Source organism: Sphaeramia orbicularis, chromosome 15 (assembly GCF_902148855.1).
Source record: "Sphaeramia orbicularis chromosome 15, fSphaOr1.1, whole genome shotgun sequence".
Lineage (NCBI taxonomy): Eukaryota > Metazoa > Chordata > Actinopteri > Kurtiformes > Apogonidae > Sphaeramia > Sphaeramia orbicularis.
In genome coordinates, this window is record NC_043971.1 from 41,129,515 (window position 1) to 41,243,069 (window position 113,555).

A 113,555-nucleotide genomic window follows, 5' to 3' on the forward strand; every position below is an offset into this window, starting at 1 on the left:
TAAATACATGTGTAAGCTATAGAACTGTGGAATATTAATAGTGACGGTTATAAATAATGTTTATTATCAGATTTAAAACATCCTCCTGTCCATTAATTATCAACATAAACGGGCCAAGAAAAAAAGATTCCTGTCTCCGTCTGTGTGTGTGTGTGTGTGTATGTGTAGGTGTGTGTGTGTGTGTGTGTGTGTGTGCCCTTTATCAAGACAGGATGCAGAACAATACCACATGTTGGATAATGGGTGTACACACAGTTAGACTCATACATACACACAAAGGTCAGGTGAAAGTCTATACAAGGAAGTAATATTGTTATTAATGATGCACAGAGCACTTGTGAAACACATAAATACACACACAGACAAACACACACACACACACACACACATACATGTTCAAAGGATTCAGTTTCTCAAAAACAGGATGGGAAGGGCATTTCAGGGACATCTGAGAAATAAGGGACAAATTATGGTGTGATTCCTTTTAACCCCACTGGCAAAAAATGTTATTCGTGCTGTTTTAATTCCATCCTAAATAAAGAGACTTCTGTTGTGTGAGTCTTCAGCAAAAAACTTATGACGTGATTGCGCGGTTAAAGCCTTCAGGAAACAAAGTCTTATCTTAAATTTAGTGGCATGCCAACTGGAGAGCAGCAATTATCTGAATTTGCATCCTGTATAGGTGGAAAAGAAATTTAGAAGACGAGAATTTTGTGGACTTCAACATTTCAGTGAAAAAATGTTGACTCTTTACTGTGAGATCACCTTTCTCAACACGACTCGGGTGTGTTCTGAGTAGCGCAAGTTTCCAGGAAATGCATGCAAGTCAGTGTAATTTTTCCATAAATATGTGGAAACGAAACATGTGTTTGTGCATGTGTGTGTGTCAGTGAGAGTGTGTGGCAGTGTTTACAGTCAAAATCTAGTTTTTCCTTCCCTAGAGACAGACGGAGGGGAGTGTGGGAACTGTGAGCGAAGCTAAACTAAGACTTGGGCACAGACATTTTTATTAATGGGGTCAGAGAGGGGGTCAAGAGAGATTCAAGATAAACGTAAGAACACACACATACATACATACATACAAAAAAATACAGAAAACCCCTCACTATCGCTATCGGAACCACATCACAGCAAATAACGACCGGCAACGTTGCAAAGGGGGAAATTTAAATAACGGGGAAATTTACTGGACAAGACAACAACAGGATAAAGTGCAAGAAAATGTGCGTGTATAAGGTACAAAAAGAAAAAAAAAAATACAAATGATAATAACACGGTGCAACCTCATAGTATGAATTTAACCCTTTCACGCATGAATTATGAGATATACAGGGTGGGGAAGCAAAATGTACAATATTTTGAGGCAGGGATTGAAAGACAGTGTATGACCAATTAATTTATTGAAAGTCATGAGAATTTATTTGCCACAAGAAAACTGACATAATAGAAAATGTTTTTATTCTATGTGTCCTCCTTCTTTCTCAATAACTGCCTTCACACGCTTCCTGAAACTTGCGCAAGTGTTCCTCAGATATTCGGGTGACAACTTCTCCCATTCTTCTTTAATAGTATCTTCCAGACTTTCTCGTAATAGTTTTGCTCATAGTCATTCTCTTCTTTCCATTATAAACAGTCTTTATGAACACTTCAACTATTTTTGAAATCTCCTTTGGTGTGATGAGTGCATTCAGCAAATCACACACTCTTTGACGTTCGCTTTCCTGATTACTCATATGGGCAAAAGTTTCTGAAAAGGTATGGATAATAGTGTTAGGTATGATTATGACATCAATATATGTTTGGTTTCAAAACAATTGACGTAGTGCCTGCTGAGAAAAAACAACTACATGTTCATTGTAAATTTTGCTTCCCCACCCTGTATAGTCAAGAGTTTTTTTCCTGAGTGCTTTTAGTCCTCTTTAAGCCTGAAAAAAACTATGCGATTGAATTTTTTTTTAATGCACCTATTTTTTACGGAGTCACAAAATTTCCTCGCAACTGGATACCATGCGTTTAATTTTTTAAAGGAAAGAAATGTATTTAACATGTATTTAAAATGCAACATCAGAAAGTGATATACTGTGTGAAATCTATGAAATTTCTTTTTTTTAATGTCGTTAATATGATGTTTACTCACATTTGATCATACTCACAACATGGAAATAATATTAAAAAAAATATGTTTGTTTAAGAAAACTGTTAATTACAGTCCAATAACAATTAGTAATTGATTTACACTCAAACCATGTTACTGCAGATCAGGTTTATCAAGAACAGCAAAGTACTATAATTATATGAATGTCAGTGTATGAGATGATGCATAAGCGTCCACTGTGTTAGCTGATATGGAACTAAAACAACAAAACCCATGAATATACAAGAGAAGAACTGGAGAAGAACTGTCCACTGTAGTGTCCACTATGCATGAAAGGGTTAATTTATTCCATGTCTGTGCTCGTTTTGTAATTTACTCATTTTACAGATCAATTTTTCTCATTAAAATAAATTGAAATATAAGGAATCTGTTTTGCCTGTTTTGTGTCTTGGTAGATCTGATCTGTAATGCAGATGGATAAATCCTAAATTGAGGTATAACATTGATCAAATTTTTCTTATTATTTCTTCTCGTTTTTCTTCTGAAATTTCAGTTTGTTCAGGTTGTTCGCATCTTTTTTTGTTTGGATAGTTTGTAAAATGTAAATGATTTCACAATTTAAGGTTATTTTTTGCATCTGAAAAATTTGGAGTTGTCATTATTTCTAGGCTATTATGCTATTATTTGACTGGTCCGGCCCACTGGAGATCAAATTGGGCTGAAAATGAGTTTGACACTCCTGGTCTACATTCTCCCTTTGAACATCATTCCTTACATTAGTACCATTACTTCATGGTACTGAACAAAGCAGGTACACTCACTGTTCATGCAGAGGTGGACCTTACAGACCCTGTAGACCACATTGGACCTGAGATTATCGCCTCACTGTCTTCACTTTAACATTTGCTGTCACTGTCTTATAATGTGCGCAGAAATGACCAAAAAAAAAATAACTTCGCCGATAAAGGGTTAACCAGAGCCTTTCACTGAACAGTTTAGGACAATAACCAAACCTGACCTACACACCTGAACCTGTTCTACTTTCTGTTCCTCAGGTAAATCTTGTACTTGCAGTGTAACAGGTGAGCCCGGTTTAAGAATCTGAGCCAACTTTTGACCCATTATGGCCGACTGGAGCCTTCTGGGAAACTTTCTGGAGGAAGTACAGGAGCATTCTACCTCTGTGGGAAAGGTATAACACACACACACACACGCATGCACACACACACGGACACGCATGCACATGAAGCATGCCAGTCTGGCTTCCTCAGTATATAATGGAAATCCAAAACTCAGTATAAATAAAACATTCACATCATCCAGTTTACTTTAGGGAGCTCAGTCCTAGTGTTTGAGAACATATAAATAAACATAAAGTTTATGTTAGAGTGGAACTATTTGGAGCATAATTGCTATATTAACGGAAAATCATATAAAGCACATAATGGAATAGTACAGCCTCTGGTAAAAATAGAAATCTATTTTAAACCGTGAAGACCCAAATGCCCATCAGCGACCAAAATCATTCACTGATATAAAATGTTTAATACCTGTTGATCCATCAATCCTAGTAATACATGGAAATAATTGGTGTAAAATGCAGTTTTTCATCTTTTCATCATCATCAGATACAACCCATTATATGGACGTTCAGAGGCTCCGTAGTGAACGTGGAAACACTGTCATCTTCTACAACATTAAATTCACCAGTAAAACCCATGGAGTTTGATATATGACAGTGGATAAACACACTTATTTTATGTTCAGTTAATGATATGTTTTGTAGAAAAAAAATAACCTTTTTTTTCAGTTTTCTGTTTTGGATATAATAACCCTCAATTTTAATCTGAGCTTTAATGTACATCTACATCAGGGGTGTCAAACTCATTTTGGCTCAGGGGCCATATTCAGCCCAATTTGATCTCAAGTGGGCCAGACCAGTAAAATAATGACTTAATCTATAAATAATGACAAATCCAAGTTTTTCTTTTTGTTTTAGTACAAAAAAAACCAATTACATTATGAAAATATTTACATTTTACAAAAAAAGATGTGAATAACCTGAAGAAATAGGAATTTCATTTGAAAAATTAGTGCAATTTTGACAATATTATGCCTCGACTTATTATTTATACATGTCCATTACACACAGTGTTACATAAACATTTGGTAACAGGCAGAATATTGTTAAAATTTTGGAGTTTGGAACTAAAATTTGAACAGTTTCTATATAATTTCTATGCATCTCTTATTATTAACACAAAACATTTAGTAACAGGCAGAATATTGTTCAAATTGCACATTTCGGGTTGTTCATCTTTGTATATGTTTATGTATTTATTTGCATTTTATTGTGAAAAAATAGTTTTGTAAATGTAAATATTTTCACATAATCTTTTTTTTTTTCACTTACATTTTTTCTACATAATTTTTCACAAAGAAAATTTGTATTTGTAATTATTTATGGGTTTATTGTGTTGTTATTTTTACTGGGGATCACATTGGTCTGTATGTGGAACCTGAACTAAAATGATTTTGACAACCTTTACTGTTCAGGTTAATTTTTGCACTTTCATCCCGCGGGCCGGAATGGAACTTTTGGCGGGCCAGATTTGGCCCCCGGGCAGCATGTTTGACACCTGTGATCTACATTATCAGCACATTGAATACAGAAAAATGCCTGATTTCCACTTAAAAATGCAAAATACACAGCATAATTTTAGAACAAATGGTGATAAATCACTTAAGAAAGGTTAAAAACTGAGAAAAATTCATTTGGAAGCTGCCACAAAAGCAGCACTGGGTCTTTATTGGTTGAGGGAGAACCGTTAGAACTTGTGAAATTAGAAACTTTCAGTTAGCATTTTGTGCTTACAATTCTCTCATTGTTTTTTTTTTTTTGTAAAATATATTTTGTTACATGAAAGACCTGTGTTTAACGCAACATTAATATATTTTTATGTTTAGCTCTACAATATAAAATATGTGTCTTTATAAACTCATCTCCTAGGTTTGCTTGTCATTGTCTGAGATTTACAGAAGTCAGTCGGTTCCACTAGTTAGTTTATTATTCTTTTGTAATTTACTGTTAGTCCATTAAACCAACAAAGTGGAAGTGCTGCTGGGTCTTCTTGATGATTATCCACAGGCGCTTTTTTGGAAACTGTTAGTGAGTCTTACTATTTGTAGTCAAGAAAAATTCACATTAACATGCAAGATTTCAAAAAATATTCCAAGGCACACGATAGGATTTGTGTAAAAAATAAAATGCCTTTATTTCTCCATGGCAATCATTTAAAACACAGCCAAGGTGTTGTGACCTCTGGTTTTCATCAGGGCTTTTTTCGGCCAGTGACATTCACACAATCACTTTAATGAACTGAAGGAGGGAGGTGTGAGGCAAGGTTCTAATAGTTTGTATTTTTCATTCTAGTTTAATTTTATTTAATTTTGACTTTTTTTCTCTAATTCATTTAGTTTTAATTCATTTTGAGAGCAGGTTTGCTAGTTATTAGTTTTTGTTATTTTCTAAATGCTTAATTTTAGTTTAGTTTTATCATTAATTTTAGTTTTGTCGTATCTTTTATCTTCTTCACCATCATATTCCCAGACAGGACTCTGCTGTTTTCTCCCAACTGTAGTCTCCATGTTTCCAGATAGAGTGCGAACGAGAAGTCGACCCTAAACCACAAGTGACGAGAAGTGACGGACCGTTAAATATCATACGGCGCCAGCAGCTAAAATTGCTTGAGGGAAATAAATCGATTTCATATCAATTCGACATTGACAAAGATGAAAACGAAGGGAATTTTATCCATAATTTTTATACATTTTAGTTAGTTTTGTAAGCACACAATACAGTTTCAGTTAGTTGTCGTTTTTTTCTTTTTAATTTTCGTTTTAATTTATTTCAGTTAACGAAAGTGTTTTTACAATTCTAGTTTTCGTCATTTTGTTAGTTTTCGTTAATGATAATAACCTTGGTGTGAGGGGGGAGAAGGAGAAAAAAGAGAGAAGAAAAGAAAAAGAGAAGAAAAAATAAATACATTTAAAAAAAAAAAAAAATTATTAAAATAAATAAAAATAAAATTTAATAAATAAATAAAAAAACCCAGTCCTCCCTCTTTCAGTTCATTAAAGTGATAGTGTGAAGGTGTGTAACTTACTGGTGAAAAAAGCCCTGATGAAGACCAGAGGTTGCAATGCCGTGGCTGTATTTTAAATAACTGCCATGGAAAAATAAAGGCATTTTATTTTTTCACAAATCTTACTGTTAGTCCACATTTGTAATTTAATATTCTTTTCTATTTATTTATTTATTTATTTATTTAGCACAACAACAAATCACACATTAGGACAAACAAAGAAACAAATTATGCAGGTGAGATCAGAAAACCCGCTGGGGCTTATAAAATTAATCTCACTTCATTATAGCATGAGCTTAAAGAAAGACAATACAAATAAAACAATAATATACAAAGTACAACAAAAATCTAAACAGAGAATAAAAGAAAAAGAGTATGTGTAAGTGTGTGTAAGGGTGGGATAGTGTGTGTTTAAGAAATATTTAAATTTGTTGAATCCGATATGTCCTCAGCCTAAACTTAAACTAATGAAGTGAGGTAGACTGAGATGTGATTTGAATATAACTGTTCCAACATGCCCTTTACCTCCCACCAAATTTAATCAAACTGTGTGCAGTAGTTTTTTCATTGTCTTAACCCTTTCATGCATAGTGGTCACTACAGTGGACAGTTATTCTACAGCTGTTCTCTTGTATATTCATGGATTTTGTTGTTTTAGTTCCATATCATCTAACACATTGGGCGCTCATGCGTCATCCCGTACACTGACGTTTATACCATTACTGTAATTTTGCTGTTCTTGATAAACCTGATCTGCAGTAACCTGTTTGAGTGTAAAGTAATTGCTTGTTATTTTTATTTGACTGTAATTAACAACAAAAGCTTTTTTTCATATTATCTCCATGAAGTGAGTAATGACTAGTATTAGAGTATGTTAAAATGTGAGAAAACAACAAATTAGTACACTGTTAAAAAAAAAAAAAAAAAAAAAAAAAAAAAAATCTGTTGAATTTGCAGTAAAATACTGGGAGCTGTGGTTGCCAGAAATTCACCATAAAAATTACAGTGACAATGTAGAGGACATTACGATATGCTGTTTTGGCAACTGTAAATTTTGCAGAACAGAACTGTTATTTGTTTACAGTGGTTTGTTGTAAAAATAACAGTTATACCATCAACCTGTTTACAGTAATTTCCTATCAAAGTTACAGTCTATCTCAGTAATACACATGACACAAACTGTATGATATATTACGGTATTTTACTGCAGCTAGTTCAGATTTACGCTAAATTACTGGCAGCTGTGGTTGCCAGAATTTCACCGTAAAAAGTACAGTAGAAGACATGAAGCATTACAGTTGTTTTTTCAAATTTACGGTAAATTACTGGCAGCTGTGGTTGCCAGAATTTCACTGTAAAGATGACAGTTTTTTACTGTATTATTTTTTACAGACTTTTTTTACAGTGTAGCATTAAAATGTTTTTCTACCATGCTTTGCACACAGTATATCAGTAAATACATGTTTCTTTGCTTCAAAAATTAAACGCATGGTGTCCAGCTGAGTGGACATTTTTGCAACTCCATGAAAAGTAGGTTCATAAAAAAATTTTCAATTGCATTGTTTTTTTAATGCCTGAAGAGGACTAAAAACACTCAGGAAAAAAAATCTTGATTACGGTTCTCATAATTCATGCATGAAAGGGTTAATAACAAACACATAAGAGCCTCACCATACCCCACAGGAGCTGAGTTGGAATCCTTGTCTGTCGAACAATCTCAGCCTGCAGACTTTTTTAGACTTTACTTACAATACTGTTCTTGTCGTCTTATTTTTAATCCGTATGTTTACCTTTACATCTTCTTTTGCACAGGTGTGGCTGACCATCCTGTTCATCTTCCGTATCCTGGTGCTGGGGACGGCTGCTGAGTCGTCCTGGGGAGACGAACAGGAAGATTTTAACTGCGACACTGAACAACCAGGCTGCGAGAACGTCTGTTATGACCGCGCGTTCCCTATAGCACATATAAGATACTGGGTAATACACCTATGATCAAATATGGTGGAACCAAATGAAATGATGACTGGAATTTAAAAAACAGTGGCACTATTTGGCTCTTTGGGCACCTCAACAGGCCTTCCCTTACATTGTAAACAGAGTCTCAAAATGAGTAAGATCGCAGGTAAAAAAAAACAAAAACAAACAAATATTAACTAGAAGCACTCGGAGAGCGCAGACCTCCCCCAAGGCTGATCAGTGGCCCCCCCCATGGGCCCCCCCACCCCCGATCACCACCAAAATTTAATCATTTCTTCCTTATCCCATTTCCAACAAACCCTGAAAATTTCATCAAAATCTGTCCATAACTTTTTGAGTTATGTTGCACACCAATGGACAGACAAACAAACAAACAGACAAACAAACCCTGGCAAAAACATAACCTCCTTGGCGGAGGTAAAAAACCAGAAGTCTCCAACACCTCCATGCTTCAAGAGGGGGTTTAATACAGGGTTTTTCAACCTTGGGGTAGGGATCCCATGTGGGGTCATCTGGAATTCAAATGGGGTTGCCTGAAATTTCCAGTAATTGATAAAAATAAAAAAAAATAAACCTTCCTAATAAAAAATATATAGTGAGTTGAGAGACAATCCCAAGCCATAAAAGACATGACAAACTCTGAGGCTAAAACTGAAACACTGTGGTACTGTTTATCTGTCAAATGTTCATTGTGGTCGGTTTCAGATGTTGCAGCTCTTTCACAATTCATAGTTTGAGTTCTTGTTTGTTCAGTATTAATGGTCAGCCTTGTAAATCCAAGCTGGACTGACTGCACATATCCTGACCAAGGAAAATAAAATTCTCACTTTGTGCAGTAATCTACACCTGGCTTTTCTGCCTCCGCCCATAATAATATACATTATATAGACTAAATGTCATCTAAAATTAATGTCTATTTGCAACCTAGTATAGCAAACTATTACATGATCAAAAACAAAGCAAAAAAATGGCAAAAAAAAATGTCTCTGTTTTGAATGTCTGGGGTTGCCAGAAATTTGTGATGTTAAAATGGAGTCACGAGCCAAAACAGGTTGGGAACCACTGGGTGAATGAAATGGTTTCTGTTGCTAGGATGGAGTAGATTCACTTTGGTAAGAAGAAATCGCAGAGTTACTGTCAAAAAATATGGGGATCTTTTTTTGGCAATACTGGATGAAGCCAAAGTCTGTGCTTGAATCATGCTGCTGTGTTATATTTTTTGTTCTTTAGATGCAATCACTGTGTATTTGAAATTGAGTGTTTTAACCCATAGAGACCCAAACAGCCACCGACGACCAAAACCATCTACTGATCTAAAATGTTTAATCCTATCAATACATGTAAATATTTGCCGTAAAAGGCAGTTTGTCGTCTTTTCATGGTCATCAGATATGACCCATTTGGACATTCAGAGGCTCTGTAATGAAGATGGAAACACTGTCATTTTCTACAACAGGGGTTCCCAAAGTGGTGTGTGCGTACCCCCAGGAGTACTCGGAAGAAGCCCAGGGGGTACTTGAAATAAAAAAAAAAACAACATTAAATAAGTCATCATGTACTGAATACAAAATAAATAATGAGAATTAATGCTGAAACATAAAACACAATAAATATATTAAATGAATGAATGAATGAATTTCTTTTTGGTTTTACATCAATCATTGTACTCAGCACATCAATCGTAATAAACAAATAGAACCAAAAAAGGAATACGCTAGAGGCAAAAGCTTATTTTTTGCCTATCCTTTTCAACTAATACACTGCTTACATCAACTTAAATGTGTACAGCATCAAGCATTCACACCATAGTAATAACAAATGAAAAAAATAAAAAAAAATCAACAACAAAAACACATCTACCATCTCAATTCAATATTTCTGAATAATTTAAACTTAAAGTACTTTTTTTTTTTTTCTTTTTTTAAACTTCGCCAAAGGAGTGGATAACTTAAGTGCATCATAAGGTCCATTCCATAATTTCACACATTCATAATAGTTTTATTGTCAATCATCTTGTTTAATCTTTGGTAACATTTTAAGAACATTTCTATTTTATATTATTCAAAATGAGTTTATCTGAGTAGCTAAGTCATTATTTTTTTATTGATGAAAGGTTCATTTATTGATTAATGACCAATTTTTACAATTATCTTTACTATTAGATTGTGACTATTATCTATTGTTGATTGATGTTGGTTGTTTGTTATGTTCTGCATTACAAAATGATTAATAAAAACTAAGTGCCAAAAAAAAAAAAAGTCAGCTGCTTTCAAATTGTTGGTCATGTCTTGGCAGGTGCTGCAGATAGTGTTTGTGTCGACTCCCAGTCTCATCTATATGGGCCACGCCATGCACACTGTCCGCAGAGAGGAGAAGAGGAGGAGCAGGGAGGAGGAGATGGGGGAGGCCGAGGATGACCCAGGGGGAGGTGACGGAGGAGGTGACAGGGGAGGAGGAGACAAACCGCAGAGGAGAGGAGACAAGGATGGAGGAAAGGAAAAAAGTGAAGGTCCATCAGCTGGTCGAGTTCGTCTGAGAGGAGCTCTGTTACAGACCTACGTACTGAGCATCCTGATCAGAAGCATCATGGAGGTACAGCAGTCCAGTACCACGGTGCTGCTTATACAGTCACTGCTACTCTGCTACTGCGTTTACACAGTAAAATTGCCGGTGTTTATATAACACTTAAAGAGTTAATTTTAACACTACCTCAGTGAACATATGGTTCCTATCTACAAAGTGTAAAATTTACACTGAACATAGTTACATTTCCAGAGTCAACTTTACTCTAGTAAGAGTTCATATTTTACACTACACTACATTAATTAGTGTCAATCAAGTTTTACACTATGTGAGAAGTGACACCCATAGTGTTATTCACATTCAACACTGAAGAGTTAAGTGTTAAGAAATAACTTTTCCAGTGTTAAACCTACTTAACGCTACATGTTGATTGATAAATTACTCCAGAAAGTTCTGATTTTTAACTGCCTCCTACCAGTGTTACATATGATGTTCTATAATCCCAGTTTCTGCAGGGGGGAAAAAAGATATAATTATTTCTGTACCCAATTTATTCCAAGTAAAAATGAAATATTGCAATTAAAAGTAAACATAAAATGACATGTAAAATCAAAGCCGCCGACCCGATATCACGTTATCCATTTGAATTTCGGTATTTGAAAACACGTACCCAACACTGACAATGACGACGTAACTATATTCTTGCACACAGAATCTGTTTGGATTTGTTTACACAAACTTATTGCAGTTTTTCGATGCGAGGAAGATGGCGATGCCAGAGTCCAACTTCTTACTCAGTTTGAGCACAGAGGTTGGTGAGCGGGGCTTTTCAGAGTCATTATTTTTTAACACTGAAAGGTATCTTGCTCTTATCGGTGTTGAATTAACTTTGAGAGAGTCAGTTTACTTTAACATTGAATATATGACACTGACAGTGTAAAACCTCTTTTAACGCCAATTATTTTCACCAACACTGGAAGTTATCTTGTTAAATTTTACTCCGTCCATTGTTGGAATAACTCTGAAAGAATTAAAATACTTTGACACTGCATTTTTTACACTGGCAAATTTACTGCGTTTACCTTTGGCAGAATTTTCCCTAATCTTTGACTAAGAATAGTTAAAATTTCATCAGCTCTAGTCATTAGTTTATTTTTTATTTTATTTAATTTTCAAATAATAAAAAACATACACACAAATACATGTTGGTTAAAAATCGTGATGGATGGTTACCAAAAACCCTCAAGGGGCTTAATCCTGTAATGCCAAACGTATCATATTTGGTGCATGAGTTTTGAAGCCTTCTACATGATCAGTGCGATATTTTTTTTTCTTGAAAAACCAGATGTATTCAATTAGATACATGCAATACACAGATAATCCACCAGGGGCTAGAAATTCATTCACCAGAGGCCTTTCCAGTGACACTGCAAGATTGTCATTAATGAGGAAGAAGGCAGAACTTTGTCAATTTTGAAAAGGAATTACCAATTTGTTAGACATGTTTGTGTTATGTTTTTGTTTGTTCAAAAATAATATTTGAACATTGAGACCCGATGTATCAAATATGATAGAACATTGAAACTCATACATGGAAATTGATGTTTGAAAAAACATTTTTTTTGGTTGTTCAGAAGGACTAATGAAATGAAAGCTCCAGTTTCAAAGAATTGGAATTTTCTGCCAATTATTTGCAGGCTTTGCAGGGTTAACAAGCGGCAACCTCCAGATTTCAAAAATTATTTACTGCAGTTAAAAATATGGAAAAATATATGCAAGCAGCATAAAAGTACATTTTCTACAAATAAAATTCCACGATATACCAAGCTTTGAAATGTATCCCATGTGGAAAATTACAATCACTCAGGTGCAGAGTTTTCGCATCTTTTTTAAACTGAATTTGAGGAAGAGTTGGCAGATTATTCCATATTTTGGGTCCTCTGTATAGAACACTGAACTGAGTCTGACTGGTACAAGCAAAGGGTGTCCTAATAAGACACCTACTACGAGGTGAATACTTGTGGATTTCAGTGTTAAAGGTAAAAAAAAAAAAAAAATTGAAATGTTGAGGCAGTAGCTTTTTAACAGAGCCATAAACGAATTGTCCAATTTGGAAATGATTAACTTGGCAAACACCAAGGCAAGGCAAAGCAAGGCAAATTTATTTGAAGAGCACAATTCATACACAGAGCAATTCACAGTGCTTTACAAAAATGGAAAAGACACAGGTTAAAAACACACAATTACAATTAAAACATAATCAATAAAACATAAATAACTAGAAAAGCAGCTAGCAGATAACATGCAAAGCAACTACAGTAAGGAACTTTTTATCTGTATTTCAACAGATATATGTAGGTGGTGAGAAACATCAGAAATGGGGAATAACAGAATAAAACAGACCTTGATTATCCCATGTGAACCACAGACACGAGGGGTTAATTTCCAAATCTCCAGAAGTCCACAGGTGTGAATGGGGTGTTTTCCTGATCCTAAAACCGGTACCAGTTATTATGTGTATGACTTTTATGACTTTACCAGCCTGTGTTTAATTCTGTTGTAACAAAATGCAGCTAATTTATTGTGTGCTCAAACAAATAAAAAAAAATGCTAAAATAGGAGACTGAAGCTGTTATATGAGGCAGGTGAGGACAGATGTAAAACATTTATGCATATGGTTGTAAATCACCATATATCCCCATACAGGTGGTGTTTCTGTGTCTGCAGTATTTCCTCTATGGGATCTTCCTCAACCCTCTCTATGTCTGCAAGGTAAAACTAGAAAACACACAATCGTGTTCCAAAATTCATTAAATAAAGCATCATATTCAGGTCTGTCTAATTTGCTGTTCATTCACAGGCCTGGCCATGTCCACATCCAGTGAACTGCTACGTGTCCAGACCCACTGAGAAAAATGTCTTCATCGTGTTCATGTTGGCTGTGTCTGCTGTCTCTCTGGTCCTCAGTGTGCTTGAACTGCACCACCTGGCATGGAGACACTGCTGCAGGTACAACCTAGGTTATTGAAACTAAAGATATATATTAGTGCTGTCAAATGATTGCAATTTTTAATCAGATTAATCACAGGGTTGCTGTGGATTAATTTCAATTAATCATGATTAAATATCATTTATTTTTAATCTATGTTAATCATGTTTCTTTTTGCATGAGCAAACAGACACAAGAAAGAGGGGACTATATATGCACTTAAACGCTAAACGTATTAAACACCTTCAACAGTTTCAACAAAACAACTTGAAACAACTGTTCCGTCTTGGCCCCCAGAGGGCCAACATGCTGTTTAGTGTCTTCCATCTTTATGGGTTGGTTCTGCTGCCTGCCACTACCGGGTCAACTGCCTATTTGCGCGTTCACAATGGTAACTCTACTTGGACAAACTGCCCTAAATGCATTGCCAGTGACATTCAGAGTCTTTCTCCGCTGCTGATGAGTTAATTGTATTACATTTTTGAATCATATTAATCATGACGATGAATTAATCTGTGTTAACACGTAAATTTTGACAGCCCTAATTAATAATAATAACAATAAAAATAATAATAATTGTATGTATATACAGTATATATATATATATATATATATATATATATATATATATATATATGCAACAAAACATACAAAAAGATCCCAGCTAAACATCAGACAGACAACAGACAGAATTCTCACATAGAGCTGCTCAGTATTAACTTATATTAACTTGAATCACGCAATACACCTCATCCAAACTTTTCATATCATGATTATATTCATCCATTATCATGTAAGCTAAATGTCACACACCAAAAAGACCCAAAAATACAAATTAGGGCCATATTTCTAATGCTAAAAACTTTGGCTTCCTGACTTGCCAGTTTAATAAAATCATTGTTTTGCTGTCAAAAAAGCTAGGCTACCTTTTTTTCCAATCTCTTTTAGATCTCAGTGGTGTAACAAACAAACAGCAGGTCTAAGTGAAAGCTCTACGGTCAGTTTAGTTGAAACTGAAGAAACCACGTCTGTCCAAGAGGACTTCACACCACAGTTCTGCCGGCAGAGATCAGAGAAGCCGGAGTCTAGCTTTTTGAGTTTGGATGGAGGAATATCTATTTAAAAGAAAAAAATATTATATAAAAAATGGCAATGTATTTAGAATCTACCTGAGTTTTGGTCACTTTAAAATGCTTCCCTGAGCCTTAAGAAAGTGCTTACTTGCAAGAGTAACATACCATTGTACCATTAGACTAATTCTGACCTGCTACTTTCCTCTTCAATCCACTTTGAGAAGGGGCTTTAGTTTTGTTGTTGTGAAGTGGAAACACTGAAGGTTATTCATATGGCTTGAGAAGTAAGGATTTATCAAGATGTGGTCTGGTGTTTGTGAACAGAATTGCTCTTTGTATTCAGCTGTTACAATGAGATATAAACTCAGCTGTTGCTAATTTTATAGCACATTTCTGAAACCAGGAAACTGTTTTAAGCTTTCATGTCATGGATTTGAACGGATGCATTTCTTTATCCACTGAAACCTCTGTAGACTGAAACGTGACTGTTTTGGGTCTTGTGTAGCAGTTTGTCACAGTCTCAGCAGCTTTAATTAACACACTTCAATCACTCAAACAGTCCTATTATTCATTGATTTACTTGTATTTGACCAGGTCGGTCAGTTGAGATGCAAATGTCATTTATAATTATGACCTGGACAAGAGGAGGCAATCAGATGCACGAAAATATAAAATATAGAAAACAGTTTTGCACAAAGTGAAGCAGTGTCATACAAAATGTAATAAAACAAACTTTGCAATATATAGTATATCCAGTGCTAAACCTGGGTAATGATTAGAGACATCTGCAATGATTGTCGACCATTAACTGCACTATGGATAACCACCTTTTAACCCATAAAGACCCAGTTCTACATTTGTGGCAGTTCCCAAATTAATTTTTCTCTAGATTTAATCTTTCTTAAATGATTTATCATCATTCATTATAATATTAACCTCTGTATTTTGCATTTTTTCAGTGAAAATCATGTATTTTCCTATAGTTCATTTACTGATCATATAGATGTGCATAAAAGTTCAAATTAACCCTTTCATGCATACTGGTCACTATAGTGGACAGCTATTCTACAGCTGTTCTCTTGTATATTCATGGATTTTTTTTTTTCTTTTTTTTAAACATATCTTTATTAAAGTTTTAAGACACTACATATCTTTTCTGACATGAACTGGTAACATTATGTAGATCTCTCCTGAGCATAAACCCCCAGAATCACAACCCCTCCGCACAGTTTTCACACAATTTATCTGTAAATACATGTTTCTGTGCATGAAAAATTAAAAGTGTGGTGTCCAGCTGAGTGAACATTTTTGCAACTTCATGAAAAATAGGTTCATAAGAATTTTTTTTTTTTTTTTCATTATTATTTTTTTATGTATTTTTTATTTTTTAAATTATTTTTATTTTATTTATTTTTTTAAATGTATTTTTCAGAAGAAAATGTTCAGTTGCATTGTTTTTTTCATGCCTAAAGAGGAATAAAAACACTCAGGAAAAAATTTTGATTAAGGTTCTTATAACTCGTGCATGAAAGGGTTAAAGTTGAGGGTTATTATATCAGAAACAGAGAAAACTGAAGAAAAAGTGACTTTTTCAGCAAAGATATAACTGATAACTGAACATAAACCAAGTGTCTCCATCCACTGTCACTGATCAAACCCCATGGGTTTTACTGCTGAATCAATACTGTAGAAGATGACAGTGTTTCCACGTTCACTATGCCATGAAAACATGACAAACTGCATTTTACACCAGTTATTTACATGAATTGATAGGATTAGTGGATCAACAGGTATTAAACATTTTAGATAAGTAGATGATTTTGGTCACCGGCGGCTGTTTGGGTCTTTATGGGTTAATCATTTATAGGCAAAGTTATCTCATAAGCCTAATTTGCTTTCCAACCTCTCTCGCACATGTTCAGGCTTTTGCTATTTTTATTGCCTTTTCATGTTTATGTGTAAATAATCAACATTACACTGATCAATTAATCAACCAATTTACTCAAAGTGTTATGATAAGACATGAAAATGAGCTACCTAGATTTATATTCTGTTTTTCATGCGTTAACATGACAACTTTTATTCCTGGTTTAAACTGATTAAAGTTTAGATCCTATTTAAGATGCCCATGTAAACACCTCATTCCAGTTGAAAAAGAAAAGTTGGGATTAAATTTAAACCTGATTAAAGTCACTGGTTTGATCCACTTTTGAATCTGGGCTAAATTTTTCCTCGGACATGTAAACCCTTTATTCTATTTGGACTTTATTCCTGCCATTCTGCACATGCTCGTTGTCTTGTCCTGTCACATTCTGGCGGAAGAATATGCAATGCAGTCTAGTCAGCCCAAACCGTTCCAGTGGGCTATTCTGATGGGATCTACCAGCCTGGAAAACCCTGAAGGAAGAGTTCATCACCTGTTTTTTTATTAATTCATTTGTCATGAGTTCGATAAGTGGGCAAAACAGTTTGCACTGCAGTGCACCGATTGCCTTGTTCTCGCAGCCCTTCCATTAGCTTAGCTTAGCAAAATCGCTTCATTCCTATGGTCAGATGTAGCCAGGCTTTTATAGGTCATTTGTAGTATTTTATGAGTGATTTTGTGAAATTCAATTCTCCCTAATCATTACTTTAGTCCGGTGGGGTCAATATGATCACAAATTGAGGCTCAAATCATGGCGATGTGACTTACTGCAGTAAGAAAATCTTGGGAAATAAAAACTAATGCAAAGCTAAAACGGTAAAGTAAAGCTAGTTTAGCGCATGCATCCCTTCCAACAAAAAGATTTTCCAACTTCCGTCAACACAACAGTCCCAAGATTGTATGAGCGCAGTAAGTCGCAGATCTAAAGAAATAATTAGGGAGAATCGGATTTCAGAAAATCACTTACAAAAGACAACAAATCACCTTTAAAAAACTGGTTATGTGTAACCATGGAAATTACTATGCTAAGCTAAGCTAACAGAAGGGCTGCAAGAACAAGGCAACGTGAGCACTGCAGCACAAACCCTTTAGCTCATGTAAACCTTTATTCGGGTTTAACATTTCCATGTAAACAGAAGAGAAAGTACTTTGGTTCCGGATTAATTTCTTCTGGAAAAATAAATCGGATTTAAAAAACATCATATAACCGTACCCGTTGTCTGGGCTTGAAAATACCATACATTGTTGTATTACTCTCAACTTACCCTGAAGACTAAAACTAACTTATAATAAACCCTTGTTAACCTCCTGACCTTGTCATTTCACACATTCTGTGACATTTCTTCATTGCAGGCGGTTCTTCTTCCGTGGGAAAGCTGTTAAACCTGTTGAAGCCTCACTGGGCCGCCAGCTCTCTCTGTCTCCTCCACCGCCGTCGACCCCGCCCCCAGACTTCAGCCAGTGCGTTATTGGCTCTTCACACTTCCTGCCCCTCCCTTTTCCCAACCACCGCCTAGCTAACCAGCAGAACTCGGAGAACATGGCTACTGAAAAGCACAAAATGGCCACAGCTGTGGATGAGGAGAACTTTCTCCAGGTGAACTGTTATGCAGCTGAATGGCAGAAGTCGGGAAACAGTCAGAGCCAAGATGGCGGATACCTGAGGACTGACGCTGACCGTTACAGCTCAGGAAACAACCCTCCAAATCAAAACAGCGGCTCAGACAAGCTGCTGCTGTGCCCAAATGGAGGGCTCAGTCAGAAGGACAAACGGAGATTCAGCAAAACCAGCGGAACAAGCAGTCGAACACGAGCTGATGACCTTTCAGTTTAACGAGGAAACTGAACTGAGCAAACCGATAGATGTATATGACACAATTAAAGGTGAACAATAGTAATACAAGCTTTTATGAGACTGAGCCTTCTCACTTATCTATGTCCATTTACAGACAGGTCACAAAGTAAAGGAAAACCCTGATAGGAATGTTTCAGAGAGATAATGCCTCAATCCAAAGGGCACAGCAACTCACTTAATGGTTTGATGAGCCTAAAAATGATGTGAATAATATCCACACTCAGTATATATCAGCACAAAAGAATGGGGACTTTGGAATCACATGTTAACACTCATCACCCCCATCATCAATACAGAAAATTAGTTAACACTTTATAATAAGTACAGGGTGGGGAAGCAAAATTTACAATATTTTGAGGCAGGGATTGAAAGACATTGTATGACCAATTAGTTTATTGAAAGTCATGACAATTTATTTGCCACAAGAAAATTGACATAATAGAAAATGTTTTTATTCTATGTGTCCTCCTTCTTTCTCAATAACTGCCTTCACACGCTTCCTGAAACTTGCGCAAGTGTTCCTCAAATATTCGGGTGACAACTTCTCCCATTCTTCTTTAATAGTATCTTCCAGACTTTCTCGTAATAGTTTTGCTCATAGTCATTCTCTTCTTTACATTATAAACAGTCTTTATGGACACTCCAACTATTTTTGAAATCTCCTTTGGTGTGACGAGTGCATTCAGCAAATCACACACTCTTTGACGTTTGCTTTCCTGATTACTCATATGGGCAAAAGTTTCTGAAAAGGTATGGATAATAGTGTTAGGTATGATTATGACATCAATATATGTTTGGTTTCAAAACAATTGACGTAGTGCCTGCTGAGAAAAAACAACTAAATGTTCATTGTAAATTTTGCTTCCCCACCCTGTACACACTATGAAGCATTAGTTAAGCATTAATAAATACTAAATTCATCATTTTAAAGTATATTTCTGACATGAATGCTCATTAGCATCTGGTTTATAAGCACAGTTATAAATGTTTTACTCATCATTAATAAGCTCATCTACAATGTGCTTAATGATTGTATTTTCATTCTTTATAAATTATGGATTCAGCATTTAAACATTTAGTATTGCATCACTTACAAGCCAGTTATGATGTGCATTTATGCTTGTACATACAGTATTCAGACATGTACTAATGGTTAGTGAATATGTTAGTAGATATTTTATACTAACTCACAAATTTCTTTTCCAAAACACTTATAACTGTGCTTATAAACCATATACTTATGCACATTCATGTCAGAAATATGCTTTATAAATGATGAATTCAGTATTTATTATAGCTTAACTAATGTGCTTATTAATGATGAGTAAAAAATTTATAACTGTGTTTATGAACTATATACTAATGAGTACTAACATGTCAGAAATATGTTTTATAAATGATGAACACAGTATTTGTTAAACCATAACTAATGTTCTTATTAATGATGAGTAAAACATTTATAACTGTGCTTATAAACTATATACTAATGAGCATTCATGTCAGAAATATGCTTTATAAATGATGAATTCAGTATTTATTAATGCTTAACTAAGGCTTCATAGTGTGTACTTATTATAAAGTGTTACCAAAAATTATAATCAGAATACATTGGCCATTGGCAGCAGCTAATTTAATGTGGGCCATATTTGATATGATGGCTCACAGAGGAACACCAACGAAGCAGTTTTCTAAACAGTCAAGATGGCTGCTACTGATATATGGTTGTATTTTGACTCTGCTACTGTGCTAAATGAATGAACACTATATATTCTCCAAAGAAGAATCAAACAAGTGGTGCCAGGCACAACAAACCCCTCCCCTCGCACGAATTGTAGCTTATTTTCACATCAATCCAGCTGATGTCAGCATAAGAACTGCCTCTATATATGCGGCAAGTTTGAAGTAAATTGAAACTGATGATAGAAATTGATGTTTTTATAGACATTTGAAATTTCGCCTATTATAGGTAAATGGGTGGAAAAAAAAAAGATTAAAAAAATTCATTAAAAATTTAAACTTTGACCCACTTTTCCCAAAATGTAATGACATCTATTCTGGGTCACTGGCGACCTATAAACCCAACTTAGTATGAATTCAACCAACAGTTTTGCTGCTACATACATTTGAAATTTCACCCATTATAGTGTAAGTAAATGGGGAAAAAAATGATTTTAAAAATTCATAAAAAATTAGAACTTTGACCTACTGCTAGACTGTTAACAAAGAAACAAACAAACCAAACAAAAAAACGATACCCCTTGCCTCTCCTTTGGAGGGCAGGGTAACAACTCTTAAAGGTTCAGTGTTTAATATTTAGGTGGAGGCACACATTTTACCATCCTCCCTGTCTAGTTATGAGGATACTAACCCTGGTGCACACTCAAATGTAGCAGGTGATTGTAAAACACCTTCACATTGAATGCCATCTGACATAAGCCTGAAAAACTAAGACAATTTACTTGGAGCTAGAACCATAGATTTACAACTATGTGGATTCTGCAGAGGTGATCCACTCCGCCTGGAAATACTCATTTGTGCTGAAAACGCAATCATTCCTGTTCTATTGGACTTTTTAAAATCTTTGTTAATACCAAAGATGTATTTTCTCTACTTCCAACAGGATTCGGTTGTTAAGGTAATAATACAAAAGGTGCCAATCCCAGATGAGCCCCCATGTTGTTATAATTTGGCACAAGATTATGAGACAAAAGAGGTCACATATAGTCTTGCACAATGCTAAATGTTTCATTATAGTAAAATCAACAATGTAAACGCATTGCATTTTCAGTGTTCATATACACAGTTTATGAGAGTGTATGTGTGAAACAAAAACACCAGCTCCAACCATCAACCAGAAAACCCATTTAACAGAAAAGACAGGCCAAACACCCTGGAGCTGTCACACTGAAAATCATCTGAAAGGACACAGACTAAGACATTGACAGACGGACATTGTAGAAAAGTAAACTGAAGCTGTTCTGTTGGCTCATAGTGAACCAGTGGACTACAAAGACACTTACACAGTAAATTTGCCAGTGTAAAAAAATGTAGTGTCAAAGTATTTAAATTCTTTCGGAGTTATTCCAACAGTGGACGGAGTAAAATTTAACAAGATAACTTCCAGTGTTGGTGAAAATAATTGGAGTTAACAGAGTTTTTACACTGTCAGTGTCATATATTCAGTGTTAAAGTAAATTGACTCTCTCAAAGTTAATTCAACACCAACAAGAGCAAGATACCTTTCAATGTTAGAAAATAATGACTCTGAAAAGCCCCACCCACCAACCTCTGTGCTCAAACTGAGTGAGAAGTTGGACTCTGGCATCGCCATCTTCCTTGCATCGAAAAACTGCAGTAAGTTTGTATAAATAAATCCAAGCAGAATCCGTGTGCAAGAATATAGTTACGTCGTCGTTGTCAGTGTTGGGTACGTGTTTTCAAATACCGAAATTCAAATGGATAACGTGATATCGGGTCGGCGGCTTTGATTTTACATGTCATTTTATGTTTACTTTTAATTGCAATATTTCATTTTTACTTGGAATAAATTGGGTACAGAAATAATTGCATCTTTTTTCCCCCCTGCAGAAACTGGGATTATAGTACATCATATGTAACACTGGTAGGAGGCAGTTAAAAATCAGAACTCTTTGGAGTAATTTATCAATCAACATGTAGTGTTAAGTAAGTTTAACACTGGAAAAGTTATTTCTTAACACTTAACTCTTCAGTGTTGAATGTGAATAACACTATGGGTGTTACTTCTCACATAGTGTAAAACTTGATTGACACTAATTAGTGTTGTGTAGTGTAAAATGACCATATGTTCACTGAGGTGTGTTAAAATTAAGTCTTTAAGTGTTATATAAACACTGGCGATTTTACTGTGTATGAGACACTAGGTTGGTTTTCCCTTTATTTTCTCACCTGTCTGTGGCACTATGAGCATAACCTTTCATACTGTCCTTTTGTTTTGATTTTTCATTTTACTTGTGAAAATATTAATTACAGCACTTATTTGTCTACATATCAAACCAATGGCAAGCATAGAAAAAATGCCAAAATGCACTGTATTCACCTATGATGTACTTACTGATTTATGTTGCTGTTGCTAATCAGCTACCGCTATTCACATTGCTGTTCCTGGTTTTCATGTATACAAGTTATCATGAGACCTGAAAATGAATGAGCCTTGTATCTTGGACCTTTGGGATACCTCTAGTGACCAAAGATTTACCTGTGGAAAGAGAAAAAACAAACAAACTTGATCTCCTATTTTATCTGATGCTCTGAAATGCAGCACACCGGGTCTTGTCACAAGCATATTTTACTATTATAGAACTTTTTGAAAGTTATCTACCTATTTCTGATTTATTTCCAACAGTGAGTCTGTTTGGATGGCTGTGGCAAGTTTGTTTTGTACTGTATTAAAAAAAAAATGTATTATTATGGCTGTAAACACATCTGGACCTGAGCAATCTGGAATGTTTTGTGATTATGACAATCAATGATGATCTAATCCTGTGGACTAGTTATATATTTATTATTGCACTGAAATAATGTGAAAGCCATATATTTAATAAGTATGTGCAGTTAAACATATATAAAACTAACATTAAAGTATAGTCTTGAGCATCTTTGAGCTGTTATGGATAATTATCTATATTTCTATGGGTAGTTGATTGTTTCATGGATCACCTATTTAAATTGTGTTGATGAATAAAGTTCTACATACCTATGGCCATAGCGCATAGATTTTAAATAATTACTGGACTGACAAACTATGATGTTGTTCATTGCTTTCTGACCTGCTATTGATACCAGCAGTTTGCAATTTAGTCATCAACGTTTTTGGATTTTTGGACCCTGAAGTGACTACATTTGGACCAAAAGAGTCTAGAGGGTCAGTGGTATGATAACGCTAAGCATTAACTTCTTTCTGTATAAAATGGTATCCTAATTAGAGCACTGTGTTTCAAAGTCATTTTATGGTCCAGTTACACTACCAGGCAAAACTTTGGACTCACCTTCTTATTTAAATGACATGAGATGAACCACAGATGGCCAACAAGAGCTCAGCATCATTTGGAACTCCTTCCAGACTTTTGGAAAACATTTCAGGTGACAACCTCATGAAGCTCATCAAGAGAATGCCAAGAATGCACAAAGCAGTAATAAAAGCAAAATGTGGCTATTTTGAAGAATCTAAAATATAAAACATGCTTTGAGTTTTGTCACACCTTTTTAAACTACATAATTCCATATGTGTTCATTCATCGTTTTGATGCCTTCAGTGAGAATCTACAATGAAAATAGTCATAAAAATAAAGAAAAACCAGGTGAGTCCAAACTTTTGCCTGGTAGTGTAGTTCACAGCTGTCAAACATGCAGCCCGGGGGCCAAATCAAAGGGTTTAATCCAGCCCATGGATTTGTGAAATTGCAAAAATTACACTGAAGATATTAACAATCAATGGTGTCAAAATCATTTTAATTCAGGTTCCACATACAAACACATACAGTCCAGTTAGATTTCAAGTGGGTCAGAACCAGTAAAATATTATCATAATAACCTATAAATAATGACAACCCCAAATTCTTTCTTTGTTTTTTTGGTGTAAAAAAAGTAAAATTACATGAAAATGTTTACATTACCAAACTATACCTTTACAAAAAAACATGTATAACCTGAACAAATATGAACAAACGGAAATGTCTTAAGAAGAGTAAATGCAATTTTACCAATATTCTGCCTGTTACTAAATGTTTTGTGTGATTGTAATGCACATGTGAAAATGATAAACTGATAAACGGAGGCAGAATATTGTTAAAATTGTACTTGTTTTTCCTAAGACAATTCAAGTTGTTCATGTAATTCAGATTTTTAAGGAAACTTTGTAGATGTAAACCTGATCATAATATAATTTTCCTTTTTTTCACTATTATTATTTTACTGGTCCGGCCCACTGGAGATCAAATTGGGCTGAATGTGGCCCCTGAACTAAAATGAGTTTGACACCCCTGAGTTAGTTGAACATATTTGATACAACCATGCTGTCTGGAAAAAAAGAGTTTTATTAAATAAACAGAAACTCTGAAAGACTTGGCAGGTGATCAAACTCACACACAGACCTGTCAATCAAAGTCTGACACAGAAGGCATCAAAACTTCTATCTGACCTCAGATCTAATTAATGGAGGAACAAATTAAGATGCATCACCATCTAAAAATATGGACTTCCAAATACAATTGATGACAGAAGAATATGCCAGAAGACAATAACTGACTTAACATTTTAGAGAGACATTCCATGTTAGTCCTTTGGAGCACCCTTATGCCACGTTTCCACTATGTGGAACCAGCTTTACTCAACTTGACTTAGGTACCAGGTACTATTCCTTGAGGATGTTTCCATTACAGGATACTACCGACTTCAGAGTACTTGGATGTCATAGCGATGCTGCATGTAACTTCCATGATGTGTGCTCAGAGAGTTGCTGATAAACTCACTCGTTGCGTGCTGCCCTGTCAAGCTCACTGAATTTTTTCATCAGCCACCAAGGACAGAAATGTCTGAACCTCCTCAACCAACCACGGTGTCGTTTTGCGGGCTGTCATCATGGCCTAGCCTACCGGTATATTTACTGTAAACTTCCAAATTGTTTTTTTTTTTAAAAAATGGCGTGTCGTTGTTGTGCATTGATGACGCAATAACGCAGAGACAACTTTCTGACTAAGGCGACATGGTGCTGCAGTGGTTAGCACTCGTGTCTCACAGCAAGAAGGTCCTGGGTTCGATTCCAACACCAGTCGACGGGGGGTGGGACCTTTCTGTGTGGAGTTTGCATGTTCTCCCCGTGTCTGCGTGGGTTCTCTCCAGGTTCCTCCCACAATCCAAAGACATGCACTGATAGGTTAATTGGTTCATATAAATTGCCCATAGGTGTGAATGTGAGAGTGATTGTTTGTCTCTATATGTTCAGCCCTGTGATGAACTGGCGAAATGTCCAGGGTGTACCCCGCCTTCACCCGTAAGTAGCTGGGATAGGATCCAAGCGACCCCCGTGACCCTAGTGAGGATAAAGCGGGTTCAGATAATGACTGAATGAATGAATGAACTTTCTGACCAATCAGTGGTCTCCAGTGTTTACATGTCACATTTTAATATCTCTTCACCTGTTTTGGAACCTTGGCCGAGCAAGTACTAGAAAAATAGTACCAGGTACCAGATTCCAGGTTCTCATGTAATGGAAACACAAAAAGGCCGAGTTGAGTTGAGTTGAGCCGAGTTGAGCTGGTACCATGTAGTGGAAACGCAGCATTAGTGATTCTTCACCTTCACTTTTGTCATATTTTGTCTAGATATGGTCACACCTGGTTTCAAGAAACAAATCATGCCACAAGCAATCGCAAACTTTAGACTTAAGAATGCAAAGGTATTTGGTGACTATATCCACTTCTTTTATACAGCCATTTACACATCAGCTAGTGCTAAACACCATGTTTGTATAGTTTGTGATCTGGACATCTGACATCAAACAAAACAGTAAAACATACTGTATATTTAAACTGGTAACTTTTAGCGCAGAGCTTTAATTATTTGATCATATTTAACATAAAATTTCTTAGTATGTGGTCAGTATTTTAAGTAAGTTAAAATTAACTTGACAAGTTTCACCTGTCTTTCTTCAAACTCCAAGAAATCAAGATGCTATAGCCAAATGCTGAAATCAAGGCTGCAAAATGGTACTGGTCAAACTGGTGGTTGAAGTCGTAGCAGCTACATACATACATGCGTGCACACATGGTAGCTGTGAGTGAACATTAACAAATTCTTGACTGGATTGAGATCTGGACTTTGACACTTTTTTTCTGTGACTATATAAAGCTTTACTGTAGGCTTTCCCTGTAGATATTTTCATTGTAAGTCATCTGTTGTTTATGTTTTTCAAGCTGGATCCAAGATGGAATGTGATTTTTTTTTTTTTTTCCTATGTTTGTCACTTGTTCTCAGTGGTCTTTGGTGGCGTTTGTGAGATCTGGTCTGGACAGATGTACCCCTGTGCTGTATCTGTGTTTCAGACCGAAAAAGTGGGGGATCTGTTTTACTGAAAGGCTAATTTAGTGATTGTAACAGAATCACTGATGTGTTCATTTATGCACCACTCATACCGGCCAAGTCCAATATTCAGTCATGCCGAGTCAACCACTGTTGCCACAAGCCTCCAACATGACCATCATATAGTGCATTTGATTCCCAGGAAACTGTCATATCTTTTCATCTAACTCTCAGAGTCCGTAGGTTGTCTTTCAAACCACTGCTCGACAAGAAAGGATGTGGACAAACAGAGCACAATTCCACAGTCAGGTTTCTAAGAATGCAGCACACTGGGACGAAAAAAAAAAAAAAAAGACGGCTAAGTTGTTCCCATGGCTCTAATCCAGTTTGGAGCAAGGGCTGATGGGAAAATTCCCACGAGGTGATAAGAATATACTAGAAATGTTTTGGGAACATTAGCCCAGTGGAGTTTTCTGTTTTTTCTTCCTCTGCTGTCAGGCAGTCAGCTGTGTTCATGTGGATCTGCTATATGGCATACGGTATTAGAAGTAGTAGTAATAGTATAAAATCTTATCTGCCTCAGTGGCTTTTTTATGATCTGTTCAGTCCCTCTGTCCTCCTCACATTCTCTGCTGTACATCTGGAAGCACCACACAACTGGCAACTGACTGCACAGATTTGCCATCAGGGGAGCAGCCCTCACTGCAAAAGTGAAGATGATGCTTCAGTTAGTTTAACCCTTTCATGCACAGTGGTCACTACAGTGGACAGTTATTCAGAGGTGTTCTCTTGTATATTCAAGGATTTTGTTGTTTTAGTTCCATATCATCCAACACATTGGACACTTATCCATCATCCCATACATTGCAATTCATACCATTACTGTAACTTTGCTGTTCTAGATAAACCTGATCTGCACTAACATGTTTGAGTGTAAAGAAAAACCCCTGCTAATTGTTATTAGACTGTAATTAACAGGTTTTTGGTTTTTTTTGTTGTTGTTGTTGCTTTTTTAAACAAAAAGTTTGTTTTTTTTTGCATATTATCTCCATGAAGTGAGTACTAACTAGTATTAGAGTGTGATAAAATGTAAGAAAACATCAGATTAGCAGCATTAAACATGTTTTTTTATTTCATAGTTTTCACACAGTATATCAGTAAATACATGTTTTTTTGTTTCTAAAATTAAACACATGGTGTCCAGGTGAGTTGCCGTTTTTGTAACTCCATGAAAAATAGGTTCATAAAAAAAATTCAATTGCATTGTTTGTTTTTTTTTTTGGGGGGGGGTCATGGCCTAAGAGGAATGAAAATCACTCGGGGAAAAAAAAATCTTGATTAAGGTTCTCATAATTCATGCATGAAAAGGTTAATTGGCTTTTGTTATTTCGGTCATATTACCTTTACTTAAGTTTTAGTCAATTAAATTGTCTATCATTTCAATTTGGATCAAAAACATATCCTAATTTTTCTTTTACATTGCTTTTCCATTTATGGAAATATATACACACTGAGATGCAACTCAGGCTACGTTCAGACTGCAGGTAAATGTGGCCCAAATCCAATTTTTTGACCTGTGTCCGACCTGTATCTGATAAAGACAGTTAGAACCGCGCAAAACAGATTTTTTCAAATCCGACTCAGGCCACTTTCATCTGTGGTCCTTAATCCTATACGTATCTGATATTTTGCAATGCGGCTTCAGTCTGAACATCCAGGTCGCATTTATCTGACCTTTTCGTCATTGAAATGCAACAAACATCACAATTCTGCATCCCAGGAGGAGGAGCGGCAGGGGCACTCCTATTTTTTGGGGCATTTTGTTATACATATTTTGTCTGGGGGCGGGGTTATGTTCCAGATGTTAGGGTTGGGATGAGGGGATAAATGGATTATGACACCGCGCCAACACAAGAACCTGCATCAAACACATCAGTGATGCAGGACGTAACCCCACCCCCGGGTGAAATGCCCCCAAAAACAGGAGTCCCAGCAGCGGGAAAAACATATTTACCTCTGAAAACACAATGTGTGCCTACGTGGTCACATATTACATCAGGACCTCTTTTGCACATGAGGGTCACTTTAAGGTCGCATTCAGTTCATACTCAAAACTGGTAGAAGTTGCATTTAATATGTAACATGAACGAGCACATAAAAAAATCGGATTTCACAAAAAATCCGAATTGTGCATTAAGACTTGCTGTCTGAACGTAGCCTGAGACTTGCAGCGTGAACGGAGCTCTTATCTTCACCTCTTAGTAGCAGGAATGTACAGTGTTGGGAATAACAGCGTTAAAAAAAAGCAGCGTTATTATTATTATTAGCGTTATTATTTTCCAGTAACGAGTAATCTAATTAATTACTATTTGAAACATTACAACACCGTTACCGTTACCAGCAGTGAAATGTGGTGTGCTGCTTTGCACTGATATCAGCTGTTATCCGTCCTGGCTCGCTCAGCCAGGCACGAGAGGTGTGAAATTTGTGGATGAGTCGAGTCTTTTGAACGGCTCTTTTCAGTGAACGATAAGAACCGATTCGTTGCGAGCCGTTCTTATATTCAAATTACCCACACTGCCTTCATGCTTCACCTGTGTGTTCATGAGTGTGAGTTGTCCACGCTGCCTTCACCTGAACAACTGATGACATGTCCGAGTTTGAGTTATCCGCAGCACACCCCATTCACTTGAACGCAGCTACATGTGCAGCTAATCTAGGGGAGGAGTTATCAGTGAGTCCAACTGACTGGACTGAAGACATTTACTGCTGTATCAGGGAGGAGCGACTGAAAAAAGTGGAGAAGTGGGATTAACTGGAGGAGCATTTTCTTCCTATAAATGCAGATATGCACTTATGTGGTGGAAAAGTCAAGCCCTGGTGGACCCCAGCCTCACCACAGTTATGGTATGCAGTACCTGTCTGCTGTTCTACTCTATGCAGCTGGCCATGAAACACGCTCAAAAATCAGTTTCCTTTTACATATTTGAAGGTTTTTCAAAAAAGTAATACAATAATTACTTTCCCTGGTGACTAATTACATTTATGAAGGAGTAATTCCGTTACTAATTCAATTACTTTTTGGGAAAGTAACTAGTAACTATAATTAATTACTTTTTAAAAGTAATTTGCCCAACACTGGGAATGTATGTATCCATCCACAAGCAGGGATGGAATTTTAAACAGGGTGGGGAAGCAAAATTTACAATGAACATTTAGTTGTTTTTTTCTCAGCAGGCACTACATCAGTTGTTTTGAAACCAAACATATATTGATGTCATAATCATACCTAACACTATTATCCATACCTTTTCAGAAACTTTTGCCCATATGAGTAATCAGGAAGGCAAACATCAAAGAGTGTGTGATTTGCTGAATGCACTCGTCACACCAAAGGAGATTTCAAAAATAGTTGGAGTGTCCATAAAGACTGTTTATAATGGAAAGAAGAGAATGACTATGAGCAAAACTATTACGAGAAAGTCTGGAAGATACTATTAAAGAAGAATGGGAGAAGTTGTCACCCGAATATTTGAGGAACACCTGCGTAAGTTTCAGGAAGCGTGTGAAGGCAGTTATTGAGAAAGAAGGAGGACACATAGAATAAAAACATTTTCTATTCTGTAAATTTTCTTGTGGCAAATAAATTGTCATGACTTTCAATAAACTAATTGGTCATACACTGTCTTTCAATCCCTGCCTCAAAATATTGTAAATTTTGCTTCCCCACTCTGTATATTGATGTTAGTATGAAGTATTTGAGATCTACTCAAATGTACATTATTCCATGTTTATACCAAAGGCTCTGTAATTTCCTATATAAGCACTGTCAAACTAAGCTTTGTTCTCATCACAAAACATACATCCTCATTTGGATTTAACAAACCTGCAAGGGAGACGATTCATTCCAAACTGGAAAGACATAGACGCAACTGACCTGAACGCCTAAATTGTAAAGGTACTCATATATTAGAACTGCACAAGGCCAATTAACTTTGAAAAAGTAAGTCAAGGTCATCTATTTTCATTTGACTTCTGCTCCATGCCAAGATGTATCCACTGCATAAATTTGGTGTGGAAATCTCAATGCATTCTGCAGATATTGTGATTATGTCATTGAATGGACAGACAGACGGACAGACAGATGACAAAACAATTACAATACAGGGATAAAAATGTTTTTAGAGAGGAAAATTTGACGAGCTAGAATATTCATCTGTAATTTTTTTCACAGGTTTTTGAACACCACTATATAATTGTGGTGTAACCTGATTGTACAGCTTTGTTTACCCCTTATGAAGTAGACTGAGTCCACATCATGACCGACATATTTTTATGATGTCTGTATTGTGTGAAACTTTTAACCACTTCAAGATGAGATGCTTGAAAATAACATCGTCCACAATAAATCAGAGTAATCTCATAATCCTGAAAAGAATCAGGCCGCACTTCAATAAATTTGATCTTTTTTAAAATGTATTTTCCACAGTTCATCATACATAGGCTGGAATGAAGTACAAATCCATAAATATTCTCTGGTATTGTATCCATCACTTTCACAGTTTTCCTGTAAGGATTTTACAAATTAGGTTTTGCCACAGCTGCTGGGTCCTATGAACAAATATGAATAAGGCAGTTTCAGTCTAGCATCAAATTCAACCTCCATTGTGGCAAGGTGTGACATTTTTGTGGTGAAAAAAAAAAAAATACACATTAATATTCTTTTGGATCCTTTAGGTTAAATTTTCCCACAGATAATTGCCCAGCTCCAGAGGGGTCTCTCCATTTTTCACTTCATAAATGAGACTGTATCAGTATAAAGAACATTGTGTTGCAACGCTCCTAAATAATCGTACAGCTTTAGATGCCCGTTGGCAGTGGTAACGATGAGTATAAAGATAATATCTGACCCAGCAGCGGGTACTAAGGGATGTTTATTACAACGCAAAATTGGAAACAGTTTAGGGCAGTGTTTTTCAACCTTGAGAATTCAAATGGGGTTGCCTGAAATTTCTAGTAATTAATAAAAAAATTAAAAAAAAAAAATTAAAAAAAATACTAATAAAAAATATATGTTGAATTGAGAGAGACAATCCCAATACATAACAGACATGACAAACTGTGAAGCTGAAACTGAAGCACTGTTGTACTGTTTATCTGTCAAATGTTCATTGTGGTCAGTTTCAGATGCTGCAGCTCTTTCATAATTCATAGTTTGAGTTCTTGTTTGTTCAGTATTAATTGTCAGCCTTGTAAATCCAAGCTGGACTGACTGTACATATCCTGACCAAGGAAAATCAAATTCTCACTTTGTGCAGTAATCTACACCTGGCTTTTCTGCCTTCGTCCATAATAATGCACATTATATAGACTAAATATTGTCTAAAATGAATGTTTATTTGCAACATAGCATAGCAAACTATTACACGATCAAAAACAAAGGACTTCTCCCGCGCGCTGTATTTCTGAGGAAAATGACCCTTGGATTTAACCTTAAAGACTAACACCTTGGACATAGCACTCAGACGCATGGTAAGGAAAGACAGAGTTGATTAACTTTAACTGGAAACCACATCCTGTGAAGTTGATCACTTTACTACCTTGCATGATTACAGAGGGACTTACACCCCCTCCCACAGGAAACTAAGGATCAAGTAGCTGTCAAGTCCTTTAGCAATGTGAGCTGTAAAGGTAGCATCCCTGTACTGGTTCTGCCTGAATTTTCTGACAAACTTTTGTACACACCAGATATGGAACGAGTACATTGTTCAACATACGTTTCAAAATCATAAAATATTATATTACTGTCAAATTCTTTTTCCGCTTTCAGAGGACACATGCAACACAAATGCCTGCCAGAGGGAATTTGTGAAGTCTCCAGCTCCTCCCAACAGATTCTATATCCGTCAGCTCTGCGCTTTTGGTCCTCCTTACCATGTGGGATGAGAAATTTACAGCCAGGGCATTTGCACATCAGCTGGCAGATACAGAGATGAGAATTAATCAAAGGGTTAGGCTGTTTGTGTTTTAAATAGCATGCATGTGCACAGCATTTCCTATTTCAATCCTTACAGAATACAACGTCAGAATTACGAGTAACGCAGTCAGAGTCCAAGTACAGGTAGCAATGTTCAGGACGGAAGTGTTTCCTGTGGGAGTGGAAGCCTCTCAAGGTCAAGGTCAAGGTCAAGGTTACTTTATTTATTCCCATAGGTAGATTTGTTTTGCAGTCTAGGTGATTGCTTTAGCATTACAACAATAAATACGTTGAACATGTAAGACAGGTACTCCATCATGCTTACAGACAGGACAAAAAGTGCTCAGTGTTCCACCATTCATCAGTATAGCAGTATGGATAAGTAAAAGAATAAAATAAATAAATAAGATCAAATAAATAAAAGCAAGATGCAATAGAACACAATAAAAACCACAAAAGATAAAAACAATCCGGGATAAAAACCAGGATAAGAACATAAAATTTAAAAACTTGAAGTCACAATAATAATAAATAGAGCAAAGAAATGGGACAATTAACTAAAATAAGTTAGTAAAGTGCAACGTCACTGTTTCTTATTGAGCTCAGTGACGGCGACAGGAACAAAGCTGTTTTTATAACGCCGTGTCCTGCACTTTGGGACTAAGAACCTCCGTCCAGAGGAAAGGAGCTGAAATTCACCTCGTAAAGGATGGGAGTCATTATTAAGAATTGATGAAGCCATCCTCTGTACCTGTTTAACCCTTTCATGCACAAATTATGAGAACCTTAGTCAAAATTTTTTTCTTCAGTGTTTAGCCATGAAAAAAACAATGTGATCAAGTTTTTTTTTCTATGGAGTTACAAAAATATCCATGCATTTAATTTTTGAAGTAAAGGAACGTGTTTAAAACCCAATATCAGAAAGTGATGTGAAAACAATGAAATAAAAACATTTTTAATGCTGCTAATCTGATGTCTTTTCACATTTTAACATATTCTAATGCTAGTAATTACTCACTTCATGGAGATAATATGCAAAAAAAAAACCTTCTTGTATAACAAATAACAATTGATTTACACTCAAACATGTTAGTGCAGATCAGGTTTATCAAGAACAGTAAAGTTACAGTAATGATCTGAATTACAGTGTATGGGATGGTGCATAAGCGTCCACTGTGTTGGCTGATATGAAACTAAAACAACAAAACCCATTAATATACAAGAGAACAGCTGGAGAAGAACTGTCCACTGGAGTGGACAGTGCATGAAAGGGTTAATGTACAGGGAGGCGGGACAAGACTGGGACTCACCAATCAGGCGACTGGACCATGTCACTATTTGATTCAGTGAGTTTCTCTCTGCAACAGAGGTCTGACTGAACCATGCCACCAGGCAAAAAGATAAAACAGACTCAAAAAAGGAACGATAAAACAAAGTTAAAATGGTTCGGTCAATGTGGAAGTGTGCCAGTTTTCTGAGGCAGTGACAGTGACTCTGTGACAGTATCTGCAAACATAGGGAATACCTAAATGAGATTTAAGATTTTTTTATACTGTAGTAGTGGTTTTCAAAACAAAAAAAAGATACAAAGGTTCATGTGACTTGGGAAACTCAGTTTCAAAACAGCGAAAGAGTTCAGTCCTCAAACCATCGGCAAGACACTACAATTTTATGATTCAGTATCCGCTCAGATGATGCAACTCTTTACCGCATTCCTGAGCTTGACCACTGAAGTTGGGATTTTTGAGACACACCAAGTTGATGGAGAAACAGAGACAATCATTTTCATTGTTTACCACATTCATGTTTCATGTTTATGATTTTGTTGTCTAAGAGTTTGTGCAGCTTTCGTCTAGTGCCACCTCGAGGATTTTGGATCACTTCAACAACTAATTCTGGACAGGAGCTTTCATCAATGATCCCATTAGATTGTATCAACCTCACTAACAAACCTTCAAATGCGGACGTGATGTTATCGTCCCTCATCACATTTAATGACTCTAATCTCTCACATTTACACCTATTATCTCAAGTTGTTCTCAAGTTATACGGGGCTGTTCAGATTCCTGATTTATTCTATAAACAAGTTCAAGTAATGCTTCTGAAACACAGAACTGTTCAGACTTGATATTTCCACAAAAAAAGTCACACCTTGCAATTTTTGAGCTATTGCGGCTAATACTCAGACCATAGTGTTATATAAATATGGACTGGACACCCCTGCCCTACGTGGGTCATGGTTAATCATGTCAGGATATCAAAGAGGAAATCAAAGACTTTGACTGATGTTTAATCACTCAGTTTATTACTTTAAACAGACAATGAGGCAGGAGAAGACAGTGAGGAGCAGTCTCAGTAGGACAGTCTAAAATGTTTTATGTAAAAACGATAAACGTAGCTTAATGTCCAAAAACAGTGATCAGTCATCACCAAATTATGCATGGACATCTGTAATCATGTCCACTTTCACCTCCACAAAAATCAAAACCATCAGATTGGTGATGATTGATTGCAGTTTTCAGACATTAAGCTATGTTAAGCTTTTCACATTAAACGTTTCAGACTATCCCTCCCAGCCTTGTGCCACCGACTGGGGGCATGAAGTGTATACCCCTATCTCTCTTTCATCACTTGAAGGTTTACAGCTGTAAGGTAATCAATATTAATCAAAGAGCACATTTATTGTAGCTTTATTAGGTTGTAGATCACTCAGTTACCCCAAAAGACATTTTTTCAATTGGCAAACAATTTTACAGACAGATATATTTTGCAGATATATACAGTAATGTAAAGTTTTATCTACTTTGCCAAGAACAATATAGTATCTAAACAACACCCCTATGAATAGTTAGAACACTTAAGTTTCTTGTGTTTCCTTTTTATTTACTTATTTCTCTATATCTAAACAACACCCCTATGAATAGTTAGAACACCTCAGTTTCTTGTGTTCCCTTTTTATTTACATATTTCTTTAGTTTCTTTCATTGAACCTGATACTGTTTTGAGGTCATCATTGTCCATTTTAGAACATGGACACACCAACAGTTTGTCCAGAACTCCTTTCCTAATGAGAACATACAGAAATGAGTTTGCCAGAGGAGTGAACTGAATAAACATGATGGAGAACTCGTTGATTCGATTATTGACTTTTGCCAAGAATGAAACAACAATGGGCAGGAAAAGCAACAGGTAAATTATCAGTGGCAGCACTAAAGTTCCTATAATGCGACGTTTTTCAATAGAGGTAAGGTGGATGGCTGTGGATAGGGCTTTAATTGCCCCAGCCAAGAAGAATATGAAAAAGGGGAGAGGGAGGAGGTGAAATGTGGCAAAGATGATATCTGTTTCGAATGTTTCAGCAATGAGATAATCAGGGATGATGTAGACAAAAGGAAGAAGCCAGATCACAACAGACGCCGGTACAGAAATCTTGATGGGTTGGCTGAAGTGGTACCACAGAGGGTGGGCAATGACTAAATACCTGTAAAATAAGACAGAGAGACACTGTGTAAAATACAATAAAGAGACATTTAATACGCACATATATATATATATATATATATATATATATATATATATATATATTAGGGTTGCAACTTTCTGCTCTTAATTCTTGCTTAAACATTAGTGAACTTGTTAACCACATTATCTAAATAACTGCAGATTTTTTAATCACTTAATCTGTTGTCGCAGTTTCTTATTGTTTTATTTTTTAATGCTCAATGAAGCAAGGTTATTATCGTTAACGAAAACTAATGAAATGACGAAAACTAGAATTGTAAAAACATTTTCGTTAACTGAAATAAATAATGTCGGATTGATATGAAATTGATTTATTTCCCTCCAGCAATTTTAGCTGCTGGCACTATATGATATTTAACGGTCCGTCACTTCTCATCACTTGTCGTTTAGAGTCAGCTTTTTGTTCCCACTCTATCTGGAAACAAGGAGACTAAAGTTGGGAGAAAGCAGCAGAGTCCTGTCTGGGACAAGGTTATTATTGTTAATGAAAACAAACAAAATGACGAAAACTAGAATTGTAAAAACATTTTCGTTAACTGAAATAAATAAAAACTATGATTAAAAGAAAAAAACGATAACTAACTGAAACTGTATTGTGTGCTTACAAAACTAACTAAAACGGATAAAAATTATGGATAAAATTCCCTTTGTTTTCGTCTTTATCAACGTCAGATTGATATAAAATCGATTTATTTCCCTCAAGCAATTTTAGCTGCTGGCACCAATATGATATTTAAGGGTCCGTCACTTGTGGTCACTTGTGGTGTCCAGTCGTCTTCTTGTCCCTTCTCTACCTGGAAATATGGAAACTAAAGTTGGGAGAAAGCAGCAGAGTCCTGTCTGGGATTTATTTGAATACGACAGAGAAGAAGAGAAAAGATATAAAGAAACTAAAACTAAACTAAAACTAAGCATTTAGAAAATAACGAAAACTAATAAAAACTAGCAAACCTGCTCTAAAAACTAATTACAACTAAATGAATTAGCGAAAAAAAAGTCAAAATTAAATAAAACTAAACTATAATGAAAAATCCAAAACTATTATAACCTTTGTCTGGGATTTATTTGAATGTGACGGCTACGAAAATAAAAGATTAAAAAAACTAAAGCAAAACTAAAACAAGAAAAGCACTGGGAGAGCACAGATCAGCCCTCCCCCAATCACCACCAAAATTTAATCATTTCTTCCTTGTGCCAGTATCAACATTTCCTGAAAATTTCATGAAAATCCATCCATAACCTTTTGAGTTATCTTGCAAACAAACAAACAAATAAACAAAGCAAAGCGATCACAATACCTCCTGGTGGTAACTGAGCATTTAGAAAATAACAAAAGCTAATAAAAAAACTAGCAAACCTGCTCTAAAAACTAATTAAAAGTAACTGAAATAGAGAAAAAAAAGTCAAAAGTAAATAAAACTAAACTATAATGAAAAATCCAAAACTATTCTAACCTTGCAATGAAGTGCTTACACAGACAGATACATACCTCTCCAAGGCCACGCATACAATGAAGCCGACACTGGCCATCAAGCTGAAGAAGTAAATGTGATAGAGAGCAGCATATAACCTCCCATACTCAGGCTCTGCCACCAAACCGATCATACAGAAAAGCTGAAGGACGTCCGTGATGACAAGGTTGATGATGAAGATCGGAACAATACGATCATGCCGCACCTGAAGGAAAAAGTGTTCAAAAATTGTGATGCAGTATTTTAAGGTGTAAATCAGGGGTGTCGGACTCATTTTAGTTCAGGGGCCACATTCAGCCCAATATGATCTGAAGTGGGCCGGACCAGTAAAATAATACCAGTGAAAAAAGTAACATTACATTATGATAATGTTTACATCTACAACGTTTCCTTAAAAATCTGACTAATGTGAACAACTTGAATTGTCTTAAAAAAAAAACAAGTGCAGTTTTAACAATATTCTGCCTCAGTTTATCATTTACACATGTGCATTGCAACTTATATTACAATTACAAATACACAAAACATTTAGTAACAGGTAGAATATTGATAAAATGGCATTTACTTTTCTCAAGACATCTCATGTTGTTCATATTTGTTCAGGTTATACACATTTTTTGTAAAAGGGTAGTTTGTTAATATAAACATTTTCATGTTATTTCACTTTTTTACACTAAAAAAAAGATAAAATCTGCAGTTGTCATTATTTATAGGTTATTATGACAGCATTTTCTGGTCTAACTGAACTGAGATCTACTGTTTTATATGTGTCTGTATGGAACCTGAAATAAAATTATTTTTACACTATTGATTGTTAATATCTGAAGTGTAATTTTTGCATTTCATAAATTCATCCTACGGGGCAGATTGGACCCTTTGGTGGGCCGGATTTGGCCCCCGGGCCGCGTGTTTGATACCTGTGGTATAAATGATCAATGATAAAAGATACAAGGTCTCAATACTGCATTGGGTGACATTTTCCTCCTTTACAAAGTGGAAGTGAATAATAATTTCAGCTGAACTCATAAAGACCCAAACATCTACTGGCGACAAAACTAGTCATGTAACATGTTTAGTACCTGTAGAGCCACTAATCCTATCAATACATGTAAATAATTAGTGTAAAATGCAGTTTGTCATCTTCTCATTGTCATCAGATATGACCTATATGGACGTTCATAGCTCTGTAGTGAATGTGGAAACACTGTCATCTTCTACAACATTGATTCACTAGTAAAAGAGTTTGACAAATAATGGTTGTAAATGCTTGTATTTAACATTTTTCATATATTTTCCTAAAGAAGTCACTTTGTTTTTTGTTTTCATATAATGATGTTTAAGTTTGATCAATGACAGGGGATGGAAATGCTTGGTTTATGTTCAAGTTAATGATATATATAAAAAACTCTGACTCTGTTACCACCTTCAAATCCCAGTTTAAGACTTATTTATACAGACAGGCCTACTCAATTCCATAATTTCACTTTTATCTACTGCCATTTTATGTACCTATGTGTTTTATATATGTATATGTGTAATTTCAAATGTGTTTTATTTATTTTTAACAACTTTGTACGGTGACCTTGAGTGTCCTGAAAGGTGCCTATAAATAAAATGCATTATTATTATTGTTATTGCTATTCTATTTTACAGAAAACATCACCTTTTCTTCAGTTTACTCTGTTTCTGATATAACGACCCTCAATTTTAATCTAAGCGTTAATGAATATTTACATTATCAGTGAATTAAATACAGGAAAAAACTGATTTTTACTGGAAAAAAAACAAAATACAGAGGATTATGTTACAATGAATGGCGATAAGTCAGTTAAGACAGGTTCAAACCAGAGAAAAATTAATGTGGGAATGGCCACAATATTAGCATTGGGTCTTTATGGGTTAAAAAGATTGACTTTGAAGAGGTTCTGTCAAAAACTAGTGTTCTCTTAAGACCAGAAGGGCAGCAACAATATCCCACGACTGAAGATGCATTTATGACTGATTTGTCAATGTCTTGACAGGAGGCCATGGTCAAACTGTACATCTGAGCATGGGCTGCTCCTACAGGCTTTCCTGAGTCCCTGGTGTTCGCCACGCTCACTCATGACAACATCCCCAGATCATACATCATCTTTCAAGTTTACAGATGATGTGACAGTGGTGAGCCTCATCAGCGAAGACAATTAAACAGCATCTTGAAGGAATGTGGACCAGCTGACAGTAGTCGCTTTTCCACTGACCCTCAAACTGCGCAAATATAACCTACGCATAAAAATGTACCAAATGGAAAAACGACAATTTCGCCAAAAGTCTCATTTTTTGATTTAAAGTTTTTGCACTGGCAAAGAGGTGGTTTTTTGGGCGTAGCACAAATGGTATATCATGCAAAACTGCAATGGACAGACCTTTTTCGCAACTAGAATCAGTTGAATTAAAAAAATGGATGTTGACGTACGTTACAACAAGTGAAGAAGAAGAAGAAGAAGAAACATGTGTCAGTATGTGTGGACACACCAGGAAACCCAATCATTTTTAAATTTAGTATGAGATAGAGGGGGAATATACAATAATTAATATATCTGTAAATCAACACCATATCTACGTTTGTTGCCATGTTTATGGAATGACTTCTCATGTCATCTCGCGATAAATAAACAAATCATTGCATTTGTGATTTAATGGAAAAACCGACATTATGCACCTCTGTTTTTTCGACATTTAGTAAATATTGGTAAAGTTTTGCACAGATGTCCAATGGAAAAGTGACTAATGTGATGCAGAAGATACAATCAGTCCAATATCATGAACAGATCATTACAGTGGACAGCATCAGCAGCACCAGGGTGAACCTGAAGGATCTGCCCACCACCACTAACACTAAGGCTATTTTCAGGAGGAGGGTAAATGCCTGCCCAGGTTTTTACATCCTCTAGGAGGGGCAACATCTGTAATGACTAATCTCTGTCTAAATGCATTTCTACTGAGCAGACTCTGGATCCTAAAAGGATTATATAAACCAAAATGACAGTTCCTGTATTAAAAAGTGATTTGGGCTTCATTTTATACAACAGGTGGAAAAAAAAATGTGTAACACATCTTTATGTACAGACTATAGTAAAGAAATCGACTGCAGTGAAATGCCACAAAATAAGGTAGATATTCAGCAGGAAGTGTCCTGCTCTGTAAGAAACACTGTTAGTGAAGCTGACGTCTCTCATGGACAACACCTCTCACCCACTCCATCACCGTGGAGGCTCTGAGCAGCTCCTCCAGGGGCAGACTGTTACACCCACAATGCAGGAAGGTGCTCTACTGCAGGACATTTATCCCCACCACTGTCAGATTGAACAACACAACAGTGTAACTGTTTGTGTCTCATCTGTAGTCTGACAAAATGGAATTTCTCTCATTCTGTGTGTATCTATATCTATATCTATATCTATATCTATCTATCAATCTATCTATCTATCTATCTATCTATCTATATCTATATCTATATCTATATATATATATATATATATATATATATATATATATATATATATATATATGCGTTTCCATTTCTGCAATTACCGCGGTGAGCGGCCATCTTGTGTGGCAAGTGGTCATGTTTACTTCCTGTTCATTGACTTTTCTGGTGCCCTGACTGATAACGGAGAAGAGCGGCAGCGTGATTTGTGGACATTATACGTGCATGGCTGGATTGGGTGAGGTGTGTTCCCATGTTTCGGCACTACTATTTTCCATTGAAGCAACAGTGAAACTGAGAAACAGCAAAACGGTCACACAGGAGAAATCTTATTGGCTACTCCCATCAGCTATGAAAAAGGTAAATTTTGTTTTGTACATAACATGTATTTAAATTCTGTGTATCATTCAGTCTGGTTCCAAATCAAAACGAAATTAGCCAGAAACGTCATTTCCAATGCACTGAGCTAGCTCACATCATCAGTCAGTTCACGTCGCTGTAGCCAGACAGCTGATATCTGCACAACCCTCATACTTATTAATTCTTGTGCACCATCTTGTGGTTGTTTTGTTACTATAAAATAAGATTTACTGTACATGGTGTGTTAATTTGTCGCTCATTATTGTAACATCCATGCTGCTGCAAATTTCCGGGCCCGGTACTGGGCCCAAATAACTATTTTAAGAACATTCTACTCTAGCGCGGTGATTATGATTTACAGACTCGCCTGTGGTATCATATGAAAGCCTAAAGCCTCAGGATTCGAACCATATCTGTCACTAGACTAAAAGTAAACATGACTGCTTGCCACACAAGATGGCTGCGGTAATTCAAGAAATGGAAATGCATCTATAGAGTTGTATTACTTACTACTGCTGTTATTTTGTTACTGTTAGGGGTGTGTATTGGCAAGAATCTGGCGATACAATACAAATCACAATACTAGGATCACAATACGATATATCATGATACTGTTAAAAAGGCAATTTTTTTCATTGGTTTTGTTTTTTTGTTAAATGTTATTTCCTGGGAGAATTGAATTACACCAGAAATATACACAAATACCAAACACATTTTTATTTGATCACAACAGGATCTAATGCTTTATCACAAAATGTTCCTGTGCTAAAACCTAAATTATGTTTTACAGACATTCCAGTTTAAGATCTTGTTCAAATGTTCATATTCTATCAGTTCATAACTAACATGATAACATTATTTTTGTGCAATCCCAACAGAGGAACTAACATTATTTAAAAAAAGAGTGTTAAATAATGACAAAGAAAATAAAGAAATAAAAGAAAAAATAAATATAAAGAAATAAAGAAAAACAAAAAATCTAAAATGAATCTCCACCATATCTGCATTTGAATAGATACCTAAAAATATTGATACAGCATTTTTTAATATCAACATAGTACTGCGAAATGAAATATCGCAATATATAGCAGAACCGATATTTTCTTACACCCCTAGTTACTTTCTGTCTTTTTTCACTATCTTTATACATGCACATTTTTGTCTTGCGCTTTATTCTGTTACTGCCTTGACCAGTGACTTTCCCTGTTGTGGGATCAATAAAGTCTAATCTAATCTAATTTAATCTAATCTAATCTAATCTAAAACAGCTCAAATACAAACACAGACACAGTGTGTAATTGTGTTTGTTTTTGTGCTCTCATTTTTCAGATCAGGATTAATTCATGTGTGATTAGTTTTTGATGTGTAATTATGATTTCAGCATTTGAGCTAAGCCTAGATTGCTCTTTTTTTTTTTCTTAATCTAAGTTTTCTCATACATTTGTGTGTGCTATCGATTTTGTATTTATGCATTTTTGAAGGTCTACCCATAGGCAGGAAATATTTAGAAAACTTGCCATTTGCTGGTCATGCCAAAATGAATATGTATTGTAATGTGACAAACTTTGCACCCCTTATATATACCTTGTTACCACTGAGGAATCATGGTTCTAATTGTGACTGGCTCACAAACCCCCAACACCAAACAAGACTCCTGAAAAACCAAGAAACATGGCACAAAATATAATTATTAACCTCATATTATCAGTCATACTCACCAGAGAATACAGAGCGTAAATGGACACAAGTGTCAGTGGCAGGTTGATGCTGACAATAACCCACGGCACAGGAAGTGGTACATGGTGAGTTTGGTTGTAATAATAAAGTAATCTGCAAGTGGGCCACAGGCCAACATGTGTGTAGTTGGATGAAGAAAGAGTGTCATTGAAGTCTTCCATTCTTCAAAATGAGACCTGATGTTTGAGGCAAGAAGTTATGAGAAAACAGCAAGTTTTGTAGTGTCTACAAATACACTGGTCTACAATTTTTTAGAAATGATTTGCTTCAGAAATTAAATGTGCTAAATGTTACATATTTTAATAAGATTAATTGGAAAATAAATGACAAAAGTGCCGGTTTGCTGATGTTTTCAAGGTATATGATTAAGTGTAATTACACATATATATTGGTTTATGTACATTTATATAATAGTTTTATGAATCTTCCACTAAATAGAACCTGTAAAGTGAATGTATTCTAATGTGCAGACAGTGTTTTGAAGTAGATCTTGTAGCTCTGAGACAAATATTCCTTTTGAGTCAAACCCATTCTCTCGTTAATTCTTGAATTTCACATTTTGACCCAAGGCTGTACCTTGGAAAGTTCAGCCAACCAGCATTTTTTACTTGATTTTTCTTTATCAGTGACTCTCATGTGGTAAAATTTCATTACTTTTATTCTGGAAGCATTTTCCTTGTAGACCAGTGATATCTATGATGTCAGTGTTGAAGCTGAGAGGCCAAAGTTCAATCAAATACAACTTTATCTGGAGCTAAAATAACTAATATAAATGTAGATTGTCAGAAAAATCATTCAATCAATCAATCAATCAATCAATCAATCAATCAATCAAATTTTATTTATATAGCTACAAATCATTACAAAAGTTATCTCATGACACTTTACATATCGAGTTGGTTGAAATTAGACTCTAAGCCAATTTACAGAAACCCAACAGAACCCTCTAGGAGTAAACACTTGTGACTGGTGACAGTGGCGAGGAAAAACTTCCTTTTAACAGGAAGAAAAAGGAATCTGGTTTTTGAATAGCCTGCCAAACATTAAACATGGGCCCTCAGGAAAGAGGAGCTATTTCATTTCTAACCTGAATCATTCAAGACAATGATAAGTAAATTAACAGTAACAGTCTAAAGCACAGGTGTCAAACATGCGGCCCGGGGGCCAAATCCGGCCCGCCAAAGGGTCCAGTCCGGCCCTTGGGATGAATCTATGAAATGCAAAAATTGCACTAAGATAATAACAATCCTTTTAGTTCAGGTTCCACATCAGAACAATTCAATCTCAAGTGGGCAGGACCAGTAAAATACTCTCATAATAACATATAAATAATGACAACTCCAATTTTCTTTCTTTGTAAATGTAAATATTTTCATGTATTTACACTAAAACAAAGTATAATTCCACAAAAAATGTAAATAACCCAAACAAATATGAACAACCTGAAATGTCTTAAGAGAAGTAAGTACAATTTTAACAAGATTCTGCGCATTATTATATGTTTGGTGTATTTTTTTATATTATAATGTAAATATGTAAATGATAAACTGAGGCAGAATACTGTTAAAATTATACTTATTTTTTCAGTTTGTTCATGTTATTCACATCTTTTGAAAGGGTAGTTTGTAGATGTAAACCTTTTCATAGTGTAAATTAGCTTATTTCACTCTAAAACATAGACAAAAGTTTGGAGTTGAAATTATTTATAAATTATTATGTTACTATTTTACTGGTTCGGCCCACTTCAGATCAAATTTCGCTAATATGGCCCCTGAACAAAAATGAGTTTGACACCCCTGGTCTAAAACTATCTTTTCATTCTTAATTGGTATATAATCTGCTAAAGCCACCTGTTTAACCACTATATTTTTGGTCTGTTTATCTCAGTTTATATTACCTTAGAATTTTCCCCCCCTTACTCATTGTTTCCAGTTTTTGAATCTATTTTATGTCTCATACAAGAAAAAATGGTGCAGACTTACCTGTGAATGTTGACCACACCTGAATGAGTCCCCGTCACTACTGTTTTTGAGGTGGCTTCTTCTTCCAGTCCTCTGAATTTATAGTGACTGGTGACATGAAAAGACTTGATAATAAATGTCTGTTTCTGACAAAAGGACAGGAGGGAAAAACAAACATGACGTATGTGATGTACAGGACACTGTCAGCGTATGAAAAGTATCCTATTATATCAGCCACTGTGAGCGTATATGTAAAAAATACATTATAATGACAGAAACGGTGTAGATTTGCATATGAACATTAGTAAAATGTTCCTGACATTATGTCTGAAGGACACTATTGTCTCTACCAATATTTGAGTGAACAAGCTTTCATAATCTTATCTTTCAGATAGTGAAAACCAAACTAGGATCTCCTTCTTATCACATCCAGGAACTAGAGGGTCTGTTTTCCTCTGTGATGTGTTTTATGTTTCTCAGTACATTTTTTTTTATCACTGTGTATTGTTTCCTATTGTTTTATGCATATTTATGGTACTTGAATAACTGTTTCTATCTTATAATTTAACCATGCTTATAGATGCAAAGCACTTTGGTCTTCTTCATGTTGTAAAGTGCTATGTAAATAAACTTTGATTGATTGATTGATTGATTGATTGATTTTGTACTTCGCTGTGCAAAGCTTAAACAATTGCCAATAGATAGAGGTTTGAGACTCACTCACTATCCTTTTCACTGTGGAAAATTAAATCTGATATTAGCTAGCCCAGTGGTTCGTGACCCCATTTTAACATTTTGTTTTTGTTAAAACTAATTTGTTTTTGATCATGTAATAGTTTGCTATACTATGTTGCAAATAAACATTCATTTTAGATGATATTTAGTCTATATAATGTATATTATTATGGACAGAGGCAGAAAAGCCAGGTGTAGATTACTGCACAGAGAATTTTATTTTCCTTGGTCAGGATATGTACACTCAGTCCAGCTTGGATTTACAAGGCTGACAATTAATACTGAACAAACAAGAACTCAAACTATGAATTATGAAAGAGCTGCAGCATCTGAAACTGACCACAATGAACATTTGAAAGATAAACAGTACCACAGTGCTTCAGTTTCAGCTTCAGAGTTTGTCATGTCTTTTATGTATTGGGATTGTCTCTCTCAACTCAAGATATGTTTTTATTAGTAAGTTTCTTTACATTTTTATCAATTACTAGAAATTTCGGGCAACCCCATTTGAATTCCAGGTGACCCCATGTGGGGTTCTGACCAAGGTTAACAAAATGACGAAAACTAGAATTGTAAAAACATTTTCGTTAACTGAAATAAATAAAAACTGTAATTAAAAGAAAAAAAAACGATAACTAACTGAAACTGTATTGTGTGTTTACAAAACTAACTAAAATGCATAAAAATTCTGGATAAAATTCCCTTCGTTTTCGTCTTTGTCAATGTCGGATTGATATAAAATCAATTTATTTCCCTCAAGCAATTTTAGCTGCTGGCACCATATTATTTTTAATGGTCCGTCACTTATTGCCACTTGTCGTTTAGGTGTCTTTTCATCCCCAGTCTACCTGGAAACATGGAAACTAAAGTTGGGAGAAAGCAGCAGAGTCCTGTCTGGGATTTATTTGAATTTGATGGTGAAGAAGATAAAAGATATAAAGAAACTAAAACTAAACTAAAACTAAGCATAAAAACTAGCAAACCTGCTCTAAAAACTAATTAAAACTAACTGAATTAGAGGGAAAAAAAGTCAAAATTAAATAAAACTAAACTATAATGAAAAATCAAAAACTATTATAACCTTGGTTCTGACCCCAAGGTTGAAAAACACTGGCTTGAACAATTGCTAATAAATAAAGGTTTGAGACTCACTCACTATCCTTTTCACTGTGGAAAATCACATCTGATATTAGCTCGCCCTTTTAACTAGTATTAGTTTGCAAGATGCTATAGGCCTGACTTCTCTTACCTGTCAGCCAACAGTCAGGTTTTCAGAAGAAAACATTTGTAGGTTGATATATCAGGTTGTGAGATAAATGCCACTCTATGCAGCTCAAGAATATGTTGCTATCAATGAATCTGTAGGAGAGTATATCAGGATGAGGAGGACACAACTGTATATTCAGGGTTTTGGGTTAAGCCCTGTTTTAGGTTAACAGGGTTACATTGGAACTGCTGTGGTTTAGGTTGTGTTGGAACTGCACATTTAACACAAACTAGAAGGTCTTTTCTCATAACTGCACGTTGTTTCTGTTGTGAGCTTAGCTCTGAGGGGTTTCAGTGAAGGCTGGAGGAGGAAGGGCAGTGTTAAGGCTTCTACATACTCTGCAAAAACAGAGAAATTTGTTCATTTTCTCATTCAGCTCTTTTATACTTAATAAGAAACACAAGTGCAGAACTCCTGGGAAGTCTCCATAAGGCCCTCACATCCTCCGCTTTTCCACATTAACAACACTCACTTGACATTTCTGATCAGTTACACAATAAGTTGTCTGACACCACATGAGAAAACAAGTTCTGCACAGATGATCTGTTAAGATTAAGCTGTGAGAACTCCCAAATCAGGGATGCATGAAAACAATGATATACTTTTCTCGCAGCCTTTGGAGCAAGAACACGTTTTCCAAATTCACCACTGAACGACACAGGAAATCATTCCTACCTTTGGCCATCAGACTGCGTAATTCTACCTTATAACCTCATAAATATAATTACGCACAACAATATTTATGCACACCTATTTATGTATATTTCTTTAATTGTCATAATGATAATATATTGTCTAGTACATATTGTACAAATTGCTGTTCTAATTGTGTCTTAATAGAGTACTTTAATATGTATGTTTGCTATAATAAGTAGCAGGAAAGAAATTATCAATACAACAACTTACAGAGTGTGCACTGGCCATAGACTGTTCAGACACAACCTCTAAAACTCAAGATACTTACTGAAATCGGATCATAAGTATTTTTTTTAATTCTACAAGTTAATGTATGTGTGGGTTCCAAGTTATGTGAGGAACCTCAAGAAACATGCAGACACTTGAGCTCTATTCTCATAACTTTAATAAGAGCTTAGAAAATCAACCTGCACAAAAGATTATTAAGCATATGGTTGTTTTGGCATCAATAAATATACATTCAAATCTTTCATGTACAAACAGTCTTTAGCAAGTTAAATTTATATAAAATATGTATCATATTCATCAATATGCATAATTTTATTATATGACAGAAGCTTAGAAAAAAAAAAAAAAAAATCTGAAATTCTGCTCTTTAAACATATTCTTCCTACCCCCCCGCCTCATATGAATTGGTGCTATTGTTTAACTTTATGGATGTTTGGTGTTCTTCCCTGACTTCATTTCACTTATATTGGGATAAACATTATTATTAACTGTGAAACATAAACTACAGCAAATTAATATGTGTATGAGACCAAAAATGACGTGTTAAGAGTCATTTCCCTCTGTACTGTATATAATACATTTTTATATATATAAATGACAAGACTGGTCACACCTCAGAGTGTTTTGTTGCAGAGCTGGGTGTTCTGGCCAAAAACGTTATCTTGATGAACATGTTCATACAGGTCAAAACTCTTATTTATCACAAAAATATCAAATCGCTATTTCTTTTGAGGGCTTTTTCAATTTAAAAAAGGATTTTAGGTCCTCTGGCTATATGTAGCTTTAAATTATTTGTACAAGATTAAATAAAAGAAAAAACAATGTATTAAATGTGACAAGCTCAAAACTTGATCTTGACACAAATTGAAAGAAATAAATCATAAACATGAAAACTCTAATGAGACAAATTATGTAATAGACCTCACGCTTATTTTGTGGCTATTGCTCATTTTTATTTATATATTAATAAGAAGAAAATGAGTGCAATCTGAGTATTTGTGATTAAAACAGCCACTGATATTCATGAAAAATTATCAGAATATAAGGGAAAAATGATGTTGGATTTTATTGCTCAGCCATACTTCATTATCATCTTCTGTTAGTTTATTTGAATGGTGCAATAAATATATTTGAGATTATTTTAGATCTGAGATTATATAATCAGAAAGGCTTTTGCAGACATTTTATTTCTATTTACAGATAATTTACATCTACAAAAAAGACTATTAAATATCATTTAGATAAACCCTTACTTTTAACTATGAAACATGCATTCAAATGTGTAAGTGGAACAAAAAAAAAAAAAGATAAAAAAAGATAAATAACCCATTAACATGTATTTCTTTTTAACTATCTTATCTCACTCTAATCTGTAAATTTCCCTATGGGATGAATAAAGTATCTATCTATCTATCTATCTATCTATCTATCTATCTATCTATCTATCTATCTATCTATCTATCTATCTATCTATCTATCTATCTATCTATCTATCTATCTATCTATCTATCTATCTATCTTATTAATCTACATTTGTCCTTCTCCTTTCTCTCCCTCATTTCACTCCCACATGAATCTGAATGTCCTCATCCTGCTTCATTAAACCCATACAGACCAAAAAAATCCACTGGTGACCAAAATCATCTACTGATCTTAACTGTTTAATACCTGTTGATTCACTAATCCTATCAATACATGAAAATAATTGGTGTAAAATGCCATTTGTCATCTTTTCATGGTCATCAGATATGACCCATGTGGATGTTCAGAGGCTCGTGAACGTGGAAACCCCGCCATCTTCTACAATGTTGATGCACTAGTAAAACCCATGGAGTTGGATAAATGATAGTGGATGGAGACACTTGTTTTTACATTCAGTTATTGAAATGTTTGCTGAAAAAGTCCCTTTTTCTTCCATTTTCTCTGTTTTAATACAATAACCTTTGAATTAACTGAATATTCATGAGCATCTACAGTCGCAGAAAAAATTATTAGACCACCCCGTGTTTTCTTCAATTGCTTGTTTATTTTAATGCCTGGTACAACTAAAGGTACATTTGTTTGGACAAATATAATGATAACAACAAAAATACCTCGTAAGAGTTTAATTTAAGAGCTAATATCTAGGCATTTTCCATATTTTCTTGATAATAACCAAAATAACTTAAGTTCTTACATCAATATCTATGGCATTGTACTGACAAAAACAGTGCTTTTAGGCATTCCATGTTTTCTTTTCTGTCCGTTTTAGTCACGTGATACACACAGGAGTTAGTACTTGTTTGCATAACCATTGTTTTGATGACTTTTGATGGTCTAATAATTTTTTCCACGACTGGAAATTAAGTGTAAGAAATTAAATACAGGAAAATACAGAGGATACATTATGATAAATTGTAATACATCTATTAACTAAAGGTAAATACTGAGAAAAAATCATTTGGGAACTGACACAAATTTTTTTTTTATCTGTTCTTCTGTATTTTTATTTATTTATTTATTTATTTATTTTTAATCTATTCTTGTATTTTACTCTGTTATTTTGGTTTTTATTTATTTTCCTGTACAGCACTTTGGTCCACTGTGGTTGTTTTAAAGTGCTTTACAAATAAAGTTGGATTGGATTGGAAAATTAGCACTGAGTCTTTATGGGTTAAACTGCTATTGTGTTGGTCTCATCATTGTCTACTTTACAACAACAAAGATATGCCAACAGTTTATCCAGAGCCCCTTTCCGGATGAAAACATACAGAATTGCATTTGCAGGAGGACTGAAGCGAAAAAAAAGTACAAGTTCGGAGCCTAGGTCTTCATTATTATTTCGTATTTTTTCAACTAGAGCCCAAAGAGTGTAAGGCAGGAAAATCAGAGAGTAAGTAAGAACAGGTGACAGCAAAGTTCCTATGATTTGTTGTTTTTCAGTAGAGGTAATGTGGATGGCTGCAGACAGGGCTCTAACTGCCCCAACCAGAAAGAAAATGAAAAGAGGGAGGGGAAGGAGGTAAAAGATGAGGCAGAAGAGTGAGATGTCAATGCCAAAATAGGCAAGAAACACAAAGATGAGAGGAAACAGCCAGACAAGAACAGATATCAGAATAGAAATCTTGATGGGTTGGCTGAAACGGTACCACAGTGGGTGGGCGATGACCAAATACCTACAAGAAAACACAAGTAATATCATAGGGTTTTGTGTGCAGTGACATACAGATGGAAACAGCTACACACAAAGACAGATATCTACCTTTCCAAAGCAACACACACCATGAAGCAGACACTGGAAATCTCAAAATATCCCGAAATAAAAAAGAAGACATCTTCGACCACGTCATCATCAGATTGTATTGAAATGGTCTGAGAGCAGACATGCACGAGATCAGAGATGAGGAGGTTGATGACGTAGACTGGAACAATGTGATCGTTTCGCACCTGAAGGAAAATATTGATGAAGAAAAAGAAAATAACATAATTATGGTGTTATGGACCTTTTCATTTGAAACAACCAGTATCAGTGTTGTAGCATTTTCAGACAGGATCTTTACGTATGTTACAGCTTTGCATGTAATTATTAACGCAACCTGTGACCTTCTGAAGAAATTCAGAATGAAGGATTTATAGCCATTCAATATCACTTTTTGATATTCTGCCTTTGGAATATTAGTTGTATCTAGATCTAGATACTAGACACTGTTATTGATCTGGTTATTGTTGTAAAACAAAGCTATTATAGTCATTGGAACCGAAGTAAGACAATAACCTCATATGCAGATGATGTGCTGATACATGTTTCCCATCCAGAGACATTAATACCAGCTCTGTTATTTGTTACAGGTTTATTCAGCAAGTTTTGTTTTTTTTGTTTTTTTGTTTTTTTTTTTTTTGTAATATGAAAAATGCTGTGTAATGTGGATAAATACAGATGGAGAGAAATGGGTGCTTCTATGAAACTGAATTCATTTTGGTACCTGACACTTTGGCAGCTTTTTAGACCCAATGATAAAAAAAAAAAAAAGAAATTTAGACATATTTCCCTTCAGGATGTGCCTAATGATGACCTCAGATAAATGCAAAAAAAATTAGACTGTTGCTTTGAGCAATCCCAAAATTAATGATTTTTTAATCAAATATTGGGGCCAAAAATAGGACCAAAATTGCGACAGGAAAAGCTACCTAGGTGTCATTGCATTTCATCTTAAAAACATTGCTTAAATGGTCTTATTTACAGCTATAAATAAAGGCACTGTGTTAACTTTGATGAGCGTAGTATTTTTTCTAATCCAGACATGCAGGTTTTTCATAAATCTCAGTCTCATTCCAGGTTTTTTGTGTAACCGCTCATGTACATTACATTACATTACATGTGGAACCTGCCCATTTAAACATAAATAAATTGCAAGTGATTTTGCAACAGCGGTCATTTTTGTGAAACACTCTGCCTTGTATAATTAATTCGATTCCCAAAATGTACTGGGGAGAGAAAAAAAAAAAATCGAAAAATAGTAGCGCATAATTTTTGTGACCTTTTACCGTGTTACATGCAGATTCTTGTATAAAAATATAAAAACAATATAATGTGTTTCATCTAAAAAATATTTTTTCTTTTATCTCAGTAAATTTTTATTTTTAAAATAGACCCAAAGTGCTTCCAAACTTGATTCATAACATTAGTCTACATCTGGTTTGAATGTTTAGTCCCTGTGTCCTGTTTTTAGGGACCAGTTTCATAGAAGCACCCAAATGTATATCAAACTGAGGGGAAAAAAATTAGCTCATACCAATTAATTAACATTCATATTCCCAAATATAAATCGATTGTGGAGAGTCAAGGTGTGTGCACAGAGAAAAAAAGAGTCTGACTGCCAAACTTTGTGTAATTATACACTATGCAGAGACAGTTAGCCAAAAATCCACATGTTCATTCACACTTTTTCTGTGTTTTAAACTGTTGTATTAAATACTGTTCATACTGTCCAAAAAATATGAAACCAACTGTACTCACCAGAGAATAAGTAAGATAAAATGCCACAAGTATCAGAAGAAGGCTGAAGCAGAAGATGATCCATGAAACTACCTCCAAGGATAGTGCATATGTATAAAAGCCTGAGATGTCACCATAGTCATAGTCGTAGTAATCGTCAGTGGTGTTGTTGTATTCAGAGCTCATCCTTTGTGAGGTGTTGCTGATGTATAATTCTCCCATTCTTCACAGTGAGATCAGATGTTTGTGACAGCAGGTTATGAGAATGCAGCAGGTTCTTTAAAACCAACAGGTAAAGCAGAACGCAAATAGAAAATGATTGTACAACTAAAACAACTCGTTGATATGTCAATATTCAGAACCTATTGTGATGATAAAGACTATCCACCTATAAAGGCCTTATCCATCCAATAAATTAACCCAGTAGTGTCTGGTTACAGCTTCTCAGCATATATTTTCCTACTTTCTATATAATAAAAAGTGTTTCTTATGGATTATTGCTGAAGCATAACAAGCCATTTAACCCTTTCATTACTGGTCATTACAGCGGACAGTTATTCTACAGCTGTTCCCTTATATATTCATGGATTTTATTGTTTTAGTTCCATAGCAGCCAACACTGTGGATGCCTATGCATCATCTCATACACTGCAATTCATACTATTACTGTAACTTTGCTGTTCTTGATAAACCTGATCTGCACTAACATGTTTGAGTGTAAATCAATTGCTTGTTATTGTTATTAGACTGTAATTAATCATTTTTCTTAAACAAAAAGTTGTTGTTTTTTTTTTTGGCATATTATCTCCATAACGTGAGCAATAACTATTCGAGTATGTTAAACTTTGACAAAACAATAGATTAGTAGCATTTTAAAAAATGTATTTCATACTTTTCACACAGTATATCAGTAAATACATGCTTCTTTGCTTCAAAAATTAAATGCATGGTGTTCAGGTGAGTGGACATTTTTGTAAATCCATGAAAAATAGGTTCATAAAAGATTTTTCACATTATTTTTTTCATGCTTAAAGAGGAATAAAAATGCTCAGGAAAAAAATCTTAAGGTTCTCATAATTCATGCATGAAAGGGTTAAATGTATCATATTTACACAACTCAGTTTTTCCACATTCCCCAACATTACTATACATTATTATATAATATATATATAAAGTATATAAAATTACCTTGAAAGAATAAGACAAGCGCTGAATGTGTTTCCTTCCCAACACCACATCTGATGTTTTATCCTCTTCTTCCAAATAACCTATGATATCTATGTAGAATAATGATATGAACAGATATTTGATTATAATCTGCTCCTTACAAAGAAACTGACTAAAGTGTGTATGTGTATGTAAAGTATTGTGTAATGAGACATTATGATGAAGGCGACTATCAGCGTAGGTAAAACCATTTACAATGGAAGTCACTGTGACTGTATGTAAAGTATATTACAGTTTCACCCATTATCAGTAGCAAATATATTAATGATTATTTCAGGTAACAAACTGTATTAACACATAAGGACCCAGTGTGACTTTTGTGTCAGTTCCCAAATGAATTTTTCTCTCTATAATCTTTTCTAAGTGATTTATCACCATTCATTATAACATAATCCTCTGAATTTTGCATTTTTTCCAGTGAAAATAATCTATTTTCCTATTTTTAATTGACTGATCATGTAGATGTTCACAAAAGCTCAGAGTAAATGCAAAAGTTTTTGTATTAAAACAGAAAAAACTGGAAGAAAGGTGACTTTTTCAGTCAAATATAGCATTAACTGAACATAAACCCGGTGTGTCCATCCACTGTCATTGATCCAACACCATGGGTTTTACTGGTGAATTAATGTTGCAGAAGATGCCGCTGTTATTATTAGTATTATCCTCTGCATTTTTCAGTGAAAACTGAGGTATTGGGATGCTCGTAAAAACTTCAGTGTAAATTAAACAGTTATTATATGAAAACAAAAAAACAAAGAGATTTTTTTTTTCAGAGAAATACATGAAAAAATGTTAAATACAAGCATTTACAACCATCATTTGTCAAACTCTTACAAATGAATCAATGTTGTAGAAGATGACAGTGTTCCCATGTTCACTGTGAGGCCTCTGAATGTCTAAATGGGTCATATCTGATGATGAAAAGTTGAGAAATTGTATTTTACCTGAATTATTCCCATGTATTGATAGGATTAGTGGTTCAAAGTTATTAAACATTTTAGATCAGTGAATACTTTTGGTCATCAGCAACTGTTTAGGTTTTTGGGGGTTAAACACAGTGAGGCTCATAAACAGTAAATTGATTGCACTTGTATTAGTTCAACCACAACCATCTTTCCATGATATCTGTGGTCCAGTCACACAGTCTGGCAGGTGTGTGTATGCTCCAAAAGCACTTGAAGGCCTCAGCTTTTGTCATTGGTTAAATTAGGTAATGATGACTATCTGTTGTTTTTGTATCTCTATATTTACTCCTGTGCTTAAAAATGTCCACAAAGAACTGATGAAAAGAGTGACCTCTACCCAGTCCTCTACCCAGACAAGAAGAGTCAACACCTGTCTACACAAGATTACTGGACCATGTCCACGCTAGACTCTGGACATTATGGAGACCTTCTGGGGCCATGTCTGGACAGTTCAAGACAGTGTTGCTGAGGTATCTCCAGGCAAGGTCAAAGGGTCGGTTGAGACCAGACTTTTTCGGACGTGTGCATCAAGAAGTTGATGGGACTTCTCAGGAGAGAGGCAACACAACATCATGGATAATGGGTTTGTCCCACTGGAGGATGAAGACACTGACGTCCCGTGCAGCAGCAAGATGAAATTCATTGTCTGGTGCACACAGAAGAACCTGCAGAAATGCAAAGAAAGGTTGTCAACATGCTGCAGCTTTAAAGCAGGAAGCAGGTGTTTGAACCACACACAGGGTCTTCGAGTTGACTGGAGGAGCTGGCTTTACCATCCAAAACCTGACCAGAGGCACAGGGTAAGGAGACACCATTCTATTCCATGAGAGTCTCTACCCCACAGGAGAAAGTCCTGTCTGACAACAGCCACTTCCAGACAGAAACTGACACTTGTCACTACACTGTAAAACCACATAATTTGGGACTGGATGATGTTTTCATTTAATACATTGCAGAGAAAACAGAAGCATATTGGAAGTGTTTTCATGATAATTCTCTGGAATGAAAAATACTTTTCTTCAGTCAAGATACAAGTAAGTTATATTAAATTCTTGTGGATGAACAGGAAACCAATTGTTCGGCCTAAGGCTCTCACTCATGGTGCAGCTCTACAAAAATACAAAAACAAACACAAAAAGGCCAATAAACATTGCCATACACACATTAAGTCAAAATTAACACTAACACCACAACCCCGCTGAACCCCTGCACATAAAAAGAACACATTTTCAACAACATGCCCAATACCCACAATGCAATGCGGTGATAAAAAGGTGTGGTCATGACTAATTGATTTAAATCCATTCAACTTAAACTGTTTTTGTACTTTGGACTATGTCTACAAATTAGTAGAATATACTTAACATTTTATAGTAATGTAATAAAACTTAAATAATTTAAGTACGTTGTAATTAAAGCATTTTAGTAAATACTAAGTCCGGGCTTACAGTGTAAAATCCTGAATGAAGAGACCAGAGGGCTCCTCTATTGGAACACAATGAGGAAGTTCCTTCAGAGGAATACTAGATCCTCATTTTCAGAGTATTCTCGTGTCCTGTACAGTCAATAGAAGACACATTCCCCCCAAACCTTGTGTAATTTCTCCTCAGACAAAGTGACAACTTTCTCTGTTCTGCTCTTTTCATCCAGATCCTTCAGTGCCCTCTTCTGTCTGGACCTGGAAACTCCAGGAGCCCTGAGGACGTTGGATGGATTTTGCAGTAAAACCTCTGCCGCCAGCTCCACCAGATAGGCAGATGCATTCCCTCCAGATCCTGTATCTGAAGCAGACAGTTCACTGAACCTGTGCTTCCACCTGTCGAAGGCTGTCTCAGTCCTGTCCTCTCACAGGAAGTGGACCATAGGACACTGTCTAGTCATCGGGACATTGGACTCATGCTGGAATTATTAAAATTTCACTATCAAAGTCTACCCAGTATTATATAATTACATTTTTTCTACTGAAGGTGGTTACACTTTCAATGAAATGATAAATGAATGTTTCATTCCACTTAGTAATTTATCAAAACTCCCTTTAGTTCAGGGGTCAGTATCCCCTGGATCCTGGACCTGATATGACTCTTCAGCTTCTCTCCAGTGGCTCTGTGATGCTTTGTCAAAACCCATAGAAACAGAAGGAATTATTTATTTTTTTTCTAATATTTTGCTATTATTGCTGTTGGCATAAACCTATTCATCCATTATCCAACTGTGACAATGCGCAGCCTTTACACAGAATATCAGACATTTATTATTATTATTTATTTACATTTAAGCAACTAAAATGTATTTCATACTCTACATTAATATCTGGTCGTTTTTTTTTTTTTTTTTGTTTGGTTGCAGGCAAGTTCGCCCCTGCATTTTTTAAATGTTATTTTATTTTATTTGTTTATTTATTTTTTTAAAATTGATTTATTTCGAATATGGATATGATACAAGCTTCCTGATTACTACTATTTGACTTCTTTACACAACATAATATAGAAATGAAAATTCAAGGAAGCATAAAATAATGCAAAAGAAAAAGAAAAAAAAGAAAGAAAAAAAAGTCACTTTCGAAAAGGAGAGGAAGAATAGCTTATTAGCTCTCACCCCTTTATCTGAACCAACAAAATATACATCTATACATACATACATATACACAGAAAAACATGCATACATATATACATACGCATATACATATATTATTACTTTTCTTTTATTTGTATGTGTTGCAGCTTAGGTTGGTTCAACTGATAATTCCCAGACTTTTGTTTGTTGGTATTCAATAAAATTTTTGCACAATAAAGACTAGACCTCTTATCTTTGAGTGTATTTTGTCCCAACAGTGGTTAAGCCTCAGGACTGAATTGTTTGAAGTGCCACATTAGTCAGGAAAATGAATAGCTGGTTTCTCATAAGTGACTGAGGGAAATAAAATAAAAAATAAATAAATAAATCAACATGGGATGCAATGCCTTCATAGTCCAATAGATGGCGGAGTCTGTCCAGTTTCTACCAGTGACACAGGCCTGTACCCTTGAACTAGGCCTCTGTGTGGACACTGTTTACCACACCGTCATTTCCTGACAGCACATGAACTGAAATACTAAATGAAATATTAGAATATATATTTGCACATTATATAACACAAGAACATATTTAAACTGTTCAGTACTACTGGGGGTTTCAGCTAATATGGCATCCTCAGATACTATTAGACAAACTGTAAAAGGCTTTATCTGCTGTGAATCACCACAGCCGCTTAAACTCTGCTTAACTGTTTTCTGGTGACTTGAATAATAAGCTATAAACAGGAGACAAAGGGAGTGTGTGTGTATGAAAGAGGGGAGGGGAGGGGAGGGGGGGATCCCTCCATCCTTCCTGATGGGAGGTTTGAGATGCGCTGCGCAGACCCGTCCGCTACCGACGCATCTTCCTGGCCTGCCCCCCTCCCTCTCCCTCTCTCTCTCTCTCTCTCCCCCCTCTCCTCTCCTCCTCTCTCCCTCTCCCTGTCTCACAGTCTCTCTTTCCTCCGTCTCTGTCTGCCACTAGCCTACCTGCAAACCCAGTGCACAAAGCCGATCACAAATTCTGGCGTGTCGGCTGGGCCCTGTGCGCTACTATGCTGCGGTAGAAAGGCCGCTGTTTTGCGGTGTTTCCAGGGGATGTAGACAGGGACACAGCCGGGCACCGCTCTCCCCGTCGGACCGCGCCGTGTCTGCTCTGCTCTGCCCAGCCCGCTGCATCGCTGAGCGGCCTGCGAAGCACACAAGATGTCGACCAGAACGCCATTGCCCACGGTCAACGAGCGTGATACCGAGAACGTAAGTACCATTTGGCAGGCGGCACCGGCGGATCTGAGGACGGAGGAGCCGAACAAGGCTGGCTGTTTGTGGGTCTGGTGGTGCAGGTTTAGGGCAGGCGCCTTTTTGGCTCCAGTGTTGCAGAGCTCGTGGACCAATGAGCTGTCTTGGCTTTTTTTTTTTTTTCTCCTTCCCTCTGACGGGAATAAAAGCATGGAACCCGGAATATCCTAGAATAAAGAGCCGTGCTAGGTGCAGTTGGCCTGTGTTGTCCCAGTTTCTGTACACAATACCACTAGCCTAAACAACGCATTGCGTCACTACTGTCTTTAACGGTACATACGAAGGGAATGTTGGGAAATAAAGCCTGATGTGGGTGGGCAAGAGAAAATGGTGTAGCTCCACTGGTGTAGCTGGGGGTATTTTCTAGCCCACAACGTCAATATTTAGGGAGGGTGGGGGAGGATAATGCCCTACTTTTCAATGCTGATTTTGTAGCATCGCAATGTGACATCCATCACCTATTGGGCCTGGTTGTAACTGCACGCGCTCAGTGTTAAAGAGGAGGAAGTGGAGGTGGAGGAGGAGGAGGTGTTCAGCATTCAGTTGATGAGCCGCAACACAGATATTATTAATAACATGGAAGAAATGTCTTAAGCCGCGTGGAGCTTCTGGTTCACCGTGTGGAGGAATGTTTATGAACGAGCACGCTGCGCGCGCATGCCCACGCACACGCAGTCTAATAAAAATCCCCCTGTGAACATGGTCCAGATGAGGACTGCTGTATGTATGCTGACAGGCTCTGACATATCTGGGTTTCGTCTGATTTTCCTGGAAACAAGACGAGGCACGGGCTTAAAAACCTCTGTATTTTATTGTGTTTCATGCAGAAACGCAAAGCTGGAAGCGTGAAGCGGTTAAGTAAATACACAGGAGACACCATTTCCCATAAGGCATTGGGCTGTAGTAAATGTATAAACGAGTTGTAATTACAAAAACTGGTTTAAATGTACTTTGTCATCTTCGTTTTGTTATCTTAAAGCTTATCCTAGTCATAAAACCTGCATACTTTCGTATTCAAAAGCTATTTTTTTGTCTTGCATTTTATGTTTACAAAGTTAGATAACTTAATGTATAGTCAACTTTACATGAGCATGGTTATATCAGCCTGTGCCAGAGTTCAGTAATGTATTAGCCTTGTGCAGTGCTAATGTAGCTGTCTGATAGGCCTAATAGACGTAGAGGGAGACTGCTAGGCGACTATTAAAGCACTGCCTCAGCAGCCCTGGCAGTAGCCAGCCAGCCTAGCATGTCTATATTCCACTCCAGCATGCACCCCCAGGGCCCACTAGCAGCTGAACTGCATTGCATAATCGCTTATTACTCACAGAGACAAATAGCTTTTAGTTCAGCAAAGGAGAAGCTCTCCTGGCTTTCTAATTTTTATGTCCGTGTGTCTGGGTCCAGCTTCCTTGAAGACATAAAAAAAAAAGAAAATCAGTGTGTTTTTTGTGTTTGCATTTAGTCATGTGTTAACGGATTGGAGAGTGGAACAAACTTTGTGTATTATTCAAGCACTGGCACTCAGAATGACCTGCCTTTCCAGATTCCCCTCTTTTAATTTAACAGAGTTTAGAGCCAGGTCAAGTGTGTGTTCTGCATACAGATAGATAATCCAGCAATAGGATGCATTTCTGCCCAAAGGTGTTTGAAAGAAGGAAAGTCACTTGAATGCGAACATTGACCTGCTGCTGAACAGAAAAATAACTCCATTATCACAGAGATCTAAGAGCATTTGGCGCATTAGACACAATGTTGTTACATTTTAGCAGCAGTTAATGAAAAACTCCCTTTATCTCAGTGCCAAACACACAGTGAGGGCTCTATGAATCCTGCAGTGTAGTTCTCCCTCTGACAGGATGGAGGCTAGCTGAGGTGATGCGCACCCTGCAGGGTGTAGCATTTCTCCAGTGAAACGGGAGCAGTGGAGGCTGGGTAACCAGACTAAAGCTTTATTCTCTGTCTGGGTGTGGTGCTCAGGAGCAGAGGATCATGGGATCTCTGACCTGGACTGACATAAGCAGCTGTTGTAGAGCAGAGGAAAAAGACCAGCAGACACTGTGTGTAGCCTGTGCCAGCGCTGTACTTACAGAAAGCTGTTCCTAATTCACCTTCACACGTCACATCACAGGAGCACCAGTTATCAAACTTAACCACTAAGACAGGAACTAGTTCTGCAACGCAAGTAAATGCTTCATGTTTTGTAGATTTTCTCAAAGAAAATAAAGGCGCTAACTCTTTTGTCATCCAGTGTGTCATGTGGCTGATAAGGTCTTTAGGTTAGGAGGTTAAGGTGTCAGGGTGGGACAGGGGGAACTGTCTCCCATACAGTTTCTCACTGGACTGTATGCACATAACAGTGCACATTCAGCCATTATGTTTAGATGTTTGGAAACTCCTTAGATTGAAAATGTAACGAATGAGTTAATCTTTGAATATCCCAACTTTGGCACAATATAGCTTCACTGCAGCACTTTGCTGCATTGTTGATAGGTGAGCAGTCAATGTATCGTGAGCTTATGCTCAGGAGAATTTACTGAATGTGCCAAACAGCCACAGAGGATCTGAGAATCTTGCTAGACCAGCAGCAACGCTGACCACATCAGTTGTCTTATTAAAATTAATCTTCATTTAAAGGATTCAGTGTTGTTTAGTACAATGTTGACATCACTCTTTAAATGTGTTCCTGCTCTGTGGGTGAGTAAAGGTGTAGCTCTGTTTATCTTGTGTGATCATGAGGCTGCTAAAACTGCTTTGTGTACAATTGATAATGTAACTTTAAAAAAAAAATGCACCAGGTTTTAAGGTACAATTATCATATTCAACCAAAATTGTTATTGATATAACTGAAATGAACTCACTATTAAATTAGAGAGTGAATTAAATTACAATGCCATTAATGAGAAGTGAATCATTTTGGGAAATTCATGGCAATACTCAGCCCTAGTGAAGGGTCATGTAAGAAATGAGGATGTTTCTGATCTCTGATTGTATTGCTTTCCTTCAGCATTCCTCGGTAGATGGCTTTGCAGACCCTCCTGTCCCGCCAACAAAATCTGCAAGTCGCCACAGCCTGCCACGATGCCGCAACTCTTTCACTTCTACCGAGGAGCATCCCCACATTGGCAACTACCGCCTCCTCAAGACTATTGGGAAGGGGAATTTCGCCAAAGTCAAGCTGGCACGACATGTCCTGACTGGACGGGAGGTAAGATGTTTTTTTTTTGTTGGTATATACAGTGTTTTTTTCCCACTATTTTAAAAGCTGGTAGTTAATAAGATAAAATAAGATAAGATACGACTTTATTTATCTCACCATGACGAAATTTCACAGTTAACAGCAGCAACATACAACAAGCAATCACAGAGAGAAAGAAAAACCACACGAGTGAAAATGAAAAATATAAAGTATAAAATATTGTAAAAGTGTGTGGTTATTCTGTCCGGTAACTTCAACCAACATTTCCTTCTGGTATTACATTTTTTGGATTCTGAGTTGTTCTGAAAGACTTGACCACATTAGTTCTTGTAGCTGGGTGAAGAGTACGCTCTCTCTCTCTCACACACACACTAAAACACCCTGTAGACCTGTCAGAGTGATAGACGTCCAGCTTTGGTGTGTCTGTAATTAAAGTTCCTATTTCCCTAAGGAGAAAACAATGACCTGTGATCTGCTCGCTGTCTTTCACTCAGCAGGACTCAGCGCTCACACTGACAGCTCTGATGCACCTCCAGTATCATCCTTTGTTTGTTTGTTCGTTACCTCTTGGTTACACAGAACACGTAACATGTGGATTGATCAAGTTTAAACTGTTGCAACGTTAAGCTTCCTCTGTAATCAATGAAACTGGCTACACCTGCAAATAGGGTGTATGCGTAACAGAGATCTGCTATGCAAATGTAATTTTTTAAACTACACTCTATGGGGCAATTTGCCAGACCCAGCTGGCAGATGCTCAGTAACATTATCCTATACATATTCTACTGTAGTCGGTAGATGTTAGTTGTCACATATTACACAAATGTTTGCCTGAATCACACAAAACTATGGTGTATGTGTGCTGCAGGTAGAGACAGTTAAAAGACAGGTTTCACAGTATGTTCACTCCACATACGGCCGGCATACATTACTTACACTGTGTAGCCAACTTCCATCCCATAAAAATTTAACAAAGACAGGCCTTTGCAATTACTACATACCTGCCTCACTACACTCACTATATCATTGCAGTTATTTTTGTTATGTTGCAGAATCATGATAACTGTCTCCATTTAGTTGGATGATAACAGCTGTTGGAGGCATTTTCTCATCTTTGAAATTGCTAAGGAGATTGATTGTTCCAAGTGTGAGGACTTGACAGATATTGAATAGTAACCACTGGATCATTTTTCTGTAATTGCCAGATTTAAATGACAGGAGGGAAGTGGCAAGTTTCAACTGTAGATTTGACCAGCGCACTTTTAATGAGCTCACATCTCACTGTGGTCCCTTCTTTCTAAGGCCCAAAGGTATTTTATCATGTATAATTCAGTAATACAATTGGTTTTTTTTCTCCATTGTTTTTATTGTAATTTTTTGTTTTTCATTCAACAAAACCATGCCTTTAAAAGACTAGACACAAAACAAAACATACGTGACAGCTCTTACAGGAGAAATAAAATAAGAAAAATGAAACAAACTTTATAAAAAGCACAAAAACATAGCTTAATACAAAAGGTGGAAGGTCAGACTTACATTGTACGGGAGTCACATTTAAGAGTATCATTTAAGTCAGGGATGTCAAACTCATTTTAGTTCAGGGGCCACATTAAGCCCAACTTGATCTCAAGTGGGCCGGACCAGTAAAATAATAACAGTGAAAAAAGTTAAATTATATTATGATCAGGTTTACATCTACAAAGTTTCCTTAAAAATCTGAATAACATGAACAACTTGAATTGTCTTAAGAAAAACAAGTGCAATTTAAACAATATTCTTCCACCGTCTATCAGTTTATCATTTACACATGTGCATTACAATCGCACAAAACATTTAGTAACAGGCAGAATATTGGTAAAATTGCATTTACTGTTCTTAAGACATTTCCATTTGTTCATATTTTTTCAGGTTATTCACATTTTTTGTAAAAGTATGGTTTGGTAATGTAACATTTTCATGTAATTTTACTTTTTTACACCAAAAAAACCCAGAAAATTTGGGGTTGTCATTATTTATAGGTTATTATGATAATATTTTACTGGTTCTGACCCACTTGAAATCTAATTGGACTGTATGTGTCTGTATGTGGAACCTGAATTAAAATGATTTTGACACTATTGATTGTTAATGTCCTCAGTGTAATTTTTGTATTTCACAGATTCATCCCGCGGGCCGGATTGGACCCTTTGGCGGGCCAGATTTGGCCCCCGGGCCGCATGTTTGACACCTGTGACTTAAGTGCACAACAGTCCTTTTAATAGGGTAGTAGAGAGGTCCAGTCCAATATAGTCCAAAAATGGGCGCCATACTCTGTAGAACTGATCTACACTGTTATGTATGATATCGATAAGATATTCTAGGGGGATCAGTTCAAAAATAATTTTACGCCAACCACAGACAGAAGGAATCTTGTCGCTAACCCACTGCAAAAAAATATTTTTCCTTGCTGCAAATGTTAGAATATTATACAGTCTTTTGCCGGCTGCTGTTTTCACATATTTACTTGGAAGACCCAGGATCAGGGACAGTAATAGACTTGTTATATTGATGTTGTCTACCTACATCTTCCCTGTGTACAGGGTGGGGAAGCAAAAGTTACAATGAACATTTAGCTGTTTTTTCTCAGCAGGCACTACGTCAATTGTTTTGAAACCAAACATATATTGATGTCATAATCATACCTAACACTATTATCCATACCTTTTCAGAAACTTTTGCCCATATGAGTAATCAGGAAAGCAAACGTCAAAGAGTGTGTGATTTGCTGAATGCACTCGTCACACCAAAGGAGATTTCAAAAATAGTTGGAGTGTCCATAAAGACTGTTTATAATGTAAAGAAGAGAATGACTATGAGCAAAACTATTACGAGAAAGTCTAGAAGGTACTGTTAAAGAAGAATGGGAGAAGTTGTCACCCGAATATTTGAGGAACACTTGCGCAAGTTTCAGGAAGCGTGTGAAGGCAGTTATTGAGAAAGAAGGAGGACACATAGAATAAAAAACATTTTCTATTATGTAAATTTTCTTGTGGCAAATAAATTCTCATGACTTTCAATAAACTAATTGGTCATACACTGTCTTTCAATCCCTGCCTCAAAATATTGTAAATTTTGCTTCCCCACCCTGTAGTATCTTCTATGTCTGTGTTCTGGTGTTCACAGCCAAAAAATAATTCTTTTTCATCATTAGATGAACTGGATTTGTATAAATATACTACCGTTGGGCTGATACAATTATGGGAAGAGGCTACTAAACTGTCAATTGCAGTTTTTGTACTTGGCACCGAATCCCGATCTAAAATGTCATTGTTGTTGACAGTACTAGAAAAAGTTGTCTCCTGCTTTATTTCTGGCTATGCTTTTGCTCTGATTTTGAGATTTGTGCTTTTACCATATTAGACAAAGAGGAGAGGAGGTGTGTGCTGCTTATAGTAATGATATAATGAAAGTTACATTTCTTTACAACCTGGATGATCGGAGTCTTTGGGAACCAGAGTGATAAACAGAATTGTACACAAAACACTCTACCTCCAAATGAGCACCCCCTCAACCAACACTAGGATGTGTAAATAGAAAGTATGTTAACCAAGGTCAGTATATAAAATGAGTTACAGTATCGTATTTATAGGTAAGTTAATATTATATATGCTGAGTATTCTTTCCTAGGCCTCTAGTGCCTCTTTTCTATAGGTTACTCTTAAATCTATATGTTGATTACATTCTTTTTTTTTTAACACTGTTTCTTTTTTTAAGAACATGTAGCAGATATGGATGTACAGAAGGAAGACAAAAAGAAAAATAAAGAAATACAAATGTCAAAAGAAAAAGAACATAGTGGATTGCCATGTCTCTACAGTTTGCTCCAGTGTTGTTATCAATAAGATCGTCCTTAGCCTGTCGTATAAACAGACTATTTCTCCCACTTTTCTCAACATTGTTCTTCTTGAGTCCTTATCTTATTGGTCAACAGTTCCATTACATATATCTCACTCACAATTTTTTTTGCCATTCTTGTTGCTACTATTAAAGCCACTGATTTGTGCTGAGATAATGGGAGAATACTTTTTTTTTTTTTATCAATGGAAAAACACATTACAAAAGCAAAGTCCTGTTTCATGAAACTGGGGTTAAGGCAGAAATCATGTCTAAAAACATCTGCAAATATAGCTAAGACTATCACCATTGCAAAAAACCACTATAAGTAAATGGGAAAATAAGTATAGCATTGAAGGTATCTGTGTCCTCTGAGGTCCAGTTTGATCCACCCAGTGTGTCCTTTGCTGCTAATGTTAAACAGGCATATTGGGTATGCGGCCCACTCATTGCATAGAAGGTCAGGCTCTGCTTTGTGTGCCTTTGCTGGCTCATCAGAATGCAAAGACATGATCAGAATGAGAGGGGGAGAACAGGTGGAAAGAACATAACCTACTAAACCCCATGTTCTCTTCGTGTGTGTGTGTGTGCGTGTGTGTGTGTGTGTGTGGTAATTCGGATTTTGCTCACAGCTAAAACATTTAAAAAGGGAGAAAAAAAACAAGATGTGGGATTGAAAGGGAAGTGAAACAGAACAGCAGTCACCTCCATGTGGTAGAGTGTCCTCTATCTGCTGAAGTGGGTGATTACAGTATGTGTTTGGGCTTTTGGATACACACATACACCGACACACACACACCCACACACACCCATACACACACATACACACACACACACACACACACACACACACACACACACACACACACACTCTGCTCAGTGATGGAAACACTTGCCATATGGCCTCATCTGCTAAAAACTAGTGCTGGGCCAGGATTTTTTATTTATTTATTTATTTTTCAGTTTACAGAATTGTCTGGTTTAATTAATTGATTCTTAAAAAACTATTGTTAAACATTTATGTAGTTGGTGGAAATTCATTTTCATGTTTGAATTAGGGATGCAAATTATCGATTACTCCATTAATCATTAGTTGGTTGACCTTACCGATCGATTAACAATTAATTGATAAGTGGCGATTTTCCTGAGAACCTGAATTTCTCTTTCAATAGGGTCTATAAAAATAAAGCTAAATATTGTTTATATACTTCATGAAAAAAGCATGTCATATTCCGTAATGATTGATTTATTGTACCATTGGGGATACAGTACAGACAATGACATTATGGAGTATAACATAATAAATTCTGCAGAGAAATTCAATAAAATAAATGGATCTGAAGAGGAGCAGTTTAGAAGAAATGGAATTTTTTGACTTTGCATCACTGACATGATGGAGCGAGATTTCAGCGGAGATGCTGTTCTTATCGACAAATAATTGATAATCGGTTAATTGTTTGCATCCCTAGTTTGAATAGTTTGTTGTAATGGATGAAAGGTTGATAAGTTAAATCATTTGGTATGTTACGGTTTGATCCATGTAATTATAATCCAATTTTTACAGGAAAAAGTAAAGTGTTACAGATGTAGAAAATTAACAGTAATTATAAGGTGACATATTCTTATCTTGTCAGCCTTGTGTATCATCTCACATTTCAATTTTACTAAAGTTATAAAACTGAGAGAACAGATTTCGATAGGTTTTTTATGGTCCCGTGTGTGAGATTCAGGGAGATAAAGGAGGTCTATAATATTCATAATTAGCCTGTTTTTGTGACCTTAGAATGAGCTGTGTCTAAAGAGGCTGAGAACCAGAGCAGACCTCTTTCTCTCTCTCTCTTTTTTTTTTTTTTTTATAACAGGTATCATCCAGTGTTAAAGTGCATTACTATCACCCAGTATGTTAGAATGTGGTCCAGAGTTAGAATTCTTTCACAATGAAGCTCAGTATAGACAAAACAAATACTGGCTCTCACTCATTCACGCTCTAGAGGAGGTTTTGAGGAGTATTCTGTTGGCTGTGACAGTTGTACATTTGTAGAAAAATGTCATAGATGATACATTCGGACAAATGTGGTGGAAATCCAATTTTTTTTCTTTCTTATATGCAACTTAGATCTGTTTTTTTAAGTCAGAAGGAATGTGGACAAATCATATGCAGTTCGATGTTTTCAATTCTGATTTTGTTTCTTCCAAATGTGGACATAAATCAGATACAGACTTTTTTGCTTGCTATTAGGGATGTAAACAATTAATTGACTATCAGTTAAATGTTGATAAGAATTTGCTTGATGAAATTATTAAATGTCAGTTAATTGCCCTTTTCCACGGCGGGAATTGTGGTGTCGAGAGTAGGGGGCGCTACTGCCCAAACTAGGCTTCATTGCTGAAGTTGAATAACAGAGTCACCCTGTCTACACCTGTCCACCTCTGTCCACACCTGTCTACACCTGTCCACATCTGTCCACACCTGTCCACACCTGTCCGAAGGCTGGCCGTTTGTCTGCGCTGCAACACCGTGACTGGGATAGCTGGTCATTGAACTGGATCATGGTGTTGATGAGTTAGAATGGGTTTAGGGACATAGTGGAGCGAAACACAGACCGGCCCATCTGTTTGTGGGAGCGGTGCACCCCCACCTAAATACATGCACAAATGTGGGGTCGGTACTGGACTGGTCCCGGATGGAGCATTTTCCCTGGAGGATGGTCTAGTCCACGGTAATCTAGACTATCTGGTCAGTGAGACAGAAGTTGAAAACATCCTCCAGGCTCCTGATCCGGGCCACAGGTATGTCCCACAGCATCTCCGCTAAAATCTCGCTCCATCATGTCAGTGATGCAATGTCAGAAATGCCCATTTCTTCTAACCTGCCTCTCTTCAGATTCATTTTTTTTTTAGCGAATTTCTCTGCAGAATTTATTTAGTTCCACTCCATAAATGTCATTGCCTGAACTGTATCCAATGGTACAATAAATCAGTCATTAAGGAATATGACATGCTTTTTTTAATGAAGTATATAAACAGTATTTAGCTTTTATTCTTATAGACCCTATCAAAAGAGAAATTCAGGTTCTCAGGAAAATCGCTGCTTATCAATTAATGGTTAATCGATCGATAAGGTCAACCATCTAATAATTAATCGATTAAAACTATACCTACCGATGTGGCATTTCTCACAGCACTTAGTAAAAGTTTGAACATGAACAACCCGCCTCCCTCCAAAGCCCTGCCCCCTTCCCTCTGCCTGAGCTCTGAGGCTCCTCCTCCTCTCTCCTCCTCTCTCCTCCTCTCTCCTCCTCTCTCCTGATGCACGATGGAAACGGAGGAGGAAGCAGAGGCGGAGGTCCGGTCCGTTTTGACGTGTCCGTGGACCCCTCCCTCAGTAATCAGATGCATCATCCACCTGCCGCGGGCCCGCGGCTCCTGTTCCATCAGTAGACCTGGTCTGTGCAGTACTGGGTCAGTGTCTTCACTGCAGTGCCCAGGGGATGGGCGCGCGCACTGTGAATGCGCGGCCTCCGCAAATTTTCCGTGGACATTTGAGGTTTCATAGTCCATACAATTATCATCCTACATCATCTTACATTGTGTGAGACCATGTACATGCACCTGTATGAGTCCCACAGTCATAAAAGCTGAGCTTTATGCAGACCTGTTCAGTCCAGTACAGCTGACTTCTGGACTTTTATCTCCATCCTTCATTCATCAGACTCCCGTTTGTGCCCCTCAGTTGTCGTTTCTGTTCATAAATCCGTTTAATCCCTTCCACATGTGCATGTCAGTTCTATCCATACACATCCTAGACAGTAGACTGTGGTCAGTGACAGGAGGAGCAGCGCCAGTGAAGCGTTGGAGTCAGAGGGACACATATTGGATGTGAGGCGGCGATAATGGATTGGATGCTGGGCGGCCATAATGGATGATTGACAGGAGGCTCAGTCAGGTTCGGCCAATAATTGTATTCGGACCGACTAAAATGATTGGTCAGACTTTTATTAGAAATATATGAGAATTAAACATTTTTGAGTTTCAATACCTGGTGGATTTCTTTTACATTTTAGTTTGACACACACTTATTAGGAGCATTTTAAGATGACAAAAGAAAAGTGTAAAAATGCCACATCATACGGTATAGCTTTAATCAAAAAATATGCATCTCTACTTGCTATACAACCTCCATCTGAACATATCAGAATAACAGGACTCCTGCAACTTTTGCATCACTCTAGACTGGGAATCTCCGACCTTAATTCCTCTGAGAGCAAGTCTAAAAAAAAATGAAAGTACCCTAGAGCTACTCATGTTTTATTTTTATTGATAATGTTTTATTGGGGTTTTTTTGCACAGCTGATTTCAAACCAGCTGAACAAGCTTCTTTTTTGTTTAGAAACATGATGATATTCTGCTATCACACCTAGACTGCTACCAGAAGGAAAGTACCATCAAAAGTTTGGTGAAGTGATCCTTAATGTTACAGTTTTTAAGACTGACATGATCAGACTACAAACAAGACATAATTGTCCTTCATGTTTGTGGGAAAAAAATATATAGTACTACTCCATTTCCCATGAGAATAGTTTATTTTTTAGCAATTGTTGTCAAATCTGGTGTGTGATTGGTGGCCTGCTGACATTGTCTATTGTTTTAACATTACTGACAGCTGACTGGCAAATAATCATTTTGTGTCAGAAGGGGGAGGATGATCTGTGAATTTGACTGGAAATTAATGTAAACAATTTTTATCACGTGACTTTGTATTGGAAAATTTGTGTATTCTTACGAACAGATTCTGAAGCTTCAGATAGGAGATCCCTGCTCCCTGCTCTCACATTCCTATATTTACCTCTTTACTTGTAATGAACTGTCGACAACCTGAAAATTCATTTGTGTTACGCATTCACCTCTTTACACACACCAGGTTACAAAAGTAGCAGTGATTGCTCCACAATTAAAATCCTGACTCTTTCTAGTCATCATCATCATCATCATCTGCTGAAAAATTCCCCTGTATTCACTGCACATCAACCTCCAAATTAAACTTTGCAATTGAATTCAGATTTCTCTGTTAAGCATAAAGACCCAAACATCCATCGGCAACCAAAATCATTCACTGATATAAAATGTTTCATACCTATTGATCCACTAATTCTATCAATCAAGTAAATTATTGGTGTAAAATACAGTTTGTCATCTTTTCATGGTCATCAGATATGACCCATTTGGACGTTCAGAGGCTCCGTAGTTACTGTGGAAACACCATCATCTTCTACAACATTGATTCACCAGTAAAACCCATGGAGTTGGATCAATGATAGTGGATGGAGACACTTATTGTATGTTCAGTTAACAATATATTTTGCAGAATCTTTTCCTTCAGTTTTCTTCATTTTGGATATAATAACGCTCAACTTCAGTCTGAGCTTCAATGAGCATCTAGATAATCAGCACATTAAATCTAGGAAAATACCTGATCTTCACTCAAAAATGCAAAATACATGGGTTAATATTAGAGTAAATGGGGATAAATCACTTAAGAAAGGGTAAAAATAGAGAAAAATTCATTTTGGGAACTGCCACAAAAGCAGCACTGCACTGGGTCTTTATGGGTTAACTTCACGGTTTTCTGCATGTGACGTGTTTGTTATTGTGCTTTTTCTTATGTGAGTTACTTCAGCGCTATAACCGTTCACACAGCACTGTGACAGTGGCCACGTCTTAAAACCACAAGGTGAGCAGCCAAACAATAGAAGCAACCTCTAAGCAATAAATCTTAAGAGAGCATGAGGGCTGGCAGTGTGAATGTAACCTAAGTATTACACATTGAACCTTTAATTGTCTGAGCTCAACCTACACAGGCTCAGTATTTTTCATCTGGTCAAGGGTCAAATATACCTACTTAACAATAAAACCAGTTCCGAACACTAGGGATTTTCAGAGATACCAATAGATATTAGATATATGGAACTTTGGGCGTTAAAATTTTGAATAACTCCAACTTTATGAATATACCTGAGAGTATAGACAGTAAAGAAAGCTGTTTTACTGTAATAATATGTCACATATTGACAAAAATATCAATAATAAGTTCCCATATATAGTAATAAACAAAGGTTCTGTTCTCATTTTAGTGTTGATAGGCTACTATTCATGACATGTCACCTGTCACGCCTGGCTATGGGTGTTTGAGACCACATGGTGATGACTGTAGACAGAGAGTGGGACGGGTGCATCAGAGCCAAAGTAGACCTAAATTAACCCTTTGACGCATGAATTATGAGAACCTCAGTCAAGATTTTTTTCCTGAGTGTTTTTATTCCTCTTTAGGCATGAAAAAAACAATGAGATTGAATTTCTTTTTTTTTAATTAACCTATTTTTTATAGAGTTGCAAAAATGTCCACTCATTTGGACATCGTGCGTTTCATTTTTGAAGCAAAGAAATATCAGAAAGTGTGAAAACTATGAAACAAAAACATTTTTGTTGCAGGTAATCTGATGTTTAGTCACCTTTTATCTTATTCTAATAATAGTTCATACCTCATGGAGATAATATTGAAAAAACTGTTAATTGCAGTCTAATAACAACTTACCATTGATTTACACTCAGCCATGTTAATGCATATCAGGTTTATCAAGAACATAAAGTTACAGTAATGGTATGAATGTCAGTGTGTTATGGGATGGTGCACAAGTGTCCACTGTGTCGGCTGATATGGAACTAAAACAACAAAACTAATGAATATATAGGAGAACAGCTGTAGAATACCTGTCCACTGTAGTGACCACTATGTATGAAAGGGTTAATCACAAATAATCTTATAAAAGCTGAATATCTGGTCTGATAATCGAGTGACCCCTAATGAAGACAATCGGGACCTGCAACTGTTTGGCTTTTTTTGCTCAGTCCCTCCAGCCTTGACTTGACCCATATCACTATTATCTGTCCAATAGTAGTGACTTCTGTTTTCAGATGTGAGATATGTTGCAGTCACCTCACATAGTTCCCCTCTAAGATTATGACCCTGCTGTGCTGTGACCACAGAGGGAAATTAAAGCACAGGAAGTAAAGCACTTCAGCACATAAGTGATGGCATGGCCAAGTTTCCCCCTTCTTGATATCAATGTGAATACACACATGGTTATGTTTTTTATGTGTTTTTCATATTTTTATGTGTATGTGTGTGTGTGTGTGCACGCCACTAGGACCTGCATACGGTGACGAGCATATGGCCCATGTGTTACAAATGCGCTGAATAATTAACAGTGATGCACGTTGCCCTTCTGTCACTGTGGAACTGAATTATTCACCCTCAAATCCATTAGAGAGGGAACACACACACTCACCCACATGCACACGAACACCGGCATCTGATACTCAGACATCCACGCATTCATCACATCAGAACAAAAAGGGAAATACTGCAGGACTGTGGAAATGTCATGTATATTTTTGAGTTGTGCGAAAGGAAGAGTAGAAGTTTAAACAATGGAGTGACATATGAGGACAAATCGAGCGCCCGCAGGCGTGGATATGCATGCACTCATGAGTCCACCTGAGTTTGGTCCATGACGGGAGGAAGCAGAGAGGAGAGAAGTGAGGTCTGTCTGTGCACCTGCCCACCTAAGACAGGCTGCAAATAGACACCACCTGCGTACTGCCTGCATCTACATACACTGCAGTCCGCTTTGCTCTCTCCCTGCTGTGCTGTTTGTTTTACCGACACTACATTGCTGTTACAAAGCTTACTTATTAGTTCCTGGGTTTGGGTTCAAGTAACTGCCCCTCTGACTTGCATTGTAGGTCTTGGGGAAACCCTGCTCGGGATGAATAACCTGAATTCTCTCCACCATGACTCAGCACTTGCTTTCTGGTTTTCCCCTTAACAGCCTGCTTGGGATTGAAGCCAGAGTCGGCATCCACTGAAGCATGCTTATTAAGCTCTAATAAGGCCAGACACACAGTAATGCTCTTATTAGGAATATTAGTCGATGCTTTCATGTTATCATTTGTCTCCAATGGGAATTTTTTTTACCTTTCTCTCATTTTTGCAAATCAGAGCTGAAAACCTTATTAAACAGCGATAACACAAACAAATTTTGAATGTATGCATAATGTGGAGGATAAAAATGAGAAAACAAATCTCAGATATGTACTTGTTTGGTCAAATGAAAAGTAATGTAGATGTAAAATGTCACAGTACAACATTAGTTGGAAAATTGAAACTGAAACAAAGATAAATGAAAAAAGTTATTTGTGAAGTGTTAAGTTTTTTAATGTTTTTTTTGGGGGGGTATGATAAATTGCTGCATACACATTTGTTATTCAGTCATTTTAGTACAGTGGTTCCCAACCTTTTTTGGCTTGTGACCCCATTTTAACATTACAAATTTGTGGCGACCCCAGACATTCAAAACTGAGACTTTTTTTTTTTTTTTTTTTGCCAAAAGTAATTTGTTTTGGATCATGTAATAGTTTGCTATACTATGCTGCAAATAAACATTAATTTTAGATGACATTTAGTCTATATAATGTATATTATTATGGACGGAGGCAGAAAAGCCAGGTGTAGATTACTGCACAAAGTGAGAATTTTATTTTCCTTGGTCAGGATATGTACAGTCAGTCCAGCTTGGATTTACAAGGCTGACAATTAATACTGAACAAACAATAACTCAAACTATGAATTATGAAAGAGCTGCAGCATCTGAAACCGACCACAATGAACATTTGGAAGATAAACAGTATCACAGTACTTCAGTTTCAGCTTCAGAATTTGTCATGTCTTTTATGTACTCACCATACATTTTTTAGTAGCAAGTTTTTATTTATATTTTTATCAGTTACTGGAAATTTCAGGTGACCCAATTTGAATTCCAGGCGACCCCATGTGGGGTCCCAACCCCAAGGTTGAAAAACACTTTAGTACTTTATGTGTTACATAGTTGTGTTGCATAATCTATTCTAATTGGTCACTTACTCCTCTCTGTGGTCTATTATTTCAGTATCGATGGTTGCTCTTATGAATCACCAGCTTGTGGTCACATTGTTGCTATGGGCTCAGTTCTGATTTTCAAACCATTTTTTTCATTTGGTAATAACCAGGTTAATGTAGACCAAACCAGTCATTATAAAACACAAGACCCTGCATCACTTTGGTGGGATTTATTTTGCAGTGATGTGATCATATTTACAATTTTGACCATTGGTTTGTAATGGTATAAGCTTGATTGACTTTATTTCCTGCAGGTAACTGACATTGAAGCAGCGTATGACTTTCATCACAATTTTGTTTTTCAAATTTGTAAAACCCCAGTGATAGCCTAATTATCACTAATCCATTAGTCTTTCTGTGCTTATGCACCTGAATCACTTCCCTCACAGTGAACAACTTCAAAGATGACTCCATCATAAACACAGTCCACTGCAGAACAAACTGAAACATCACTTGGGCCTTTTCGGAAATTTTGTTGCTAAGTGCATTGTGGGAATGGGATTTCCATGCAGCAGCAATTTGGCTGTCTCTTTGTGAGTGCTGAACCCAAATTTCGCCTTTACCTCCTTGCACTAACTATACTCATTCTTTAAAACAACCCTGGTGGACTGTATTATTTTATGTCGTAGCGATCTGGCTCATTTTCTTGCAGAATCTGTGAGAAGCTGCTTTCATTTGGTCACCATTCCCACAATGCACTTCGTGACAAAATTTCCGGAAAGGCCCGAGTAGGGATTTAACGATATGAAAATTTCATATCACGGTTATTGTGACCAAAATTATCACGGTTATCATTGTTATCATGGTATTGTTGAAATTGTGCTGTTCAAAAAGTACTAATGCACACACTGAAATAATTTAACCAAGTTGTATTAAAAAAAAATAATAATAATAATAATAATCGGCACAATGTACCTTCTGTTGGCAGAAACATTCAAATATTAACCCTTAGTGGTCTGAGCCTATTATGTCCGTTTTTCAGTCCTTTTGATTTTGCCTTTATATACTATATAAACAAATGTTTACTATACCCATATTTGGGATGTTTTTTTTTTTCAGCACAACTTCATTTATATCATCTGTCTATTATTTTTTCACTTTAACCTACTATATCAACATAAAAGGACTAAAGACACACAAAAGAGATATAAAATCCGATTTGAAAAATGTATATAATTTATTGCATAAATAACACAAAGATGCTTAACAAACCTTTTCAAACACTTTAAAAGTGAATATTGGTTCCAAGTATTAGGTATAGAAAATCAAAATTACAATGAATTAAACTATACTCAAATATTTGACATAAAAGCATATCTTTACATAGGCGTTTTCTCCGGAAAAGCACGGTAATCAAACACAGTTATCATGATAATTAGAATTTAAACGGTAATACTAACCGTCTGCAATTTTACCACGGTTTATCATTATACCGGTAATCATTACATCCCTTGGCCCAAGTGACGTTTCGGTTTGTTATGTAAACAAGCGGATTGTGTTTATGATGGAGTCATCTTCGAAGTTGTTCATCATGAGGGAAGTAATTCAGGTGCATATATGCTGCTTTAACAAGCACGAGCTTGGAATAATCTTGAACCTTCTTAAAATGGTTTGAAATGTGAAAAAGACATTAGAATACACCCAATAAACAACTCCCACCCCTGAGGTCCCAGAGGTCATTCCGCTCTAGAGTGGTTTAAACCAACAGACCAGCAACCGGCTGACGTTGCCATCCTCAGAGCTATGTGCTTTCAGTAATGTTGTTGTAATTACCCTTGGGGTTGACCACAAACTGAGTCTTCACCAAAGCACACTAATGGCATCCAGTTTAATCATTCCTGAATCTGTGTAAAAAACACTTTAAACATATTTGTGTGGAAAAACAAATTAACAGAGAAGACCATTTGTATCAGATCAGTGTAATTTCATAACATTGTAAAACTGCTCCGTCAATCACTTAATGTATAATTGATGGGTTTACTGGTGAGTCTGCACTATGGAGCAGCTTGTGGCTTTGTGAAAGCTGCTGAGGCTTGAGAAAGTGAGGGAAGCAGGTCTGTTTCAGGGAGCACTTTGGGGTGATTATTGAGATGGATGGATCAGACTGCTGCCTAGCAAGATCTGCCGAGCCAACAGTACATCACCACCCTGCAGAGACATACGTACTGACACTGAAACGCAGCTACACAGGGACAGTTGACTTGTGAGTTTGTCTGCATTAAAGGGTCAGCGTGTGATGTTTAGTGACATCTAAGTGTGAAGTTGTAGCCCCTTGTCAGAGCCAGTGTTTGGTGGGTGATTCTCAAACATATTAGGTGACAGTGATTTGCCTTAATGCTGGATGCCACCCACCACAAAATAGAAAAAAAGTGTGAAGAAGAAGAAACCTGTTCTGAACTACTGTAGAAAAGTGCCTGCAGAACATGATGGACTGTAAAGAGACTTGGATCACAACGAAGAGAAATAGTACATTCTAAGGCAGAGGTGTCAAACTCATTTTAGTTCAGGGGCCACATTCAGCTAAATTTGATCTGCAGTGGGCCGAACCAGTAAAATAATAACATAATAACCTATAAATAATGTCAACTCCAAAATTTTCTCTGTTTCAGAGTGAAAAAAGTAAACTTAAACAATGAAAATGTTTACATCTACAAACTATCCTTTCAAACAATGTGAATAACATGAACAAACTGAAAAAATAAGATAGATAGATAGATAGATAGATAGATAGATAGATAGATAGATAGATAGATAGATAGATAGATAGATAGATAGATAGATAGATAGATAGATAGATAGATAGATAGATAGATAGATACTTTATTGATCCTTTGCAGGAAATTGCTTTGTTACAACAGCAGCAGTACAAGAAGAAAAACACTCTGACCCATCGCATGAACATCCCACAAACAGCCATCAATGGAACAAATAAATAAATAATAAACAGAATAAAAGATCTATCTATCTATCTATCTATCTATCTATCTATCTATCTATCTATCTATCTATCTATCTATCTATCTATCTATCTATCTATCTATCTATCTCTCTATCTCTCTATCTATCTATCTATCTATCTATCTATCTATCTATCTATCTATCTATCTATCTATATCTATATCTATATATCTATATATCTATATATATATATATACAATACAAGTATATAAGTGATACATAATACAAATATAAGTGTAATTTTAACAATATTCTGCCTCAGTTTATCATTTCCACATGTTCATTATAACTTACAGATCACTACAAATACACAAAACATTTAATATCAGGCAGAATATTGTTAAAATTGTACCTACTTTTCTTAAAACATTTCAGGTTGTTCATATTTGTTCAGGTTATTCATGTTTTTTGTGAAATTATACTTTGTTTTAGTGTAAATACGTGAAAATATTGACATTTACAAAGAGAAAAATTTGGAGTTGTCATTCATTGATTCATTCATTTTCTGAACCCGCTTTATCCTCACTAGGGTCACGGGGGTCGCTTGGAGCCTATCCCAGCTACATAGGGCGAAGGCGGGGTACACCCTGGACAAGTCGCCAGTTCATCGCAGGGCTGTCATCATTTATGTTATTATGATAGTATTTTACTGGTCCTGCCCACTTGAGATTGAATTGGTCTGAATGTGGAACCTGAACTAAAAGGATTGTTAATATCTTCAGTGTTTTTTTGCATTTCACAACTTCATCCTAAGGGCCGGACTGGACCCTTTGGTGGGCTGGATTTGGCCCCCGGGCCGCATGTTTGACACCTGTGCTCTAAGGCCATGTACATACTAATACATATTTCAAAACTTTGGTTCATTGACAACTATCGTTTATATGTTTTTCCATTTTAGAATCTCTTACACTGAGTGTTTTGGTATCTCTCCCATCCTGTTTTAAGTTAAAAAACTCGAGACAGACAGAAAACACCCACACCACTGCCTCCTGAGTTGTCACACTGATGTCATAAGTATCAGGAAGAACACAGTGTCAATCTTAATTACCAGCTGATAATTTAACATAGATACTAGATTACAGGAGTTTCTTTCTTTTCTTTTCTCTTTTTTTTTAATCATAGTAAATGTTGAGTTGTTTTTCAAGCAGTCTTTTTGTCAGCGTTCATGTCTTGTGCTGTTATTAGCTCTCCTGGTAAAGTGATGTTTGTTTGTGTCCTGCTGGGAGTTTGTAACTGAGTTTTTAGTAAAATGACTATATGGAAGTAGATAGTTTTCATTTAAAAATGCTGCCATAAATAAAATTGTGTTCACGTGGATGTAGTCATAGGTAGCAAAAACACAATTCTTATTTTTGCACGATTATACACTAACGAAAACAGAGTTATAATAAACTGTAATAAACATTGAATTTCTGCAATTCTCTAAAATCCCCTAAATCTCATACTTCAAATCTATGAAACTGCAATATTATATAAGTGATATCTCTTATTTTACATTTAAATGAACAAAAAACAAACCTCATCATGTTTTAATGGGTGCCACTATGATTCAGCTGTGATGTGTTTTGACAAAACAACTCACAGCAGAATAGTAAAACACTGAGGTTTATTCATTTCACTGTTAAGTACAAAATATAACTTGTTTTGACGTCTTGGTAGTTATCTCCCTTCAGTCTACGCCCCACTCTCACACCTCTGTTGTTTTTTTCTTCTGTCTTTGTCTCTAGGTGGCAGTGAAGATTATAGACAAAACCCAGTTGAACCCCACCAGTCTACAGAAGGTAAGCCATGCCTGTGTTTACATCTTGTTTGTGGTGATTCTGCCTTTTCCATTACTCATTCCTAAGTGTTCTTGTTGTTGTGTGTCTCTTACTCTTTGAACCCAGGATGTGCTGTTTTACATAATGTAATCAGATGCAGCCAGGAGAGACCACAGGGCTTGTTTAATCTCCAGCCTCCCCCCTCTTTGCCCCCTCCACTCACTGTTGGTTTGTGGTTAGGAGTGGCTAAAAATACTCCTGCCTGCCCGTTTGTCACTTACCCCTGACTAGCAGTCATAACCAATTAGAATGAAGGGTTTGGGACTGTTTCCTGATTACTGAGTCCAAATCCAGCTCTTTCTGCTGATTAACCTCACACACACACACACACACACACACACACACACACACACACACACACACACATATACAATCCTCACGGTAGATTAGACCATGTGGATGCTTTAGCATGTGCTAGCATTTGCTTCTCTCACAGCTGAGTATAATGTAAAATGCAGGTGTACAGACATGTTCATTCATAGTTGTGATATTATCACAGCACAGCTCACCAAGGCTGAACTTTTAATTTTAGTGTTTTGCAAAGGGATGAACAAATTGCTAAGCAACTGCCCTGGTGACACATTATAAAAATCAACCCTTAAATCCATCACTACACCAGTGTATAAAAGATGGATGATGTCTTGTTGGATCTCATGGCCTTGTTCTCACTATAACTCACTGGAAAGAGAAAAAAAATCTTAATGACAAAGTAATTGGCTTCCCAAAATGTCTGCACTGTTACAGTGGGTGACGAGAGGTGTGTTTGCGCGTTAAATAAAAGATATGCAGGCTGGGCTAATGAAATGTGCATTGTTGTAGTGGGATAATGTGAAACTGAAGGGCAAATTTGGTTCTTGGCTGAAATCCTGCTTGTAATCCTGTCTTCAAAACAAGATCACTTTTAGCATGATACAGTGTGTGGTATTGTTCTACACAATCTAATTGGCTTGGATCTTAATGGGATCTGACTGTGATTCTTCAGCCAATCAGTGCAAAAAGCGCTGTGAGAATTGCTGTCTAATCTGACTGAGATGCATTTCATTTGGTGAGTCTTTCTAATCTCTGCACATTCGGCTAATGAACATTAAAGAGGCGTACTATATGTGTGTGGTATCAGAATATAAACTAACTTATCTTGTCTGGGTCACGAGCGGTTACATATCAGATCGGTCATGTTGTCCGCTGCCTGGTGATGAACGTAGGAGGACATACGTATCATGTGAGACTGCAGACCAATCAGGTCTTTATGTTTAATTATTCAGTGGTCCTTTCAGATGTCAGCTGCAGGCAGAGCAGACCTGAGAGAGGTCATCATGTACACGTCTTATGGGTTTTTATGACAGATGTGCTATTATTGGAATGAATGTTTTTTGTGCGTAGGTTGAGCATTTTTTGTTAAATTTAATGTTTGTGTATTTATCTATGTGTAGATGCTCTCTTTATGGAATGTGTGTACACTAATATGTTTAAATGTCTTCTGCTTGGTACTATAGATTGTTGTAATGGTATACAGAAGTACCATCTGCAATGCAGAAGCTTGTCTTATAATGCAGCAGTCGTCTCCTGAAGTCAATCGATTGTCTCATTGACTCAGTGTCCTATGCTCTCCTTGTGAAAGTTCAACTAGGGCTGAATTTCAGTTAATGTCCACATTGATACCATTTTTGTACTTGGACCAGTCTGTTAATTTAGAAAGATCAAGTCCAAGCTGGCAAGAACATCCTCTGAATTCCGTGGTTCACAGTGCTTGGTGTCTTTAGTGCTGCAGGACTGGTGCGTTAATTGTATTTAGTGAGGAGTATGTTGTACACTGGCATTAATGTAAACAAACACACCTTCAGATTCTACCTCTAGGGCTTAGAGCTGATTTTTTTTGTCGACTGAACTTCATTTGAGAGTAAAATCTCCCCCTTCTCTGTCTAAATACTGTCCACAACCTGTTGGATTCAGCTGAACAGTATATTTGTTTAGTCTCTTTTTTTTCCCTCATCGCGGCATGTTAATAAGACTAAGCTGAAATTTCTGTGGAAGCACAGATATATCATCCTGTAGAGACCATGTTGTTATTGATATCGGCTGTTGGCAAATAAGATGATAATTTCCACATGGAAATGTCAAATATTTATTTGGTTGTGCCAAAATATATTATCATAGGTTGTTTCACAGATTTGTGTGTAATTGAATTTGAGGTCATTCAAAGAAGGCATGAAAGACAGCTTCTCAGTTATTTTTTATAGAGACATGCAGATATAGATTGTTTTGTTTCCTTTGCACAAAATATGGAATAAATGACAGCAGCAACAACATAAACAAATGTAGAAAGGGATTAGCCATTGGCCGAATTGTGAGTCAAAACATTTGTTCTGACCCAGAATTTCACAGTCAGTGCATCTGTGGAACTGGCTGTTGTGCCTCTAGAGCAAGGGTGTCAAACATGTGGCTCGCAGGCCAGAAGTGGCCTGCCAAAGGTTCCAATCCGGCCTGTGGGATGAATTTGCAAAGTGCAAAAATTACACTGTAGTGACATAAAAATTGCTTGGTAAATCATTATTTAAATGTAAACGACAATTAATTTAAAGTATTAATACCCAGGCATACCTGCAGAGTGAAATTGTGAGGTACACATGAAACTAGGGATGCATCGATTCCGATACGAGTATTGGGCATCGGCTCCGATACTCAGTGTGTGTACTCGTATTCGTACTCGTAAAAAATATCCGATACAAATACGGCCGTGTGACATTCACAGTTCAGTAAAGCAGGTACGCGGCGGTGAAATAATGTGTGGGGAGTGTGAAGAGTGTGGAGATTTTTCAAAATAAATGACGGTGCTAAAAGTAACACTGACTGCAAGTAACATTACAGACACAGACAGATACAGATGCAGCGTTCTGTCTGTCCTCTGCGTACATTCCATCCGTTTTCCAGGTGCTGGCGGATGCGTACCCAGACAGAGAATACCAGCGGAACCGTCGAGGTAGAGGATCTGTTCAAAGAACGACTGTGTGAGTTAGAAAAAAACTACTGACACATTTAGGACAACTATCCATGGCTGGGCCGGGGGTATGGAGCGGTGCGGACCGCTGCCAGCAGAAGTGAAAACTAAATTTATCGCTCATTTCTCTTTTCTCTACCTGCTGAAGCTAAGCTTTTAAACCTTACCAGCGAAAACGCTGCAGTATTAGTATCACATTAGTGTTGCCTCTGTTGTCTCCATGTTTGTTATTACTGACTTTCTTCTTCATAAAATTTTACTCTTCTTCATTGTATTTGTCCAGTATGGTTAATTAAGTGCGGTGCCCCCTGGTGGATTAATTGAGAAATGCTCATTCCAACACATTAAATGTCAGTAGCAGTACTTTGTTCCACTCAGACTAATAACAACGACAATAAAGCACATTTACAAAAGCAACTAACAACTGGAACGGGATTAGTAAGTACTTGTATCGGTACGTGGTATCGGCAAGTACTCAAATGTAAGTACTCATACTTGTACCTGGTCTGGAATAAAGTGGTATCGGTGCATCCCTACATGAAACGCACGGACGGGTGTGGGAGGGTGAATAGTTTGTAAGATGGGGGTGGTGGTGAGTGATTCGTAAGACCGGGGTGGTGGTAGGGGTTGATGGGAGTTCTCCATAAGTACTGGGATGTACCTTACCTATCTCTCTCTTTGAATATCAGTGTCTCTCTCTCTCTGTCAGTCATTACACACTGAGTACGCACAGGCCGTATGGCTGCAGGCGCCAATGTTAATACCAATATGTCGGGACTGCAGGAGTAAATGTGGCATTCCTGTTTTAACTTCATTTTCCATCATGCAGCGTGGTACTGCGCTTCTGTGATTGTAAGGCAGATTGTATTCCAAACTGACTAATATCTCCGAAAATATTGGTCCTATCAATTTACAGAGATATTTCATGTGGAGATGGGACTATTCCTCAACTGTAGGAACGAAATTTTCCAGGGAAAAATGTCTCAGTTTGTCAGAATTGTGCCGATACACACACAGATGCTCTGAGACCTTCCAGTATTATGATATAGATTTTACTGGTCCAGCCCAGTGGAGATCAAATTGGGCTGAATGTGGCCCCTGAAAGAAAATTAGTTTGACGTCCGTGTTCTAGAGCTACCTGACTTGTCATGCTTTCACTTGGTGTGGGAATCACAGAACAACACTAAACAGTCCACAAAAACAGTGACATCACAATACAGCAATTCCGTGATACTTGATGCATTGCAAGAACTAGTAGGAAATACCTCTATAAAGGTAAAAGCAGGAATTCTATATTTATTCACTGCATTGTGGTATCAGTGTCATAGAATCTGACAGCTGAGACGAAACTATATATGAAAAATCTTAGCCTAGTGCTTCTTCAACACCACACACTGACTGAAACTTCCTTCATGTGAGTTATATTCATGTCAGAAGGGACACCCTGTGGCTCACCTGGTAGAATATGTACCACATAGCTATAACCAGGGCATTCACAGCATCTCAACTGTCCATTATAACGGTTCTAAATTGGCCATAAAAACTATAGATAAATATTGATATTTGGCATCAGTAAGGTGTTGCAAGGGAAAATAATGCAATATATCCCTGTATTGATATTTTGAGTCGCCCCTACTTCTCACTTTTACCCCTGAAGAAAATAGTGAATGAATAGATGTTAGAAATGAGCAGTCATATTTAAATTCAGCCTTTTGCCTCTAACCACATCCATAGGCTGTTTGGCTTGAACTATGACTTGATCATATCACAGTGTGTATTTCCAAGCCATGATGTAAATGGCAGAGAAGAGCTATTTCTAGAGACAGCTATAAGCAACCAGGGAGCGTAATTATTAATTCAGTGACTCAGGCTTTTTTACATGCATGAAAAGGTTGAAGGATTTTCTGATGCATCAGAAAATCTGTCCTTGTCTCGTTCATTCAGTCTGCTTTGAATGTCCTGTGCTGAGGGTGAACTAGGGGCAGAACGGTATTAAATGGTCTATTTATATTGTTTGTATTGTGGTATTCTGTGGGTGACAGAGGTTTGAGAGGTCTGATGTGTTCAAAGACCTCCTACTCTTACCGTTAACAGCAGTACTTTCATGTTGGCCCATCAAAATGCCACTGATCTCTCTTTTTATGGTCTCAGAGGAGGTGTAGCCTGTAGACACACCATCTGGCACTGTAGGCACAGCCAGTGCTCTGGCAGATCCTATAGAAACACATGCATATACATGTGTGATTGACACGTACTAAAAAATTCACAAAATGTTTTGGTTTATCAAGTAGGGTATATTCTAATCTGATTAACTGGAGTTGAAGTTTGAAATTTTTTTACTTTCTACTTATGTAGATATTATATCTAAGCAACTGAAGGGCACATAACACTATGCATAGTGCAAGACAGGGAATGTTAAAATCTAATTTCCTTGAGCTTATCATTGTCTTCCCAGTGTTTTTTATTCCCTCTGATTTGTGTTAAGAGAGGCCAGAATTAGTCATGAGGTTAAAAAAAAGATCTGGTCTGTTCTTTATGGGCTATCGGCGTTCTCTGCTCTAGTGTGACTTAGTGGCGGTTTTGAGTGTAACAGGAAATGAGGTCAGCCGTGCTTCCAAAGCATCTCCTTAGATCCACCACAGGAAATGCATCACATGTCGTCTGTGGTCAGAGATGTTGAGGTTGTCATGGTTTTTAGGCATTTTAGACCTAAAATAGGCCTCTCCGTTAATCCCCTCTTTTACTGAGCAAACACTGCTCTCATCCCACCATCCCACTGCACTCTCTGCTTTTCTAATTTGTAAGGAAGAGCTGATTCTTTTCATTTGCTTCAGCCAAATAAAGGAGATGGCAGCAATGAACTATCAGAGAGTCATGTGACCTTTGAAAAACAGGTTTCATTTAAAAAACTGTAAACGGTTATCTTGAATTGAAAATAAATCCTTAGTAACACATCTGTTCACTGATTATTCAAAAATAATGCTTATTTTCTCAAATGAAAAAATGACCATTATGTGAGCAACACCAAAATGAACTAAAAACCGCTCATTTTGGCACGCTGGCAGTCCATATATTAATTTTCTTTTTTAAGAAATCATGCTCAGTGTAGGTGGACACAGGAAACTCCAATTTTGCTTTAAAACATATCATTTCAACACACAAATGAATTTTCTAATTAATTTTCCATTTGGATAATGGATAATATGCTATTTGTGTTGTGCTAGTTGCAAAAGGCTCCACATGAGGTCAAGCTCTCTTAATGGCTGTTGTTTATGTCTGTTTTGCGCCTGCCACTCAACATTAGCCAATGAAACACTGTCGAGCCCAGGGGCGAGAACGTCCATGGTGTTGTTCATATGAGTGGAATGTGATTAGACAGACAGTACTGTCGTCCAAGTTGAATCATGACACAAATCAAATGTGGAGGCGGCTAATATATGGATGTATTCACACGCTCATCAGTGGGTTCACTATGATCTATGGTTATAATTAAGATGAATGTAATGGCTCTGTTTGTGTTGTGCCTTTAGAATACAACAGGAGCAGAGAGATAAAGGTACAGATGAGAGTTGTCTACATGCTGAAGTACACACTGAGGTTATTTTCAGCTCCTCAAGAATTGAGGACAGGATGGCTTGTCTGAATGTCAGTCACACTGATCTCTCTCTGCCCTTTTGTTTGTCTTTCTGTCTTTCTTATACAAACAATAAGCAGTAGTTATTTACTGATATGAGCTTTAGAGGTCCTATTTGTGCACATGAAAACACGCACACACACAGTCATTAGAGGGATGAGAGCTTCCAGGCTTCCAAGCTACTCATCCTATCAATAATCTCTATGTTGAATGAGCAGCTGCGTTGCTGTGACTGAAATAGTCCAGCCAGTTCCTGTAAGTGTTCCCAGTCTGATAGCTGCTGCTCTGCTCCTTCTGCATGGGGACTCTGCTGTAATTACGGCTAGTTTGGGAGACTGGGCGCCCCTGGGTGGCTGGAACTAGGTCACTGGCACAGACTACTGAGATTCAGACACACTCTGAATGATGTGTTTTCATGTGTGTGCAACACAGTATGCATTGTGTTGTCATTTCCCTCAATCACAGATTTATTTTTATTGTCCAAGTTGACCATTTTAATTTAAATTTAAGAGCATCATAGCAGCGGGTTTAGCCCAGTGCTACATATCTTTTCAGAACTACCCTTAAAACCGTTGCCCATCATGCTTTGAGCCTACACTATGCATTTGTGCTTGTATATTTAGCAGTATTCATACCAGACCGGATCAAAGATCTCAAACTCATTATCTCCCATCGGCCTCTATGATGGATACATTGCTATTGAGCTCGTATTGACAGGCTCTGTGTTTGTTATTGTCGTTTTTTTTTCCACCGCCCATCTCAGATTTGTTCTAATTTTTGTTTCCAAGTGGCTGCACGCGTGCTTCCCATGTGAGGGGCTTTAGGGCAATGACGCAAACAAGAGAGAGAGGGAGATGGAGAGAGAGGGAAAAGGCAGAGAGAGAAAGAGATAAAGATGAAACACTCCTCCTGTAGTCCATCAGTCATTCAGAATAATAACAAAATTCTGACTTGACTGGTGCATCACATGTTTAAGCATGTGAAGAGATGGGAGCATATAGTGGCAGTGACTTACATGTTTATTCTTGTGTACAGAACATGTTCTGGTTATTGTGTCAGTGCGTTTCCACTCTAATTGACTTTGTTACCATGGGGGATCCTCTCAGGCCAACACAGCAGCTGATAAATATGGAGCAGGGCTTGTCACACAGGAAGAGCTTGCTAAATTGGAGACACTCAGGAATACAAGAATTCAAGAGTAAAGCACTAATAATTGATTTTTAGTGATAACATAAAACTTATTATATGGTTATTTAAGATGATTATTCTGTTGAGACACAGTAGAGAATTTTACCCTAGAGGTTGTCGACACAGGTTTCTTGCATGTACAATCGGTTATTATTTAAGACCTCTGCAGCAGCTCTCTGCATGCTGGGTGTGCTAGGTCTAGTGAAATGAGAGATGTCAGAAAAAATGAAAATGAGAAGCAGGCGAGCAAGTAGAGACAGACAACAGAAGAGAGAAAAAAGAGAGGGAGAGCAAGAGAGTACCTGCATGCTGTTGGAGCAGACTGTAGCCGAGAGGTCCCACAGAGTCGGGCCTGCTCACACTGGTATAATGGCTGTGTTTGATGACCTAGAAACAAAAACTATCCCAACACTTATGTAAGGCCTAAAAGGCCATTAGGAAAGTTACACACACTCAAACATACAGACATACACAAATGTTTAGGTTTTGGGTTGTGTGTATGCTTTTGCCAATTTACATTATATGTATTAACATAGAAATGCACTGTAATATGATTTTATATGTAAATTTAGAAAGACACACATCATGTCATTGAGCTAATCCACATTTAGAAATGCATCATGTCTGTTATGAATATACTAATGCACTCCAAATTGAATTAAATATGTTTTGTAGAAACTGAATAGGTCAAGATTATGTCATTTAATATTTTAATTACGTATTGTCAACTGTAAATAAAAATAGATTCAATTGATTTTTTTTTTTTTTTTTTCAAAGATCATGCAGTGTAGTTTATCTGGAGTGATGTCTGCCGATTTTCTATCCAACAGACTGAATTCAGGCCAAAAGGGCAAACTGAGGGCATACAAACCACTTCAAGCTTTTGCTGATGCTGAGAATCACCAAAACAGTAAAAAGATACTGCAGGGAATAAAAACTGTCAATACACAAATCTGACACTACACACTTATGCATACACACACTGTCTGCTTATATTTTAATTTGACATTTTGACACATGATGTATGTGTGTGTGTATGTATATATATTTTTCTTTCTTTTTAACCTAGGGAAGAGAGAAAACATCACTCGTGACCTTTTTTCTTATTCAATACAGTCAGCAAATGAGCAAATCTGTGTTCTGTCTCAGGTAGCAGTAGATGCTAAATCCCGGTGGAGTGAGTGTTGAAATATAACACTCGACACAGCCTCAGCACGACTACGAAGCAGCAGAATGTAAATGATTCAACAGCACCTCTAAGTGGTTAGTGGAGCTCATCTGATATAAACACTCACGCCACAGTACTGGTGATGGGTTCAGATCATTATATCTGTTAATGTGCTCCTGTATGACTCTGTCCTATGAGGTGCTTCAATAATAGACACATTTGCACTTAGACTGGTTAGAAACCCTTCACATCTGCACAATATTCTTTTTTGGGTGTGCAAATTCTGCTAGTATGATATTTTTTAAAAGTCTAGAGCTAAGGTATGATTAATCTGATTTCTGCATCTCTTTTTTTTGCATATCCATATCAAGGTGATTATAGTGGGCAGCAGATGTCTAACTGGCTGTAAGCCTGTGTGCTGCTTCTCTGCAGTGGCTGGCTCTGTGCAACACTGCTGACCGGCTGCTCGGATGGTTGACTGGCCGACTGGACTGCAGCATTTCAGCGGAGTTGTAGTCCTGCTCTTTATCTGTGTCGGCTGGGCTTTAGTGCAACGTTGTCACTGCATCAGTCATATTACTTTACACAGAGCACAGTAACCCCGTGATCCTCAGGTCTTATGTTCCTTTGGAGTCTATTCCAGAGCCACATGAATACACACTTAAGAGTTTGTCATGGCTAAGCTCCCTAATCGCAGCTTAATAACCAAGTTTGTGCTGAGGGGAACTGGTTTTAACGTGCTTTTGCATGTTTTTGCATGCATTTAACAATCCTCTCTGTCTCAACAGCTCTTCAGGGAAGTCAGAATAATGAAGATCCTGAATCATCCAAATATAGGTAAGTTAAAGCCTACAGACAGGACAGTGTAAGGGCTCAGACTTCATTCAGATTACTATTAAACCAACTCCCAGCTTGACGGTAAACCAGCTAAAGATGTCACATATAATTACTAAGCAGCAGAGATCCTGGTTTATGTTCTATCTCGTGGAGCTCCTTTTTCCAATAAATACAACTATCTATTGAGTGATATCATCCGATTCAATAGATAATAGCAATACCAAGATAAAGTCTTTAAACCGTTTTTATATCACCCATAAAACAAATGTCACAAGCTGAGGCATGACCCAGCATTTTTTAGAAAGCTTGGCTTCCAGCGCAGCGAATTTTACTCACATATTTTAAGAGGTGGCAGAAGTCCACACGGTCTTTATCCCAGCAGAAAAACAGATACTTGGGTGAAAAAAGGCCTCTTTACTGCAGTAAAAGTGAAAAATTACAGGCTCAGAAATGTACTCGATGTACAAAAATAAAAAGTAGGCCTTTGAAGGACATTTCTACAGGGTGTTGGTGTGCAAAATGAACTCGCATAAGATTAATGTAATGTGAAGCCTATTAAACCATTCTAAGCTTAAATGAAATATCAAAACATTGTGGAAATAATGAACATTAACTTTGCTCCATCGTGCATCATCTTACATTAAAACAGCTTTTTCTTGTGTTTTTCATGTGTGGTATGGACAGGTAGATCCAGTGTATGCTATTGTTTCATCCTTTTAGGTGCAGTGATTTCTAAAATAAAAATTATAATTACCATCAAATGCTTTAAAACGTATTATTATTATTATTATTATTATTATTATTATTATTATTATTATTATTATTATTATTATTATTATACCCCTACCTGCCCCAGAGGGCAGGGGTATAATAAAAATGGTAAATGAATGCCTTTTTAAATCTTTCCTGTTACTAAATGCAAAAAATGATCTTCACAAAACAACCAATGGACATAAAACATATTCGTGCCTTTTTGAGAGGAGAGGAATTGAAAATTGGGAATGACTTCAAGTACTTTGGTGTGACATTATATTCAACATTAAGTTTCTAAAGGGTATCAAATACAGTGAAATTTAACCTACAGAATTTAAAACAGATTAGGCTGTTTTTAACTCTTACTGCTGCTAGAATGTTTTTATACTCCATGATTCTCTCACATATTGAGTACTGCATCACAAGCTGGTCCCTAACAGATGTAAATGTGATCAAAAAAATAGAAACACTTTACAAAAAAATACTTAAATGTCATTGATAAAAAAAAATAAATAAATAAATAAAAAACTACTTTCATTTCATCACTGTAACATTTCAAGTGTAATCTGCTGAGGTTTGAGAATTTTACTTTTTTTTTTTTTTTTTTTTTTTTTAAATTTGCATGTTTTGCTCACAAGGTGTAACCTGGACTTGCCCCTCCTCCCATGTCTTTATTTTTTTTAAACCAGACTCACAGTGGGGCCATTCCAGGTGTTCTCTAGAGAAGACTATGAGGTCCCACACAGAAGAACCACTTGGATAAAATACACTTTCAGTGAAGGGAACTAAATACTAGAACAGTCTACCATGTATTCCACCTTTAAAACTCAACTCAAACAGGGGCTTAAAGCAAACCAGCCCTGTGACCATTTTTAACTCTTAACTTTTTAATATGTTCTACCTTTTTTCTGTTGTTCTTTTTATTGTTCTATTTGTAGGTTTGAATTGCATTTTCCCTCTAAACCGGCATATTTGCATCGAATATTCAATACAGATGTTCATTAATGTGCATGTAAATTTTAATTTGGCTTGTGAGGGTACTGCACCCAGGTGGGTCTGTAGATGGATGTCGAACACTTGAATGAGTATCCTGAGTTGCTGAGTGTGAAGAATCAGACCTGTATTTGTCAGGTGATACACAGCACCTGTACTGAAAAGACATGAGCCTGAATCAGCTTGAACAGTGACTTCCAGGTCGCCACATGATGCATCACATGTGTTTTATGCTAAGAACAGCAGTATCCATTCACACTCATGGATTTACCTTATGTAAGACCTGACGCTCAGCTGTTATGTGAAAATCTTTACATTAATGTGTCTCATTTTTGCCTTTAGGTTGCTAGGCAACCAGCTCCTGCTACAGCATCACCCTCATCTGAAACATAAATGCTGTCAGTGAGCTTTATAGAAAAGAAATGAGTTGCATTCAAACACTACAAACCATCTTAATGTTTTTTCTTGTTTAATCGATATATATAAAATCTCATCTGGCACTAACTTTGAACCTTGTTTGGTCAACACATTGTCAAGTTATTTGCCTTTTCCTCCTCTTCTCATCCCATTTTTTTCTCATTTCTCCTGCAGTGAAGTTGTTTGAAGTGATTGAGACGGAGAAGACCCTTTACTTGGTGATGGAGTATGCTAGTGGTGGTGAGTGAAACATCAGTGCTTAACTGCTTAATACATGACATTTGATGTTTTTATATTTATCTACATCTAGTGGGTGCACAGATTATTTTAATGAGCAGACACCAGACAGAAACACTGAAAGCACTGCTTGCTATCGGTTATTTTCTTCTACATCCTGCCTAATGTAGCACTCGTCACATAGAGCTCTTTATAAATGTATTACTGTGCTTGAAAAACATTCCATATGGTGGATGTTTTCACTTTAAAACCACTCTGCTGAAGGCATAAAAATGAAGTTAAGGTTTTGTTTTAGTCATCATTATTGTCATTAATATTACATCAACATTGATTGTTAATTGTATATTTCCTCCGTTCTCCAGGAGAGGTGTTTGACTATTTGGTTGCTCATGGCAGAATGAAGGAGAAGGAAGCCAGGGCCAAGTTCAGACAGGTGAGTCATCAATATAGCAGGCCTTGCACCTCTGTCGTCACTCCACCACTGTTTTAGAGGGAAGACTGCACCAAGAACAGGCTTCGTCACTGACTGCAGAGGAAAGATGGAGTGCAGATAGCTTAGTCGTACAGAGCAGGGGGGTTGAGAAACACTTCCTTATAGATGCTACTCTGACATCTAGTGGTGCCATAAGAGCAGTAAGGCTTCTATACATTAAACTACGTATGTGTTCCTTTGCTCATTTATACCTGCAGAATTAGTGCAAGTGTTTGTCTATTCCTACAAATGGCACCTGTAGCCGGTCACAGTTAAGGCAAAAATCAACATCCAGTTTTGTCACATCCACCGATTTTGTGTTAGAAATGCTTTGGTTATATTTGTGGATGAGTCAGAGAAAGTGTGTGTGACAGTGTGGGCAATGTGTTTGTGTGTCTGTGTGTGTGTGACGGTGCAGTAGACTGAAAGGGACAAATGTTGATGCTCAGGTGGGTGAGGTGTAAGAGAACGGTGTGTTTTGCATTTGAATGATAGGTTTCCTACCATATGCTGCCGAGATTTTCTTGCCAGGTGAAAGCAAAACAGCTTCGTCTGTGTTACCTCCAACTGTGACTTTGGACTGGAAAACATACAGGTCTGAAAAAGCCCACAAATGAGAGTTTAAAATTACCGGATAGTATGGATGTATGACTTGGTGGTTTGTGCTCATGACTGTTTGTGTCCTCTGTTCTTCAACATCTTTAACATTTGGGTTCTTGACCAATACACACCCTGCGCTGTGTGCTTGTGTTACAGATTGTGTCTGCAGTGCAGTACTGTCACCAGAGGAGGATAGTGCACAGGGACCTAAAGGTGAGAATCTAAACTGTGCTGAGTTGATAAGTCTGGGATCAGATTTCCCCTGCCCGTCCACGTATTATGTTACATTCATTTAGCAGGCCTTTTGCCTTGAGAAACGTGCAATCAATCACATCCCGTTCGTAAATTTAAAAAAATGACATTGATATGTTCCATCTCTCCCCACCTCAGGCAGAGAACCTGCTGTTAGACGCAGACATGAACATAAAGATAGCCGACTTTGGCTTCAGCAACGAGTTCACTGTGGGAAGCAAGCTGGATACGTTTTGTGGCTCCCCGCCCTACGCTGCCCCGGAGCTTTTCCAAGGAAAGAAATATGACGGTCCAGAAGTGGACGTGTGGAGCCTGGGGGTCATCCTCTACACACTGGTCAGTGGATCACTGCCCTTCGACGGACAGAACCTAAAGGTGGGACACTTATCTGAGTTCAATCCAGCTGTCTTTCTTTCTTTCTTTCTTTCTTTCTTTCCTTCTTTCTTTCTTTCTTTCTGTCTCTTTCTTTCTTTCCTTCCTTCCTTCCTTCCTTCCTTCCTTCTGTCTTTCTTTCCTTTCTTTCCTTCTGTTTCCTTCTTTTCTTTCTTTCTTACCTTCCTTCTGTCGTCTTTCTTTCGTGCCTTCTTTCTTTCCTTCTGTCTCCTTGTCTTTCTTGTCTTTCTTTCTTTCTCTGCAGTTTATTCTTTCTTTCGTTCTTTTTACCTCCGCCAAGGAGGTTATGTTTTTGTCGGTGTTGCTTTGTCTGTTTGTCTGTCTGTCCGTGTGCAAGATAACTCAAAAAGTTATGGATGGATTTGGATGAAAATTTCAGGAAATGTTTATACTGGCACAAGGAAGAAATGATTAAATTTTGGATGGTGATGGGGGGGGGCACTGATCTGCCTTGGTGGAGGTCTGCACTCTCCAAGTGCTTTTCTAGTTTCTTTCTTTCTTTCTTTCTTTCTTTCTTTCTTTCTTTCTTTCTTTCTTTCTTTCTTTTTCTTTCTTTCTTTCTTGACTTTCTTTCTTTCTCTGCTGCTTATGTTTAAAGACCACACAGCTTGTTTTGATAATAATTCTATCAGCCCAAAAGCCAAATATGTTTAATTTATAGTGAGAAGGCAGAGTGAAACAAAAACCTCTTCGTACCTCCGAAGGTGGATCCAGTGGATTTGTTTGGTATTCATACTTGCCCTTATCTAAATAGTTGCAGCAGATTTGTCTTGTACCTGTTGACCTGTGCTAATTGATGCTGTCATCATGAAGCTCATTTTTGATGAAGTATTCCAGCCGTCATGAATAAATGATGCTTGTAAATTATGTATGCTAATCTGTAGCACACACAGATAAAGCTATCCTCCAAAAATATATGTAAAAAAACAACAAATGTTGCAATATTAAACAAATCTATGTCTATGTTTTCTTCAGTCTATAAAACACAGACGATGAGTCAACTGTTTTAATCCCATGTTGTGGTGAACAAAGGTAATAAGTAGATGGAAAGTAACACATCCAGTCAGTTTTATAGCAGAAGAAACCTGCCTTCTTGTAACTGTTAGGAAAGTAAACCAGCCATTTTAACTGAATTAGGATGTTCTACATGAATCAACTAAAAGTGGGCCATTTATTTAAGTCCATTAAGTGTGGAATTTCCTGTTTCTATCACTTGGAACGAGACACTCAAGCATATTCCACCCAAAATCATGACTTTTATTGTTGGAATGCAGCAAGTCATGCAAAAGGAGGACACGTTTTGACTTTTAATTTACTTTCAGAGCAGACAGGATGATATGTGTGTGTTTTTATATACATATTTATGATGTGTTTTTCTGCCTGTGCCTTGCTTATGTAGGAGCTGAGAGAGAGAGTCCTGAGGGGAAAATATCGTATTCCTTTCTACATGTCCACAGACTGTGAAAACCTGCTGAAGAAATTACTAGTGCTCAATCCTGTCAAACGGGGCAGTTTGGAGGTACTGTCAGCATTTACATTCTTGTGTCCTCACAGTTATTTGCTCTCTGTTCTGAAAAGTTGTTTTTTTTTTCCTCAGCCTGCTGGCAGTTAAACAGACAGCACTAATGACTTGGAATAATTATTGTGCGTCATCTGCAAGGACATAATTGCTGTTGTTAATTATGAGCCAACAGAACATTTTAATTTACAGTCCTTCAGAAGGATCAAGGGCCGGTCGTCATCATTCAGTGAATGAATAAAGATGACAGAAACAAAACTAAATGTTTGGTAAAGCTTTGTATGCTTCGATAAAATTCTTGTGGTTTAAAGTTTATAGTCGCGGTCAATCATGGTGATACTATAGCTTCTCTACTATTGTATGACATTACTCCATATCCACTCTGTTCATAGTCAATATTTCCCCTGCACTCAGAACCAGGCAAAAGTTCAATAGTAAAGATTTCTCCACCAACAATAAAAATTGATCTCGCTGTTGTTGATCCTCTGCTCAACTTATAATTTATAATGACTTCTCATCTGCAGCACACATTTGTCCTTCACTGAAGCATCTTTTGTGTGTTACGGTCTAGGATATTAGCATAAGCCTGGAATGTTAAATTATATTCACTAGACCTAATTCTGTCGTTCGTCATCAGCAAATCATGAAAGACCACTGGATGAACGTGGGTCATGAAGAGGAGGAGCTTAAACCTTACATTGAGCCTGAGGCGGACTTCAGTGATTCATCCAGAATAGGTCTGTCTGATTCTCTGCTTGCGTGTCTTCATGCTCAGTGCACTGGCTCGATGTTTAACACGTTGCCCTCTGTCTGCCCACAGAGCTCATGGTGACAATGGGCTTCCCTAAAGATGAGATCACAGAGTCTCTACAAAACCAGAAGTATGACGACGTCATGGCTACGTACCTGCTGCTAGGCAGAAAAGCACCAGAGGTCAGTGATCTCAATAACCAGTAGATATCGCATAGTGTTTTGTCATCGCGTCACTCACCTCTTACATATCCTCTTGTGTGTTTCAGTTTGAGGGCAGCGAGCCTCTGACTAATAGCGTCCTGGGCCAGCGGCAGCGACCGACCAGTGACATCAATAACAGCTCCAGCATTTCTCCCGCCCATCCAAAGGTCACACGCAGCATCTCGGCCAATCAGAAGCAGCGCCGCTACAGTGATCATGGTGGGGATGATGATGGTGGTGGTGTCGTAGAGAAGCCAAGTAAAGTAACCCGTCCTCTGAGAGTGCTGCTGGCTGCGTGTTGTGTAGGGAGAAGCTGCTCTTAGTCACTGAGGATAATAATTTCAAATCAGTATCCACCCTGATGTGTCATTTAAAAATCACTGGCGTGCTACCAGCTCAGGGGGAGGCTGTAACACTGCTAAATAAAGCAAATAGAAAATCTATAATTTCCTATTTGGAACAGTGCAAGTATCATATTTATTCCTGTCACTGTGAAAAAATGCTATTCCTGCATTCGATGATTCATAAACTGTCTGCTCAAATGAACACATCAGTGACTCAACCCACATACTGCACCGGTTGTGTAGCAGCTTCCTCCTATGTCATGTGGGGCCATAGTGTCTGGCGCCATCTGCTGGCTGGCTGCTTTCCTGCAGCACCTCAAAGCATGAGGAGGGAATAGCTTTACTTTGTACCTGCTCACATTTGCTATGAACTTTTTGAGCACAGTGTTGTCGTGACTGACTGACAATGATGTGTAAATCTTGGCTTTGAGTGGCTTTGCCTGTTGCTGTTACATTTATGAAGCCCTTGCCTGTTCCACGTTATGTTCTTGGTTTTAGAACCCGGGGCTGGACAATATATTGATTTTTTAAGGATGGCCCAGACATGTTCATTTAATTTATTATTAATTATTTTTACCATACATGTTAGGGCTGCACAATATTGGTAAAAACTGACATTGCGATTTTTTTTTTAACACTGCTATATATATTGCGATATGAAAAAATACTTAGAAGTATATAATAGCTGTGTGGTACCGACGTAAATGGTCAAACTAATTAGTTGTGTTTCGTCTTGTTGTGGCAACAGGTGGAAGGCACTACCGACACTGAACACATGTTTCAAAATCATCATTCTTGTAGCCGAAATAATTCCCGATAACTGACGTTGCTTTTCTTTTTGGCACCAAGTCTTCCTTTACGGTGAATTTCTCTTGTTCGTTGCTCATTTTTCAATATGGTTACCAGCGACTCACTCCAAACTGATTCAGAACAATTGTGATTGGTGGATAGCTGTGCACAGTGTGTGTCACATACCCTTAAAATTAGATGAGAACACACTGAGTTCATTTGCCTCCTACATTGCAGGACCTGCGATGTGACTATTGCGCACACGTACATCACAATGTCGATGCTCAAATGATATATTGTGCAGCTCTACTATATGTCAAATCATTATTTCTTCCTAGGATTAATGCTGACAATTGAGCTTGAGTGAAGTAACAGTTATTTGTGTTTTCAAAGAGTAGTTTAGGGCATTTTCTTAATAAAGCATTACCAGAACAGTGGAATATTTAAGAAAACTACATAATTAATTAACAATAAATTACAGTGATAACGTATTTGTTCAACATCAACATTTCCATGGATAATATAGAGTGAAATAAAATATTGAAATGCCTTGTAATTATGTAGCTAACAATCCAAACAAAACAAGAGATAAGAAAAAAATTACAGTATACTATCTCTATTTAAACTATACTGCAATAATTTAATTAGCATTTTATTGCCCAGCCCTATTTTAAAGTACACCAGCATAGTTTCAAAAGAATAACAGAAAAAAACAATATCCAATGTACTGATATAGTTTGATGTTGCAGTGCATAACATGTTCCTTCCATAATGCATCAGTGTCTACTTCATTCCCACCTGCAAAAGTTTCATTATGAATGGAAAAATGAATGAAATCTATATATACAGTATATTGTTTGTTTTGTGGTGTGTACATCCACCAGACGTTCAGTTCCTTGTTCCTGTAGTGAGATAGTCTAACCTGTACAAAGATAAACAAGTACAGAGTGGACTAACCAAACTCCTCTGGGGCTGACAGACTTTAAAGAACCACTGTGAACCAAATTAGTCTGGCAGCATTAATTCAAAAAACTACCCATGATGCAAAGCTTTCTCTAAAACTGGTCGATTTTAAAATAAATATTAGCAGAGCAGGAAAGTTAAGATGGCAACATAATCTGTATGGAATTGAAAAATTGACAAGAAAACTCTCATTTTCCTTTGACCCTCATGACGTCACACACACGACTTTGACTTAACTGAACATTTAACCCACATTTTAATCTATCACCATTCAGTCTATAAATACTAAGATATGACTTTTATCGCTTAGTCATATTAGAGCTGCAGAAATATGTGGATGGGCCAAAGGATATTAATCTTGGTGTGTTTATGTCTGTCCTAGTGGGCCCATCTGTGCCACCCGCGGTGTCATACACAAAGCGTGGCCAGGCTCTAAGTGTGGAAAGCGACCACAGGGAGGAGTGGGACGGAGCACGCCGACTGGAGCTCAACACTTCAAAAGGAGATGTTCCAGCCTCTCCACTGGGGGTGCAGGAGAGAAAGAAAACCACAAGTGCTGTAGGGGTGAGAATGACTCTGACATTTACAATACCACTTACAATATCTAGAACACAGGCGTCAAACATGTGGCCTGGGGGCCAAATCTGGCCCGCCAAAGGTTCCATTCTGGCCTTGCAGGATGAAAGTGCAAAAATTAACCTGAACAATCAAGGCTGTCCAAATCATTTTGGTTCAGGTTCCACATACAGACCAATGTGATCTACAGTAAAAATAACAACACAGTAACCCATAAATAATGACAACTACAAATTTTCTTTGTGAAAAATTTAAATGGAAAAAATAAGATTACACTGTGAATATATTTACATTTACAAAACTATTTTTTCACAATAAAATGCAAATAAATACAGAAATATGAACAAAGATGAACAACCCGAAAAGTGCAATTTAACAATATTCTGCCTGTTGCTAAATGTTTTGTGCATTTATGGATCCACTGTGATCTGTAGTTGTGTTAATAATATGCGATGTAATATTGTAGAAATTGTTCAAATTTTAGTTCCAAACTCAAAAAGTTTAACAATATTCTGCCTGTTACCAAACGTTTATGTAACACTGTGTGTAATGTACATGTATAAATAATAAGTTGAGGTATAATTTTGTTTAAAATTGTGCTAATTTTTCAAATGAAATTTCTGTTTTTTCAAGTTATTCACACTTTTTTGTAAAATGTAAATATTTTCATAATTTAATTGTTTGCTTTTTTTTCTAAAACAAAATGAAAAACTTGGATTTGTCATTATTTATAGGTTAAGTCATTATTTTACTGGTCTGGCTGGCTTGTGATCAAATTGGGCTAAATATGGCCCCTGAACCAAAACGAGTTTGACACCCCTGATCTAGAATTTTTTGTCAGTAGTAGTTTGTCACACACGTAAACGTGCACCACACACCGAAATTTGTCTTCTGTCTTTAACTCATCACTAGATCATGCATCACACACACTCCATGCTAAGAGCAGTGGACTTGCCATGTCAGGCCCCCGGGGAGCAAATGAGGGGGGGGTTAAGTGCCTTGCTCAAGGGCGCATCAGCCAAAAACACCAGTCCAGGGAATCAAACTGGCAACCCTTCGGTCACAAGCCAGCCAACTCTCCAGCCATCTAGGCCAAGGCTGCCCCCAGTGGAATATATTTGTATCTATATATTTACAATATCTCCACTGACACAAATATAGATCATGTATGGATGCAAGAAAAACATGGCTGAGCACCGTGGCATTATAAATCTTATTTTATATTATTATTATTGTTATTATTATCATATTTGCACCATATTGTTCCTGTTTGTACCATATTAGTCAGTTTTTGTAAAGTTTGGGGTCTAATTACAGAACTACGACTGCAACTTCACTGCTAGATACCTCTAAATATTGCACACCGAACCTCTAAGCCAGTGGTTCCCAACCTTTTTTTGACTCGTGACCCCATTATAACATCACAAATATATGGCGAACCCAGACATTCAAAACGGAGACTTTTTTTTTGCTAAAATTAACTTGTTTTTGATCATGTAATAGTTTGCTATACTATGTTGCAAAAAACATGAATTTTTAGAAGACATTTAGGCTATATAATGTATATCATTATGGAAAAGCTAGGTGCCAGGTGTAGATTACTGCACAAAGTGAGAATTTTATTGTACTTGGTCAGGATATGTACAGTCAGTCCAGCTTGGATTTACAAGGCTGACAATTAATACTGAACAAACAAGAACTCAAACTATGAATTATGAAAGAGCTGCAGGATCTGAAACTGACCACAATGAACATTTGACAGATAAACAGTACCATAGTGCTTCAGTTTCAGCTTCAGTTTGTCTTGTCTTTTATGGATTGTGATTATCTCTCTCAACTCACCATTTATTTTTTATTGAAAGTTTTTTTTTATTTTTTATTTTTATCAATTACTAGAAATTTCAGGCGACCCCACGTGGGGTCCCGACCCTAAGGTTGAAAAACACTGCTCTAAGCTTGTAGCATTCAGTAATTAACTAAACCTTTTCTGCTCAAATAGACCAATGGATCGATGACTCGTAGGAACACTTATGTGTGTGAACGATCTTCCACTGACCGCTATTCAGCTATTCCCAACGGCAAAGACAGCAGGTAATAAAGCACACCATCCAAACTGTGTTCTCCAGTTTGTTTTTTCCTTTCAATAACGTAAATAATGCCATCTTAATGCTTCATCGTAAGTTCTAATATTCTCTTCTCATGGTGTTTAGTTTAACCGAAGTATCAGGGAGCACCCCGTCAACTGCAATGAGCTCCACGCGACCTCGCCACACCAAGTCAATGTCATCGTCAGGGCACCCTTCGAAGAGCACACTGCCCCCCATCGACGACAACACAGAACTTAAAGCCAGGTGAGCAGCCAGACCCAGCCGCCATAGGAGCGGTAATAACAGCTAAATGAGCCATTCCTCTGTTAGGTTCAGGGCACCTGGTTAAATCCTAAAGCTTTCCAAATCCTTTTTTAGATCTAAATTTTTGAAGTTAGGTCCTCTGAACTCAAGTAAATATCATCATCAGCCTGTGTGTGTGTTTTAATCCTCAGCTGCTTATTATGTTTATGACTAAAATTTTAATGAATTAGAAGAGTTAGTTTTTGCACAAAGAATCAGCCATTTTCACAACCAATCAAAGTTGATTCTGTATGATACTAACATACTTCCATCCTGTCTACTTCACTCCTTATTGGTGAAGTAACAGCGAATTGTGAAAATTACTTATTTGGTTCGTCATGAAAGTCTTCTGCTGTTCTGGCTAAATAATGCATAATAGCTATTTATATGACTCATGTTCATTGAGTGCAATACTCACTCATTTTTTTTAAAATAAACATTTCTTGCACCTAACAAAATTCCTGTAGAATTAAATGTTAAACATCAAAAATGACAATTCTGTTGAGGCTAACAAGCATTAACCCTTAGGGGTCTGACCCTATTTTGGCCATTTTTGAGTACTTTTGATTTTTGCCTTTATGTACTATAAATAGAAATGTTTACTATACTCAAGTTTGATTTTTTTTTTTTTCAGCACAACTTCATCTATCTCATCTGCCTATTATTTTTTCACTGTAACCCACCATATCAAACAAAAGGCCACAAAACTGACAAAAAATATAAAATCTGATTTTAAAAATTTATACAAGTTACTGCATAAATAACACAAAGATGCTTAACAAACCTTTTCAAAGACTTTAAAAGGGAATATTGGTTCCACATATTAGGTATATAAAATCAAAATTGTAATAAATTAAAGCTATCCTCAAATATTTGACATAAAAGCATATCTTTACAAAGGCGTTTTCTCCGGTTTTCTCACCCCCACGGTCCTCCGGGTTCCACATTCGGTTGAGGTGGGGTCATTCTCACCCTTACCTGTAATGCTAATGCAGTCTGTGGATTAGATTCTGCAGATTTGGCCAGTTTTTTCCATTTTGAAAACGAACAAAAAATGACGAAGATATGGTCAGAAATATAAATGCCCGCCTCACCTCATTTTCATACTTTTACTCAAGTTTGTTTGCTCTGAGTTCAAATCGTCATATCTCCAGTTGTATTTGCTCTATCAACATCAAGTAATAAGTGGAAAAGTGTTTCAAGTCTGCACTTTCGAATGCAATTGTCCCCAGTGGTCTATGCGATCGATTTCTGACGCTACAATGTGTTGAAAATGTCATGCGATTCAGTTATGGGGCTGTGATTGTGGACCCCTAAGGGTTAATATTGTCTGTGTATTCATATAAGATTAAAATAAGCAGCATATTCACAACATGAAAACATTACCGTCAGTCACAGCATCATTAAAAAGTCAATCATAAATCTACTTCTAACACCATTATCTTTTTTTGCATTTCACTGGCTGTAATATTACATTCAGTGGTTTTGTGTCATAGATTGATGTTTGTACTAAATTGACACATGGAGGTTTTCAATCTTTTGGAACCTCTTTGTCGTTGCATTACATGATCAAGATATTTAGCAACTAAGCTCAAACTTTGAGGTTTTGCAAGGGGTTGTGAACTTAGAAGTATTCACATTAAAGTTTTTATTAACATCCATGATATGATCTAAGAGGATTTAGTGATCCGGTGTTAAATGATGCAGTCGACTTTCCTTCCAGTTCGTCTCCGCGGGGTCCCTCCACTTCTCCGTCTGCACACAGCATCAGCACCCCAGAGAAGAACCGCTTCCCTCGCGGCACCACTAGTCGCAGCACCTTCCACGGGGCTCAGCTCCGAGACCGCCGCAGCGCCACCTATAACGGCCCCCCAGCCTCGCCGACTCTGTCACATGACACGGGGGCTCTTGCTCAGCAACGCAGAGGCACCTCCACCGGGATCATCAGCAAGATCACCTCCAAGTTTGTCCGCAGGTCAGTGAAGATAAACAGCTGAAGGTACAAAGGTGTTACTGAACTGTTTTTTTCACTGTTTAAAGGCAGGTCCAGACTTCAGAGGACATGATGAATAAGATATTATCTCCTCTGAAATGTTGGAAATTTTCCGTTCTGAATTATTGACAGTTTATTCCACATATTTGTATTTTCATGTATCTTCATCGTCATGGATCAAGTATAAATTAGGCTGTTACTGATGTATGTTTCAGGTGACACATTCAGGTGCAAAACCTGCATGTATGCGGTGGCGTAGTAACATAAACATCACTTTAACTCAGAGTCAAGGTTTCCCTTTTTTCTTAATTTTATACTTTTTTATGCATATTCTCAATATTATGAATAATGATGCATTAAACCTAAATCACATACTTGCATCAGTCTTTTTATGACCATTTTTTCAGAAACAGAAATGAAAGGAATAATATTGAAATCGCTTATTTCATTTAAAAGCAATTTTATTGAAATTATGTTCTATCAGCAATAAAGTATATTATTATATTTAATGTTATTATAAATTGGGATCAATGGATATGAGTCTTTCTCATGGTCGATACCGATATGATTCAACATATACAAGGAGATTACAAAGATACATTCACAAGAAAAATATAAATATTGGCCTCAACTTTTAATCTTTAATGCAAAACTTGAAATGCATTTAATCTGACAGTCAAATCAAATAAAGACAGTAAAATGTAATGATAATTCAATGTTTATTGTTATTATTCACATTAAACTGCAGGGATTTTAAATAAGTACTACTCAGTAAATACATTCTGAGTGGTGACTATAGATGGAACAACATAGTGCATTTTTCAATTCAGATATCATATTAATGAAGAAAAAATTGGATCGATCCCCATTTATAACTGCAAAAAATACTGTTTCTGCTTTTCATCCATTTTCTTCCTCTAATCCATATTCTTAATGCTACGAATAAAGATCATAAGTGATGAAAAGTTCTATCAAATGCTTTAGAAATATTATGTAATTTCTGACCACATATAAGTGAAAAAGCAGCTCCCCAAAAGCCACTGCGCTGTGAACTTCAAAGGCTGAGAAAATGAAATATGCTGAACAGCAACAGAAATGCAAGCGTTTGTAACAAAAATAAACCAGTGAGAAATGAACATCAGCAACTATAAGGTTATCAAGGCTTTACAAGTCCTGAGTCGACACAGACTGGACCGGTATTTTTCCAGACAGATGCGAGCATGAGCATATGGGCTGAAAATATTAACTTGGCTACTGTTTTAAACTTGATGAATGAGCCATATCAAGGTGCTAAAATGTTCATGAGTCAACTATGACCAAATCTAGTATTAAATATTAGATTCAATTGTTTTATACATGTACTTGCATTGCTTTTGTTGTTCATTACACTGCATATGTTACTTCTCAAGAATATTGTAGTCTTTTACACTGCAAAAATCCAAATCTTACCAAGTGTATTTTCCTCATTTCTAGTTAAAATATCTCATTGCATTTAAAATAAGACATAATCACCTAAAGAGTAAATTGTAAGTGAGATATAAGAACTTTTTTTAGACAATAGATCTTGAAAATCTTCTCTTCTGAACCTGGGGGGACAGAGCCTATTCCATTGCCGCTCCAACCCTCTGGAACTCCCTCCCACCTATCATCTAACACTGTTCTGACCTCAACACTTTTAAATCCCTTTTAAAAACTCATTTATTTAAGATTGCTTTTAATGTTTAATTGTTTTATATTTGTATACCTACCTTTTGCACCTGCTTGTTATCTGTTCTTTTTTTTTTTTTAATTCCTTGTTTATTTGGAAGAGCACATGTTGCAAAACTTCTATTACAGGTACAATTCAATTTCTACACGTCACATGAAAAAATGCTCATCCAAGACTTTTTTGTCATATATAGAACATATAAAACAAATAAATAAAGAAAAGTGGGCTAGGGGAGAGGGCTTGCTCCACTAGTTGATCAGTAAGACAAGACACTTTAAAGTGTGTATGTTTACATCAGTCTAAACAGAAATGTTTCACATGTAAAAGTATTCACATCACCGATGTATTCATTTCACATCTATTACAAATTTAACATAGTTTGTCTATTTTGACCAAATAGTGAAAAAAGATTCATTTTGACCCTTAAAACAAAATGTCAACTTCTCCAGAATGTAAATGTCCTGTACGATGTCCATCCATTTTTGTGGGTGCTTCAGGCTTTAACTATTTTCTAGTGATAGTCTTTTTACTCGCTGCCAAAAGCATCAACAACAGTTTTTTATCCTTCAGAGTCCAGTTCTCACATGAAATATCTCCTAAGTATAGGGCTTCACATTTACAAGGAATTTTCTCAGTAAAAATTGTTATCTGTTTTTAATGTGTTTTGTTTTTATCTGCTGTATGTAAAGTGTCTTGGAGTTTTGTGAAAAGCGCTATACAAATAAAATGTAGTATTATTATTATTATTATTATTATTATTTCAAGAAATCTTACCAAGATCATTTTCACTTGTTCCATTGGCAGATTTTTTATTTGCTTAATTCAAGATTTTTTTTTGCTTAATTCAAGCAAAAAAATCTACCAATGGAACAAGTGAAAATTATCTTGGTAAGATTTCTTGAAATAAGATTTTCAAGATCTATTGTCTAAAAATAAGTTCTTATATCTCGCTGAAAAGTTACTCTTTAGGTGATTATGTCTTATTTTAAGTGTGATGAGATATTTTGACTAGAAATGAGAAAAATACACTTGGTAAGATTTGGATTTTTGCAGTGTATGTGTGCTGTGTTCAGGTGATTTTACAGCGTTTTCTTTCATTGTAAAAATAAGGCTTTATCCACACGCTTCCTTCCTCCCTAAAACAGACTGAATGTGTCCTTTTAGCTTATCCTACACATACACTGTGTTACCCTTTGCTGTCAGTATGACAAACAAAGGACCTGGCGTCCTTATCTGTGCAGGAGTCAGCTCCTTGTGTCACCTTCACGCTAGCCCATCTGGTCAACACTCACAGCTTTCTCTCCTTCTCTCCCTGCATAGAGCTCTGTCTTTCAGGTCAACCCGGAGGTAGGAGAACAAACCGCTTGCTGCACCCCTGTCCAAAAAAAAGAAAAAAAAAAAAGAAAACACTCTGTGCCCACTATGACCTTGGCCTGTGTTTCCTTAACCCCTATGTACTTGCCCACTACACTACATCCCTGCCTACTGACACCCTTGTTATGCCGTGTTCTCTCCTCCTCCTCCTCGTGTCCACTGCCTCCAGAACAAACCTCACGGCTCACCGGCTTCCCCCTGTTTTTTACTTGCAACTAAAGCCACGACAGCTGCTTCTCAAAGTCACTGGCTTTCCTCTCCTTACTCTCCCCCATCTCCATGCTCAACATAAAGACACAAGATCAGGCACACTGTAAAGGCCCGAACGAAAGGATTGAAAAGCACTGCATACAGATTAGTGGGGATTAAGGAAAGGTAGCACACACATAAGGATGATGCATTTGAATATGTGCGGGCCACGAAATGTCACTTCATTGTGTGCTGGTCCCTGATACCCAGGAGTGTGGATTCTTTCCTGGCATGATGCCTGACACCCCTCTGTGTGTCCAGTGATGGTCGGGGCGGTGATGGTAGTGGGTGGCCGGGTGGGCGGGGGCTCAGTTTGGCTCTGGGGAGTAACAGTCTATTCCTGTTTATTTCAGGGTGCCTAGTGAGGGAGAGGCCAGTGCCAGGACAGAAACACCAAGGTGAGACTTTAATGGAGACGTTGTTTGCACTGATTGAAACAAAACGACCTCTGTTTCCTGTACGGCGCAAGTGTCAAACATGTGGCACGGGGGCCAAATCCAGCCCACCAAAGGGTCCAATCCGGCCCGTGGGATGAATTTGTGAAATGCAAAAGTTACACCGAAGATATTAACAATCAATTGTTTTACCTTAGGGGCCATAAAAAGCCATACTTTTGTCTCAAGTGGGTCAGATCAGTAAAATACTACCATAAAAACCTACACTTAATGACTATTCCAAATTTTTCCTCTGTTTCAGTGTAAAAAAGTGAAATTACATGAAAATGTGTAAATTTACAAACTAGCCTTTCACAAAACATGAAAAACTAGTAATGTGTTAAGAGAAGTAAGTGCAATTTTACTAATATTCTGCAAGTTAATAAAAAATATTTTGTAAATTTGCAGATCCATCATGATCTGTAAGTTGTAATGCACATTTACAAATGATAAGCAGAGGCAAAATATAGTTAAAATTACACTTATTTTTCTTAATAAATTTCAGTTTTTTCATGGTTGTTCATGTTATTCACATTTTTAAAAGGACAGTTTATAGATGTAAACGTTTCCATAATGTAATTTTATGGTTTTCACTATAAAACACACTGAAATGTTTGGAGTTGGCATTATTTATATATTTTTATGTTATTAATTTACTGGTCCGGCCCACTGCAGATCAGATTGGGAGGGTACGGCCCCTGAACTAAAATGAATTTGACACCCCTGCTGTAAGGTTTGTGTGGTCAGCTGCACCAAAGATGATACTGACTTGTCCTGAAAAGATCAGAACTGTCAGAGTTTAGTCTGAGCCATGGGTCAACAAACAGTAAACATTATAACATAACATTAGTAACTTTATACCTTCATGTAATTCACAAAGGTCAAACTCAGCTGTGTAGAAGAAATGCGGCCATGTCAGCATCAAACTCCATTCTTGTCTTTAGAGCTCTGTGATAGTACTTCTGTATATATATTTTTTTATCACTTTGCCACTGAAAGTTTGTTAATTTGTTGTTTTGTTAGTTTTTATCACCAAAGCAGAACTGCAGAGGGACTCACTACTCCCTCTAGTGGTTGCATGCATTCACAGTATGATGTCCACAATACAACACACTGACATCTTTAACATAATTCCAGAAGTCTTTATTCTTTAACATTTTAACTCTAATGACTTTACACATTTTTAAATATTTTCAAGCAAAATACTACATATAGCTCCCTTAATCAGCTATTTTTACTGCTTATTACTGCATTAACTAATGTAGCCATATTGTAAATTGTTCCAAATATTATAAACATCACTACCATTTCACAGTAAAACTACCTTGTGAATAATTTGTAAATGTGTTATAATTAAGTTTCAAACATTAGAAAAAGAGGGTGACAGTGTCTACTACATTTAACCACCATTATCACTGCTTAATACCCAAAAGATTGTATGTGGAATGTGTAAATTATATATCAAATGAGCAGATTCATCCACTGACTCATTACAGTAGCAACTGACTTTTCCAGTTCTAGGAGTTTTAGTATCTCATTATAAAGGATGATGTTTTCCATGTTTTATGATAAGAGCCCCTTTAGCCAATAATCAGATTTTTTTATTACTTGCTGCATATTCTCCCCGTGTCTGTGTGGGTTCTCTCCAGGTACTCCGCCTTCCTCCCGCTGTCCAAAGACATGGACCTTAATAGGTTTATTGGTCAAATCTAAATCACCCATAGTTGTGACTGTGAGAGTGAGAGGTTGTTTGTAAATGTCAGTCCTGTGATGAACTGGAGACACGTTTAGGGTGTAGCCTTCGCCTGATGGTCACCCCCGTAACCCACTGGAGGAGTAAACGGTTGCAAATAAATGAATGCTTAACTTTCTGATAGATGATGATGATGATGATGATGATGCAGCAGCAGTAACATGACCCTACATAAATCCTCTGTAAAGTCATTCTGGAAAACATAAACTGAGTACTTTCTCTCACATTTCATAGTTATAGTTGGCCCCCAGTGGACTTTGTTAGTAAGTTTTGTTTTGTGTCTTAAATTATACATTAAATAATTTATTTAAAGTACTTCAAATACACAAAACCGAGTATTTAAGTGCAGATTCTATTTTTTTCTGCCCAGCACAAATGACAAAATAATCAAAACTAACTGAATACATATGTAATATAAACTGTTGAAAAGGTCCCGATACCTTCTCAGTTAGGCTATTTATTATATAGTAAGTCTGTCCTTCATAATGTCATAGTGTCGCTAGACCGTATTACTTTTGATATTAAGGCTTTCTCTTCCAAACTGAGATTTATACGAGCATTAGTAAGACATTAAGTGACTGTTGAATCTGAAAATTGTTGGGGCTGAATGTGTTTTCTTTGCCAGATATTATGACAAAAGAGATCCAGAATCCGAGTTGAGCTCATCGGTAAATTTAGTTTTAAAACGCATGTTGTGGCTCAAAATAAAGATTTGCAAAGACTTCAGTGAACATCATTAACATTCATGCTTTGTCAATGTAACAACAAAACAAAGTATTAATCATATTGGTTTTATATCAGGGGTGTCAAACTCATTTTACTTCAGGGGTCAGATTCAGCAAAATTTGATCTGAAGTGGGCCGAACCGGTAAAATAATAACATAATAATACATAAATAATGCCAACTCCAAACTTTTCTCTATGTTTTAGAGCAAAAGAAGTAAATTTACATCATGAAAAGGTTTACATCTACAAACTGTCTTTTCAAAAGATGTAAATAACATGAACAAACTGAAAAAATAAGTGTAATTTCAACAATATTCTGCCTCAGTTTATCATTGACACATGTACATTATAACTTAGAAATACACAAAACATTTAGTAACAGGCGGAATATATATAAAATTACAGTTATGTCTCTTAAAAAATTTCAGGTTCATATTTTTTCAGGTTATTCACATTTTTTGCGAAATTATACTTTGTTTTAGTGTAAATACATGAAAATATTTACATTTACAGAGAAAAAATTGGCGTTGTCATTATTTATATATTATTATGATAGTATTTTACTGGTCCTGCCCACTTCAGATTGAATTGGTCTGAATGTAGAACCTGAGGATTGTTAACATTTTAGTGTAATTTTTGCATTTCACAAATTCATCTCAAGGGCCAGACTGGACCCTATGGCGGGCTGGATTTGGCCCCCGGGCCGCATGTTTGACACCTGTGTTTTATATATTTGGTCAAACTACCACCATCAAACTCCTGTAGTTTCCAGTTTGAGTTATTCTTTAACAGTTTGCATGTAATTAAAATACTGTCTGAGATTAACCTCTGCCTCTGTCTGCTCTTCCTCTTCCTATCATATCCCTTCTGCTCTTGCTCCTGCAGAAGCGCATCAGGTGACACAAAAGAAGACGGCGGTCGTGACTCCAAGCCTCGTTCACTGCGTTTCACATGGAGCATGAAGACCACCTCCTCCATGGAGCCCGCTGAGATGATGAGGGAGATCAGAAAGGTTCTGGATGCCAACAGCTGCGATTATGAGCAGCGCGAACGCTTCCTACTTTTCTGTGTCCACGGTGACGCTCGCCAGGACAACCTGGTCCAGTGGGAGATGGAGGTGTGTAAGCTGCCCCGTCTCTCTCTTAACGGTGTGCGTTTTAAGAGGATATCAGGCACGTCCATCGCCTTTAAGAATATCGCCTGCAAAATTGCCAATGAGCTCAAACTGTGACAGCAGATGGAGTCCCAGTCAGCCATTGGGTGAGTGAGCTCTGGTTACGGTCTCATCGCATCACTGGATTAGTGTTGACTTACAGGACAAAATTCAGCACTGAAGGTCCTCGCCGCACAGAATCAGGGTGGAAACGGCTGGTAACGTGCAATACTGGCCACGAATGTACTGTACAGGGTAGTGGATCAGAGAGCTGTCACAAGGTTTTTGAACTTCTGTGATGGAGAGATGGCAAAAAACAGCAAACCCCGCTTTCTTTCTTTCTTTTCTTTTTTCTTTTTTTTTTATTTCTTCTTCCGTCCGTCTGTCCGGCCAGCCCTCTGTCTCTCTCATCAGTCCGCTGCTCCTCGTCATAGGACACATTCATATATCATGCAGTATGCAACTGAAAAGACCATCCTGCAATAATGTTTTCAGTCTGTTTTTCTAAACGCCTATTTCGAGATCCTTGCTGAATAACCATTAAAATTACTGAACGCTAAAATAGCCGCTTTTCCACCTGTGTTAAGTCAGTATATAGATCAGGCTGGAGCCCATACTAAAACTATGTAAAAAGAGAATTGTACTGTATGCATAACATCTGCAGGTACTGTATTGTATATTGATTTTGAGTTCTGTACAGAATTTAATTGTCAATACTGTCTTTTTTCATGGGATTTGATTTCTTTTCCTAATATAATTGATGTCTCTTAGAGCATTATCCTTTTGGTCTGTGAGTTTTTTTTAATTCTTTTTTTTTTTTTTTAAAGAGCCACCATATGAAAATAGTGTTTTTAATTTTATTTAAAGAGCACTAAATTATTTTGTGAAACATTGAGGGATGCAGTCCCTTGCCTTTTATGTTATATTTTCTTTGCCTACAGAAAAAACACTAAGTTGCACCACATAGACATTAGTAGTAACTTCAGTTGAAACTGAAAATGTGTTCACTTTATTTTCTCTGAGCAGCGGGGAGGTGGTTTGGAGATCCTGCTGCAATTGCACAAGTTTTCCAGGGTGATGTGTATGAACATGAGAGTATGCACCTGTATTTCTTTCATGTTAGTTTGGTAGTCCTCAATTACAAAACCAAGCAGGGGTTAAATTGGTTTCTTTTAGAAAGTAGAGGACAACATGTCTGGATCCAAACGACTGAGAAGATGCATGAGAAGTCAAACAATCACCTCGAAAGAAGCCCTTTGTCTTGCAGAGCTTTTCTAAAGAGACTGATTTAGTCCTGCCACCAGTGTGATTGTGCAGGTACTTGTGTATCTCCTTGCTTGTGTTTTTTTTTTTCTTTTTTTTCTTCTTTTTTTATTTCAGCCGATTTTATTGTATTTATTCCATTACATTGTAATGTGCTGCTTTGTAGAATTGAGGCGTGCACTCTGTTGGAGAAAATAAAAGGATTTTATTTGTTTGTATTTATTTTATTTAATTTGCTCATGTCTGAATTTCCCTTAAGCGGTGAAGTGTTGACATTTCACACTGAAAGCAACGTCTACTCAGATGAGATGGAAGAGTTAATGATGTAAACTTTTATTGACTCTAAATAATGTGGTATTAGTCATTAACTTCTATTATAATAACTTCTAATCATGACACAGTTGTAATTTGCATACATGTTAGTCAAAGGTAGAGCATTACGAACAAATGTCCTCACTTTTTCCATTTCATTTCCCTAAAGTGTGTGAAAATAGTTCCAAGAGTGCCCAAAATGTTTTTCATACACATTATGAAAAACAGTTTTTCAATACTTAAAACATCATACAAACCATTAACGATAAAAATGTAAGTTGCAAGGATATATCTATATATAGGTAAGTTCTCACACAACATTTTCGTTCATATCTTCAAATTATAAACATAATTGTCAAATGACTTTGAGCTCCTTAACAAATATGTATCTGACGTGGTCCCTCTGAAACTTACAAAAGCATCATTTACAAATCAGTAAGCGCATTAAGTGGAGAGACAGAAAAATGTAAACATTTCCATTTGGCAGATTTGTTCAGTTAAACAGGTTAAAAAGTACCATTTCATTATTACTCTTAGTACATAAATATATGAGATTACAAATGTATAAATATTATCGAGTCGCATGAATGGGTAAACACAAATAAAACCCCTACTGGCCAGTGTGAGATGGAATGGATTAATGAGCACAGATGTTGCGTCTTCGGGATGGGACGGCTTGTGTGAGGCCTTGGTCATGCATTAATGTTTGTTAAATCCTAACTTGAGATGCATGCATTGAACTCCACATGCATCTCAGCCAGTCGACCACACTGACATGGCGACCATTTTCCTCTGATGTCACACTCAGGGTGGGAAGCACAAATAAAGGTAATGTCAGGCTACTCTGTTTAAGGCAAATAAACAGAACAATTCACAGATTACTATCATTTCTAACAGTATGTGTCCATGTATTTCAAGTTAACCTGTTAAGTCTGTTTAGTATGTTAGTGTTCCTTAAATCATCAGATTTCATTCAATATTCCTGACTGACCATCTCTGATTTGCTTCATCCTTTACTTCTACTTTTAAAATCAGCATCACACCCCATTTCCAAAGACCCTTTTACACAGCACTTCTGTTAGAATATTTTGCCTTTATTCTGGAACGACGTCTGTGTCAAGGTTATAATAGTTTGGGATTTTTCATTATAGTTTAGTTTTAGTTAGTTTTGACTTTTTTTTCTCTAATTCAGT

At 36.8% G+C, this 113,555-nt stretch overlaps 2 protein-coding genes across 5 annotated transcripts in view; both read left to right on the plus strand.

The window, feature by feature from the left end:
- LOC115433692 (gap junction alpha-5 protein-like) overlaps positions 1–18,878 on the plus strand; it is a 23,537-nt gene extending 4,659 nt beyond the window's left edge. The window contains exons 2-7 of the mRNA XM_030155147.1: positions 3,151–3,287; positions 8,053–8,217; positions 10,513–10,809; positions 13,447–13,512; positions 13,601–13,749; positions 18,080–18,878. Coding sequence (XP_030011007.1) covers positions 3,219–3,287; positions 8,053–8,217; positions 10,513–10,809; positions 13,447–13,512; positions 13,601–13,749; positions 18,080–18,560 — 1,227 coding nt within the window. The 5' untranslated portion in view covers positions 3,151–3,218 and the 3' untranslated portion in view covers positions 18,561–18,878. The remainder of the gene's footprint in view (positions 1–3,150; positions 3,288–8,052; positions 8,218–10,512; positions 10,810–13,446; positions 13,513–13,600; positions 13,750–18,079) is intronic.
- A 39,814-nt stretch (positions 18,879–58,692) lies between these two features.
- On the plus strand, positions 58,693–112,268 carry LOC115434001 (serine/threonine-protein kinase MARK1). Of its 4 annotated transcripts, none has more exons than XM_030155648.1 (19): positions 58,693–59,039; positions 62,086–62,286; positions 79,831–79,884; positions 89,697–89,745; positions 92,083–92,148; positions 92,508–92,578; positions 93,374–93,430; positions 93,608–93,844; positions 95,262–95,381; positions 96,019–96,118; positions 96,202–96,314; positions 96,401–96,593; positions 98,814–98,995; positions 101,007–101,098; positions 101,218–101,358; positions 103,121–103,372; positions 106,419–106,445; positions 107,075–107,119; positions 110,520–112,268. In XM_030155648.1, exons 1-19 carry the CDS (start codon positions 58,989–58,991, stop codon positions 110,863–110,865), a joined length of 2,397 nt encoding a protein of 798 aa, XP_030011508.1. In that variant the 5' UTR covers positions 58,693–58,988; the 3' UTR covers positions 110,866–112,268. The 4 variants fall into 4 exon arrangements, with proteins under 4 accessions (XP_030011508.1, XP_030011510.1, XP_030011509.1 ...); XM_030155650.1 differs by having other exon boundaries at positions 96,401–96,554; positions 110,520–110,865; XM_030155649.1 differs by lacking the exon at positions 106,419–106,445.
- Positions 112,269–113,555: the final 1,287 nt, after the last annotated feature.

Bases quoted from the DNA above. Each gene is read 5' to 3' on its own strand.
- LOC115434001 (XM_030155648.1), top strand. From the start codon at position 58,989: ATGTCGACCAGAACGCCATTGCCCACGGTCAACGAGCGTGATACCGAG. The intron at 89,746-92,082 runs GTAAGTTAAAGC...TTTCTCCTGCAG, and splicing joins CCTGAATCATCCAAATATAG to TGAAGTTGTTTGAAGTGATT. The intron at 98,996-101,006 runs GTGAGAATGACT...CTGCTCAAATAG, and splicing joins AAACCACAAGTGCTGTAGGG to ACCAATGGATCGATGACTCG.